The sequence below is a fragment of the Syngnathoides biaculeatus genome, chromosome 5 (assembly GCF_019802595.1).
Source record: "Syngnathoides biaculeatus isolate LvHL_M chromosome 5, ASM1980259v1, whole genome shotgun sequence".
In the NCBI taxonomy this organism is placed as follows: domain Eukaryota; kingdom Metazoa; phylum Chordata; class Actinopteri; order Syngnathiformes; family Syngnathidae; genus Syngnathoides; species Syngnathoides biaculeatus.
The window spans coordinates 25,878,765-25,987,106 of NC_084644.1; the positions used below are offsets into that span (position 1 = coordinate 25,878,765).

A 108,342-nucleotide genomic window follows, 5' to 3' on the forward strand; every position below is an offset into this window, starting at 1 on the left:
GTCCACCCCATACAATCAGTAAGACTCAAACTTGTAACATTGCCAAGACCAAAGAGCTGTCCAAAGACACCAGAGACAAAATTTTACAACTCCACATGGGTGGAAAGGGCTACAGAGAAATTGCCAGAGAAAGTCCACTGTTGGAGCAATCATTAGAAAATGGAAGAAGCTAAACATGATGGTCAATCTCAATCAGAGTGGAGCCCCATGCAAGATATCACCTCATGGGGTCTCAACGATACTGAGAAAGGTGAGGAATCAGTCCAGGACTACACAACAGGACTTGCTCAATGACCTGAAAAGTGCTAGGACCACGGTTTCCATGGTGACTGTTGGTAATACACTAAGATGTCATGGTTTGAAATCATGCATGGCACGGAAGGTTCCCCTGCTTAAACCAGCACATGTCAAGGCCCGTCTAAAGTTTGCCATTGACCATTCGGATGATACAGAGGAGTCACGGGAGAAGGTTTTGTGGTCAGATGAGACCAAAATGGAACTTTTTGGTCATAATTCCACAAACCTGTCTTTGGAGGAAGACGAGTGATTAGTTCCATCCCAAGAACACCATCCCTACTATGAAACATGGGTGTGGTAGCATCATGATTTGGGGGTGTTTTTATGCATATGGGACAGGATGACTCATTGTATTGAGGAGAGGATGACTGCGACCATGTATTGTGAGATTTTGGGCAACAACCTCTTTCCCTCAGTGAGAGTATTGAAGATGGGTCGTGGCTGGGTCTTTCAACATGACAATGACCCGAAGCACACAGCCAGGAAAACCAAGGAGTGGCTCCGTAAGAAGCATGTCAAGGTTCTGGCGTGGCCTGGCCAGTCTCCAGACCTAAACCCAATAGAAAATCTTTGGAGGGAGCTGAACTCCGTGTTTCTCAGTGACAGCCCAGAAACCTGTCTGATCTACAGATCTGTGTGGAGGAGTGGGCCAAAATCCCTCCTACAGTGTGTGCAAACCTGGTGAACAACTACAGGAAACGTTTGGCCTCTGTAATTGCAAACAAAGGCTACTGTACCAAATATCAACATTGGTTTTCTCAGGTGTTCAAATACTTACTTGCACCTGTATCACACAAATAAATCGTTAAAAAAATCATTTATTGTGATTTCTGGATCCAAGATCAGACCAGGTCAAGCGTTCTCATTCACATGACACTACTGGTGAACCGAATTATATATTTTATTCAGCTGTGTGAATCAATGACAAAGTGAGCAGTGACACACAAATACTTTAAGTGCCATGTTAGTTGTTGCACCATGATGTGTTATTACAGTTTTAAATAACATCCATCCATTCATTTTCTTAGACGCTTATCCTCATAAGGGTCGCGAGAGTGCTGGAGCTTATCCCAGCTATCATCGGGCATGAGGGAGGGTACTCCCTGAACTGGTTGCCAGACAATCGGAGGGACAGACAACAGCCGCACTCACAGCCACACCTTAGGGCAATTTAGAGTGTCCAATTGATGTTGCATGTTTTTGGGATGTGGGAGGAAACCGGAGTGCCCGGAGAAAACCCACACAGGCACATGGAAAATGTGCAAACTCCACACACGTGGGGCCGAGATTGAACCCAGTCCTCAGAACAGTGAGGCCAACGCTTTCCAGCTGTGTCACAGTGCTGCTCTTTTGTATAACAATATTAAGTAGAACCGGGAAGATAACAAATCATTACCAAATGAAAATGTTACAGTCGTTGTTTCGTTCTTCATTTTAAACAATTCAGTCTTGTGGGAGGTCTGCACTTTACTGACTGGTACTCTAGTTATTATGGTCATTATAGTACTACTGAAACAGCAAATGTAGTCACCATTTGCTCCACAGTTGAGAGGACTTGGGTTCCTCTGGATTACTGCATTTAGAAATCATGCATGTTACGTTAATTGAAGGCTACATTTTCCAAAAGTGTGAATGTGAGTGCGACCAGTCCAGGGTGCCCAAAGACAGCTAGGACTGGTTCCAGCTCAACCACAACCCATAATGATGACGAGTGATGTGGAAGGATTTTAGTAGGCCTTTTTAGCAAAACATTGTATACTCTAAATAGAAAAAAAAATAGCATATGCTGTTTTTTTCCATTACTATACCTACAAAATATCATGTCACATTATCTGTGGATTTATTATTTATGAAGAAAATTAACGCAATCGACCGTAAAGTATACACCAACGTTGTACAACCACTGTGACTCATAATCCTGGAAATTAACTGAATGATCTGTGATACACATCTTTAATTATTTGTACAATTTGAAATCAAATGTTCATGAGATTATGTTGCTCCCGTGTGGAACAGAAAGTGAACAATTTTACAGCTTTAATTTCATCAGGTTTCATAAAAACTTGGTATTTAGCATTTAAGGATTCCAGCTGTTTTATGCAGAGCAATGCCTTCAAAGGATCCAAAGCATAACACATTATTTGAAAAGTACCACTTTCAAAATGATTTAGCACATACCACATTATGGGCAAAGTAACATTTTCAAAGGATCCAAAGCATACCACATTATTTTTCAAATGCAGTACGATGGAGGCTCTGAACTTTGCAGTACACTATGGACTCCTAAAAAAAATGGCTGTAGTTATTATATGACACATGCCACATCTTTGCAAAATCTTTTAAATTAAAGATGAACTTGAATCTAGTACTGGACTGTCTACACGTCCCTGTAATCTGTGAAGTCATATCCATCCATCCATTTTCTGTACTGCTTATGCTCTCAGAAATAAGACTAATACTGTATATGACAAAAGCTACTTTGTGAAAACTATTTTACAAGTGATGCAAAGGCCAATGCAACAACTAAATGTATATTAAATGTTGAGTGTTGATAGAATGGCAGCACGGTGCCGCAGTTGGAAAAGCGTTGGCCTCGCAGTTCTGAGGACACGGGTTCGATCCCGGCCCCACCTGTGTGGAGTTTGCATGTTCTTCTTGTGCCTGCGTGGGTTGTTTCCAGAAATTCTGGTTTCCTCCCACATCCCAAAAACATGCATCATTAATTGGAGACTAAATTTCCCCTAGGTGTGATTTTGAATGTGGTTGTCGTATGTGCCTGCAATTGGCTGGCAACCAGTTCAGGGTGTGCCCCGCCTTCTGGCCGGGGGACAGCTGGGATAGGTTCCAGCACTCCCCGCGAACCTTGTGAGGGTAAGCGGCAAAGAAAATGGATGGGTGGATGTTGATAGAATGCATTAGAGTGTCATTTTGTTTTTTCCTCCTTGTTACCGGAAAAATCTTTTTTTTTTCTCCAGCTTTGTATTGATCCACACTCCGTGCAGTTACTGTCTTATCGACAATCTCATCATCTGTCAGCTGCTGATGTTTCTTGTTTAGTTTCGAGGGTTAAATTAGCAGATCCGATGACGGCTTCGCAACAGAATTTTTGGATTGAGGCAACAACAACAAAAGACATTTACCGCCTGGTTGGAGGCCAGTCTTCTTCCATCGTCTCTGTTTGAGACTCCCAACTTCACTCGGCTTCATTCTTTGTGTCATGCGGTTGACTGATGAAGACCAAGCCAAGTTTCTTTAAGTCTTTGCCAACTAAACAGGCTTTACAGGAAAGCTTCCGATGACATTTAAAGGGCCTCAGAGATTAACAACTCCAAATATAACTGATTAGCAAAGAGGAAAATCGTGTCAACCATTGTTTATTGTTAATACAGTCTCTGCTTTGACAAAATACTTTTAAATTATTTTTGTTAACTTCCTTTCGCCTCAGGTGACACTGATTAATGAGTAGCTTCATCTATGAGTTTCAGAGAAGAATGTGACAACAAAAGGAGAATAAATCACAGCTGAGGTTCCATGAATCAAGTTGATTCTAGTGTCAGTACACTTGTCATTGTCCATTTTTATATTTTACAGTGGTAAATTCATTTTACATTTGTGCAACAAATGACAATGTTAAAAACATGCCATAACATGACTTACCTTCCCATTTCACCCAGTATTTAAGTTGTAAAGTCAGAGGTAAACTTATTAAAGTTTTTACACTGTGTTGTGACATTTTCTATTGTAGAAAACAGTGGAAAACATGAGTGGTCTTTCTTGACTATTCCTTGCAAGACAGGAAAAAAATGGGCTTGTCCAGAGCACGTACAATATGCCTGAAATTAAGTGTACAAGCTCTTCTGGCTTACAAGGCGTCTGCTATCCCTGATACTGACCATTTAAAACCATTGTGACAACAAACACAATTATTTTAACATTATGGCCAGTCACTGGCGGCATGGTGGAGCAGCCGTAAAGTGTTGGGCTCAGGGTTCTGAGGACTGGGGTTCAAATCCCAGCCCCGCCCGTGTGGAGTTTGCATGTTGTTCCCGGGTCTGCTTGAGTTTTCTCCTAGCACTGCAGTTTCCAAAAACATACAACATCAAGTGGAGACTCTAAATTGCCCTAAAGTGTGATTGTGATGGGACTATTGTCCGTCTCCATGTGCACTGCGATTGGTTGGCAACCAGTTCAGGGTGTACCCTGGCTCCTGCCTGATGATAGCTGGGATAAGCTCCAGCACTCCTGCGACCCTTGTGGAGGATAAGCGCCTCAGAAAATGGATGGATGGATGGATGGGTCAGAGTCACAAATATACCTTTTTTTGCAGTTCAACACCATCAGAACAGATTAAAAAAGAAAGAAAGAAAAAATTAGCACACTTGTGCACAAGCTGCTGTTGGCCCCAGCTAATGAAAGACACTCATGTGAATTTGCCACACTAGCAGGTGGGCCAGTATCTCTTGCATTGAGTGGCATTCACTAATCACATAATTTGATTACATTGTGCTTGTCCTCGTCAATTTCCATGACAGGATGTAGCTACAACCATTGCCTGTAAACTTATTAAAGGTTCTATGAGGACATCAGTGTGACCCTGAGGAAGAACCAATGGACCAAATGTCCGTGTATTACTATTAAATGTTCACCTCCTTACTTGTCATTACAAAGTCATTAATCTTTTACTAAAAGACTGACCAGTGACAGATTTGCATGCAGTGACAGCGAGTTAACCGTAAATGGATGCTACTAGAGCATAGCAGAGGAACCTGATGAGCCTCTCATTAGCTCTCTTCTCTGGAAAATTGCTCTTTCATTGCTGATAATCGCCCTTTTCCACAAAGCTTATAGCTCATCAAATCCCAGCTAGTCCTGGAGTTCCTCATTCCCTATTTGTCATCTATTTGCTTCACACCCACCACACTTTCTCACCGTTTGTTTTGAATGTTGAGTTTATCACCACTTGTTGGAAAGGTTGATATTTTAATAACTCAAGTCACGAAGGATTAAATGTACAGAAAGGAAGAAGGCCACTAAGCAAAAACAAACAGATGAAATAAATGTCTCTCCGGTGCCTTTTCTTTTATCTCCCTGGAACTCTACGACTCTTTCATCCGGCTAAATGTTGGAGCCCAAATGGATGTCACTCTGATCTCTTCTCTGATCTGTCTTGAGGGACAAAAAAAAACATGTACGCATCCAACAGAAGTAATGGATGTGAACACTGACAGGACTAAAATAAAAAACCTGAAGAAAGCCTGCTGCCACAAAAAGGCTTGTGATCACAGAGAGCAATATTTCCTCATTTAACATAAAGCAACATGATACTATTGTGGTTGATATAGTTTACTGGGGATTGTATCCAGCCCGTCATGACCCGGACCAGGATAATCTATCCATAAAACAGGTGGATGACTGTAATGTGATGACATGACCACAAAACAGTGCAGCATAGGCAACATGCTGAGCTGAAAAATTGTCAGCATTTATTAATTGACTCCATAAAACGTTACTATACATAGAATAGGATCCAGTCGAGCTCAGATCCCTGTCAATATTGTTTCTCTGTCCAGTAGTTAACCATTACTAGTATATGGAGAATGACGTTTGGATCACAGAGATCAGGGGTGGGCAAACTAGGGCTGCGTGGCCACCTCTGGCCTGGGAGCATTTCAATCCGAGCCACCAAAGATTGCTATGGAATAGCCCGTATCGTACCAAAATCATGAGTACATTCATTGGAGCCTGTCTGTAATTCCGAACGGTTCCACCAGAACATGCTGTAATTGCCACTGGTTCCACCAGGTGGCATGTCCTTTGATACATTGAGTTGACTGGCTTTTCTGTTTCTACTCTGCCTCCACTTTGAAAACTTCAACCACCAGCAGTGGACCAAAGAGAAAAAAATGTCAACAGCGAATGCAGAGCAGTGATGCTGTCATTAATTCCCCCTACAAGTAACCAGATTGTTTCTCAGCTAAACTCGGATGTATGTTGATGATTCAACAATTCATTTGCAAGCATTTTACATGTCAGAAAACTTCCTGATACGTGTCTTGTGGTACGAAAGGGTTTAGGAGGTGATTGTTAAACCTAGAATGCACAGTGACAGTGTAAAACCATAAAAGTGTAAAGAAATGCACAATTTCATTATCACCAGACTTTTTTCTCCTTTGAAGAAAATGTATTTTCTGTTACTTTTTGAATTCACACATAAATAATACCACTGATGGTGCACTGGTACACACACCGAAATTTGGTGCGAGCAGCCTAGGATCAATTCCCACTCAGTGATAGTGTCAATATGTGCCTTGTGACTGGCTAGCAACCAGTTCAGGGTGTAGTCCGGCTTTCGCCCAATGTTAGCTGGGATAGGCTCCAGTGATCCCGCGACCCTTGTGAGGCTAAGTGGCTTGGACAATGGACAAAAATAATACACATTGGATCATCCCAATATGGAGGTTACGGACTGTCTCACTGAAGGATTTACAATCCATCCATCTGTCCATCCATCCATTTTCTGAACTGCTTATCCTCACAAGGAGTTCTGGAGTCTATCCCAGCTATATTTGGGTTAGGAGGCAGGGAACACCCTGAACTGATTGTCAGCCAATGTCAGAGCACATAAGACAGTCGATCTCACAATCACACATAAAGCCAATTTAGAGACTCCAATTAATGTCGCATGTTTTTGGGATGTTGGAGGAAACCGGAGTGTCCGTAGATAACCCACGCAGTCAAGGAGAGAACATGCAAACTATACACAGCAGGACCAGGATTTGAACCCCAGTCCTCAGAACTGTAAGGCCAGAGCTTCAACAAGTTGTGCCACCATGTGACCAGGATTTACAATACTTATCTTAAAGTGCCACTGACACCCAAATATACATTTTAAAATAGATATTGTTATGAAAACTACATATAAAAGCATTCACTGCAATGCCTATATGAAAAAAAAATGAGCGGAGACAGTGTCATCATGCGCAAAGTTGCAGAAGTCTCACTCTACAACCCAGTGGCGGCCATATTGCCTGAAACGTCATTTGCATATGTCACGCTGGGACAGTCACCATTGAGAAGACGCTGTGCTACCTGCTATGGGAGAGGAACAAGAGAGATTTTCAGATTTTTCCGACTGCGCTTCTGACATGGAAGCTCTTTTCGAAGGGAACGTCTCACAATCGAGTGAAATGACCGGGGCCATATTACCTTATCTATTCAAGCCATATTTAGATGATATGCAGATCACTTCTAACTAACAACAGACTCCCGGCACATAGACAAGGAACCCGGTGAAATATTCAAAATGACAGGCCGATAATTGTTCGATGTCCTAACTCTTAAAAGTCTTGTGTATGTAGCGTACTCAGGAAGACCCATACCTGTCACGTCTCATCGGAACGAGAGTAGGACTCAAATGTAGGACTCGGGCGATGCACGTTTATGATATGCCGAGGTCGGGGATCGAGCAGGCAGTCCGGTGCAGCAGCAGTAGTTGGGACGTCGGGTGAAGAGAGCAGGTGAGCGGGCAGGCAGGAGTCGGTACACAGGAAAACGATCAAGGCAGGCAGAAGTATCAAAGGATCAAGGTTGGTCGGAGAACAGGCGAAGGTCTGTACACACAGGTTGTCAATCAGGGATACGAGAGTGCTGGAACGGGACATGAAGCTCAACGAACTGGCCCAGACCAGTCGTTATCGGGGTCATATAAATATGCCGGATAATCAGCCCGCATGTGCGCCTCCCAATCAGCGCAACCGCGCTGGCACCCGCACAACCCGGGCTGGAGCGGCAGGATCATGACAATACCGGGCGAAATAACTACTTCAGGGGTGCCCAGACACCAGTGGCTGGTGGACGGGAGAGCTCCTTTCTACTCCCCACCAGCGGTGCGACAGCCAGCCTCCTGGCCTGACCCACATCTCTTTCAGGGCTAATGACGGCTAACGGCGCTATGACGCGGATCTTTTGTCACGTTCTGAGAGAAAGATTACGTGATCGGACACGGACGGAGCTTTCTATTCATCCTGCCGCTTTCGGACAAGTTGTTCGAGTTCAAGTGGTTACTCTACGTCATTTGGCTCAATTATCTTGCTACTAAACTGTCTTTGTACTTCTATTTGGTTATTGTTTTCTATTGTATTGTATTGTGTGTGATTAAATTGTCTTAAATGCAACACAAGTGCTGTGTTATATTTTGCTGATTTGACCAAGGGGATTTATTCAAAATTATCATGTAACATATAATATAAACTGTGTGACAAAATAGTCCCCGACAACTTTTTTTTTTTTTTTTTTATAGCTCTTTACACAACTACCTGTTATTTAGAACCCACAAAGCTCATGTCCTTTGCACCTGTGCATTCTTCATGACGAAGCGGGTGTTTTGGAACCGTGTGAAGAGGGAATCCATCCTCCTGAGCGTTCGAGCAAAATCCAGCAATTCAACGATCCGGCATGGTAATTTTTCACCGGTACAAAAGCTATAAAACAATATAAACGCTCGACCCCGCTACTGAAAAAAACGTCCCTTCCTTGTTCTTCCTCAACACAAAATCCTCGAGAGACTTTCCCTGGCGGGAGATGGAAAAAAATTATATACGGCAACATTTTGACATGGTGTGAAAAAATGGATGGGTCCATTCCAGATGATTATTTTTGGTTAAAAACATACTAAGTTTTATGTTTTAGGTGTCAGTGTCAGTTTAAAAATATTTACAATGAAAGTGAGAACTTCCAACTTTATTCTAGTCCAGACTTTGTGCTGGTTTAATGCGCTGCACAGCTGACTTCACGTTAGTAAGTGCTTCTCCAATCCTTCAATGACCCACAGCTTTCCAAGTTAAACAATTCGGTATTCTTGTCACCTTTTCTTACTTGTGACATCAAAATTACATGGGTAGGAGCAATGCTGTGTGTGTGTTTGTAAGCGCCCAATATCAGACAGCCACTCACAGTAATTTCACATTTTTATATATGCATGCACGCAAACACACTGTCGCCTTCATGGAGTACAATCGGCATCCATCTATCTGTCAGAGAAGAGTCTTGATAGCAGTGGAGCAATGGTATAGTGTTCTGTGTTGTCATGTCAATTCCGCACTAAGTTGTTGATTTAAAACTATACAGTATCTAAGTTATAAATCCATGTTGATGTAACTCTAATTTGTTTGGTGTACATTACCAAGTCATGGGTACAGGTAAGCATTTTTTTTTTTCATAATGGGTAAGTGGCATTCGTGCTGCTTGACAGACGGTTCACAGTTCTCTTAGAAAATAAAGTGTTCATAGCGGTGATGGGGACTATTTCATTTTGTTTGTCAGGCTTATACTAAAGTGAATACATCACCACTTGGGTCGCATCCATCATATCATAAATTGCGGGAAAACTGAGGGAGTAAGATAATTTTTATGAGCAAATGATCATTCCCTCATATTCAGCTGCGCCTCTCCAAAGAAGAGGATGAAGATGCAATGATCTGTGCGTGACAGGAACATTGTCACTTAAATACAGTATGAGTTTGTGATAACCGCAGTTCGCTTCAATATGTATCCAGACCCTATGTATCTATAACCACCCTGATGGCATACCCTGTCTCGTGTGCTCTGTGTGAGTGTGACTGAGCTTCTGCATGCTGACTAAATAAATCATTCAAGAGCAGCTTGATGTTGCTCCTTGTTAAACAGGAGCTGACCTGTTTTGATGGTTAAAAGAGTGCGTGCATATATGCATGTGTGTGTGTGTGTGTGTGTGTGTGTGTGTGTATGTTGAGAAGCGGGGGAGGCGGTAACTTAGTTTTATACATGCATTTACAATTATCATCTGTGACTGTGAAAGAAAATGTTTTTCTCCAAAATGTCTATTCTCGTTAGACATGTAGTGATATTTTGGGTTAAATGAAAACACAATTGATGTGGCAAAAGTTATGACGGCAGGTAAACGCCTGCATTCACTTCTGGGTTAGTCTGATTTATGTTTTAATCGTTGAAATCAAACAACTTTGTTTCGTAAAGGGGCAGCACACCACTTTTTATATGTATAAAAGTTAGGGAACGTGACGAGAAACCTTTGTATTAGTCTTATAATCAGAAAGTGGCGACATTTTATGAATTATGAGTTCTAGATCAGAGAGTTTTACTTAAACTCAGAACACACACAATACACAACCAAGAGTGGAATTTTATAGAATATTTAATACCTACAAGGGATCTAGGGGTAAAGATACAAAGGGGTCTAACAAAAAAGGAAAATTACACTAATCATGGTAAAAAGAAGAAAATATACAAAAGACATTTGACGGCGTGCGAAAAGGGTCGTAGAACATCATGTCCTTTTGGGCTAATAATTTGAATGTGAGTTGAGATTTTGTGTGAAGCTAGTATTTTCCAGGAAATCGTGAGGCACCAATATTGTACAGTCTGGCAAAGACTTGCAGTATCTACTCACAAACATAGATCAGATGGTCTCTGGGAGTGGTCTTTGACGGTTCATTTCAGGAAACGAGGAGGTAGGATTGGTTAAAGAAAAAGATCCACAAAAGGAAACGAAAAACAAAAAAGGGAGATGAAGAAAAACTGTTGTCCGTCACACCTTGTTGGGAGAATATGTCTCTCTCCTCGTCTTCCTCTCCCCCTTGGGTCCTGGATCTGCTCACAAGTTCAGAAAACTTGCATCTGGCTGCAAGCATATCCGGTAGCTCCCATTTTCTTCCCACATCCCAAAAATGTGGATTAATTGGAGACTCTAAAAGCCCTTAGGTGTGACTGCAAGTGTGAATGGTTGTCTCTATGTGCCCTGCAATTGGCTGGCAACCACTTCAGGGTGTACCCTGCCTCCTGCCCGAAGATAGCTGGGTTAGGCTCCAGCACTACTACGATCTTTGTGAGGATAAGCGTCTCAGAGAATGGATGGATGGATAATATTATTGGCCCTGCAGAATGTGATAAGAAACTTGAGACAAAATAATGGAAGGATTTTGCAGTTGAATTCTAAGTTAGCTGTTTTAAAAGTTAATTGCAAGAGGGAACAAGCAGTTGGAATGCCTGCTAGTTTTGGTTTGCATCTTTCAGTTTAAATAAATTCTTCACATTCTCTTCTTCTTCTTTTCCTTTCGGCTTGTCCCGTTAGGGGTCGCCAAACCGTGTCATCTTTTTCCATCTAAGCCTATCTCGTGCATTCTCCTCTCTAACACCCACTCTCCTCATGTCCTCCCTCACCACATCCATCAACCTTTTCTTTGGTCTTCCTCTCACTCGTTTACCTGGGAGCTGTCCCTCTAAAGAGCTCATTTCTAATCCTATCCAAGCGAGAACCTCAGCATCTTCATTTCCGCTACCTCCAGTTCTGCTGCCTGTTGTTTCTTCAGTACGACCATCTCTAATCTGTACATCATGGCTGGCCTTACCACTGTTTTAGAAACTTTGCCCTTCATCCTAGCAGAGACTCTTCTGTTGCATAGAACACCAGACACCTGCCGCCAACTGTTGAAAGAGTTCACACTCTCTACAGTTGGTTAAATAAATGTTAGGAAATACTTGTGTTTGAAAAGGGGTAAGACCTCAAGAGCGTCACAGGTCCCCAGCTGGACCTACAGTACTTCAGTTTGACTATCGAGCTAATAGGCCTGCGGATGATGCCAACATCATGGGTCTGCACTTCATCCTTGAACATCTTGACAGCGAGGGAAGCTATGTGAGGATCCTGTACGTAGACTTGAGGTCTCCATTTAATACAACATCAATGAATTCCTCTCCTCCAAGCTTATCCATGCGCACTATCAGCACCAGGGCACCCCAAGTTTGTGTCCTCTCTCCTCTGCTCTTCTCGCTCTACACAAACGACCGCACCTCCAGGCACCCGGCTGTCAAACTCCTACAGTTCGTGGATGATATCACAGTCATCAGCCTCATCAAAGACAGCGACGAATCTGGATAGTGACAGGAAGTGGCGAGACTGGAGCTTTGGTGTGACCAACACAACCTGGCGTTATACACTCTAAAGACTGTAGAAATGATTGTGGACTTCAGGAGGCATCCTTCACCACAGTTGCCTCTTACGCTGTCCAACTGCCTTGTCAAGACCTTCAAGTTCTTTGGAATTACAGTCTCACCGGACCTGAAGTGGGAGACAAGCATCAACTCCATCCTCCAAAAACCACAGCAAAAGATGTACTTCTTGCGGCCTGTAAGGAAGCACATTCTTTCACAAGAGCTGCTGAGACAATTCTACACAGCAGTCATTGAATCAGTACTGTGTACCTCCATCACAGCCTGGTTTGGGGCTCGCACAAAAAGTACAAACTATGACTGCAACACACAAACTGCTGAACAGATTGTGGGCTTGGCCACTAAATCTGATTCATATTCTGATCATGTCCTTTTCAACAGTGCTAAAAAGTGTTGAAAATACTGTACTGTTAAATTTATTTCATGTTAGACTTGGAGAGGATCAGAGATGGTAACCATGAGATAAGATGACAGAGGTGTGTCAAAGCAACAAAGAGGACCCAATGAGAAAAAGAGAAGTAGAGCAACGATAGACTTTCTTTTTTTTTAAACACCAAATGGAGCCTTTATTTAGATGGCAATTATTCACGCTGGTCATTAGAGAGCCGGATCGCTTTCGCTCATTTACTGAAAGACTGCGAGGGCAATCATTAGGAGGTATCACTTTCAGCCCAGCCCCTTATGAGGGGAAGGCGAGGCTGTCAGATAACAACAGTCTGGAAGTCCACATCCTCCTCCAGCAATGAGAACATAACTGGCAATTAATAAATGAAATCACAAAACCAGAAAAGTGTGCCAACGTCAGAGTTTATGTTGTTGCTGTCTCAATGGAGGCAAGTAAGAAGGGGCAAATTATTTTTCAAAATTTTGTTTCTGTTGCTGTCTTTGACTAATTAATCATGCAAAAGTGTCTGTGAAGTTAATTGGAACGAATACCGTTGGATTATTGGAAGAAAGTAGCACATCCTCCCTGTAATTGAATGTTTACATGTTACATTTGTGAACCTGTCCAAGGTTGTGATGAGAGAACAACAGTGAGGACACATTTTAATCACCCACACAAACACAAAGTGCAACTGTCAGAAAAAAAAAATAATTGTCGAGTCGAAAAAAGAAGTTGTTGATGGAGGCGAAGAAAATCATCTTTTTTTTTGTCTCTAAGCCTATAATTTGAAGCGCTCGGGCGTGCTTTAACGTCTCCTGAGGGAACAATTATCTTGCTTTGATGCTGCCAAATGTCCATCTGATTACAGCTCACAATCACACACACACGCACACATGCATACTCATTTAAGTCCATTTTGGGCGCGCACTTACACACAGATGCATACACACACAGGCCTGAGAAAATGGAAACATTCCAATACATACTGTAAATTATGAAAGCTGCGTGGGATCTCAGCTCGAGGAAATGTACTCATATAAAACATCTACTTTTTCTGACTGACCAGTGTTTTTCAATTTAGGTCTGAAATTAGAATTTTCATTCTTAAAATACATCTTTATTTCCATAATATTAACATTTACTTCATGTAAAAGTAAGTAGGTTTCCAATTACAAATTGAATTTCTCACAAATTATCTGAACTGAAAAGGCCTTAGTAAAGAAATTGTGATGATAGAGAAAAACATGACAGCATTTTGATTTTATGAATTTGTACTGATTGATCAATGAGGTTGCCACATCTGCCTCACGGTTCTGAGTACATGGGTTCAAATCCAACCTCACCTGTGTGGAGTTTGCCTCTTGTCCCTGTGCAGGATCTGGTGCTTGTGGCACTGGACGAATGAATGAATAAATCAAACGTGGTATAAACAAAAATGTTGAATATAAAACACTCTGAACATAATTGCAAAGTTAAAGTATGTGTTAACTGTAATGTAATAAGTCACTTTCAATTATTATACACATTGGATTTATTTGTAAGCAAAATGGGGAATCAGTTTGCAGTAAATCAGCCAAACCTAGTTGAACTCTCGTCACACTTTTATAGCAGTAAAAAATGTTTTGATGTTGCCCAAATCTGCTATTTCCTAAAGGTCAAGTGTCATGAAATGGATGATTTATAGTATGTTATTAATGAAAAACCCACAGCCAATATGGGAGGCCCCGTAGCTCAGTGGTTAGAGCACTGGTTTGATGAACCAGGGGTTGTGGGTTCATGTCCCATGGGGCCTCCACTCCCTGAGAAGGGTTGCATCAGGAAGCCATGGCGACCCTGAAAGGGACAAGCCGAAAGAAACTGACCAACAGCCAATATGCTCCCTTGTGTTTTTTCACCACAAACTGTGATTTTGACATATATATACAGCTTTTTGCAACTCCCCCCATGAAAATCCTCTCGAGGGATTTGTTTTCGAGAAGAAGCAGGAATTGACATACAGGACAGAGGCGCCCCCTAGTGGACTCGTTTGTTTCCATTAGTTTTACCTCCAGGAAGGTAGCTCGTTGTTCCTTCGTGTTAGCCAAAATGCCAGCTCATTGCATTGCTGGACATTGCTTGAACACTCGGGAGAATGGATTTAGCCTTCATAAGTTTGCAAGAGACCCGGTTCGTTGTGAAAGTGGATTGCACGGGTGCAGAGGACGAGACCTTCGTGGGTTCCAAATAACAGGTAGGCAGTAATGCGCCCGACTCGACGGTGATCAATAAGTACTGCAGCGGCTTTGAACATACCCCTAAAAGCAGCATAGCTCGGCCACCACCTCCTCCTTTTTGCCACCACAGCGCAGAAAATCAGCCACACTGGCTGAGGCACCGCGTTCGGCGGTCACTGCTTCTGCGAAGGCTGCGCGTCGCCGCAATGGCTCACAGATACCACAGTGTTATTTGGTAGCAGTCAATTACGGAATTGTTTGATTAAGGAGAACGCAGACGTTTCCTGAAGCTACTGCATTTAAGAGGTCAAAGATACTATTTATGTCGCAAGACAAGAACACTCTTGTAATCTAGAGGGTGGAAACAAAAAAAATATCAAGAATATCCTGAAAAAGTCATTTAGAGTACATATTTTATTTAATACAGTAATTCACCACTGAATTTGAGTGAGGTTCATGTGTAACTTTGCCCTCACCTCTCACATATTAGCTGTAGATTATAAGTGGAGTCATTGTGCATCCTTCACTTCCCTGCATTCATTGGAAGCATCTTGTCCGCCTCACTCTGTGTTCCCAGTGTGCTTTGTTTCCTCCTCTCGATCCTCTCTGTGTAAAGTCATTCTAAACACTGCACGCTGAACACCTCAACAATTTATCCTCTTCCCCTCCCTCATGTCCCCCGCATCGTCCCAGATGGAACGAGGTTCTGGCTGTGGAGTCCTGCCAGCATTGAGTCAGTGAAGGTTGTGCCTGGGCCTCTATTTACCACAACAACCCACCTAACTCTTTATGCTCTGCTAACTTAGAAACAGAAGGAAACCTTCTGCCTAAATGCTTTTAAAAGGAGTCGAGTAGACATGAAAACATCTTAAAAGTCAAAGTATCAAATAAACCGTGTTAGGTTTGAATTTATCATTTGAGGATGCTTGCCACAGACTCACCTGTGAGTTGCTTGACTTGGGAGGGGGGGGGACGACACCTCAAAAATTAATATTTCATCTGCTTATAGGAGTTGAGTGATTATTTTAGTCTAGAGAGGTGTGCAATCATAAAATCTGAATTAACAAAGCAAGCATCTTAATTTTAATGAAAAATAACTTGTCAAGACTCTAGGGGACTTTATTTTATTTTGGAGATGAAATGGTTTACTATTCTGGATTATTTAGCCTCTTAAAGGTCAAGTGACACATAAAGCATGAATTTTAGTATGTCTTTAATGGGAAAAAAGGCAGCCAGAATGGACCCATATGTTTTTTTCTCCACACATCATGATGTTGTATATGGATTTTTGTATTTCCCGCCCACGTCTCGAGGGATTCGTTTTGGAGAAGAAGCAGGAAGTGATGTTTTTTTTTTCCCAGACGCCCACACTGGCGGCTTCGTCTGTTTATACCAGTTTTACCAGCGGGAAAGTAGCTGTTTTATCCTGCGTGTTAGCCAAAATACCACCTGGTCATATTGCTGGATATTACTCGAACACTCGGGAGGATGGATTCACTCACACATTTCCAAAGCACCTGGTTCGTCGTGAAAAATGGATTGCACAGGTGCAAAGGATGAGAGCTCCCATGCACTGGCCAGTTACTTTGCTCGCCATGGGTCCTCCTGAGTACGTTACATACTGTCATACATACTGTTGGGGACTCTGTTGTTAGTCAGAAGTTATCCACATACCATCTAAATATGGCTCAAAATGAGGTAATATTCTCCTGGTCACTTCACTCGATTGTGAGATGCTCTCTTGTTCGAAAAGAGCTTCCGTGTCAGAAGGGGCGTCGGAAAAATCAGAAAATCTCTATTGTTCGTCTCCCATAGCAGGTGGCACAGCATCTTCTCAATGGCGACTGTCCCAGTGTGACAACAGTAAATGACGTAGCAGGCAATATGGCTGCCACTGGAATGTCGAGTTTAGACTTCCGAAACTTTGGGCATGAATGACACGCTCTCCACTCATATTTTTTTTCATATAGACATTAAATTTTATGTGTAATTTTCATAGCAATATCTATTCTACACTGTATATAGGCATGTCAGTAGACCTATAAATGGCATGAAATGAAATTCATCTACGTGCAGATGTATTGTTTATTTTCCCAAATGTTTTTTTCCATTTTTGGTAACTAATTTACATGGCCAGTATACAGTATTGTGGAAAATTCTTAAGAGAAAGCTTGCACTATTATCGGTTTTTTGTCATAGTAAGATAGTAAAGCTACCCAATACAACACAAAACATTCCCAATGCTGATTGACAAACAATTTGTTTATATTTTGACATTTTAGGAAATAATAGGTAAAGAAATACACAGGACTCCAGCTATTCTGGTTGCTCTTTTTTTTCATACAGACATTGAAGTGAATAATATTATATGTAGTTTTCATAACAAGATTGACATTAAAACGTATATAGGCATGTCGGTTGAGTTTTAAGGTACCGTAGAATGCTTTGATTCAGCTTGTTCTATCTACTCACATGAAAGCGAAGACAAAAAATGTCCAACACTTAACAAAATGACTTCAGATGCATATGTTACAGACCTATAGTATGGATAGCTGAAGGTAGTGCAGATGACAGCAATATTTTTTCCACCTAGAAAAGGACTATAAGAAAAGTGTGGGGGTAGTTTGGTTGCAAATGGAAAATGAAATCAAGATAATGGGTGCAGAGAAGGCTGTAAAAAAAGAGGTGAACGACACATCAAGTCTTAACTCATCTCATAATCACTGCCCCAAATCGTACAGTCAAACCAAGACAATTTAGCTGTCAGTTGAATCTCAGTGGAATTAGGGGTCAATATAGAGGCTTTGGCGTCATTATCAGAATAAAACGATCATCATGAAAATGTAGCAAAATAATTAAACGCTGAGAAGTTGCCAAACATTTGCAAACATAATAGTACAGCGATAATTATTTTATAATGCGTTTCTTCATTTTATACTCTCTCTCTTCATGAGTTGTACATGACTTGGACATGTTCCACACAGTGCTTTGCTAACTACAGTTGTTTAAAATGTGGCTAAATGATACAGAATCAAAATGAATATTACATAGTTAAATTGTCCACAACAAATTATTTGGGGAAAAACATCATCCGTATTCTATTTTTAGGACCATATCAGACATTTTGCATGTATCTGTGAAATTGCTGTCACCGCTTCATTTTGGAATAACTGCCCTCATCACCTTCAGTGACTGTCACGAACGGGATTCGAGGGCGAACCCAAATGCACGACTCGGGTGACAGGCAAGCGGTAAGGAGAAAGTCTTTATTCGTTCCAGAGTCGGTAACCAGGGAGTCAGTCAGCACAAACAGCAGGAACAGGAGCGACAGACTTACAGGGTAGGTCGGGAGACAGGCGTTGGTCAGTACACGGGAGGTTGGCATCAGGAATGCGAAAATTCGGGAACGAGGCATGCGAGGCAACGATCTGGCAAAGACCAGTCGTCCCCCGAGTCCTATAAGTACCAGGGTTAATCAGCGGAGATGAGGTGCAGGTGTGCGCCTCTTAATCATCGTCGGTCTGCTGGGACACTTCCGGCCAGAGCTGGAACGGCAGGGCCATGACAGTACCCCCCCCCCTTAACGGCCGGATCCAGACGGCCTATGAGCTTCAGGATGGGCGGCGTGGAAGTCACTGATGAGGGTGGGGTCAACAATGAAGTGGGACGTGATCCAGGAACGCTCCTCCGGGCCATACCTCTTGCAATCCACCAGGTACTGGACCACCCTGCCTCTGTGATGAAAAGAAAGCAGACAGCGCAACGAGTACACAGGCCCACCGTCTACCATGTGGGGAGGCGGAGGAGGCTTGACCGGAGGAACCAGTGGTGACGGACGGGTTGGACGGAGCCTGCTAACATTTAAGGTGGGGTGGACCCACATCGACCTGGGGAGCTTCAATGAAATGGCGACAGGGTTGATGACCTTGCTGACGGGGAACGGACCAACGAACCTGGGAGCAAGCTTGCGCGATTCCGTCCGCAGCTGAAGATCCTTTGTGGACAACCACACACGTTTCCCCCACCTTTAACGCCGGTGTACTTCTCCTCTTGAGGTTCGCTGTGGACTTGTAGGAGCTGCCCATGCGCGCCAGTGTCTTGCAAGCTGCCTCCCAGGTCCGCTTGCAGTGTCTCACCACCGCCAGAGCCTAGGCGGAAGGACAAAGTGAAGTGGAAACGTGTGCAAAAGAGTGCCCACCTGGGATGGTGGGCATTCAGCCGCTTCGCGGTTCTCAGAAATTCCAATTTTTTATGGTCGGTGAGAACCACGAACGGCACTTTCGACCCCATCAGCCAATGTCGCCACTCTTCCATCACTGTCTTGACCGCCAGCAGTTTGCGGTCACCCACGTCATAGTTACACTGAGTCGGGGTCAGTCTTTTTGAAAGGAAGGCGCACGGGTTAATCCTACTGTCCTTTGCACACCTCTGCGATAGAACCGCTCCTATCCCAGAGTCCGATGCGTCAACCTCGACCACAAACTGCCGGTCCGGGTCCAGCATAAAGAGGATCAGTGTGGTGGTAAAGCTTGCCTTGAGCCTGTTGAAGGCCTCCTGACAGGTCCTGGTCCACTCGAAGGTTTTGCGGGGTGATGTGAGAGCGTGCAGAGGGGCGGCAATGTAACTGAAGTTCCGGATGAACTTACGATAGAAGTTCAAGAACCTGATGAACCTCTCCACGTCCTTCCGACAAGAGGGAGTGGGCAATCAAAGGACCTTGTCGAGTTTCCCGGGATCCATTCGAATCTCCCCTTCTGCCAGGATGAACCCCAGGAAAGACACGGAGGCTCGGTGGAACTCACACTTCTCCATGTTCATGTACAGCTGATGCTGCAGCAGGTGCTGAAGCACCTCCCTGACATGTCTGATGTGGGAGGTCAGGTCTGAGTAAAAAAATCTGGATATCGTCGAGGTACACCAAAACCTATTCAATTTTTCCCGGAGCACATCGTTAAAAAAGTTCTGGAAAACAGCAGGTGTGTTCCTCAACCCAAACGGCATCACCAAATACTCGTAATGACCCGTTGGGGTATTAAATGCCGTCTTCCATTCATCCCCCTCCCGGGTCCGTACCAGATGGTATGCACTCCGTAGGTCCAGCTTGGTGAAGATCCGGGCCCCTTGAAGCAGTTCGAACGCATCAGGGGAAAAGGGTACCTGTTCTTTGCGGTCGTTAAGTCCTCTGTACTCGATGCAGGACCGTAGCGAAGTGTCCTTCTTCTTTACGAAGAAGAACCCTGCACCAGCTGGTGAAGAAGACGGGCGAATGAGCCCTGCCGCCAGTGACTTCTCGACGTATTTCTTCATGGCCTGGTTCTCTGGCCCTGTCAAAAAAAAACATCCTCCCTCGTGGGAGGGGGGGGGTGCCGGGCAGGAGCTCAATGACGCAATCATACGGGTGGTGCAGCGGCAGGGATCCAGCTTTTGTTTCCGAAAACACCTCCTTGGGGATCCAGATAATGGGGCACCGCGGCTAACTCCGGTGCAGTACTTGGCTCTTCAAATTCCACGGGCGCGACTTGAATCCTCCCCTCCTCACGAACAATTAAACACCACCCCACGCCCTGATTTGGCCCGAGGTCCAGTCAATATGCGGGTTGTGCTCCTTGAGCCACGGACTCCCCAGGATGATATCGCAGCTCTGCGAGTTAAAGACATGGAAGCTAATTCATTCCGTGTGGGCATCGGGAAATACCATCCTTAAGGTTTGCATGTGGAGCGTCACTCGGCAGAGGAATTTCCCATTCGCAGCGTAAGCGTTGTGGAACACACACTCACCGGGGTAGTGATCCTGAGGCCGAGATGCTTTGGTCTGACCGGGCAATAGGCAATTAAGTGGCCCAAGCGGCCGCAGTAAAAGCAGCGTCCCTCCCGTCGCTGTCGCAGGCGCTCCTCTGCTGGACCGTTGAGAACCTCCACCCACATGGGCTCCGTCGCGGGAGTGAACGTGGGTGACAGGGAAGCGGGCGGAACGGACGCCCCCGTCTCTCCTCCAACCAGCGCGTCCATTTGTCCCTGGATGGCAAGTCTGTGGTCGACTTTGAGCGCCAGCGTGATGAGTGCATCCAACGAGGTAGGAAGGTCCACGGCAATGAGGAGACTGCGGACCTGCGGGGAGAGCCCCTGGAAGAAGGCGTCGAGGAGGGCGTCCTTATTCCATCGGCTCTCTCCACGATACGGAACTCGATGGCATAGTCGGAAACGCGGCGCTGTACCTGTCGTAACGTCCTCAGCGACGCCGTTGCCTCGTGCTCCAGCGCGGCGTACTGGAAGACCTGCGTTATGGCGCAGACGAAAGCCGTCCAAGAGCGACACGTCACCGAGTTGCGACTCCTCTCCACCGTGGCCCACGCCTCTGCTCTTCCAGTCATGTGCGAGGTGACGAAGGCGATCCGGGAGCGGTCCGTTGGGCAGGCAGACGACTGTAGCTCGAAGTCGAGGTCACACTGAGCGAGGAAGGGTCTGACGTTCCCTGAGTCGCCAGAGAAACATTTGGGTCGGGAGAGAGGTGTTACCCCGGTACACTGAATCTCCACAGCAGGCGGGCAGACGGAGTGAGCTGGACCGGGGTAGCAGCCGAAATGGCCGCCGTTGGCGTAGTAGCAGCGCTAACCTGAGAGCCTACCCACGGCTCCAGCCGGGCACAGATCTCAAGGAGCCTCTGGTTTGTCACCTCGAGGGCAGCCTCCTGCTCAGCCAGGCGTCTGCCCTGGAACTGTCGCGAGCGGCAGATGGCTTCGGAGTCGGTTGGATCCATGTTATGGCCACATCGTTCTGTCACGAACGAGACTCGAGGGCAGACCCAAATGCATGACTCGGGTGACAGGCAAGCGGTAAGGAAAAAGTCTTTATACGTTCCAGAGTTGGTAACCGAGGAGTCAGTCAGCACAAACAGCAGGAACAGGAGCGACAGACTTACAGGGTAGGTCGGGAGACAGGCGTTGGTCAGTACACAGGGGGTTGGCATCAGGAATGCGGAAGTGCGGGAACGAAACATGCGAGGCAACAATCTGATGTCCCATGAGTCCTATAAGTACCAGGGTTAATCAGCGGAGATGAGGCGCAGGTGTGCGCCTCCTAATCATCGTTGGTCTGCTAGGACACGGCCAGCCAGGGATGGAACGGCAGGGCCATGACAGTGATAGCATTTTGCCCTTTTTTTCCAGGGGACCCTGAAACACTGGATTCTTGCAGAATACATATTTATGCCTACTGTATGTTTTGTAATTTTCATCATATTATATAGTATGTGGGCAGCACGGTGGAGCAGCTACAAAGCGTTGGCCTCATAAATCAGAGGATCAGGGATCAAATCACAGCCCTGTCTGTGTGGAGTTCGCGTGTTCTTCCCATGCCTGCGTGAGTTCTCTCCGGTCACTCCGGTTTCCTCCCACATCCTAAAAACATGCATTCATTGGAGACTCTAAATTGACCCTAGGTGTGACTGTTGTCAGTCTCTATGTGCCCTGCAATTGGCTGGCGACGAGTTCAGGCTCTGCCCAATGACAGCTGTGATAGGCTCAAGCACTCCCATGACCCTCATGAGGATAAATGGCTCAGAAAATGGATGAATTCAACATAAAAAATGAAATTTTTGAATATGTAAATTACATGTTTCACTTCGACAGTACGTGTATTTATGTCCAGAAAGGTGCTGCTATGTGGGAGACCAAAGAGAGGAAAATACATCAAAGAAAGAGGAACAACAGGAAGCACAGGACTGAAAAAAAGAAACAACCCTTGTCTCCATGGCTTTACTCACTTTTATTCACCTGGAGGTACTTACACAGTCAATAGTTACAGCACACACATTATCAAGACATATCATTTGCTTCATCTACTTACAAGTAGTACTTTGCCACAAGATAAGACCATCCTAATGATATACTCATTTGTATTTTGATTTTTTTTACATCTATCCAGCCATTTTCTGAGCTGCTTATCCGCACGAGGGTCACGGGAGTGCTAGATCCAATCCCAGCTGTCATCGTGTGTGATTCAGGGTACACCCTGGATTGGGTGCCAGCCAAAATGGAGACAGACAACAGTTGCAATCAGACCTAGAGGCAATTTGGAGTCTCCAGTGAATGCATGTCTTGGGATGTGGTAGGAAACCAGAGTGCCCAGAGAATACCCATGCAGGCACGCGGAGAACTTGCAAACTCCACACAGGCAGGGCCAGGATTTGAACCCCGGTCCTCAGAACAGTGAGGCCAACGGTCTACAGCTGCGCCACCATGGTGCCTTTTTTACAACACACACAGAAAAAAAAATAAAAGTTGCATTAGTTGACAGCAACACACAAATGTGCAAATAAAACAGCAGAAGAAATAGAAATGTGCAGGGGGTCAATGGGTGAGGTATGAAAGTGCATCCAAAAAAAAGCATTCAATAAAAATCACCATGGCAACTCAGATGTAATTTGCCTGGTGAGGAAGAATTGGGATGATGGAAATTGAGGAAGAGTGATGGAGAGAAGGGAATAGAAAAGCATTTACCATCGCTGCTTGAATCTAGAGGTGTAATTACGGGAGAGAGAGAGAGAGCGCACAGTTTTTTTTTGTTTTGTTTTTTTAACAAAAGGAGTAATTGTGATCACCGCCTCATCAAAGTGCCACAGTGGTAAATGAGTGGCAGTCATAAAAAGGCAGACGGAGGAAGAAACAAAAGACTAAGTATTCAACTCAGAACATAAAATGAAGGCCTAGCAAGTGAAATTTAATGGGAGTGAAAGAAAAGTGAAAATGAATTAATACATTTAATGGGACACATAGGAGTGATTGTATGATTTAAACATGCACGCACAAGGCCCATCAGGAAAGAAAGAAGCCAAAAAGAGCAGGATTATTGGGGAAAATGGAGCATATGTGACAGGCTCAGAGATTTAGTATGTCTGTGTGTGTGGAGTTGATTAGTGCCCCTTGCAATTGACTTGGTGTCAGCCTGTATAAGTGAAGATAAGAGCATGAAGAGGCGACTGACACGGCTATACAGGAGCAATGGAGTGGAGGGAATAGAGGGAAGGGTCAGAAAGATGGAAAAAAATATGAAACAAGAAAAACAGTGCACTTCATCTTGTGAACAGTCCTCGCAGTGCAAACGGAGGACAGGAAATCCAGATATTTCCACAGATGGACAGGAAACTTGGGTAATTAAGAGTGAAACTTGGCAGATGACAACAAGGGAATCAAGCATGAGCCCTGACAAAAATATGGTCAGCACTAGATCAACAGGGAAATATGATGATGAGGTTTGAATGTAAGTGGTTGAAAATCCTGAGTGATAGAGAAGAGACTTTTCATGTGAGGCATTTTGAGCTAGAGATCATTCAAATTCAACAGGGTTCTTGTAAAGATACTTGAAAAATGTCATCCTGAAATGTTTCTCAACTTTTTGTGCTACTGTAATAGCAGGGCAGCCAGGTAAAATATAAAGGCTATTTTAACCCACATGCTCGTGTCCTAGTTCAGGTGGCATGCATGTCCCCAAGAGTGGGTAGGGCAGTGCCGAAAATTAATTCAGCGGTCTTGATTTTCCCTTGCAAACTGAGTTTTTGTGGCATCCCCAAATCAGACTATGATGGAGGTACACAGTACTTATTCAATGACCACGGTGTAGCACTGTTTCAGCAGCTGTCGTGGCAGGCAATGCTTCCCCAGAAGCCGCAGGAAGTATATACTTTTCTGGGCTTTATTTTGAGGATGGAATTGATGTTTATGTCCCACGTCAGGTCCTGTGAGACTCTAATTCCCAGGAACTTGAAGGCTTCTGTGGTTGACACAAGACCATTGGAAAGCGGGAGGAGGAGCTGTAATAAAGAATGGCTCTTAAAGTCCACAGTCACCTCTACCGTTTTTAGTGAATTCCACTTGAGATTGAGTCGGCCTCACCAAAGCTCCAGGCTCTCCATTTATTGTCGATACACAGACTCATCACAGTTTTTGATGAGTCCGATGACTGTGGTGTAAGCTGCACTGAGGTGCAGGAGTGAGAAGAACAGCGGGGAAAGGACAAAACCTTGGGGTGCCCCAGGGCTAAAGGTGTGTGTGGATTAGGTGGTGTCCCCCAATCTCACCTGCCGTTTTCTGCCCATCAGGAACTTATAGATCCACTGACAGATGGCAGGTGAGACACTGAGCTGCAGAAGCTTGGAGGAGAGGTGTTCGGGGATGATGGTGTTGAACCTAGAGCTGAGATCCATGAAAAGGATGCTTGCATAGGTTCTCTCACTGCTGAGGTGTTCAAGGATGTTTCCTGCATCATCTACAGATCTGTTTGCTTGTTAGGCAAACTGCAGTGGGTCCAGCCAGGCTTGACATATGATGTAGCAGCATCTATATATTCGTCCAGGCTGCCAGCTGAATTTTCAAATACACTCAAGTCTGTGCAGTTGAACAGCTTTGATGTTCTAACTTTGCCTTGGTGGTCCACTTTTTCACTGATTTTACACATGCTTCCTGCACCTAGGTTTTTCCCTGTATGTGGGTATTAAATAGATTAAGCAGTGGTCGGAGAAACCGAGGACAGCGCGTGGAATGGCAGGGTATGTGTTATTTACAGTGGTAAAGCAAAAATCTAAAGTTTTATTTTGTCTGGTCAGATAGTCTATTGTATTAAAGCCCAAGTGTCATCCCTATAAATGTTCTAAAATAGATTAATGGAAAAATACATATAACATTACTCACTTCAATGTCTTTACGAATAAAATAAATGTGAGTGGAGAGTGCGTCATCCATGCGCAAATTTGCAGAAGTGTCATTCTACGACATCCAAGTGGTCGTCATATTGGCTGCATCCTCTGTCCGTGATGTCACTCGGACATACGCCAATGAAAACACGAGGTGCAGCCTAATTATGGGAGACAAACACGCTCCTTCTGACACTGGAGCTCTTTTTAAAAAGGAGAACACCACACAACCAAGTGAAATTACCGGGGCAATATTACACTAGTGTTTTGAGCCCTCGGGGCAATATTACACTATTGTTTTGAGCCATATTCAGATGATATGCAATCACAGCAAAACCGCATTTCCGTGCGATCCACTTCCGCAGCGGAGATGAGCCATCGCAGCTCATCGCAGCCGCCCGGTGTGGTTTATGACAGAGCAGAGTCGTGCTGCTTTAGGGGGTTGTTCATAGACGCCACAGTATGCAATGAACAACACAGTCGAGCCAGGGCGCTTTACTGCGCGTACGCAGCTGAGTGAGGCATTCTTGGCTGGGTTCTTCAGAGCCGCCTCCATCCGCGAGCCCGAAGCGCAGTATTCCCTGGCGAAATGACACAGCAGCCCGACACTGTCTGACGCGCACATTGACATATTTCGTAGGCCAATCTTTTGTTACGTTAGAGACAGATTACGCGGTCTGCCCCAAACTATTATTTTTTTAGTTGCTGTATACACACCTACCTGTTATTTGGAACCCACGAAGCTCTCGTCCTTGCACCTGTGCAATCCAATTTTCACAACGAACCAGGTCTCTTGCAAAATTATGAAGGGTGAATCCATTCTCCCGAGTGTTCAAGCAATGTCCAGCAATGCAATGAGCCGGCATTTTGGCTAACACGAAGGAACAACGAGCTACCTTCCCGGAGGTAAAACTAATTGAAACAACAGAGTCCACTTGGGGGCGCCGCTGTCCTTTACGTCACTTCATGCTTCTTCTCGAAAACAAATCCCTTCAGAGGATTTTCATAGCGGGAGTTACAAAAAGCTGTATACGTCAAAATCATGTTTTGTGGTGAAAAAACGCATGGGCCCATATTGGCTGACGTTTCTTCATTAATAGCATACTAAAAATCATCCATTTTATGACAGTAGCCATTTAAGGAGGTTTGTGGTTGAATTTTGCTTTGTTAAAATCTCCTAGAAAAATTAGGGGTGAGTCTGGGTGCGTTTTTTTTTCTGTGTGTGTATTTTTCCTCCTTTCCTTGTTCAGCAAGTATGAGCAGTCTTCCGTTCATGCTAGCTTGGGGCGGGATGTAGACACCAACAACGATGAATGAGGCAAAGTCATGCAGCAATTAAAATGGCTTGCAGGTCAAGAACAGCCACTCTAAAAGTGATTGCAGTGTCTGCTGTGTTGTGTGACGTCTGTGCACCATTTTTCATTGATGTAGAAGCATTTGCTTTCTCCAACATCGCCGCGATGAATATCCGCCCTGTGTATATGGAAGCCGGATAGCGCAATTCCTCCATCGAGAATACGTTTGCACAGCCAAGTCTCGTTGAAGCGCTGGGCAGCAGAACGTCTGAATTCTTTACTGGTCATTATCAGGAAATTAATCCCATCTATATTGTTGGGAAGGGAGCGTAGATTTGTGAGGTGAATTGACAGGAGCACTAATCAGAGTCTTCTTCTGCAACGTCCGACTTGGATCCTAGCCCGCACCCCTCTGCGGTGACCCTTTCAGTGTCACTGCTTTTTCAAAATCAGTTTTGATGTTGTGAAATAAACCATGACGTTTTTGAAAATACATGAGTGCTGACAACAAAATATGCACCCCATCGACCTTGACCACTTTGGATGACATAAATCAAAGATTCTTACTGTTACTGTTATGTAAAATAAGACCAGTAGAATAGTAACAGTATAGTAGTTAAGATTCACAAACTAGAGTGCTAAAAGTGCCTGTCACAGAGGTAAAATGGCACAAAGCCACAAAGAACAACCTGAAGCCATTTATAACAAAAATTAATACGTGGTGCACCAGCACCTTCAAAAAAAAAAAAAAAAAAAATCACAAAAGTTTCCAACCTAATGAGTCACTCAGACAGAACATGCAGGTTGAATGAACCCTCGCCAGGGAATGATGGAAAACATATTTGACCATTGAGAAGCTCAATGAAAGCCAAAATCAGGACATGCATGATGGATGGACAAGATGGAGGATGAAAAAAAATATTTTGGAAACAGTACAGAGGGATGACAAGTTTTAAAAAATGAAGTAAGGAAAGAGAAGTAGATTCAACACATTTGGAGCTACACAGTCAGAATGAAAAAAAAAAATCAGCATGAGAAAAAAAAAATCTGCTTTGCAATTAAGTCATCTTATTTTAGTGCATCATAATTGTTCACTTCAATCAGTGCTCCCATGAGGTAATTAACACCACTCTTTTTTATTCACTCATCAATAATGGGAAACAATGATGAGGATCCATGCTATAACTTGCAGAAGCACTTTTCTGGCCAGCATACAACACACTGTAAAGTACATGTACTTGAACATCACAAAACTGTATGATAGCCTCATTATAAACCATACAAATTTTATAGTCTGTCTCGGTTGAGTTTCCATCTTATGCTAGTCTTTTACATTCATTATTTTCTAAATGTTAAATGAACCATGTATGCCTATTAATTGGTATCTTTCGTAGATTACACAATCAGCGTTGGGAATGTTTTGTTTTGTATTGGGTAGCTTTACTATCTTACGATGACAAAAAACAGATATTAGTGCAAGCTTTCTCTTGAGAATTTTCCACAATACTGTATACTGACCATAAATGAGTTACCAAAAATGGAAAAAAAAATTGGGGAAAATCAACAATACATCTGCAAGGAGATGAATTTCATTTCATGCCATTTAGGCAGGTCTACTGGCATGCCTATATACATTGTAGAATAGATATTGTTATGAAAATTACATATATGTGTCCATATTAAAAAAAATATGAGCGGAGAGCATATCATTCATGCGCCAAGTTGCAGAACTCTCACTCGACTTCTCAGTGGTAGCCATAATACCTGCTACGTCATTTGCAGTTGTCCCACTTTTCGAAGAGGAGAACATCTCACAATCGAGTGACATGACCGGGGCAATATTACCCTATCGTTTCGAGCCAAATTTAGATGATATGCAGATCACTTCTAACTAACAACAGACTCCCCGACAGTATGTATGGCAGTATGTAGCGTATTCAGGAGGACCCATGCCGGGGGAAACACCGGTGGCGGGGGGAGCTCCTTTCTCCTTGTGCACGTGGCGAAACCCCACGTGACCAAACCACCTCCCTGCCCAATCCACCTCCAGGACGGCGCCGCGGCCATGAGCGAGGTCAACGACTCCCGCGGCCACAAGCAACAACGACACCGCCCGCGGCCGTGCACATCGACAAATTTTGCACCCCTGACTTACGTACTTTATTAAGTTTTGACACAGATCTTTTGTTACGTCTGAGAGGATTACGCCCCCCCCCCAACTATTTATTTTTAATAGCTCTATACACACCTACTTGTCATTTGGAACTCACGAAGCTCTCGTCCTTTGCACCTGTGTAATCCATTCACAATGAACTGGGTCTTTTGGAAAAGCGTGAAGAGTGAATCCATCTTCCCAAGTGTTAGAGCAACATCCAGCAATACAACGAGACAGCATTTTGGTTAACACACAGGAAAAAAAAGGTTACTGTCACACTGATAAAACAGGTATAAACACATGAAACTGCCAGTGTTGACTTCTGGAAAAAAACATCACTTCCTGCTTTTTGTCCAAAACGAATGCCTCAAGAGGATTTTCATGGCAGAAGAGACAAAAATCCATATATGACAACATTTGTGACGTGTGGTGAAAAAACAGATGTATCCATTCCGGCTGCCTTTTTTGCCATTAAAGACATCCTAAAAAAAAAAAAAAAAAAAACAATCATGCTTTACATGTCAGTAGAGCTTTAAGCGGCATGGTGGCGCAGCTGTAGAGCATTGGCGTCAAAGTTTTGAGGACCAGGGTTCAAATACTGGCCCCACCTGTGTGGAGTTGGCATGTTCTCCCAGTGCCTGTGTGGGTTTTATCCAGGCACTCTGGATTCCTCCCACATCCGAAAGACATGCATTAATTGGAGACTCTAAATTGTCCCTCGGTGTGATTGTGAATGCGACTGTTGTCTGTCTCCATGTGCCCTGCGATTGGCTGTCATCCAATCCAGAGTGTACCCCGCCTCCTGCCCGATGACAACTGGGATTGGCTCCAGCAGTCCCATGACCCTCGTGAGGATAAGTGTCTCAGAGGATGGATGGACGGATGGATGTCATTTAAGGGCCCTCAGCAGAGATGCAGCCATAACAGACTTAGTCACGTAATGCGTGGGGTTTTTTTACTACTCTCACTTTCAATCACTGTTGAAAAGAGTCACTAACTGTAATTTTTTCAGCTTTCTGCACTTGAAGTATTTTCGCCCATATTGTTCAGTGTACAGCGGCTCTAAAATTTAAAATGCGCAATTTACCAGTCCAGGGTGTACTCCGACTGTGCCCGAATGCTGCTCAAATAGGCTCTAGCAACCTACATCCATGGACTGGATAGATTGAAGCAATTAAATTTTCAGACCATTTTTCAGTCTCTTACAAGTAGGTTTCTTCATGTTGAAATGCCCACTTTCCCAAATTAGTAAGACCCTCTGGAACACAACATAAAAAAGGGCCATTGCATCAAATATATGAATATTTAATACTGTACCTCTTGAAGAATGAGCAGACAAGCATTAACCTGTGTGAACAAGTCCACATTCTGCAATTTAAAGTAATGCAGTGCATGTAGATTGAAACTTTCGACATCCTCCCAAGTTCCACCACAACAATGTGGCCCAACAGATCGGTTACGGACCGCTCATGAAGCCTCTTTCTAAAGTATGGTCTTTTCTGTATTTGCTGAGGGAGCGCTTGCTCACCAGTGGGGACAATTTTGACATAGAGAAACACTGAGGAATCATGGGAAATTAATGATTGCCAGGAAGTGAGCTAATGATTCTGCTCGCACGCACAGACAGGCATGATAGAATAAAGACAAAGCAACAGGAAGAGGAGAAGGATGAGGAGGAGGTGCATAATAAAATGCTATCGATGTAACTTGGATGAGTGATACTGGTGCAATAACACACATACCCCCCACCACACACACACACACACACGCCCACATACACACAGTGGGAGAATCTGATAATTAAAGGACCACCGGTGGCTTTCACCACAGAGTTGCAGTGATTATTGTCCCTACACCCTCCCCTGGGGTGTATGATATGTAAGGAATTAACATTTATCATCCATACACACACACATACACACACAATACAAATGAGGGTACTGCAGATAACAAACAAAAAAGGATTAATGTGCCTCAATTGTGTTTGCCCAGTTTGTGTGGTGGGTACCTGAGCGCACCATTTGATAATCCATCTGTCCATTTTCTGAGCTGCTTATCCTCACAAGGGTCTCGGGAGCCTGGACCATATGTGGAGCCTAGCTAGCGATCTTTAGGCAGAGGAGACGGGTTACACCCAGAACTGGTTGCCAGCCAATCATAAGACACATGGAAACAAAAAACTATTCACATCACAATCATACCTCAAGGCAATTTAGATTCTACAGTTAATGCAAGTTTTTGCAATGTGGGGGGAAAACGGAGCGCCCGGAGAAAACCCACGCAGACACGGGGAGCATATGTAAACTCCACCCAGGCGAAGCCGGAATTTGATGTCCGGTCCTCAGAACATGTTTAGTTAAAGAGAGGAAAGGGAGAGGAGAGATTTTTCTATCAGCGGCCACTTCACTTTTGTCCCCAGCAAGCCATTGTAAATGTTTTTAATTGGGCTTTTGTTAAAAGTTCCAGTGAGGTTTGGTTTTTAGGATTGCATACGGAGAGCTGAGTCAGTTGCTTATGGTCTGTAAAAAGCTGAAGATCAGTAGGATGTCCGCCCCAAACTTACAGAGTATGTTTAAAAAAAAAAAAAAGAAAAAAAAACCAGGTGTTTTTGTTCAAAGATGTGTTTTTTATAACTTTTATTAATCTACGACAAGCTATGTCCTTCCAATGAATCGGGCAAACAAGGATGTAAAACTGAAAACTTTTAAAAGGATATTAGCAGTGTGCCATACTGGTTCGTTTGGTATTGATTTGATACCAAGAAAATCTGTGCCATATTATAGCGGATGTCGATCTTGATATTTTTAACAATTACGGTTCATGGATCATGAAATTGGTATATCCAAATGAATTTTTAAAGACATGTACAAGTTTTTCTGCTCTTCCTCCTTTGGATTATGAATGAGTGAAAAGAGAAAGATTCAGTCAGAGTTTATGCCATACATTTTTAATAGAAAATACTTGGTCATCAGAAATATTTTTTGTCACTTGCACTTATAGAAGACTATGGTTTATGTTTTTTAATTCTTTCAGATAAGTATGTTGCATGAAGCTCAAAGACCTATAGATGTTGGAATAATTCAAACCTTTTGAGTCAGGTGAAGTAACAAATTGATATGAACTGAAATCTAACATTCACAACTACTCTTGGATTTTGTCTGTTTTTGTTGATTAAAAGCCACTACCTGGAAACTCTGCTCCGGGGTAAGGGGTATTGGTAATAAATCTTCTCTCTGTGTAGCTTATTCTTTTTATTTGAATAAATTTGTGTTTTCACAATATATAATCTTCTTTTCATGAATGCATTGCCGTTGTGCAATTTTCAAATCGAAAGCTGCTGCTCCTCTCTGATATCCTTCATGTCCATCTTTCTGTGCCGCTTGTGCAATTTGTCGGGTCGCGCAGCCTGAGCCTATCTGCTTGTTAACCGGGTGCTGCTGAGTGACGTGACGTGTGGCACAACATCAAATATTTTTTTTAAAGAGGCGGCGGGGAGGAGGGGTGGATGTTTGCCTGCGGTGAGTTGGCACAGTATCTTTAGCAGTCCATCAGAACAAAACAAATTGAAGCATGTTATGACAATGATATAAATCAATATCAATGCTAATGTCAGCATCAACAGTATAGATATTTGCATCGAACCACCCACCACTCCCACCTTGATCAATTTTCGGGTAGGCCAAGGGCCATCCTTGTACTATTACTTGTTTTATACTGGACAGGCAGCCCAGGTCAATCAAAGATTAGGTTAAACAATGTTTAATAAAATATGTAAAATGCGTAATTGATGCATCCATTTTCTTTCCTGCTCATCCTATTTAGGGTCACAAGGAGATGGAGCCTATCAGAGCTGACTGGGTGAAAGGTGCAGGGTGAATATACAGTAGACAGAGCGGGAGCTGAACAAATTCTGCTTGCACCCAAATCAATGTACAATTACACAATCAGTGACTAAAATATGTAAAATATCAAAATAATTACTCATTTGAATAATGAGTAGGGTACAACTATCCATTTTCGTAATAAAATAAAAAAGTAATATTAAACGCATATGTAAAATTGTTCATTTTGCTATGCTCTATTTTATTATTTACAATAGAATAATGAAACCAACTAGATAAATGTAAACCTTTTAACCAACCTCTCTCCCTCATATATACAGTCTATATATATATAGACTGTATATGACCCTTACAGGTATCTTTGATACATATTTGAAACAAGTCTTCCGTACACAATAAGATGAAAGAAAGTTTCTATTGCAGAGGCATTTTGAATGGGTATTTAAGGATTAAGTTTTGACGTGTAGGAAACGCCCGGAATGACGAATGTAGATCTTGCATAATGTGTTTTATTCAACTTAAAATATTTTTCTACCACAAGAATGGGGAAGACTTTCTTGTAGAAAAAAAAAAAAAGCAATGACAGTAACCCCGTGCTGTTGTTTCTACACCAGTCGGCGCACGTCACTAGAAATTGGCACTTTCGCCTGACCGCACCCATGTCTCCTGATTGGCTCAAAGTTTTCCAAGTCCCGCCCTCTGCAACCTTTGCGGCTCCACCCTCCCCCGGTTCCAGCGCAACCACTCTTGAGCCAAACTTCCTCCTGTCGCATCTCTACAACCTTTACCTTTTACCTTTGGGCATTTAAGGAAGCGAGCAAGCCGAAAATGAAGACTTTGGATAAAAGAGGAAGAAGTCCTCATTTTGAAGACACTGAGTGACGGCACCGGCTCCCCTCACACAGAATGACGCACGTTTACTATTAACTGGTGAAGTTAAGTCTCCTCACCTGTTTTGTTGCTAATTTTTTTTCCTCTTCACGCCTCTTGCGTGGTGCGTGCGCGGCCCCGACGAGGCGTGCGCGTGATGGGCTCTCTCATTTGGACCCCGGCCAGCCTGCCTGCTTGGAAAACCACTTTTTTACTTTTGAACGTCTTTTCAACTGTTGTGAGCAAAAGACACGCAGTGTACTGGAACTCCACTAACACCAGGTAAACTAAAGTTCTGCTTTGAAAAAACAAATATCAAAAAATATATATCGTATTGCCTCTACTCTGCACAAGCCATGGCCGGCTGGTCTGCACTTGTATTGTTGCTCAACCACACATTTATAGCTAAATAAATGAGTCACTAGAAAGAATCTCTGTCATGCAGTACACCTCTGACTCACCTAGTTTCACCTGTGCACTGCCCTTTTTTTTTTTTTTTTTTTTTAAACCTAACCACAATAATGGATTCGTCAGGAATAGCGTGTTATTGCCCCAGAATGTAGAATATATCCCCCCCCCTCTCTCTCTCTCTCTGAGCTATGTGCACAAATGGAAAGTGGAGATTGTGACTGTGAATAAATGAAGAGGTGGCGAACCATTAGCAATGCCAGACTTACCTCATCTGGTGATCCAGGTGCTCCTCTTAAAGATAATTAAAGGGTGCATGTCGGGGACCTGCAGACGGAAGTAAGGCTGCTTTTCTGGAAAACAAACAAAAAAGAACACTGACCTCTCATTGCATGTGCAGAACAGGCAAAATTGATAGTTGTGGTTTAGTTGCGTGCACAAGTGAATGCATGGGTTCATCTTCTACAGTGGCACCTCCAATTTGTTTGAATTTGTCCCATGACAAGGTCATGGAAAGAGAAATAAACTCACGCAAGATTTTAACTGTGCAGGCAATGTTTAAAGTGATGTTTTATCATGGTTAACTATCATGCAAGTGTTGAAATGGAAGTACATAGGAGAGCCCATACAAGAGGGTGCCGGGATGACTGGGTAAGCACACAAATGCCAGGTTTTTGTGATATAATTTTTAGGGTGGCTAGCCAAATAATTTAACTATTTCTGTTATGATCCAATGATACCAAGGGTGAACCTTTGGGCCATAATTTCTAAATGTATGTCTTGTGCAAATATAGGACAGCTCATGAATAAAAGAACAACATACCTAGAGTACATTGAGGCATTGCAGTGGCAACGTAATGCTTTGGGGCTGTTTAGTCTTCAGCTGGAACTGGAGCCTGAGTCAAGGTGGAGGGAATTGTGAACAGTTCAAAACTGAAATCTACAGACTTCTGTTTGTGAGAAAGAAAAAAAAAAAAAGTCAGAAAAGAGAATTAGAACAGCCAAGCATTATTTGGGTTTAATGAGTCACTACATTGTGGCAGGTTTGTGCTGACATCCTTTAACAAGAGTTTGAATATTAATTCTAATCACTGCCACACCCCACTTATAAGACGGTGTGCACACTTGTCTTACCACATTATCTCTGTTTATTTTTACTTCCCCTTTCAAATATTTTCTAAAAAGTCAATTACGGTTGCTACTAACAATTATTTAAATTGATTAATCAGTCCTTTTATTCTATTCTTTCTACAGTTAATTGAATTGGATGAAAACATTTTTTAAAATTTCTGTCCCTTCATTCAAACAAAGGACCTTCCAAATTGATAATGCATAAAATGTATAACCTGGTTATGTCTGTAAAAATGTTACAAAGTAGGAAAAAAAAATATATGTAACTGTTTTCCAAAGTAAAAGCAGATGTTTGCACACAATTTTTTTAATTAAAAAATGAAAATACGTCTGCTCTAGAAATCACCAAATATTTACTGAAAGGCTGAAATTACAGAGATTTAGAAAAATGTAAGTTAACGTCTCTAAATGATTAAACAATTGTCAAGGTAGTTGTCAGATAATTTTGTAATCAAACAGTGGTTGATTAATCCATCAATTGTTGTACAATTGGATTCAATGGAGTTGCATAGGTTTAAGGTCACATTAATAATGGAAAAAGTTTTGAAATGTTTTAGCCTCTGTTTGCAGCGGCATTACCAAAAGAAAGAAAGAAAGCGGCTCACGTGAAGTTTTGGTTAAATAAGTAAGTAAATAACTTTTAGGGTGTTTTAATTGTGTGTGCTTCTATTGTTGTTGAGTTTAGTGCAATTGGTAAAGATGTCATTGTGAGGCTTAAGGACCTCTTTGTGTCGCGGTGATTTTGACATGAATGGTCGCAGTTTTTTGGCAGGCAGACCGAGCCACACAATCATGGTGCCATTATCGCCATCATGCAGTAGGCCAACAGCCCCCTGTCATTCTGGTGGCTCATTCCCAATGACCCTGCTCTCTCCCCGCTCCCCGAGTTAAAAGCAGTGTTCACCATTCGTCTCCTCTTCCTCTCTTCACTCTTTATTAACGGCCTATTTACAACCTTATACCCCTCTTTAGCCAGCTCCTATACACCATTTTTATCCTTTGCAGCTCGTCAAGGCTACTGATGGACGTATGAGCTGTAATTAGTTGAGCTTCAATCATTTATCCCTTTATCCTATTTTTTATAAACTCCCATCCAAGCCCAGTTGTTCTGAGCCCCGGCTGAGGAAGACTCTTCATCTGAATCGTGGAACCACAGAGAGAACATTAGGTCACAGACTAAGCACATTGGTGCTTATCATTTTTCTATAATCTATATATCCTATAGAATGTACTTTTTTAAAAATTTCATTACTTTGGCGCATTTTACTGAAAGGTGTCTCTATTTTGGTTTATTTATTCAGCTCTATGATAGGCCAACCATTAGGAACATCTCTCTCAGTGGGGTTTACACGACTTCACATTCCAGCAAGTCCACCCACAGTTCTACTGTAAATACATGAACTTGTGCATGATCACATCCTAAAAAAAATTGGCCATAATGTGATTTTTCCTAGTAGTGTTGACATAGCAAAATTTTGACTGTGATACTATAACAGTATAAACACTGTTAAAAAAAAAAAAAAAAAACCCTGTATCAACAATCAATTCCACATAACAGAATTGTTAACTATCATGGATCCCCATCCTTAATATACAGCATGATTTTAAATTCATTACCGCATGCAAAGAGGGACACCTAATCAGCTACGACCATCCATCTTTTTCTTAGTCCTTGTTTGTTTAATTATTTACTTGGATTTTATTAATAAAATATTATTTCAACTGTAAAGTTGCATCTGTGGAGGAAGTTAGTTTACCACAGGGAGCATTTTAGCAGGGAGTATGTATTCTATGAAGTACAATAGCTCAGTCTTGTAGCAACAATTAAAAAAAAAGATGCTTTACAGACTTAATATCAAAGGCAGTATTGTAGCACAGAAAACCACCGCGGTCTCTTTAAACACGCAATGGAAGACTTTGGCCGTCACCTTTCCATCACTGTCTGGATTTATGGTTTTAATGAAGCACGGGCAGCCAAGCGGAGACGCTTAACGGTGACGCGCGTTCTAGCCCCCCTCCTGATTGAAAAATTGGAGCTCAGAAAAAGTAAGACTCAGCGACGGTCTTTTTTTTTTTTTTTTTTTTACGATTTAATGAACGAGGTTTACGAGCGTTGTCTTTTATTGCCTTTTCTCTCACGCTGATGATTCCTTTATTAGTAAAGAGATTATTTTCTGACTTCCTGGAGCAGTTAAAGGTTAGTATAATATTGTAAGCAAAGTGTTATGTAAGTGGTCCACGGTGGTTGTTGGTTCAAACAAGGTGATGAACAAATTTGTCTCCCTTTGACTAACGCTCGTGTCACTTGAACTTCCTCTTGTCTTCAAATCCCCTCCTGCCCAGTTCCTGGTCGTAAAGCTTTGGATCAGCAGTTTCCTAATTGGAGACGCAAGTATTCTAATCATCCCATCTGAAGAGATCCTGCACAGTCTTACACATAATTTTTTCGCTCCCTTGTCTCCTTTTTTAACAACAAACTTTAGGCCAATCCACCACATAGTGAAGGAGGCTGCTCTTGTTTTTTTATTGAAAGTGTACTTCATTAGCCTTTCATTGTCTAATTTAATGTGTAAATGCATGCATCATTTCTCTTCCTGTGCGAGTGAGCCGCTTTAAATACCAAATGGAATCACATCCTGTGCGCATGCACTGTGCGTCTCTCGTTTATTATCAGGGGAGATGGTTGACCTTTTCTATATAGATTTATATACATTAGGTACACCTGAACAAACTAATGTGATACACTGGTGATTGATGGACACTCTTAGAAGGTTTTACTTAACCATTTGTTTATTTTTGGAGATGTCACTTGCATAGACATTGAATGAAAGGGTTTTTCCAGTTCAAACAAAATAGACAAATGAATATAACAGTGCCCTCATAATGCTGGAAAATGGCCTAATTCTAATGGGGATTACAATAGTACACATACATCCCGCCGAGCTGTTTTTCAGTACTTTTTTCACTCTTGCTGCATAAGAGTGGCACAATAATAAAAACTGCTCTATGTGAGCATGGTAGCTTAATTACAACCACAAAACTAAACCGATCGTTAAATTAATACTTGTTAACTGTAAGTATTATTGCTTCGCACTAGCTGTATTAATACACACCCCTTTGCCTGTTTTGTGGTTTATGGTAGGAAAAAAGTGGCTTTATTAGTTTAAATTAATTTTCCATCCAATCTTGTGTTGGGGTGGCACATAATGAATGGTTAGCACGTCTGCCTCGCAGTTTTGAGGACCAGGGTTCAAATCAAGCCCCGTATCTGTGGAGTTGTATCTTCTTCCCTTGTCTGTGGGTTTTAATTATCTGGGTACTCAAGTTTCCTCCCACCTCCTCCAAAAACAAACGCGGAATGGGTTAATTGAAGACTCTAAATTGCCCGTAGGTGTGAGTGTGAATGTTTTGTCTATGTGCCCTGCGATTGTCTGGTGTACTCTGCCAGCCTCATGAGGATAAGCAGAATGGAAAATGGATGGATGGTCTAAATGCAGCCTACATACCCATGTTCAAGTGACAGTTTTTTTGTCATTGAAAAAAAAAACGAGCACAATCATTTCAAAGCTTTTTCCTCTATTCATGTGACATATAACCTGTGCAGCCCTAGATTTGAGATGTTTTTTTTAGGGGGGGGAGTGAAGATAACAAAATGGGGTCCCAAGTGTGAACACCTCATTACGAGGGATGTGGCAGTGTTCAGAATTAACCAATCACATTCAAACTCATGTTAAATGGAGTAGGTCCTGCCAACATTGAAAGTAGCTTTGATTAACTCCAAATAAAGTTTAAGTGTTCTAGTCTGCTTTTCTTCCTTCACAGTAGAAGCTTGAAAGTTTTGTGTGAGTACTTACTGCAATTTGCAACTGTTAATTCCCTTCATCTTGTCTGAGGCCAGCAGATGATGGCCACTGCTATGTTTCAGTGTTGATGAACAGTGTTATGCTTGCACAAAACGTATCTTTCGAAACTATGGCCGAAAAGTTCAGTCTTAATTTGAGGAAACTGTAACACATTTTCTCCCTTGTTTGAGAGATCGTTTCCATTATTGTTTAAATGCTTAAAATCTAGATTAATGTTGGAAAAAGATTCAGAATAATTTATCGTCGTCTCCTTTTTTTAATGTCAAAAACACTGCATTTCAACTGGGGTACATTGACTTTTTATATTCTCTATATAGTTGTTTTTATTTTTTTTTCAACTCAAGGTCTGCCTGCTTGCTCCTCCTCCAGTCATGTATGCAAATTAATCTTTCTACTATTGTATCACAGCTTTGCGAGTGCGCGCGCGTTTAAATCTCTGTATTCCCCTGGTAATTGATTAACAGAGAGTACCTGGATGAACTATAATGAAGATACCTACAGTGAGGTAATTATCACTTTACTCTCCGTCTTTCTAACAGACTCCCTCCCACCATACGAATAGAGGCAGATTTTCACACACACACACAAACAGTCGCTCTCTACTAGCGTGTCATCTGCGTCTCACCACCACGAGTTGTACCTTATTGTCTCACCGCTGAGCTCCATCCCCAAGACGCGTTTCAGCCATGGTGATTTCCGTGGCTTATCTGTCTTTGGTAAATGGGCTCGGGTGTTTGTGGTTGTCGCATCAATGTATTATCTGAGCTGGCACGCTGTGGGTAGCTTTGCTTTGGGCTAAACATGAGTGTGGTTGTGTTGCATTGTCGTTTTCTGCAAATGGAGGCCACCACGGCATGTGACCAGCTGAAGTAGAGATGTGAGCGTGATTTCAGCTTGGAGTGGAGAGAGAAATTGTATTTTCTTTTTGGGGCTTTTGGTTGCATTTCTCATGGAAGTAAGTTTCTTAGTTGGTTGTCCACCAACTAGGCCAGGCTTAGACCAGCAAAATAGTGCAATTGTTGTTTTTTTTTTTTTTTACTTTTGTTGTAGAATTCAGCTCCCCACACACATGCATGTTCTCCCCAAAGATTTGCAGTAAGAAAAGCAAATTTATTTGTATAGCTAATTTCAGACACAAAGTAACTCAATGTGCTTTACATGATTAAAGACATTTGTAAGCAAAGAGATAAAACATTCAAAATGGGATAAAAATAACAAGGAAAATATTTCAATAAAAGGCAATTCAAACCACATAGAGTGCAAGTAATATGATGAAAAAGTGGATATATTCTAAAAAAGAAGAGTTTCCAACCTGGATTTAGAAACATTCACACTTGGGGATGACCTCACATCTGTTGGCAACTTATTCCATTTGTGTGCAGGATACTAGCTAAATGCTTCTTCACCATGTTTGCTTTGGACTCTGCACTCCACTATTTGACCTGAATCAGTCGATCTCAGAGCTCTACTGTGTTTGTATTCCGTAAGCATTTCTTTCATGTATTCAGGACCTAAATCATTTAGTTATGTAGAGACCAGTAGCAGAATTTTAAAATCTATTCTAAAGCTGACTGGAAGCCAGTGCAAGGACTTTAGGATTGGAGTTATATGCTCTGACCGCTTTGTTTTGGTCGTAACACGGGCTACAGCATTCTGAATTATCTGGAGCTGTTTAATACTCTTTTTGAGGAGTCCAGTCAGAAGACGATTACACTAGTCAAGTCTACTTGAGATAAAAACATTGATGAGTAAATAAATGTCAAATAAACTTGGGTTACTATTTTTTTTTAACTTGAATGTTAAATTATTTGTCAATATGCAATGTACTTTTTATTCAGGTTATGTTTTTACCTGGTAAGGATAAACAATTATCATCCATCCATCCATTTTCTGAGCCGCTTATCCTCATGAGGGTCACGGGAGTGCAAAGCCAATCCCACATGTCATCGGCCAGGAGGTGGGGTACACCCTAAACTGGTTGCCAGTCAGTTGCGGGGCACATGGAGACAGACAACAGTCACCCCACATTAGAGATGAGTGCAGAACCTTGGCAAAGGTTCGGCACTCAATTAATTGAATGCCTTACTAGTCTTCTGACTTGTTGACTGGGTGTGTAGTGATCCTGGATTTGAGTGCATGAAATAAACAAACATTCCATTTCTGCCAATGTTGTGCATCTGAGGCGAGTTCAACCAAGTGCTGTGCCAACCTCTCTCCTAAATAGGTCATTGTTTTGTTTCGGCTCGCTAAGGAGTGAGTAAATAATTAAGAGAAGGATCATCTTGGTGAGGTTTCGACGTTCTGGCCTGCAGATTGTGCACTACTCGGGCAAAGTCTTCCTATTGGCTGGAAAGCAGTGTTAATATTCACATTGCATTGAATGAATATTTGCTGCAGTTGAAGTGGTAGAAGAAGGTTTAGGGTTTTTTTTTAAGGGTCTTAGTGCGGTTGTTTGTATTAAAGTAGATCACAGCCTCTTTCCGTCTGAGTGAAACGAATATACAAAACCTCAACACAGGTTAAACTGGGCATGTACAACAACCATATAAGGTCTTCCCCCATTCCAATACAACTACAAGAGTAAAGCAAAGTCAAAGTGCGTTATGAAAAATTATCATACTGTGCTTTCTTGTTGCTGTCTGTGTTGGTAACACGTTAACTCGGAAAACTAATATTATCCATCCAGCCACCCATTTTCTTCGCCGCTTATCCTCACAAAGGTCGTGGGGAGTGCTGGAGCCAATCCCAACTGTCAACGGGCAGGAGGCAGGGTACACCCTGAACTGGTTGCCAGCCAATCGCAGGGCACATAGAGACAAACAGTCACAATCACACTTAGGGGCAATTTAGAGTCTCCAATTCATGTTGCGTCTTTTTGGGATGTGGGAGGAAACCGGAGTGCCCGGACAAAACCCACGCAGGCACAGGGAGAACATGCATACATACGAGGCCGGGATTGAACCCGGCACCTCAGATCTGTGAGGTCACTGTGTCGGGAACTAAAATTATAAACAACCTAAATGGTTATGTCCATCCTTTCACTTATTGTGTTCAGGGTCTCTGGTGAGCTGGACCTTATCCCAACTGACTGGATAAAAGGCAGACTTCAGCCTGTCAATCACAGGATGCATATTAAGATACACACTTGCATTTCTATGGTCACTGAGTAGGAATTGAACCAACGCTGCCTGCATGGAAGTCAGTCAAATGAACCACTCCACTCCACAGTCAGTGACACCTTATAAAGTACGGAATTGATTCATTCATCATGTCCTGAAGCAATTGTGTCAAAATGGAATGCAAGACTTGGCTCTAACTGGCAGAGGTCCTGTTGATTTATTCTCCGCTAGTTTTCTGTCTAAAGAAGAGCAACATGACATCAGCCAGAGAAAGCTGAGCTACATCTATGCTCCGAAATATCCTCCAGACAGTATTCTTCGGCTCAATACGAAACTGGTGTGAAAACGGAGTTAAGAACAATGTTAAAGCATTACAAAATTTCAAAAGTAGATATCGATTGATCGTTAATTTCACTGCAACAAAGGAATTTTTTTTTCGTATAGCTATCCCAGTCCATTACTCATCTAAATCATCTTTACTTGTCATATCTGTGCAAATGTGGTTGTTCACATTCATTCTGCTGTGCCTGCTGATTGTTTATGCTGTTCATTAAATGTAAGCACAAAAATCATATTGAGTATAGGTCGCATGAACAATCCGAAAAATTCCCCATTTAGACTCAATCTGAGACCTGCATACACTCTTCAGCACAAAATGGCCGCGCCACGAGTTATGTGGGACGGGGCAGGCGTCAGGGGAGGTTTTGATTGAGGTCCATTTGTGAGGATTCATTTGCTGTGCACACTATGAGCCGCCATTGTTAGATGTGTCGCACCGGCTGCATATTCCTATCTGACGAACACGAGTGCAATTAGGATTTGGCGTGAGAATACATCAACCCAATCAAGTGCACCTCGGATGGGACACAGCACTCTGTGTTGGGCCTCCGTTTGTGTGTGTGTGTGTGTGTCTGTGTGTGCATGTACACTTAGTTTGTGCTTTATTTTTTCCAATTAATTTATTTATTTAAAGCTATTCAGTTCGTCACGCCCGAGCCTGGTTGGCCAAGCTCAGAGGTCCTGTCGAGAGATTACCTGGGACGTTCCGAGAGAGAAATTGAATTAGTATCGACCCAGCTGCGTGACATAGAAGTGCAGCAGGAACCAAAATGATTGTACTGCACGAAGACTTGTTTCCCACCTCGCCTGTCTTCTCTGTGTTAAAGTGTGATGTGGGGGGGGGGGGAATTATATACTCTATTTTTAAATTTCTTTGAATTTCACAGTTACACCTTGATTATCCCAGAAAATCAATTGTGATTCTGCCTTAAGGAAATAAAATCTTAAACATAAAATGCCATTCGGTTATTTGGAAACTCCAAGTCATGGCTTCTGTTCACTTAGTGTTTTAACGTGAACAAATAAATTCCTCATTTGTGGAAATTTGTGTAGTTTTACATTCCCTGGACTATTCAAAAAGGTACACCACAAGCTAATGATAACCATCAGAAATCATTTCAAAAGTTAAAAAAAAAATACATTTACAAAATACTGCTGACTTTTGATTGAGCAGCACTGTGTTTCTATAGCTCATTAGCTTGTGTAGATTTACCCAGTGTAATATCTGGATTAGTATAGAGAAAATGTAGTGCAATGAAAAGTACAATTATTGTTATTTTTATATATTAACTGTACAGTTTTTCCTTGACATATTGGTACTTATATTTGTTTGGGTAATTGTGTCTTCTTTTAATTTTAAAATCTATCTGTCTGGGAACGTGCAAGAAATATACAAGTATTTTTATATTTGCAAGATGGCAAACTTTACCAGACCATGATAATTACCTTTTTACATTTTTTTTTTTTGGTTTTGTTGTTGTTCCAACATTGTCATCGCCAAACAAATCACAGAACCAATATTGTACACTACAGAGCTAGGTCATGTGATCTTATCAGGAAACAATTTGCTAGTTTTCTTATCTAGTTTGAGCAGTGGTGCTCTACGCCCGTGTAGACCCACGTGCCTCACACACACGCGTACGAATATGTACACTTGGGTGCTTCGTGAGCAAGTAAAAACATGAGTGGTAGCATGGGATGGTGAATGCGTTGAAAAGAGAACGGTAGGGAAAGAGTCAACAAATTTCATGTCCCCAAACGGCTCGAGACAACCCCTGGGGGGACGTGGGGATGAGGTGAGGGCGAAGGAGGCAAGAAAGGATGTCACCCGCCATTATTATCACTGTCAGCAGTAGGCATGAGGAGGAGAACCCGCCCCCACCCCCGAGTCTAAAGGTGTAGCATTGAGATGCACTTTAGCCAATGGTACCAATCATTAAATTGTGACCATCTTTTCTTATGCACACATTAACTTTAGAAATGTATCAAACAAATTATGAAACTAGAAATAAGTAAAATAAATTGTTCTGTGCACTATTTAAAATAATCTGAAAAACAATTTCCTCTCACTTTACTCACAAAGACACCCAACAAACCTTTAAAAAATTGCTATGGTACTAGTTTGAATGTTCTGAACACGATTCCATTCAAATATTACTTGGAAGTGTTTTTTTTTTTTTCCTTTAATATCATTGGTGGTGGTACCAGTGTGAGTTGCTTAATCATTTAGGTGATGATGATAATTAAGTTCCCGTCAATGTGGCTGGATTTGTCAATATTCTAGTAATGGGTTGAATTCATTCATCATGTTTTTACCAACATAATTTGGCAGTAATCATGACTCTTTTTTTAACGCAAACTTGAAATGCATGCGCCTAATTCTCATTTAGCTCGTATTTAACTTTGTGTAGCATGATGGTTGTGCTCAAAACTAATGTCTACTGGCAGAAAACACTGACATATCTTATTATGAGTACTTGGTCTCTAATCTTTTCCAGGAGATGTGAAAATGCATTTAAAAAATGTTTATTGATATCAAAAGTGCTGATTCCTTGACAGCCCTTGTATTGGATTGATTGGAAGTTTATTTCAAACATGGAGCACAAAAACAGATATACAATATTAATCCCTTACTGAAATACCATGCACTGCTGCACCTTTTAAGATTGTGAAAGTGTACCTAATCAAGTGTGTAAAGTATTTGCAGTTTTGTAAGCAAACTCTGTTGTTTGTAATTGAGAACACTCTGAGTGGTGGTGGTGGTGGTGGTGGTATTTTTAAAAAGGAAATAGCCATGCCCCAGCTCTGCAGCAAGAGAACTCATGAATCTCATTGCTCTGCTATTCAACTGGAAATGGACTCCTTGTACGCTGCATGCTTCCAAAAGTACAAAAAGTGTGTGTGTGTGTGTGTGTGTGTGTGTGTGTGTGTGTGTGTGTGTGTGTGTGTGTGTGTGTGTGTGTGTGTGTGTGTGTGTGTACTGTACTGTACTGTACTGTACTGTACTGAAAATACAGCAAGTGACAAAGAACACAAGACCAACTCCACTACATTTGACATTTTTGGTAAATTCCCTGATATTCCTCTCTGAATAATTCCAAGTTCTGGAGAATTTCTGTTTTTGCTCCTCTCAGAATGGATTTCTAGTGTCAAAAATGCACATACTGAGTTTTTTTTGTGTGTTAACCTTGTAATTTTGGGTCATCATGGTTCATTACTTAAAGAAGCAGCGAGTCAGTCATCCTTAATCCCAAATTAATCACATAATCCCGCTCCAGCGCTACATGAGGCTCTTGTCTGCATGGTTCCCCTTGACCCTTGCCGCTTCCTTCCTCCATGGACACCCACCTCCCCACCCACCCACCTTTGCAAACACCCTCTTGTTCCCCTATTGTGTCCAAAGCCTTAATCAGTGTTCTGGAGGCTCATTGGCCTTTCATAGATGCTCAGGGGCAGAGAATGGTAACAAGTTAGTGCGACAAAATGCAGTCTTTTACCTCAAAGTAAGTGCACCGACATCATAGCGGGTACACTGACTTTGAATGAGGTGACGAACATGTCTGCCGTTGCCATGGTGACCCTGGATTACCTATTTTCAGAAATGCAAATCATTTGCCCTTTGGCAAATTCACCGTTTTGAACTCAAATAGGCCATTTACGTAACTCTTATAGATCCGATGAGTTTTTCGCAGAAGTGAGGTGTGGGGGTTCGCCGCCATCGTCGTCATCATAGCCGGTTTCGTACTCCTTAAATGGTAGCATCTTGATCCATGGGACACATCCACACACAGATGTAATTAATATTACTCCACGGCTAACTACTGCGAGATGTGGCCTGAGTTGACGAGATCAGAATGAAATTTTTGCCGATTCTGCTGATAGGAAGAAATAATTTTACTTGTTAAAATGAATGAAATGTTACTCGTTACTTTTCTCACTCATCAACTTTCGTGCGTGAGACTAAGGCTTCGACTTCTCCATCGGATGGTGTTTGCGTCATTCAATTTAAGAACTAGTGACGGTTAAGTCTAATTCACCAATCAAATGATGAGAAAGTAACAGGACCTTACACAAATGTCATCCATTGGGTTTCCCGGACATCGGTATTCGCACTTGATAAGCCTGCCCTACTGATCACCATGCATACGTGTGTCATGGGCATGGTCGTGGGCTACTCTCGTTGACTTTTTGATGTACAAAAACAACAACTGTCTAGTATTGCAGTATTTCTCTGGCACTGTCTGCCCAAACATGGATGTTTCAGCTGCCTTCTAACTTTAGAAAACGCTGTGCAAGACATTGCATTTTTTTTTTTTTTTTTTTTTTTTTTTTTTTGGTAGTTTTGACTGCATATACACAGGAGATTCAGAATTTATATATTCACTTTTTCTGGAATTTTCAAAAATGTTGCCTTGGTCTTTTGTATTTTCGCGTTGAGGTTCTGCGGGTTGTGGTCCCAAGTAGAACTGCGAAGCACATGTAACATCGGCAACAAGAGCTCAACTTGTACATTAATTTTACAAATTAGGAAACATGGCTATAATTATCTAACTACTTTATTGATGTTGATGGAGCACTATTAAGAATAATGTCCCAACAGACAATGAACTAACTTCCAATTAATAAAATAGGCAATAAACACAAACATTTATTTAATATTTTCTTGGAAGTGACACAGACTGAGTTGAGTCAGTTCTTCTCCAGTATGAGAGTGCTTAAAGAGGATGCTATTAATGTGACGCACCGTGAAGCAGGCGTCAGGTGCAGGCAAGAAATTAGGCAAATTTAATTTAAATCTTAAATTTGTACATCAAAATGTACTTAAGCGGTGTAAATGTTTTTCTGCTTGAACATTTTTTTCCCCTTGTTGTACTCTTTAGGGTCTTCCAACTTGCTTTATTTAAGATAAAAAGCATCTATTTTTTTTTTTGGGGGGGACACACACACACCTTTGCCTTTGGTGTTTGCATGTCTTTGTTTTAAAGAGCCAACCAGCCAGGACCCCTCGTGTTGACCAGCTGAGACCATGTTTTACCATCATTTCAAAGTGGTTATGCTTTTAGTTAGCATTTCGCAAACCCCAAGTGGGAGTTTATTAGGTTGCTGATCATCCGTAAAATGTTGTAATCCATTGTATTGATTTGTCAAGAAAGCAGGCTTTTTAAAGGACTAATGTACTGTAGTTGTACAAATTTGTTCCATTAACTAATGTTGATGAAAGTTTTAATAAACCGCTATTGTATTTATTATGTTGTTTTTACATTTTCATGCTATAAAAATGTTGTGCTTTCACTCAGATGTGCATTTTGATGATGTAGAGTTTTTCTTCTTTTGGTCAATATAAGGTTCAAAGCATTTTTTTGAAAAAAAATTCTCTATCACATTTAATAAATATGATCCAATCCAGGTTAGATGTAACTGCTTTGTTTCAATAGAGCATTTTCATATAGGCCATGTTGGTGTGTGTCATGCATAATAGAATTATGGGATGATGTTGTTTTTGCGAGCTCTTTACCCAAATGCTAACCCTCAAACTACAGTGACACCATATAAAACTAGTCCCAGTGTCTACAATTTGTACAAAAACCTGTAGCGTTTTATGAGGTACGACAAAATGATTTAAGTATATTCGAAGTGAGTCATGAAGTGATATTTTTTTTCCCTAGCAAATTGACAAGTATAATCAAACTCTATGAAATAATGTAATAAAAGAAATGGTGATGGCCCGATATAATTTATAATAAGATATTTTCACTTATTGCAGCCTTGAGCAGGGTCCAACTTTAATGGTAGCCCAGGGGCCAGTACCCAGCAATGTCAGGCTACCACCCACGTATACACACTGGCCCGCTAAGATCAGTACAGATTTGTAAGTCACCAAAAGTTTTTGCCAATGAAAATCACCCAAAACAGCATTTTCAATGTAGCTCTGAAATCGTTTAATCACCAAAAGGTCCCATCCAACACGGGATTTTATGACACAAGGGGGGAAAAAAAACACGACCAGTACCGTCTGGCAGATTCAGGTTAGCTTCAAGATGATAATCAAAGCTAATGCTGCTACCCTCATACATACATTGCTCCCTGTAGAATGTTAATCAGTCCTCCAATAGTGTGATTTAAGATGTTTTTTGACATCCCAGTTAGAGTTTACTGAAAAAACTAAGCGCACACAAAAACTACAAAAATTATGCTCATTTTATCACTTTGTCAATCAGGTATGCACGAGTGTAATTTTGTTCCAGTTGCCTCACTGCAAGGTTTTGAATATAAGATGAATAATGTAGTTAATGAAATGAAAATGCAAGGATGTAGTTTAAATACTTATGAAATTGTCATTTTAAAATATAAACAGATTTAGAGAACTGCAGTAATAGCACAAAGTGCCTTCCGTTGAGGGCTTTGCTTTTATACTGTAGTTTAGGGGTTAGTCGATACCCCCTCCACTCACACCGCCTCTGCTTCCTCCTCTGTCGGTTTCTGCTGCTAAACAAGTCCGCTGTCTAGACTAGTGAACGCTCCAGTGTACGCTAAGCTTTGGCTTTTTTTTGCTGTGGCTAGTAACTACTTTGACCATCGTAGGAGAAGAGTTTTGGTAAAAATATCAGTGTCGCTACCCAATCTAGGTACAGCTTTAGGACATTTTATGAAATCAAATATTAAGACATTTAAAACATAGGCATGATGGTGCAACTGGTTGGGACAATGCCTCACAGTTCTAAGGACACTTGCTCAAATCCAGCTTCACGTGTGTGGAGTTTGCACTTTTTCCCCACGCCTGCGTGGGTTTTCTCCGGGTGCTCCGGTTTCCTCCCGCATCCCAAAAACTTGCATGTTCAGTTAATTGAAGAGTAAGTTGTCCGTAGGTGTGAGTGTGAATGGTTGTTTATATTTGCCCTACAATTGGCTGGCGACCAGTTCAGGGTGTACCCCTCCTCTCGCCCAGTCAGTTGGGATATCCTTCAGCACGCTTGCGACCCTAGTTGGGATAAGCAGTATGGAAAATGGATGTGTGGATTTAAAATATAAGAAAACAAATTAAAAAATATATATCATTGAAAAAATAAAGGGTCCATGCAGACGAGTTTTTATTCAAAATAATTGTTGCTTTAAATCATTCCAAATCTAGCTAACAAAGTTTGTTACAGTGTAGCTACTGTGTGTGCATTTAGGAGAGTAGTCTGGTTGCAGTGGGCAGCTGTGCGTGACTAGAACAGGACAAAGATGAGCGCCTCAAGGGGGAAAGCCAGGCGACCTTCCCCACCCGGAATGTGCGGTCCGCTATGGTGTCTAAGAGTTGCGATGAAGAAAGATGGAGCTGCAGAAAGAAGCCTGCAACTGCTTCGATGGAGGGAGGGAATGGAGGGTGGAGGGCCAGTTTGGGCTCTTGGGATTCCAGAGCAGTGACCGTGAAAGTGCTTAGATAAACAAGGAGATGGAGGAGGAGGCAGGGTTGGTGGTGAAGTGAAAGAGGCAATGGAGGGAAGTGAGAAGGTGAAGGAATGTCGCTGGAAGTAAAGGCTAAGGGAACAATGTTGGGAGTTATGAAAGTAGCACTCCTTTAGTACAGTAAACTAAGGAAGTAGTAAGAAGTAGTAAAACATGGTACCAAGCTTTGGTAACTAGACTTCCACTTTGAAATCATCTGTGATTGATTTAAGTCTACATTTTTTTACTTCTTCCTCTGTGACCTCGTGTCAAACTTTACCATTTGCTCACTGTTGATACGGGTCACTGAGGGTGTAGTGGTTCACTTGCTTAACAAGTAGTATGTGTTCAGTTACCACTCTGACAGCGTGAATGGTTGCCCGCCTCTTTACGTGCATTTTGACAGGCGACCAGTCCAGGGTGTGATCTGTCTTTCACCCAAAGTCAGCTACACTAAATGAAATGGATAAATGGAGGATTGTTGCTACAGCACTGGACAAATGTCAATCATTATAGCAGGACTACCAATTGATCCGGGTGTCGCGAGGAATTTGAAGACTGCAGTCCTGGACTAGAAAGCATGTCATGTGCCATTGCTCCGTTTGTTGACTCCATGCAATACAGATGGGATGTTGTAAACACAATCTTGGGAGTTGTACTCCAATTTTGTTGTATCTGCAGTTCCACAATACAATTAGAGCATAAAAGCTTTGGATTTTATTCAATTCAGATCTGAAGCCCTTTTAAGAAACACTGCTTACATAATTAAATAGAACAGCTTAATGGTCCTTTTGCTTTTCTTTCAAGGAGTAACACATTTGCATTTCTTCAGTGTGGATAAGCAGTATGGAAGGTGGTTGGATGCGAATAAATATAAAGTGTTACCAATGCATTTGTCTGTATGGAACTTAAAACTCATAGTAGGAAGTCGAGCTTTCCTCACTTTTTTTAAAGCACTTATTTCGTCAAATACTGCACAGTTTGGATGCACCTTGTGACAATGGAAAAATTTGTTGTGAAGTTAATTTTTCGCAAGTTCAAGGAACTTTATTTTACTGACTCATGTGCCCAATGTCTCTCGCCACCCATCTTCCCTCCCTCATCTAGTTGTTGCCTCTAAATCAGAAGTGCTCAATGCATCTATTGCCAGTCGATCGCGGCGGTATTGTTGGTCGATCGCATGACCACGTAACAAAAAAAAAAAAGTCAGCCGGTGTGTCCCATACGTTGATCACATCGATTGACCGACAGTCGGTTTGACCATTCCTGGACTTTTCGGACGTGTCAATGTGCATGTGCGCATAACTGCGCACTCCAGCAAGCTAGTGAGTTGGCCCCCAATTTATGTCGTCTTCAGGGTATAAAATTGAGCGGGGCAGCTGGTAACAACTAAAAGTAAAGGAAAAAGTTAAAATGTACTCCCCTCGCACCCCGGTAGATAAATAGTGGGAGGTTGGCTGCTTGAAAAGTAGAGCGTGGGCCAAAAATTTTGGAGCTACCCGACTCTAAATTATTCAGACTGGTTGCTTTTTATTATGGTTAAGTTCCCTGACTTGTTTGGACTGGCCACAGCTCGTCCTATGAATCGGAATCGCACAAACTAATTTGGAGCAAAAGTATTTTTGTGATATCCGCTTGTATTGATTCCTAACAAGGCTTCCGTGTCATTACAAAAATTGTGTTGCAGCACAGTTTGAATGCAAATGACTCCTTTTCTTTCTTTTTTTTTTTTTTTTTTCCCCAGTGATGGATGTGTTGCTCAGCTGAAAAGCAGTGATGCTTTTACATAGGCTACATGGAATTCTTGGAATTTGAGCCCATGTTGCGTAGAAACATGTTTCAGCATATTGTTGTTGTTTCACCGCTCGTCTTGCACTCCTCATAGGGATCAACCCCACTTACTCTACATTGATTCCCTCGTGATGTTTTTATGCATTTACATATTTAATACATTTTATGTGTGGTATTTACTCAACTTTATGGTTTTTTTTTATTTGTAATTTTGTATTTACTATACTTTTTGTTCTAAGCCAAAATAATATAGCCTCAGTATGTCTCCTGTAGCTCGATTGTGACCTTCCACATAACTGCAAAAAGAGAATGGGTTGAGAAGGGTGTTTTGCTTTTACTGTTTTTTGCTTTGACCTTCAAGTCCTGGAGGTAAAAACAAAAATATGATGCAAGAATGTGATGTAACCTGCTTGGGGGAATTCGCAAACACAAGTCCGATTTATCAGCCTTTTGCTATCTTTGCAATGGGTACATACTTTTCCACTCATTAGAAATCTAAGGGCATCGGTCAACTGTTACTGTATTTTGTTTTGTGAAAAATAAATGTGGTAAATTGACACCTAAAATGCAGTCACTCGACCATTCTAATTCATTCAATGGGTTTGTTTTGAAAGGGGATCAAACTTGGGTCCAAGGGTAGACTTTTTTTTTTTTTCTCCCATATATCCAACCATTTCCAAAATGTCTCTCGAACTATTCCAGTCGATTCTCTTCATATGACCACTTTTTATGATATAAAGCACATTCTGTTAGCATTTTAAAATTCATGCATCCACCCATTTTCCCAATCGCTTTTCCTCACTAGTTTTACGGGCTTGCTGGGGTCTATCCTTCTTCGGGTGAGAGTTGGCCCTGCCAATTTCAGGGCACCTATACTGTAAACTAGGGGTGTCAAACAATTGTTGGTCATGGGCCACATTGTAGTCACGGTTTCAATTAAAGGGCTGTTATGACTGTGAACCATAAATATTGAATCACCTCATCATCATATTTACATCAATTTAGGAACAAGCTTTGGAATCAGAAATCAAGGGTAATGAGTTGGTAATGGGAACTATTGTTCATGTTTGGTAACACAAAAATGCTTCTCATATCTCAACATTATCATTTATGGTAAATGAAAATTTGAAATATTCACAACAATCATGGAAGTTGACCCGCTAAATTTGCCTTTGCGTGCCACATAAAATCACGTGGCGGGCCAGATCTGGCTCCTGGGCCCTGAGTTTGACATAAATGCTGTCAACAAACAACCATTCGCACTCACATTCATACCTACGGACAATTGAGAGTCTTTAGTTAAAATACCGTGCATGTTTTTGGAATGTGGTAGGAAACCAAAGTACCGGGCTGAAAACCCATGCAAACACAAGGAGAACATGCAAACTCCACACAGGCGAGGCTGGTTTTGAACACTGGTTCTCAGAACTGTGAGGCAGATATGCTAACCAATTGGTCACCATGCTGACTATTTATAATCATCCACAATCAAATAAATTAATGCATCGACATTTATTTCTGCTTTTACTGTTATTTTTTTCCCATTTTCTTGCTTTTTTGACCGAACTGTTATCGACTTTTTTTTTCTCGAAAGTTGTTCTGGATTTTTTTTTTTTTTTTGCCTATTCCTTTTTAATGGCATATCTGTGATGTAAAAGTCCCATAAAACAACAATCATGAGAACAAAAAAAGCTATGTTTAATCAAGTCAATATTAGCTATAGTATTTATTTTATTGCCAGTGGGCAAATGTTTTCAAATCTGTGGTTGGTCACCTTGGAAGATATTGGGTTGATAAGCGTTTTGTGGTAGATTGAGATAACCTCTGACTGTCCGTTGTATTTTCTTTCAATCAACTAATCAATATTTTGGTTGTGACCTTGGTTTCCTTTCCCTCCTTTTAAATGAACAGACTTGTTTACTCTTAATTCAGTTTGTCACGACATGTCTGGTACGGCAGCGTGTGCAAGCATGAAACTTTTCTGACAAAGTTGCACGTACTGATTAATTTGAGCTTTTGGCTTTCTGACGATGAGAACGGGAAGAAAAAGATTCGCTCTGATCCCAGCTCTGGATTGGTTGTTGTCCGAGTAACAGCACATTTGACTTTATTTAACCCCCACTACTCTTGCTGAACTCTTGCCTCTGTACGTCACCAGTGCTTTCCTCTTTCTGTGGAACTTTGTTTCTTGTATTGGAAGTGAAAAAACTGCAATTACAGGTGGAGGTCACACAGGCGGTACATTGCACATTATGGTTAAAATGTGAAAATGGAAACAATTGAATGACTGCCAGACTTGCCTCAAGCCCATTTACATCTCTGTTTGGGTAAAATCTTCTAGTGGGGGTGGGATACCCTGGAAAACTAAGATTAGGCCTGTGCCTGCGCGCACACACACACACACACACACACACACACACACACAAATGAAGTGGTTCTTGTGGTTTGTGGATGCCTGTAGCCGTATCAAAATGCCCCTGATGGGCTAGTTTTGATATTGATGGCAAACCTAAAAATGACATTTTCCTCACTTGTGATGTGTTACCGAGTTGCACAGAATGGACAATAGGCAGAAAATAAGCTCTTCTTTTAGACTTGAAATAGCAGTAGTGAGTACATAGCACCATACTTGCACTTCAAAGACATTTGTAAAATGACATTTTGCCATATATATTTTACATGGATTAAAACGACCCTTGTGATCCAATATTTTCTCAATATTTTGCCTGCATAAATGAATATGGGGCTGAGTGATTCCAATTTAATTGATAGTTTGTAAGGATTATTTTTTGCTGATTACATAGTTTGCACAAACTGAGAACAGACTGGAGCTAGTTTACAAAAGCACAGTAAATCTATTTACCAACTTTTTTTTTTTTTTTTTTTTAGGGTAAATGCAACTTGAATCCTACTAAGAAGGGAACAACATGAACAGAATCATTGTTTTCTGGCTGATAAGAAAGGAAACAGCTCATTATCTGGAAAAAATAGATATATTTCTGAAAATTAATGCAACCAATCCCTGAAAGTCATCATTCTTTATATAAGAAAATCAAAAATCTTAAAAATCTATACCAGAAAGTCTGATTGCTTTGCAGTTGCATGCACATCAGCAAGAATACTTTTAACCAGATTGCAGTGATATCAATATTTTTTTGTGTAGAACACATGATGTGTTTAGTTTGCATTTATCCGAAACCTTAAACACATTATACTAATGAGTGAGCAGTCATTAATTTTTGGGAACTCATCAATATCACAATAATAGATCATCAAATCACTCAAAATCTGGTCTCTACTTCCTTAATCGCTATTCTTCTATAATCTTGAGATGAATAGGTTTTATCTTAGCTCTACAGCCTCTTATCCAAATGTTGTGAAGAAATATGGAATGGAGCAGCATCTAAAAAAATTCTGACCTTTAGGTTCTGCTATATACCAATAAATACAGGTAAATATGGTTTATATCAAGGCTGGACAGACTTCTGCTTGAGGGCCACTTTTTTTTTTTTCACTGTTGGGCAAGGTAAAAAAATTAATTTATTACAGAGTAGTTTTGAATATGTTTTCTCTTTTGTTTCAATGCATTTTAACAATAAATTGATTAACCAATTATTTAAGTGTATTAAAAATAAACATTTTAATTATTACATTTTGGGAAAGTGCACAGCTGGCCCGATTTAAAGAATTAAGTGGACCATATGTGGCATGTAGGTAATAATTTGCCTACCCCTGCGCTAATTGTCTTTCTTCGGCCATTGTTTGCTCCAGCTTTGTGAATTGTGACCTTCAACTTCGAGTGGCACTCTAGTTCCACTTTCCCAGTCAGTTGCCTGGTATTTCCGATGTCCTGGTTTCCAGGAATGCTTCATAAACGCATTTCCTGCCAACTTTGATGGAAATGAACTCAAGGAGTAGTGTAGGAATAAAAAACAGGAAACAGTTTGTTCTTTCCTGCACGTTGTGATCGTTTCTTTGGGTGAAGCCGCGCCTTCATAAGAATCTTATGAAGTCGAGGGTGTGTGTGGGGTGGTGGGTGGTTGCGAAGAGATTTTTCGTGTGGCTTTGCAGGCGGTTGGATAGCGGGGGGTCCCCAGATGGTCTGAGGCGGGGGGGCGAGTTTCTTGTTTGTGCGCATCAAGGATCGTAAGCACCAGGTTAGACATAACACTGGTGTTTAGGCTGGGCGAAGGCTCAATGTGGGGATGCACAGCTGATAAGAGGGGAGGGAGTTGAGTCGGGGGTGACCTGATTCTACTGTAATTTACAGTACGTGTCGGTTATACAGAAATGCTACAAAGGAAATAAAGAGGGGTATGTCTCTAGTTCTACAATAGTTCTTTTTCTCATCAAGTAAATCCTGTTATACATAGTTGAGTAATCAAGTCAGAAGAAATATTAAACAGCACGATTTCTTTTTGCCTTTCCAGACATTATATTATTCATTTCTCCATGTCTCTCTGCGGCAGTTTGCTGGTAAACGAGTCCAGTTTGATTTTTAGCCTTTCATTTAATTTCCTGGAAACACCATGTTCAATCACTGTTGCATTGTGCAGTAATAATACGCAACGGCAGCCTGGTTTTGAACCTCGTACAGCTCAATAAGAACAACTGGCTTGAGTTTCAGGGTTACAATTTCGGAAATAATGCAATCTTTGACAGCATTGCAGTCAACCTTGACATATTCTTAAAGCTCCCGAGATAACAGACTAAATTAACACATTTGATTGTCCAAAATACTGTCTTTGCTCATGTTCTAATCTAAAGATGATTCAATTCCTATCATCATACCAACTGATTTTGAAAGTGCTATGCATATGTTGCTACCAAATATTCTAATGACTCTCGTCCACCAAACCAACATTGCTACCAAAGTTAAGTGATACCTCGGCCAAGCCACAGTGACCACAGTGAGGCCACTGTAGAGTTAAAGCTGGAGTTAGTCACTACTTCTCCCTCCTACTGTGTTTGACCACACCGCAACTGTCGGCGCCACAGAGTCTTCTGTGTCTCCTGCTGTCCCCACACAAGCTTTAACTTAAACACATATGCACAAGGGGGGAAAAAAAAAAAAAAAAACTTTGCCTGGGGATTCACAGTTTTTCACAGCGGAATATTTTTAGCCGGCGTGTTTATGGCGCTCGACTGGTGTTCAGTATGCGTGATGGGGATTTTGCATTTGAGTATCTGCTCTGTATTCCTGATGCCATGTTGTGGGATTGTTGCTCCTTTAATTATTCTCTCGTATTAAAGGATCAAAGGTCTCTGCCACGGTGAAACCTCTGGTCATCATTAAAACTCTGCAATATCACGTCTCTGTGTACGCATAGCAATACTGACACACATTGAGAGCATACCTATGAAGAACAAAGTACAGTGAGGCTTTGCTATTTGCGAGGGATAGGGATTGAGAGTCTCGCACCCCCCCCCCTTTTTTTTTTTTTTTTTTTGCCCGGTTCAACTGTCAGGCCAAACAGAATTGAAGATCTGTATCCCATTTCTGCCAGAACAGTTTCCCTGTCACCTTGGAGTTTCAAGGATTCCTCTAATTTTATATTTTATGTTTTTAAATATTATCAATGATTGAGTTGATCCGTCAAAAAAAACAAGGTTAATAGTGGGGGTTGAAAACAAAAGACAAAGGAAAAAATGAAAATTATCTACCAAACAGCAACATTAAATTGATATTGCCTCGACTGTAGCGCTATACACTGTGAGGGAAGGACAGGACCAGATAGGAAAGGACAGCATGCAGGACAAGGGTCAGAAATCGAGCTATAGAGCTCGTGCACCTACCTCACAGAAGTCACGTGATTGGCCATATTGACGGCCTAGCAAAGCATTCTTCAATCCAAAGTCACTTGAAGACAACACGAAAATATGTCTTAAAGCATGACGCACAGAGTTTCTGTGTATGTTGGGATGACTCCGTCATTTGTTTTTAGACCTTGTTCTTAAATGAGCCAACTTGGCATTACAAATACTTCTTGGGAATTTGAGATTGAGAAGAATAATTCATACTTGAAATGAAGCGATCGTTGCACAGTCGTGTGTATTTTGTTGGGCACCATCCATCATGTTTAACTGCCGAAATCCATTGATCTTTTCTCGTCTTTTCAGCTGGTATTCCATAGAATGTTCTCTTTAATTATGTCGAATCTGTTGTAACTAACAATAGCACAACAAGTCTCCGGTATTGTGTATATTCTGCTCCGGTTCAATGTCCCCCACACTGTCGAGCAGCTGTTTTTGACCGGCAATATTGCGCCGTGAAAATGGTGACATCACATGCACGAGCTCTATAGAACTGAACTGTGTTATGATTAACCGTGTAAATTACACAAGTCTATAGGGAAAAAAGTTGATGTGGGGGGATACACAAAAAATTAGCGTAATCATAAGTTATGTTTTTGTAACGAGTGGCCCCATACCCAAAGAAAGAGTTCCCAAAGTGTGTGCCTGCAGACACATGCAAGTGAATTCACACCATTTTTCATCCACCAGACTGACTGTAATGTCCCGTGATTGTTGTGGTTGCCCCATGGAGGTTGAGGACCCCACCCAATCCATCAAGGGTGGGATCAATCCTAGGGGCCCACCCGAAAGCCACCCAGTGGACATTCACACCAACAGACAATTAGTCTTTAATGAACGCAACAGGTATGTTACACAATTGCTAGGAGGGGCACAGGCAGACTTCAGGAAGGTCATAGCAGAGATTTGAAGCCCAAGCATCAGAACTATGAGGGACGCATGCTAACTACTAGACCAGTGATTCCCGACCTTTATTGAGCCAAGGCACATATTTTACCATTGAAAAATCTCTCAGCACACCAACAAACAATGGAAAAAAAGTACTGTATGCACTTCCTGCCATCTAATGGAAAACCATTCATTTTCTATCCGTCACTATGCCTCACTGGCATAAATGGATGAGCAAAGATACATTTATTGTAAGTATATTTTTTGATTATTTCCCACGGCACACCTGAAGAGCCCTCACGGCACACTGGTTGGGAAGGTAGGTTTAATTGGATAATTTCTTTCAGGACACCCGATCTCACACATCTTACTATCGGCTGTCATTTTTACTTCCAGTAAAATGATTTTCTACAATAATTGAGCTATGATCAGTATCACATTCAGTACCAGTGACATATGGTGACAATTAGGCACTCTTCCACTACATGGCGGAAGGTGTGGTGTTTACATAATTCACCCGCGGGATCTCGAGTTGGGGTGCGGGGTTCCGCACGGACTGTTTTTGTTGTTGCGCTTCCGGAGAAAAAGTTAACAGAGTTCCCGCCGTTATGCGAGTAGTGTTTTGATGTCGAACAATAAAGCAAGTTCTGTTCCTGTGTCCGACACTCCGCCTCCGACTCCTTTTCTCCGGCGCTACACTGGTGACCCCGACGTCAGTCCCGGCGTTTTCGAGACTGAAACGAACATGGCAACCGCCATCCTCAAATTGCCGGAGTTTTGGGAGACGTCCGCGGCAGCGTGGTTCGCACATACGGAGGCTCAGTTCGCCCTCCGCGGGATCTCAGATGATTCCACGCGTTACTACCACGTTGTCTCAGCACTCGGGAGCTCAATGGCGGCCAGAGCAGTGAACTTCATCACCTCTCCCCCGGCCCGAGATAAGTATGCTGGGATCAAGGCTCACCTTCTCAAGGTTTTTGAGCTTTCACGGCCGGAACGTGCCCGACGTCTGTTGGCTATTAATGGACTGGGGGACAGCAAACGTTCCGAACTCATGGAAATGATGGTAAACCTGCTGGGCACGGAAGAGCCCAATTTCATTTTCATGGAACTGTTTCTCAGGCATATGCCACCGCATGTTCAGACTGCGCTCACGAACAGTACTGTCACTGAGCCCTGGGCCCTGGCAAAGGAGGGCGACCGTTTCTTCCTGGCAACCCAGCGCTTCTCCCCTGAGACGCTGGCTGCGACGCGCAGTTACTCACCTTCGGGCGCGGGGGTGGCATCCACCAGGGGCCCCTTCGGCACCGACCCCTTCTGGCACAGGCTTGTGCTACTTCCATGCCCGTTTCGGTGCGAAAGCGAAGAGGTGCCGCGCCCCTTGCAACTACGACGCGTCGGGAAACGCCAAAGCCCACGCTTCGCAGCGGCCGTGAGCGTGGGCGCGAAGAGCCGGCTGCTGTTCGTCAAGGACAACCTTTCCGGGCGCAAATTCCTTTGCGACACCGGCGCCCAGAGGAGCGTCCTGACGGCCACTGCGGAGGACGCCGCTGGCGGGACTCATGGGCCACCCCTACTGTCCGCTAATGGCTCCCCTATCCGCTCTTATGGCATGAGGACTGTGGACTTGTGTTTCGAGAGTCAGCGCTTCACATGGGACTTTGTCACTGCGGATGTCTCATTCCCTCTCCTCGGCGCTGATTTTTTTTGTGCCCACGGGCTGCTGGTGGATGTTAAGAGGGGCCGTCTGGTGGATGCACTGACTTTTTCCACGGTCGCCTGCGTCCGCAATGAGGCGACTTATGGTGGTCTCTCCAGTTCGCTATCGGACAGCACCAAGTACCAACTCCTCCTTGGTGAGTTCCCTGGCTTGACACGGCCCACTTTCTCCTCTCTGCCACGACTAAACATGGGGTCGAGCACCACATTGAGACCAAGGACCCCCCGATCCACGCGAGGGCCCGACGGCTTGATCCCGAGAAGCTAGCAGTCGCTAAGTCCGAGTTTGCCAACATGGAGCGTCTGGGCATCGTCCGCCGCTCGGATAGCCCGTGGGCCTCGCCATTACACATCGTCCCTAAACCGAGTGGTGGGTGGCGACCGTGTGGTGACTACCGCCGCCTTAACGATGCCACTACGCCCGACTGCTACCCTGTTCCACACATTCAGGACTTCTCAGCCCACCTGGCAGGCAAAATCTCCAAGGTCGACCTGGTGCGCGGGTATCACCAGGTTCCCGTGCACCCCTCAGACGTTCCCAAGACAGCTGTAATCACTCCGTTTGGACTGTTCGAGTTTCTGAGGATGCCGTTTGGTCTTAAAAACGCGGCACAATCTTTCCAGCGTTTAATGGATTCTGTGCTCAGGGACTTGCCATTTGTGTTCGTCTATTTGGATGACATCCTCGTCGCCAGCTCCTCGGAGGATGAACATCTGATGCACCTCCGCGACCTCTTCGCAAGACTTGAGCAGCATGGCCTGATCATCAACCCGACGAAGTGTGTTTTCGGGGTGCCCTCTATCCAGTTCCTCGGGCACCTCATAGACAAGAACGGCGCCGCCCCCCTTCCGGCAAAGGTGGAGGCCGTCTCCGCTTTTCCCCGACCTCGCTCGGCTCGGGGCCTCCGGGAGTTCCTGGTGATGGTGACTTTCTACCACTGGTTCATCCGCCTGGCGGCCCACATCATGCGCCCGCTCTATGAGGCTCTTAAAGACAAGGCCCCCAACCGGGACGTTGAATGGACGGCCGAGAGGATGGAAGCCTTCGAGGCTACGAAGGCCGCACTGAGTCGTGCCGCTATGCTGGCCCACCCGTCCCACGGGGCCCCTGTCGCTCTCACTACCGATGCATCGGACTACGCTGTTGGAGCCGTATTCGAACAGTGGGTCGGCGGCGCCTGGCAACCGCTTGCCTTTTTCAGCCGTCAGCTGGTCCCCAGGGAGCGCAAATACAGCACGTTCGATAGAGAGCTCCTCGGCCTCTGGCTGGCGATCCGCCACTTCCGCTCCCTATTGGAAGGCCGTGAGTTCACGGCATATGTGGACCATAAACCCCTCACTTTCACCATGTCCAAGGTGGCCGAGCCGTGGTCCGCCCGCCAGCAACGCCAACTGTCGTTCATCTCTGAGTACACTACGGACATCCAACACATCGCCGGCAAATCCAATGTGGTCGCGGACTGCCTCTCCAGGGCGATCGTCGGCACTGTGCATCTGGGTCTCGACTACTCCCGCATGAGCGCAGACCAGGCCTCGGACCACGGGGTGCAGGCCCTCAAGACTTCTGACACGGGTTTGCGCCTGGAGGAAGTCGCGGTCGGTGACTCGGGCGTCAGGTTGCTGTGCGACCTCTCAGCTGACCAGCCTCGGCCGCTGGTCCCTGCAAACTGGCGAAGAGCTGTTTTCGAGGCGGTCCACAACCTCTCCCACCCCGGAAGGAAACCGTCCGTGAGGCTGGTGGCCCAGAAGTTCGTGTGGCGCGGTCTCAAGAAAGATGTGCAGGCCTGGGTCGACTCGTGCGTGGCCTGTCAGTGGGCTAAGGTGCATCGCCACACAAAAGCCCCCTTGGAGCCCTTCGCTGTCCCAGAGAGGAGGTTTGACCACGTCAACGTCGACTTGGTAGGTCCACTTCCTCCCTCGCACGGATTCACCTACTTGCTCACCATGGTGGACAGGACGACCCGCTGGCCCGAAGCCGTTCCCCTCTCCTCGACAACGTCGTCAGACGTGCCCCGGGCGTTCATCGGCACGTGGGTTGCACGCTTCGGGACACCGTGCGACCTTTCCTCAGATCGTGGCCCTCAGTTTACCTCTGAACTCTGGAACGCAGTCGCTGAGAGTTTGGGGGTCAAGCTGCACCGCACTACCGCCTATCACCCCCAGGCGAACGGTCTTTGCGAGCGGTTCCACCGCTCCATGAAAGCAGCCCTGCGTGCCGGCTTGACGGACGGCAACTGGTTGGATAAGCTCCTGTGGGTCATGGTCGGCCTCAGGTGCGCCCCCAAGGAGGACCTGTTGTCCTCATCCGCCAAACTCGTCTACGGCCAGCCACTGCGGGTCCCCGGCGAATTCATCCCGGACGCCACAGCGCCCTGGTCCGCAGCCAGGCAACGGTCCTCCCTGCTAGAGGCCGCAAAAGGGTTCGCGCCGGTTCCCACGTCGCAACATGGCACCCCAGCTGCCCGGCTGCCCCGTCACCTGCGCTCTGCGGATTTTGTGTTTGTTCGTCATGACGCCCACCGTGGACCTCTCCGCCCCCCATACGATGGGCCGTTCAGGGTCCTGGAGCACGGGGATAAGAGCCTGCTCGTGGACATTGGCGGCAGACCCGAGACTGTTTCCGTGGACAGGGTCAAACCCGCGCACCTGGACATTGCCCAGCCTTTGGGGTTGGCCCTCCCCCCGCGCCGGGGTCGTCCCCCTTTGCCCTGTGCCCCTGCGCCTGCCGGGGTACCCTTGACCCCGCCTGAGCCCTTGTCCCGTGACTCAATGGACAGTGCGGCCCCGCCCCCCTTGGCCTCTACAGTGCACACCCGCCGGGGTCGGGTCATCATCCCTCCACGGCACAAGGATTTTGACTATGGGTGAATTCTGGGGGGGCTTGTGTGGTGTTTACATAATTCACCCGCGGGACCTCGAGTTGGGGTGCGGGGTTCCGCACGGACTGTTTTTGTTGTTGCGCTTCCGGAGAAAAGGTTAACAGAGTTCCCGCCGTTATGCGAGTAGTGTTTTGATGTCGAACAATAAAGCAAGTTCTGTTCCTGTGTCCGACACTCTGCCTCCGACTCCTTTTCTCCGGCGCTACAAAGGTAGAATTACCTTTGCCATTTATAAAACAGAAGAGTTTTGTATTTTACTCAGCCAGACTAAATTTCTCATTCAAGAAGTGAGTAAAGTGAGATAAGATCACGCTTATTTGAGTGCATATCCTTATTGTGACATTTTTTTTGTCTAGACATTTGCTATGAGATGTTTTGTACGTGAAATACGTATGTGACTTAGCTCAATAAAAGTTGAGAAATACAGCACTAACTGCCAGAGCAACATTCATTTGTCTTTTATTTTGATTTAAGGACTCTGTTCTGGGCTTCCCGCAGGACGGTGGACGACCGGTTAGCATGCCTGCCTCACATTTCTAAAAACCCAGGTTCACATCTGGCCTCACCTGTATGGCGTTTGCCTGTTCTCCCTATCCCTGCATGCGTTTTTTTGGGATACTGCGATTTTCTCCCAAATTCCAAAACGCTAATGTAGGCAGGGTTCGCACGCGGCTCTAAAAGTCCCTAAAAACCCCTACATTTTCGAAGGTGCATTTAGGGGCTCCTAAAAGTCTTTAAAATCTGCGAAAACCGTTCAAGCCCCTAAAAAGGCCTTAAATAAAAAAAAAAAAAATCAAAGGGAGGACCTCTACTGCCAAAATTCTCCCTACAAAATAAATTAATCTTTTATTTAAAAAAAAAAAAAATAGCGATACATCTGGCGTCCAAATCAGCCGGAAATTGTCAACGGAAGTCACCGTGTTGACAACTAGTCGCCATCTTGTCGATTATTCCATTGTTTGTTTCCGTGAGTAGGCATTTCACTTAGTCTTCGTTACGACGTAGCGTAGTTCTTTCATCGATCCAACTTGTATCAAAGGGAAGTGCATTTTTCAAGAAGCTTGGGTTGAAAGTAAGGAGTTTGGGAGCTGGGTTCGTCAAGATCCAAAAGATCGGCACATGTTTTACTGCCATCTGTGCAAGCAGAGTTACCAGCTTGAAAAGAGGGGCGTCAAAGCGCTGGAGTCGCACCGGAAAAACAGGAGACATGCTGATTTGGCGAAGACTCTCTCATCTTCCGTTGGTATGAATCTTTTTCTAAAATATCAAGATAGTGAAGCATCAACTTCAGGCAGTGGTACTAGCAGTGCATGCGCACTATGGATCGCAAAAAAAAACGCTTACTTTCATAACCGGTTTTAACCGAACAGTTGTAGCAAAAAAAACGATTAACTAGTTTTAAAACCGGTACCATAGTGGTGTTTACATAATTCACCCGCGGGACCTCGAGTTGGGGTGCGGGGTTCCGCACGGACTGTTTTTGTTGTTGCTCTTACGGAGTGACGAGTTCACAGAGTCCCCCCCGTTATGCGAGTAGTGTTTTGATGTCTGCCAATAAAACAAGTTTACTCCCATACTTTGGAGCGTTTCCTCGATGGCATGTTTGATGTTTCTTTGATTTAACTGAATGTTCTTTTGAGTCCAACTTTACTCTAACAGCGAAACTTGAAAAAAGTGGAAATGATGTTGAAAAAATAGCGCAATGTGGAGTACCGGAACCGGAAGAAATGGTTGGAAATTTTAATCGATTCTGAAAGTCTGATTATGGTTTCGGTTTAAAAAAAAAAAAAAAAAAAAAAACGGTTACAACCGGTTATTTGTAACCGGTTGCAATCCCTAATGCGCGCCTACAGTTGTCCAGCCAGAAATCAGGCTTTATGAACATAGTTCAATACACGAAGACGGACTCGTTAAAGGCAGAGATCGTGTGGACTTTAAAAGTGATCTGCAGCCATTACAGTTACAAATCTTGTGAAAATAATTCGAAAGTGTTTGCAGTCATGTTCCCAGATAGTGACATTGCTAAAAACTACCACTGTGGGGAAAGGAACACTTTGTACCTGGCTACATTTGGCTTCGCTGCCTACTTTTCATCTCTACTGCCTCAAAGCCAAAAAAGCCAGAATAGAGACTGACATATCAACGCTTATTGAGAAGGCTGACTGGCTGTGTGAGGAGGCAGAAGAAAAGAGGAATCTGAGGTTTGTCACCGAGGCCAATGCACTCAGAGGCAGAGCAAAGAGGAGGCACTGGGTAGGCTCAAGGAGCTGAAACAGACATCAGTAGAAGACATTTGTGTATATAGTTGCAATTGTAGTTAGAATCTGTTTTTCTGTATACTGATATGTGAAGAGGTTGACAATGGTCATATCAATGAGAACTACCACAAGGGGCGACAGGTGATCACTTACACAGGTACTGAGGTACTGGAACATTTGATGAACCAAGAACGGTTGATGGCACCATTGGGTGAGTCTTTTTTCCTTACTCTTGATTTCCCACGATGGCCCTAAATTTTTTGTGTCTGCCCTAAATTTTTTCCGTGTCAGCCCCTAAGAATGCTCTAAAAAGCCCTTAAATTTTTTTGGTCAGACTGAGTATGAACCCTGTGTAGGCTTATTGAACACTCAAAGTTGCCAACAGGTGTGAATGTGTCTGAAAATTGTTTGTTCATATGTGCCCTGTGATTGGCTGGTGACAAGTTCAGATGTGTACACCGCCTTTTCCCCAGAGTCAGGCGGGATAGTCTCCAGCACGGATTCAAACCTTGTGACGACAAGCGGTACAGAAAATAGATGGATGTTCTGAGCTGCACTGCTTTCGGTCAGTCTGCCTGTCCAAAGTGTGGTTTTGCGAAATGTAAATTTTGAGTTACAATTTCATTTGGAAGAAAATATATCTGGAACATGTTCAAGATGTTTCTCTGTCACTAAACTACACACTATTGCACCCATGATGTCGCTGTGCTGTCACCACTCTGCTTCCTGGCAGGCGAGAGCCGAGTGTAATTAGGGCGTACAGGAACTCACCAGGCCCCACTGTGGACGGGGGGGGCAAGGATGAGGGGAGAAACGGGTTGACGGAGTGACTGGTTGATTGACATTGGTAGAGCACGTTGTCACTGTAATTGCCTGCATGTATATGGCGCAGGCCACAGTTTTTAGGGTGTACCCAGCGCTCCAGTGGTAGGTTTAGGGCAGTTAACTATTCATGTTGACTGTCATTAATGACTTCTGCTATTATAAAAAAAATTGTCAAAAAAAAAAAAGTACACTGGCACATTTTCGCTGCAGTGCCATCTTTTTATTTAAAATAGGCAGGACACCTCGTCGTACCTTTGGCAAAGTTAGAACTCTGGACCCCTGGGTTGATTGACTGACTGGTGTAAGTCCACATTGCGTTTGACCAGCTGCCTCCTTTACCTGGCTGGCTACCAAGCTGGGATCCCTTTCATTCTTACACTGTCCGCGTCTTTGTTGGCGATGGCTCAATTTCAGCTTTAATTGTGGCGTTGCCATGAATATCCAGTCGACACCTCAGAGCTACGCTATTGGACGCCTCCTTCTGGGGAGCTCTGGATGTGCAGTTTTACCAAGTACGGTTCAGTTGTATTTTATTTTCATACAATTATTTAACTGTATTCTTTAAGAAGTGATAATTTTATTTTTTTACCGTACGTATTACTCTTTAAACACTATTTACTTCCTTCCATCCATCCTTCCAGCATGCTTTGCAGCACTAAGGTCATTCATTTATTTGTTTTACTATTTGCTAGTTATGCTATTCTGTTTGCCGTGGTGTGATCATTTTTATTTGGATGTGACATTGAGAGTGTGTACCTCATCCTCAGTGATGACCTGTCTATACAGGCAGGGTGTGGGGCGATGTACGCTTCTTCTGCTTACAGATGTGAAGTGCAATTGTTCCTCACTGCCACGTGAGCACCATCATATGATAGCTTACATACGTGCTAAAACATGTGCCGGCATGCATGCTAACAGTGTAACCGGTTTGTTCAAGTGTACTTGCAGAAGTCACACAACAATTGTGCACATGAGGTATGCTGTCCATTTTGGAGAAAATGTAAGATTTGAGTGCACTTTATGGTTGCAAAAATGTGGTATGTCATACATGAGTGTATTAATACTGCATCCGTTAGTCGTGGATTTTTGTTATTTACGGGGGTGTAAGGAACTTAACCCCCACTGTATGCATTTTAGAACGAAATATTTTTTGTTATTGCCACGGTATTTCAATGTCAGGAATTATGGTTATTTTTGGAGAGCGACATTTTTTTTTCCACTGTTTCTTGATGTAGAAAGTTTGAGAACCAAAGAGCGGATGGTTCCTCTGAAGACTTGCATAAGAGATGAGCATGTTGTGTAAAACATGCGAGCTCTGTTTACACTCCGTTCCTCAAATCCTCAGCTGTCCTCCACCTCCTTCCATTCCACACTCTTGTTCCCCCTCGCTAACTCCTTACACCCGTTTCCCTCTCTCCTCCGCTCTGTCACCCCTCTATAAAGACTCCCACTGACAGACCTGACCCTTCCTGAGCCATATCCGGACCCTCTGTTTTATTTTCTTTACCCTTATGTTCTCTGTGCAAAGAGAAGACTAATTAAAGTCTTCCACTTGGTTGTTACACCTTCTGTCTGATAGTCTGCAATAGTAGACTCTCTCGGGGTCCCTAATTAAAACATTTAACTTTCTTTTGATTTTTACTTTACCTGTAGGTTCATGCGCACTTGTCCTTTGCCAACCTAATTAGGCGTAGTTGCATTCATTAAGACATTTCTGCATGCAGTGGACAACATCTACCGCCAAGCAGCAAAATCCAGACTCTATAAATTACTCTGAGGTGTGAATATGAGAGTGAATGGTTGTCTGTCTCTTTCCGCTGTGATTGACATGTGAATCTGTCCAGGGTGAGTGCAGTTTTCCTGTGATAGACAAACAATATACAAAATAGACTAGATGTTTTTTATGCCAAGCAGTGTTGTCAATCACATGCAAATCAATTGATTTACTGTCATTGCTTTGTATCAGATGGCACTATTCCTTCAGGAGAAGAAGCTTCAGAAAATCTGTGGCCGATGGAAAGCCGGCCTTCGCAACTAGTAACGCGGTCCCTTCCACCACCGCGTGAGCAAAGTTCAGAATCCATTTTGGAGGACATCATTTGTATTTTTCCAGAAGTGTTGTATGTGTTTAGTGGGGGGAAAAAATCCTCCACATGGCTTCTACCCAGAAGGCTACTAAAATGGTTTTTGGTTCTGAAGTATTTTTATGAACAGGGATTCTGGTATTACCACAGGTGTCTGTTAAAACAAATGGAGCTCGGCATAGTGCTAAACAATGTGAGGGATGAGTCTATGTGCTTGACACTTTCGAACAAGAATTATATTTATTGCTTAAGCTAAAAAATAGTTGCAGTTGAAGAAAAGAGACACACACTTTCAAAGTCACCAAAGTTCTGAGAATACACAAGTATGAACTCTCTGTGAAGCCTCACTCCATTAACTTAAAATGATTTATCATTCATTTAATTTCATGGAAGTGACAAAATTGATCTGCAAATAAATAAATACTTTTGTGACCAGGAAAATGCATTACGATGGAGCAAAGATGGGCATGCGTTGGTCTTGACATGAATTCTGGGACCTTATTCTATTTAGCGAGTGCTGGTACCTATCGGCAATGAGTGCCATTATCTGTACGTGCCCACTTTCTTGTTGTCTTCCTGGTTCCCGATAGACAAAAACACAAAGCAATTTTGTCAATCACAATCATTTTAAGTGGAGTGCGGTTCCAGAGGTCAAACAACCTGTGCATGACCATCTGTGCTCCCTCGTAAGGTCCTCCTGATTTCAAGAAAATGAAGCAATTATATTTATTTTGAGTGAGGTTCCATAGACTGAGTCGATACAGCTGGGTGTTGTCTCACCTTCACAAGAATCCTACCTGCAACACTTGGTTTGTGTGTTTTTATTTATTTATTTATTTTTTTTTTGTTTAGTTTTTTTAAATTCTTAGTTTACACCTCAGAGGTCCACCAATTGCAGCCATTCATGTCTCTTGAGGATCTTGCACATAGGCTCAACTCTCACATTGGCTATCACTACGACTGTGCTTTTCTTGTTGCTGTTTTTCACACTCAGCTTTATTATTTCCACGCCACCTTCCCCCTGCATCTTTCTGCCCCGCCTTTGTCTCAGTCCATATTAGATTGTACATGGGTAACTCTTTAATATATTTTTGCTGACTGGAAGCCAGGGATCTGAGCTCTACAATGCTGCCTTGTCTACGACTTGCGTCGAATGCCAGTCAACCTCAGTCAAAGGTGTGCTCATGGATCTTGTATGCGTATACGCTGTCTGCTTATTTATGATAACAACGCATGACACTTGTGTCGCGTTTTTTTCAAGGCACTCAAAGACATTTCACAATTTCATGCATTATTCATTCACTCCTCAGCCACACCCTGGTGGTAGTAAGCGACTAGTGTTGCCACAGCTGCCCTGGTGCAGTCGGTCCATTCTGCACTAACAGACTCTCTGACGACCACCAAACATAAATCCTTGGAAATGTGGGTTATGTGGCTTGCCCAGGGACAATGGATTACAAACGAGGAACCCTCCGGTTGCAAGGTGCACCCTTACCTTCAGCCTACCCAGCACTCTGTGCAGGTGGGAGCAAGTAATACAGACAGGTTTATTGTACTTCATCCTCTTAATTGGCACTGATGTATGTTTTAGCGTCACTTCCCCTGACACTGGTCATTTTAAAATATTGCCTTTCATCATGTCACTCTCATGCATGTAAAAATAAATGAAAAATATCCCTGAGAATGCTAGCAACATTCCATGAGCCATTTAGGAATCCCGGCATACCTTTTCTGCATGATTGTGTTCTCTTTCCGTTAAGTCTCCTATTACAATAAGTGTCTCAGCGAAACTTCAGCCCATTTTGCCAGTTCTTAAGTGACCTTTTACAGGTTTCATTTTTCCAGTGATCGAGAGCTCACAATTTTCTACTGATCTCCCATTGGACTTTTTGGAGATAATGGGTGTGTTCCAACACCAGAGACACATATTACCATTACTTAAATTGGATTCATCCCAATATTTAAGATCCAAATGGATATGCAGACTAGTGGTCACACTTTCATGTACATGATCTTGAAAGGTATGGCAATGCACATTGTCAAAGCAAGAACACAGTTATTAAATAGCACACGAAACATAATTGGTTCTATTATAACTACTCATTTAGTGACTTTTTCATGCGAGGCAAACATCCTCTGGTGACCGGCATGAGACATCAATAGATGAATCAATGAGATAAAATAATCGGGAAAAATCAAGAAAAAATGTTTAACCCTTCAAAGTTATATATTCACACACCGGATGTGTATCAGATGGGGGTGTTGTCTAGACATTCAGGTTGCCAACAAATACAGTCACTCATATTTGAAAAATGTTCGGGTGTGGTCAGTCATGCCCGTGGATATAAAATTACAGGTATACAGATATAAAGTTGCGGGTGTGTGTTCTGTCTGTAATTATGAGTTTACCTTTAAGAGCGGAGGGAGGTGGTGTCAGGTAAACTAGGAAGTAAAAGTAGGCTGAGTAGAGACCATGTGCCTCCGTGTTTAAAAAAAAAAAAAAAAAATCAGGCTGTGGTTCACTGCGCTGGACTGGTTTTCATGTGCACTAAGAGTGTGCGACAAGTGCGCAATTGCGCAGTGGCACATTTTTAGGGGGAACGTTCGTCAAGACTACACAAAATAAGGGATGACTTTCAATATCTATGTATTTCTACACGCAACAGATTTTATGCGTGTGAGTTTTTTTTTTTGTACTTGACTGTGCAGATTTGCGAAAGCGATGGCGCGTGGGTGTGTCCGAGCCCATCAAATCACAGTGACTGCAAATACGGTGGTGCCTCGGCTCTCAAACACAATCCATTCCAGAAGGCCGGTTTAAAACCGAAACGTTCCAAAACTGAAGCGTGTTTTCCCATTATAATGAATGGAAAATGAAAAAGCGGGTTTTTTTTTTTTTTGCTTTTCTTGATAATAAACTGCATAGTAGAAATACATGTATATTTTAAATACTTTATATAATTTTTTTAAACAATATATTTATTAGATTTTTCATATATAATTTTACAAAAACAACACTAACAGTAGAAGAAAAAAAAAATATATATATAATATAATTTAAGAAATATTTCTATTTTTTTGCTTAAAATTGATGCTTTAGTAGTAGAATATGCTAGGCTGAGAGCCACTTCCCCCCCCCCCCCTTGTAAACCTTTTTTTATTAACAAAAGTGCAGAGTAACTTTAAACAAGCAATAATGGGGGGGGGGGTTATTTGCACAGAAAGTACATAAAACAACTGTTTCAAATATCTTCGGTGGGGTGACTCGCCCCTTTTTAACAGAGAAAGAATCTAATGTAGACTGTTTCTGCCGTTTTTTGAGCACCTTCCTGAAGTGGCTCATCACGTCATTGAAAATTTCCAGTGCTCTGAAACATTCTACTTTGTTAAGGTGATTTGACTTCTACAAAATTATGGATGTCGTTCAATTTAGCACAGATAGCTTTTATGTTGGCACTTGAGACATCCTTCCAGCCTTCAGCCTCATCAGAATAAGAAGCAACTTTTCGACTTCCTCCAAGATCTGTGGCCTCTGCTTGGTCAACACGGTTGCTCCTTTCACAACATCTTTTGTTTTGAGGGCATCCTTGTGTTTCAGAAAGGTGCTGATCGTCGATTTCGCCATGCCCTACTTCTTTGATAATTCACAAACACGCACACCAGATTCGTTTTCGGCTCAAATCCTTCTTGAAGTCGACAGTATTATGCACCACTTTCCTTTTTTCATCACCAGCAGTTCCAATTTCCTTCTTTGGAAGCATGATTAGGGGTAATATTTCTCAATTGGAAGAAAAAAAGTCACTACCGGGACACGTCCGCATGCGGAGGAGTGTGTGGGTTAAGTGGTTGCGTCGCGCGCAGTCGCACGCATGATGTCGTTTCAATTTTTTTCGGGGTTTCCGTTCAAAAGCACACTATCAAATCATTATGGATCACCTGGACGAGGCGTTCAAATACTGATTTTCGTTCGAAAACCAAAGCAAAAAAAATCTCTAAATTTATGAATAAAAACCAAGGTACCACTGTACATTTTTTTGGGGCATTGTGATAAACTCTGAGACTTCCTCTATTAGTTACTGTCCATATTTATTTTATTCTTTTTACTTCACGGAATTTTCCTTAGCATTAAATATATTGGATTTTAAATTTAGAAATCCAACATGGTTAGGAATGCGTTTGACTAAATTTCCTTGATTGACTTTTGGGGTGGCAGTGTCTATCAATTGATTTAAATATTTTTAAAAGAGTCAGGAGAATCTGCACTCCGGTTTCCATCCCAGGGTTGGTAAAATAAGGCTGATTTTTCATTGCCTGGATGTATCAGAACTATAAAGTACATTTGCTCACTGACCCCACGTTCACCTTTTTTAGAACAAATACGAGCTGTAACGGAATAAACACTAGTGTGTCTGCCACCTGCTGTACCGACTTCTCTCTAAGCTAATGGCATACAATACTGCTAGCAATTTTGCCGCAAGTGGATGTTAACTTGAATTAAATAAATCCACATAATTCTTAACCATGAATAAATTCAGCCATCTGGATGACCACCCTGCTTTTTGTCATTGTTTCTTCAAGGTTAACAGCAGGCGAACTTTCCATCCAGGTTAACCTGAACGACTACCTGGACTTCTATTGTCCTTACTACCCCAGTAAGCAAACGCTGGGCACCAGGCAGCCAGAGACACTGGCCCTCTATCTGACAGAGGAGGCGGCCTTCCAGGGCTGTGTGGAGACTTCAGCGGCCATCAAGCGATGGGAATGCAACACCCCCTTCGCTCCGTTCGGCTCTGTGCGCTTCTCGGAGAAGATCCAAAGATTCACCCCCTTCTCACTGGGATTTGAATTTCTGCCAGGGCGCCACTACTATTATAGCTGTGAGTACGATACATGTGTGTGTGACTGTGAGTGGGCAATGATCCAAAAGACATGAGAGCTTGCCATTGTTTAGAATCACTGTCTTTCCCATCCATTCAAGAAAATATGCTTTGCTTGAGTAACCCGTAACAGTTTTAATAGCCTATTGTTAAACTTTTCAATTCCTTTTGACTTGACAAACTATAACAACTGCATTGTAATCATACAAAATGTGAATTGGATTTCAACATCCTCATTGAGGTTCATATAAGTTTGACTGCATTTCACCTATGCGCCTCCAACCCACCCCAACAGAAAAGAATATCACAGAGAGAACAGCTTAGTGACTGTAAAACCATTTTTTACTTATTTTCCTTTTCAAGACGGCTTGCGTCAGTGCGTGCAAGAGAAGTGAGTGGACGTGAGACAAGGCGGTAATAAAAGGAATGAAGTCAATATGTGGTGTGCAACAATGACAACACACATGGTGAGACTGAAGGACTGCAAAGTGTGTGAGGAACAACTCTGAGATCAGTCATGGCAGACTGTGAAGTAGAAATAGGGGTGGGAGGGGACGTGATCTTGAAATTGTAATGCCCCAAATCTTGAAGTTGGACCAACATTTGGGTGTGATGTTGGGACTTCACTAAATCTCATTTTAGACAATATCAAAGCACTGTTAATATTTCTATTCTGACAGGTTTATACTTAGCATTGGTTACCATTCCTGTACAATGTATAGGGCTCACAACTAGAGAGGGATATTGACTGTTTTGTGCCACATGGTTTGGATGTGCCCTTAAAAATGTTTGGAATTCCCTACTCGTGGGGGATAGGCATGTTCACTCTGCCAAAATCCTCCTTATTGTGAAGTGAGTTCACTGCCACTACATAGTGCTCGTATCTCTGGAAAAACTTGTAACTTGTATCGCAAGACACCATTGTTTTAAGTGATACATCTCAACTGTTTTAAATTGTATGTTGGAAGAGCAAAGTTTAGTTTGGATTATGAGCAGAAGTTGTAGAGAGTTTTCACCACAAGTGTTTTTGCTTTACAGTGACTATTAAAAAGCTCAATGAAGAAAACAACAAAGGTTACGACAAAGGCTATGTTAACACTGCAGGTCCATTTTTTTTTTCCCTCTCTCTTCTCCATGTCTCTGTGAACAGTACTGTTCCATTTTTTTTTTAATCTCACCCAGGCCTTTTTCATATGTGGCAATAAATCCGATGTGATATTCAGGTTGTCTCCATCCGACTTACAGTCTATATCACCATAAGGTGACAAACGGCACAATTGTTCGAGAAAACGGAAGCGACAAAAGCAATGGCAGACAGTGTTCTCGTGAGTTTTCTCCAAGTTCTTTGGGGGGAAAAAAAACATGCCGGCACAGAGTGAGCATGCAAACTCCAAAAAGGTGATGCCGGATTTTAACACTGGTCCTCACAATTGTGAGGCGGATGTCCTCACTGTGCCACCTAAGTCTGGGGGAAAACGTTAAATATTTTAATTTAACAAATCTGAACAACTGAGCTGTTTTAGAGGTTATGTTCATTCGAAACCTTTGCTTTGGTTCATAATGACATCTCACAGTCAGACCTTTTCCAAAAAAAATGGAATATCACGGAAAAGTTTTATTTCCATAATTCCATTGAAAAAGTTTCATTTTCATAGATTACATATTCAGGGTCCACAATATAAAAAGTTAAATTTTTTTTTTTAGTTTGGGCTTCCAGCTCATAGACTACAATAAATTGGGAATTTAAAAAAAATGCTGTGAAGAAATCACATTCACTGAATCTTTGTAGGGGAAAAAAAGAAACTAGGGTTACATTAAAACAATTAAAATATGGTATTTTCAAAATTATGTTAATCTCTTAGGTGGGAATCGCTCTGCTTTAATCACTGCCTTGATGTACCATGGCATTGAGGCAACTAGAATGTGGCCTTTATTCCCTGAAAGTTATGAAAACACAGATTTCCTTGATGTTTGCTGTCTTTTTTTTTTTTTTTTTTTTTTTTGGTTGTTGTTTTGGCTCTGGTACCCCTCAGTTTCCTGTTGATAATACCGCATCGATTCTCAATGGGGTTCGAATCCGGCAAGTAGGCTGGCCAGTCAAGCATTGTGCTGGCATGGGCATCGAACCAGGTTTTGATGCTTCTGGTGATAGGGGGAGCGGGCAGGTCCTGCAGGAAATCAAATCTGCATCCCCATACAGATCCTCGGTTGAAGGAATCATGAAGTCCTACATTCTGGTGAACTTTTGTGGTGACCTTGGATTAAAAAGAGCAGTTTACCAACACATACCCTGGACATTGTACCACAAATCATGACTGAGTGGATATTTTACACTGAACCAACCGCACCCCCAACCCCCACCCCCCAAAAAAATCCCCATGTATTATTAACGGAAAAAAATACGTTTAAGATAATTAAATTATTAATGGAGTATAATAATTAGATTCCACTCTAGTACTGTTGTCAGATGAGTTTAGTTTTCACTGCTGCCAGTAGCCCTGGCCTTGTTTCTACATCATCTTGGGAAGTTTACTACCAAGATAAACCTCACAAGGAGCGTCTCCTGCCTTTCGGACTTGTACTAGCATGGCCGTTTATCACCTGGTGGCCAACGCCAGCTGCTCCTGCAAATGGTTCTTTAGACGTATAAGGCATTGGACAGATAAATATGTTGATAGGTGCCTTTCTCAAGCAAATATTTTTTTTTGCAAGTAGCTGAATGCAGAGGTGCAAATTGGTGGGCGTTTATTGTACTGAGTAAAGATGCAGACTGCTACCTTAGTGGCCATATGCTTGTCATTAGTATTAAAAGGTAGTATTATATTTTAGCATTTTACATGAAATTAGTGGTTGATTACAGGTAAGACTTCGGTGACAGTTCATTTAAAAAAAAAAAGTGTACAATGGAGGGAGAGCAAACAAGCGAGGGATGACAGGAGGGGGCAAAAGCATCTACATAAATTACTTGTGTAGTAAGCCGAACAATGGTGCTTTGTTGATGTATGAAAGCGGGGCTCCACAATCACATGTATTATGTACACAGACAGAATCTGTAGGCTATTGTGCTTGTTGGGCCACTTCAGAGAAAAGCAACAATGGAAAGTAGCCCCTCCTAAAACCCACCATTCCTCCTCCGGGTCGAACCACTTTGGGCTCAGAGTTTGTGTTTGGTCAACATGAGTGATAAAGTTGGTCCAAATTTGGATCTCTTGTGTTTAGGATGCTCCATTGGACTGACGATAAAGGCATTACACAACAATAGCGTTACATACAATAATTCTATTAATTGCCTCAGGCTGAGCCTCGCTCAGTTAGTCTGCTCCCACACCCTGTTCAGCTCACAGACCACCATCTCTGGCTCACCATTGAGCAGTAGTTCCACTAACAGAGGTCTACTTAAAACAAAATGTTGTCAAAATTTCATCTTGAAATATCACATCTGATGTTCTTTTTTTTTTAACTTTAGTTTTGCAAAAAGCAAGTTGAGTTATTTTTATTGGGCACTACATTAGGTACACCTGTGGCATCTATCATACCTCCAGTATAATCATCAATCCATCCATCTATTTTCTTAGCTGCCTTTCCTCACAAGAATTATGGGAGTACTGGAGCCAATCCCAGCTGTCAACGGCCAGGAGGCAGGGTACACCCTGAACTGGTTACCAGCCAATCGCCGGGCACATCGAGACAGACAAAAGTTGCACTCACAATCACACCTAGGGGCAATTTAGGGTCTCCAATTAATGCATGATTTTTGGAATGCGAGAGGTAACTGGACTGCTGGGAGAAAACCCACTCAGACACAGGGAGAACAGGCAAACACTACACAGGCAGGGCAGGGATTGAACCCTGGTCTTTAGAACTGTGAGGCCAATGCTTTAGACCTGTGCCACTGTTCCTCCAGTATAATCAATGTACTCTAAAATCCACTGAAGTATATAGTTGGGATTTGGAAAAGAAAATACAGGTGCTCTTATAAACTGCCTCAAGTTTGTTACATTCTTCAAGGCCACTTAATATTATACATTACAGATTATACTATGGTAGTGTGATCACACTGCACCATCTGCACATCTGTTCTGTATTGTTGACAAATATTACCCTCTCGTACAAGAGTAGCAGCTGCACCACTTGCTAAATTGACTGAGGAGTATCTGTAACATTTGCATTGACATTCAACCCAGACTATGACTACGACTAGTCACTTTAAACTGCATACACTCCTTGAAGTCTAAGTCTTATAGCCTTTGCACAATGTTCACTGCACTGGACTATCGCTTTAATGGGCTTTCTCTAAATTCCTGAGGACTCTGCAACCTTTGCACAACTGAGTTAAAAAAAAAGTTATGTCAGTTGTTTGCGGTTGTACTCAACATGTATGTTGTACAAGGGTGGATCGAAATGCCGGAGACAAATTCCATGTGTGTTGTTTTCACACTTGGCCAGTAAAGCTGATTCAGATTAAAAACATAATTTCTCAAGAAAAAAATGCATTATTTTAATGATGTAGGTGAATGGTGGTCCAGATCCAAAAGCGACAATTGTCTCACTCTCTCCTGTGATGCGTTCGAGGGGGGGTTTATTAATGCCTTGCACTGAAGTCCTGTCTCCTTCCTTGTTGTGGCTCAGCTCTGCCTGCAGATGAAGGCCCACCACTGCCATGTATGAAGCTGCGTGTCACTGTGTGCTGCGAAACTGGTGAGTGTGCACCTCTTTTCATCAGCTACTGGCTTTCATTCTTTTGCTCCATCTGAACCCCCTCCCTCCTTCCCCACAACGTCTGCGTTTCATATTTCTACAATCAGGGCTCTTTTTCATGTCACTGTTGCCCTCATTTCCCCATTATTATTCCCACTGTTTCGTTTCCATCCATCCATCAATCCTTTTTCTTCCACTTATTGGAGGTCCGGTTGCGGGGGAAGTGGCTTTAGCAGGGAAACCCAGTTTTCCCTCTCCCAAGCCATTTAATCTAGCTCTTCCAGGTAGATCCCGAGGCATTCCGAGGCCATCCGGGAAACATAGTCTCTCCAGGTTGTCCTGGGTTGTCCCTGGGGGATCCTCCCAGTGGGACATGCCTGAAAACACCTCACCAGGGGCAGGTCCATGGGGCATCTCAATCAGTTGCTCGAACCACTTGATTTAGCTCCTCTCTATGTGGAGAGCCTGCGGCTCTACTCGGAGTCCCTCCCAGATGACTGAACTTCTCATCGTATCGTTACATGAGAGCTTGGACACCCAACGGGATTAAACAATTTCGGCCACTTGTATCAGAGAGCCTTCACCGATGATCACAACCAACCGGTCGTGACCATCGGTGAGGGTAGGAACATAGATCATCATAGATGGGCCGGTTAATTAAGAGTATTGCCTTTTGACTTAGCTCCTTCTTCACCATAATAGACTGATACAAAGTCCACATCACTCTAGATGTTGCACCTATCAGTCTGTCAATCTCCTGTTCCATTCTCCCCTCAGTCATCAACAAGAGCCGAAGATACTTGGGGCAGGTTGTCATCCCCAAAATGGAGTACTCCACCCTTTTCCGGGTGAGGACCATGGTCTCAGATTTAGAGGAGGTAATTTTTGGGTGGGTGGGTTGGGTGGGTGAGTGGGTGTGAGAGAGAGAGAGAGACTTACATAGACCCCTTTGCATGTCGTTTGGTGATCTAATTTGGATGTGTATGTGTGTGGTGTTTCAGACGTCTGTCCCAGTTCCCATCACAGTGCTATCTGCAGGGGGCTCCTCATGCCACGCTGGGCCGGGTGCACAGGGCCAAACTTTACAAAATCTGTATTACACGGTACTAAATAGAAGTAGAATAAATAAGGAAGCCTGGACTTTTCTTCTTGTGATAATTGTCTGTTTATTGGAAAAGTGTGTGTGTGTGCACGTGTGCGTGTATGTATGTGGGTGGGGAGTTTAATTATGGAACTTACTGTTCATTTATTAGCAATATGGTAGTAACTGTTTGTCCTGTTAGCCTGTTGAGCAGAAATGAACAAGTTACAGTCACTGTCCAGCTCCTTAACACTAGAGAATGCAAGACATCCAAATCCTCTTTTAAAATTGTATGTACTAACTAAATTAAAAAAAATAAGCATCAAAGGAACACACAAACATCAACATTTGGAAAAATGTACTAATTTACTTTCGGTTTAGATGATGGATCACATATGACCCAGTGGGCCTTAACTACCAACTACTGTACAGTACAGTAGTAACCACTTGTGAGACGTTGGCCTTTAAGGGTAATAAGAGTAATTGTGATGTGTTGTTTATACAGTTTGCCCTTAATTACACTAGGTCATACGTGCCCCCATGGGTTGAACCTGCACTGACTAATATGATCCATTAGCTCAAATTTTTTTTTTTTTCCCCCTCTCTGGTAGTAATTTCCCTTCTGTTTTGAATACCTCATTTATTTTTAAGTGTTAAGTAAGCAACTATAATCATAATAATAAAAATGAATGTTAAATGAATGTCTGACAATTTTACTCTTAATTCTGTAAAAAAAAAAAAAAAATTAATACATTGTGATTTTCAAGAATTTCGTGAAAGCCAGTATAAATAAGTCATTTTCACCTGAGACACTACTAGAACGAATGGCTGAATTATTTTATGAATATACTGTTACATGTGAGTTGAGTTTTGTTGAGATTCTAATACTGAATTGGTGTGTGGAAGTGTACCTAATGAAATGTCTATTTATTGTGCATTGGCTTACACAAACTTGAAGTGACTCTCACATTTCTCTTATTTTTTTTACCCCTATCTCGCTCTCATCCTGTCCCTTAACCAAAACTAATCCTGACTAAATTTGCTGCTTGCCATCCCCCTTTCTTTCTCTCCTCTGCTCATCTGTCATTCCTCAAGTGGCACTAATCCTTCCCTTCTCTCTGTCTCCTGCACTCTTTTCTCCTCTCTTCCTTCACCCCTTTTTATGATCTTTCGCTAGCGAAGCAAAACTAATCTCGGCGTGTCCGTCCACGCCGGAGTTCCTCGCGACTCCGCCCTGGCGCTCTACCGTGTCGTAGGGCGCTTCCTAAGCCACTTCCCTCGCTGTTGGGCCCCCCATCCTCGGTGTGTGTCGCAGTGTAGTGATGGCGACAATACGCAGAGGAATCGGGGATGCAATGAGAGATGGAGCAGTACAAAAAGATGCTGGAGTGAGTCGGAGGTTGTCTAGATGTTCATTTGGTTCTGTAGTGACCCTCCCAGCTCAAACGTTCCTTCCTTGTTGGGGGGTGTGTGTGTGTGTGGTGTGTGTGTGTGTGTGTGTGTGTGTGTGTGTGTGTGTGTGTGTGTGTCCCAGTAACAGAAGCACTTGTCCTCCATATCCCCTGAAATGCATTTTTCCATGATTAACAGAGAATTCCATGCAGAGATGCTCTGTTGTGTGCAATCATCTTTCACACACCCGTGCGCATGCTGGTTGGAAGGGTGGCCACGGTGACATTGCTCCAAGGTCGCTCAGCAACAGCTCCTTTATGTTGTCTCCAGTGCGCATATGTGTGTTTCTGGACTTAATTTAACCCAAAAACACACAACGCAGTGGGTAGGAGTGACGCAGGAGGTTCTTCATGACATTGTGTGTGTGCGTGATGTTATTTGCCTCCACCCTCCAGTACTTGCTAAAAGTGATGTTCAGGTACACAGTATTTCAATGTTTTCAAGACTGGAGGTTTAAATCCCCAATGTACTGCTGACCAGTCAAAAGTGTGCACACCTGCTCATTCAGTAGGATGAGAAAGTACTGTGTATGCAAACTTGTGATTTAATTTTTACATGCAGGAACGCAAGGTCAAAATGTTGCTATTATTAAACATTTCATTCACGTTACAGGTGACGATTTGATCAATCCGAACCAATGGCACAATGCCGCCATTTTTTGGTTAAGTCTCAAAAAATGTGTAATCAGTTTTTCGTCTGCGCCACCACAAATAGTTCTCCAACTGTTTCCATTGCAAGCATTTTTAACACGGAGACTTTGTACAGTGCAACACTGTATGTAGAGTCTTCTTCTTTTCCTTTCGGCTTGACCCGTTAGGGGTCGCCACAGTGTGTCATCTTTTTCCATCTAAGCCTATCTCGTGCATCATCCTCTCTAACACCCACTGTCCTCACGTCTTCCCTCACAACATCCATCAATCTTCTCTTTGGTCTCTTCCTCTCAATCATTTGCCTGGCAGCTCCATCTTCAGCACCCTTCTACCAATATGTCCAAACCATCTAAGTCTGCTCTCTTTAACTTTGTCTCCAAAACATCCAACTTTGGCTGTCCCTTTAATGAACTTATTTCTAATCCTATCCAACCTGTTCACACCAAGCGAGAACCTCAGCATCTTCATATCTGCTACCTCCAGTTCTGCTTCCTTTTGTTTCTTCAGTGCCACAGTCTCTAATCCGTACATCATGGCCGGCCTCACCACTGTATCTACAGTAGTATTCAAAATAATAACAGTCCAATGTGACTAACGGTGGGACTTTTTTATTGCTATATGTCAAACAAGTTACCAGTAGGTGCTGTAGATTCTCAGAATACAAACAAGATGCAGCATTCCTGATATACACACATCTAAGGCTGTGCCATTGGGCTATCTGGTTAGTCATATTGGACTGCTATTATTTTGAACACTACTATATGGCGTCAATGGACACATTCCAAAATTGATCAACTGCCTACCATGGCATCAACATCTTCAATGAACTGCTCATGGGAAACTGACACCGTGTGCCTGTGCTAAACTGTGCATTCAGCAAAGCTTAATGCAGCTTCTCTTATACAGTTGATCTTGTCACGGCTTGAATAAGGTGTCTTGTTACTGTCTTTCTCCATCTCTGTATATATTTAGCTATTTCTCTGTCTTTTTCTTGCCTTGTCTCCTTTGCTTTTTCTTGCTTTTCTCTAACAACTTTATATGTGTCAATATATCTTGCTCTATATATTTCTATTGGGCTGGGACTGTCCTGGTTGCGGTTTTTGGGGGAGCTCTCTGATTTTTTTTTCTTTCTTTTTTTTGGGTCATAACACCAGAAAGAAATGACGAGAGTTTTGGCAACATTTTTCATACATGTTTGTATATATGCATATAAAAATGAAATTTCTGCAGCTCTGTCATGTTGGGTGCAGTGTGTGACTGTAATTCACATTGAGCGTGAGTGTCTGTTTGATGCATTTGCATATTTTGATGGGGGCGGCTGAAATAGCGGGTTTAGGGTCATTTTTTTGCCATAATGTGTCAAATTGTCCATTTTTTATAAGATGTAGCCTTTTGGAGGAGCTTCTCCTGTTTTCTTTATTTTTTTCACCCCTCCCATCTTTCCCATATCACCATTGGCACGATTGAAGCCAGAGAAGTTGCTTGAGCCCGTGTTGCATCAGACAACAAAAAAAAGAGGCACTCTCCTTCCGCCTCGCTCACCTTCTTCTTTGGCATCGACTTTTCCCCTAAAAACTCCTCCTGTTTGTTTAGTCGCCGTCCTACTGTGAGAAGCCATTAAGGAGCAACTTCCCTTTCGCTCTAATTGATTCCTTTTCTCTTTCCCAATCTCCTCCCTTCTTTTCCTGTCATTCTCCCGCTGTGAGCCCCGTCTTTTTCCACTATGCACAGTGTCTTTGGCGGGGCAACGTAGCTGCCTTCCTTCCAACCCCCGCCTCCCCCACACACCCGCTCCCTGCTCCTCCACCCCAAATAAAACCTCCCTTCTCCAATCATGCCCAAATACCTTTGGACCCCATGAACTGGAAACAACCCATCTTTGACAAATCTCCAAAGCCAACCCTCAAACACCTTTTGTGAATTGATCGATTTTCTGTAGAATTCTTTTTTTTTTTTTTTTTTTTTTTTTTTTTTTTGAGCGCTAAGTGTCGTCAGTTAGCATTACCTGCCGTGTTTTTTAAAATGGCGGCATCCTCATAGATGCAGTGGTGGAACTGTGTGGAAGAGTGCATTTCCACACAGGCACGCACGTTTGGCCACGGCGGTGCTGCACGTTGCAGACTGCAGTGCGCAAAAAGCAGCAGAGACGCCGCGGTCGCCATTTTGTGGCGAGGCTCGACGCCGGCGCTATTGTGAGCAAGTGCTTTTTTTTTTCCCCTTTTTTTCGGCACAATTAAAGTCGGGTCACAACACGTGTCTCACACACACATGCACACGAGTCAATGCGGGGTATTTTATTCACCGATTTGCAGCGCGCACCATGTGGTGTCGCATATGCAAAAACAGTTTCACTTGAAAAACTGAATTTGTAATTAACCATAAAATACATATATAATTGTTCTCTGTGATTTCAAATGTTTAAATGTTATGGAACATCATTGAATAAAATTTTAGTTTTCAAACAACCTAAATCATTCTTGTACATTTTATATTCACTTCTCCACCGTTGTATTATAATAAACATTTTATTATAGGTTTATTTTTACGTCACTATTTTTCATATTTCTGTATTTATGCAACCGATGTAAAAATATATATTAATTCACAATAATCAATGTATTTATTTTTTTCATCAATTTATCTTATTGAGCTTTTTTTTTGTTTTACTAAATTTCATGTTTTCAAATTTTAACTGCTTTTGTCTTTCATACAATATTTTTTTCCCCTGCATGTTAAATCTACAGGCTTATGTTGCATTAATCTTAACATTTAACTTATGCAACCTTTTCTAAATTTTAAATCCTTTTACAATTATTTATTCAACTCCATATTTCCAGTTTGCATGTAGTGATGCCCCAAATTGTGATATACCTGTGTTTATTATGAATGATTTTGATGATTTATGTTGTCTCACTATCGTCACCTTCATTGCCAGCCTGTTGCTGTTATGTATTTATGTATTTATTTTAAACCAGATAGGTAATGAACTTTTATTGCTTCATTTTTTTTTTTTAAACTGTAGTTATTTTATGTTTGCACCACAATGGATATACTCCTTAATGAAGGAGTGGAACATCCCAAACTACAATTCGAAGCGTACTAGAACAATGGTGGTTTTCAATAAGAGAATTCAATATTTTTTTCCCCCCTTTCTGATTTATCTCAGACACACACCCCCCCCAACCCTCCCGCACACACACTGTGCACCAGGCCAAGTCCCAGCATGCTATTTAATGCCTCGTTAGCCCCAAGATGGCCGTTAGTTGTAGACAATCACCGGCGTAATTTTGAGCGACAGACGATGCTTGCAGGTGCCTCGCACATAAAGAACACAGACGTCGTCCATTTAATGAAGAAACATAACACGTGACTTGGCCTCATCAGCTCAGACGCTGGGGGGGCGAGGACAGGTGGCAATTTAGAAAAAAAAATAATTTTTTTAGGAGTAGGGTGTAAAAACATGGATGTGGTACCCACTGCAGTGTGTGTGTGTTGGTATCTTTGTGTGCCACCACCCTTTTCATAGCCAGCTCTTTGGTGTTGACTTTTTTTTATTTTGGTCCATGCGTGATGTTGTATTATTTCTGTCTGTGTCGCAGCACCCTTGATATCTCAACATTTTGTGTGCGAGTTCTCGTCTTTTTTGCCATTTTTCAAAACCACCATAACTTTGTACATTTGGATGTGCCCCCCCCCCCCCCTTTACATCCCAAGCATGTGGGCACTTGTTTTTTAGCAGGGCGATATTGGGGCAGTTCAGTTTTTCCTATATTTCTGTCGCAAATTGGAATGTGTGCTTGTGTAGACATTTTGCACGCATGTGTGTGCATGTTATTCTTCCGTGTCCGTGTGTACAAAAGTATTTGACCGTTTTCCGCCGCCTCTCCGCAACCGACAGCATCCTTCCATTACCCCACCCCCGCCTTTCAGCACCTCCCGCTGACAAAGTGTCGGCCGGACTCTCCCTTGTCCATCCACCCGCTCTCCTTCCCAGATTCCATCCCCTTTTCTATGTCTGACCTTCCTTTTCATTTCTTTTCTTCCGCCCTCGTCGTTTTCAGGCTCTGTCCACTTCTTAGTCTCGCTCTGTCATTTTGCATTTTCTCTTGTTTTTCTTTTTTTTTTTTTTGTTTTCTCCTCCCTTTTCATTTCCTGTATCCTTTCTGTGTGTATATAATCCCCGACACTGTAACGCTCCCTAATTTCCATAAGACTTCTCCTGTTCCTGTTGTTTCTTGCTCCATTATTCCCAACCTTTAAGAGAATTTGCTGAGAGTGGCTTCAGGATTTAACAAAAGATAAATGTCTCCCTTTGCTCATTTGTCTACCTCTTGCTGTTTTTCCTACACTAAATTTAACGAGAGGGTTAAACATGCAAACGTGATGAATCGGCAACTTCTTTCCAAAGTTTTTCTCATGCTCTTTCCGTTCCACTCTTACAGCATCCAAGGGCTCCAAACAAACTCAAGGTGAGCTTTTTCACCATTTTTTTTTTTTAAATGAAATTTTCAGAATTAAAAAGTAATAATAATGAGAATACGTTTAAGTGAGGAAAATGCATAAATTCATGAAAGTAGTCAGAATATTACAAAATAAGGTGACTTATTATAAAAGTCATTTCTTGAAAAATGACTTTGAAGGAATAACATGGAAGGAACATTTTTTTTTTTAAATAGAAGAAAGACATTTTAAAGAATCAAGTTGTAATGTTACAAGGAGAAACTCATAGTTACAAAAATTAGTGTAACATTTAAAGAGGGAGATACAACTGTTACAAAGACTACAAGAAAGTTTTGACAATTTGGAAACTAAATTTGTAATAGGGAAAAAGCAGGAATTCATGAGGATTTAGTAAAATGATTTAAAAAGAAAAAAAAAAAAAAATATATATATATATGTATGTATGTATGTATATATGTATGTTAATAGATGGTGGTGTGATTGGTTGGAGTATCAGCCTCACAGTTCTGAGGACCAGTGTTCAAATTCTGTCAGTCTGTCCGTGCCTGCGTGGGTTTTCTCCGGGCACTCCAGTTTCCTCCCACATCCCAAAAACATGCAACATTAATTGGGCACTCAAGTTGCCCCTAGGTGTAATTGTGAGTGCACCTCTTTGTCTCCATGTGCCCTGCAATTGGCTGACAACCAGTTCAAGATGTACCCCGCCTCCTGCCTGATGAAAGCTGGGATAGGCCCCCACAGTCCCGTGACTGCTGTGAGGATAAGCGGCTAAGGAAATGGATGGATAGAAAAATACAGTTTTAGGAAGTGGGCGCATTGCAAAAAAAAAAAAAAGAAACTTTACATTTTGTGAAAAAAAAATATGGTAATTTGTCAGGAAACTATGAAAGATAGTTTTAACTTTTTTTTTTCTAATTGTAATATTTCAACAGATAAAAACAGGAATGAAAATATAACACTCAAAGTGTGGAAAAACGCAAAATACTATTGAAGAAAATGTAGTCACAGAGAAGCACACACGTTAAAGGAAACAAAATGCATAGACAACCCTCCCCCCCAAAAACGTCCAACACATTTGATAGATTAAGTGTAACATTTTCCATAGAAAGTCAATAAAGACAAAATGAAAAAAAAACTTGGAAAAAGATGAATAGAAAATTACAGCATGATAGAGCATAGCATCTAGATGCATACAGTTTTCAAAATATGTTTTAATCGTCAAGACAATTTATCTTTAAATTATATTTTAACAAATCTTTTTTCCATGACATTCAAATAGGGGTAACCCAATTCTGAATTTTCCCCAAGAAATCCGTAGGGTTTTTTTTCAAGGTTTCAATTCTCTTAACACGTGTGTATTTTGGAACATTAACAAAAAATATTCAGGTTTAGTCTTGTAAAATTAAGTTTTCACTGTTTTCCTTCCATTGTGGCACTAATACTACTTTCTTTTAATGTTCCAACTTTTTCTTAACATGGCCACATTGATGCTCAAATACAACTTTTCATTCTTGTAATATTACATGTGTATTCTTGTTCAGTTTTAGTAGTAAGACTTGAAACATTTTTTTTTTTTTTACTTTTTCCATCTTATTATTTCAGCAATACACTTTTTTTCCCAAAAAAATATACCAATTAATTGATGTTTGGCCTCAGAAGCTGTCATAAATCTTGTTCCTTTTGTATGCACCTCTTAAGAAAACTTTTGAAATGTTCTCAAAGTAGATGAATACGAACAAGACTGAGCTGACGCTGTTGTCCGTGCGTGTCCCCTCAGCGACTTCACCCCTCAGTCAAGGAGATCCGTCGAGGACGCCGTCACTTCTGCTCCTCTGCGTCGTCCTCGCCGTCCTGCTGACCACCTGACCTCCTCCCGCCTGTTCCCAATGAGATTGGGACACTCAAGCACAGCCGGAGAACCCCACCAGTCCCTTGCCATCCACACACTGAGAACGCAGATGACATTTGTCATTGCGCACACACAAACAACCCGGTGGACCTTACACGCTCACACACGCTCAGGGAATGAGCCCTTCCCTTCCATCTCAATCACACTCGGGCCCCTCCATTAGGTACCCCCACGCATTCTAGTGCAGCGTTTCCCGGCCTTTATTTGACACCACCAAACAAAAGGGCCCAAGAAATGGATACATCTTCGTTCTGCCTGCTGTTGTACAGTAAAACGCTGGCATCGCCAGTTGTGCTTCTGTGGTCAGGTCATCCGTTGACCGAAGCCCCTTGAGCACGACACAGAACCCTAAATTGCCTCCAGGTCACCATCATAAATGAGGAATGTTCTGAAATGCCTTACTTGGGTAAACAAAGGAAATTATTCGTTATGAACAAGAAATACATTGAATACGTTTCAGAGCAGCTAAGCGGCATTTATCCAAAAGGCTACCACTTCTGAAATAATAGAATTGATCAAAAAGTACCTTTCATTATTCATTTATAGCTATTGTGTGAAGACACTGATCTTGTTAATGATTTCTGAATAATGATAAATTTATAACATTTATTTCTGTAAATCTATGCATGTATTTCAATCTTTGAAATGATCACTTGTACAAGATTCCTCGAATAGCATACTAGCCCATTTCTTATCGCCACTAACACTGACTTACTGTGAGATTTTTAGAACTGACCCGTGGCGACTCACGTGATCCTCAGTGGAGACCTCGAGCACCATGTTGGTGACCCCTGCTGTAGATGAACGAGGATGTCCATCGGCGTTAATAATGTTTGCCCAAATTAAGTGAAATTGGATCATTTCCCACACATCCTGTGACCATACGTGGCGAGCATAGATGGATAAACAAGAACGTGTTCCTTGTCATAAATCAATTTGGAGGCAAATGTAGTGAAATTGACGAATTTTCCATTAACAGAGATAATACTGACAAGTTTTTATTGACACTGTCAGGGGTTTGCATCCATTAAAGATTCAAGAGATGTAACAGAGCAACGAATTACCCGTTTACACATTTAATTGGCTTAACTGCAAAAGGCACATTTTTATTTTCGACACGTAAATGTATTTGTTTACTCGAGCTTCAAAGATTTCTTCAGTAAAATTGGAACAGGGGCTATTTGGGCATAATGAGGCAAGGCTGCTGCGCCCCCTACTGGGATCTAACTGGTTGTAGTGGAATTGGAACTGGATTACAGAGGGGAAGTTTGATAACGATTAAAACGTAGACCTTGGGTTGCTTTGCGTCCTTTCGTGCTGCATCTCCTGGACAGCGGGGCAAATTCACACCAGAGGGAATTGTGGGTAAACGCAACAGGGCTCGTCTTGCGCCACTGCAGATGATATGCACGCACGCTACTTGGTTTTCTGTTTCTAAACACAATTCCACAATTTTACTGACATGGTTAATGAGACCCGGCAAAATGCACCTGTTTAATACTTGTGGCAATGTAATTTTCCCGTTATTTAAATGTGGGAGGAAAATAACTTTTGTGTTTTGTATTATAGATAATTGTTAGATTCTTTTTTTTTTTCTGTTTAGTTTACAAATGTGTTCTGCTGAAATTGTTGTGCAAGTCAAATTATTTGATCATTTTGATTTGTAGTTATTTGATTTCAATTTTCTATTTGTTACCCTTTTTGTGCCATTTGTTTATTTTATATAATGTTTAAAGGAAAACTAATTGGATGTATTCAACTTTTAATTAAATGGGGGGAATATTTGGAAATTTTGATTGCCTTGGGCTTAAATTAATTTTTATGGTACAATGATGGCACTTATCTCTTTTTTTCTTTCAAAATGCTGTAATTTGCCATGAATACAACTCGCTACAGTTTTTCATTTCTGTAATATAGAACGTGATCATTTTCTTTTGCGTGTATGTGCGTGTGTGTCCTCAGCATTCACATTTTAGTGAAGAATGTAGCTTCTTCTGTGAAGAGACAACTGCAATTTGAGCCTGTTTTTTGTACTACTTTCAGTCAAATGTGGTGATAAAAATAAATTTTGTAAATGTTGGTATAATTAATGTCATTAATCCAATCTTGCACATGTAGCATCGAAGTAGGATGTACAAGAGGCTCAAAATGACGGTTAAGTCTTCGGGGTGACATTCCAGTGTTAAAGGCACTTGTAATGCCAGGAACCTGCTAAGGTTTTGGGCCTTAACTGACTTTCATCCATGCGCCGGCCCTGGTCTGATAAATCCTTGGCTAGTCAATCGACTCCCTTTATTTATGGACCGACCGGCTTTATTGTCAATAAACAAGTCAGTGTATTTATCACGGAATTCTGCTTGGGAGATGATGTTGTAAATGTAGACGTGAGCCTCCAAATCAGCTGTAAATGAATTTCCATTTATATGGCGAAAGGCTGAGAGGCAATTTCCCGGCTAACGGTGGGTAATGCTGCTATTTCATGCTCAATGACGGCTTGTGATGACACGTTTGTCACCGCCGCCTTGTCAGCCGCTCCAGATTCTGGACCTTGATGTCTGAAGCACGTTTCTATTCGACTTGACGTTAGTAATGGATGAGTATTAGAAACAGAAGGGAGGTGAGTCCGTAATGTTATCCACATTTAATCCAAGGGGCCTTGAAAAGTATGACGACAACAAGCCTACTCCTACATTCACTGTTCCTTTTCCATTTTCACCAGCGGTGTGTCCAGAAGTGCTGATGGCTCCAACACTTTTACATCTGCGGCAATTAATACAGATGTCAATAATAGTATTATCATTAATCAGAGGGGGAAACACAAATCACACAGCTTGACTCAAGTCAGACTTAAAGGCAAACGACGTCTTGTGGATTTGGCACACCAGGAGAGGTTTTGTCAGCACCCCTGCCAAGGATGAATGGTTCAAGTAATCCAGAAGTGTATACAAAATTCAAGCCGGTCTCGCAGGTTGCAGACACACAATTGAAAATCATGCCAAGCTCAACAGTTATTCAGTTAACGCCTTTACAATCTGGGAAAATGGATGCTATTTGGTTTAGCATAGGTAGTTAACCCAGGTTCCATCGCATCCCAGGGTTCAGCGGAGAACGAGACGAGTCACACTGGACCTTCGCTGGACCCACACCTTACGTATGTGTGCTTTGTGTAACTTTGCTCAAGATGGCCGCTTTCTGTCACGGCTGGGGTTGGTGATTTCAAGGCGCTAACGGGAACACAGACACGAATAAAAGATGACAAGATTGATTACAAATTGATCATTACAAGATGAGACAACGCACTGTGGACGCCCAACTAAGCGATGTCACATTAGTGGGGGCAACATTCCCATCAAAGACGATGCTTGTACGTACATTGAAAGTAAATATGAGCTTTTTCACAAAGTTAATTGGTTTTGTCAATTGAAAAGCATGTGTCATCAATACAGAACATATGAAAACAGCTGAAAAATATTCTTGGTCCATCTGTTTTATTCCACTTATCTGAAGTCAGGTTGCAGAGGCAGCAGCCTCACCAGGGAAGTCCAGACTTCCCTCTCCTCAGCCAGTTCTTCCAACACTTCCGAGGGGATTGTGTCCCCAAGCCGCCTCATCTGGCTCCTCTGAGCCCCTCCCGAGTGACCGATTTTCTCACCTTATCTCTAAGGGAGAGCCCGAACACCCCAAGGCCCCCCCCCCAAGGAAAAACATTTTGGCCACTTGCATCCGGGATCTGGTTCTTTTGGTCACCACTCACACCTTGTGACCATAAGTGTGGGTAGTAACATAGATCAACCAATAAATTGAGAGTATTGCCTTACGATTTAGCTTCTTCTTCACCACAATGGACATATACAAAGTTCGCATCAATGCAGCCACTAGACCGATCCGCCTGTCAATCTCCCGTTCCATTCTTCCATCACCCATAAACAAGACCCCAAAATACTTGAACCCCTCCACTTGTGGCAGGATCTCAACCCCGACCTGGTCGACGCCACCCATTTCCAACTGAGGACCATGCTCTTAGATATCACTTCACACTCTGCTGCAAACCACTCCATTGAGAGTTTGAAATCATGGCTTGATGAATCCAACAGAACCACATCATCTCTAAAAGCAGAGATGCAATATGGAGGCCACCAAACCAGACCCCTCTATGCCTCAGCTGGTCCATAAAAGTCATGAACAGAATGAGTGCAAAAGAGCAGCACTAACAGAGTTCCACACTCACCAAGTCTTGCTTCCTGCTGAGAATGGGGACCAAACTCTGACACCAGTCATACAAGGACTGAATAGTCCGTATCAGCGGGTTCGGCACTCCATACTCCCAAAGAACGCCCAACAGGACACCCCAAGGGAGACCTTCTCCCAAGTCCACAAAACATATGTAGACTGGTTGGGCAAACTCCCATCCACCCTCGAGGATCCTGCCGATGGTGTATAGCTGGTCCACTGTTCCACGGCCAGGAAAAAAACCGCATTGCTCCTTCTGAATCTGAGATTCAACTTCCCGACGGACCCTCCCCTCCAGCACCTCTGAGTAGACCTTACCAGGGAGGCTAAAGAGTGCGATTCCCCTAAAGTTGGAACACAACCTACGGTCCCCCTTCTTAAAAAGGGGGAACGCCACCCCAGTCTGCCAATCCAGAGGCACTCTCCCCGATGTCCACGCGATGTTGCAGAGGCGTGTCAACCAGGGCAGCCCCACAACATCCAGAGCCTTTAGGAAGTCCAGGTGAATCTCATCTACCCCTGGGGCCTTGCCACTGAGGACTTTTTACCACCTCTGTGACCTCAACCCCAGAGAAAGGAGAGTCCACTTCAGAGAACCCAGACTCTGCTTCCTCATTGGAAGGCGTGTGGGTGGAATTGAGTCCTTCAAAGTATTCCCCCCACCGACTCACAATGTCATGTAAATATTCTGACATATGAAATTATGATTGTACAGCGTTCTGAAAAACCTTATGCAACACAGTGTGCAGGTGTCCTTGTTATTTTGGCTTTCGTGACCTACACCAGGGGTCACCAACCTTTTTGAGGCACATGACCTGTTTGTGGCAAATCCTCCAAAATAACAAAACTCCTTATACTATGCAAATGGAGAAATGTTTAATATTATGAGATTTTAAAATTTTCATTCATGTAAGTAAGTCAGATTTAAAATTTAAAGCACAAATAATATCAATTTGTGACCTGTACTCTATCTAGGACATCCCTTGCGTGCGCCTTAAGTGGTCCTCGCAGGTAACCATGTGCACGCGAGCACTGCCCTGATGACCCCTGCCTTACACTGATGTGGATGGATTTGCCTTTTTTTTTTTTTTTCATTTGGATCCCAATTGTAAGCGTACCTCTTGCATCCTTATTTTTTTTAAATAAATACCTGTTTAGAATTTGAAATGCACCTTCTTTTGTTTTTCCAATTGGAAAGGGTTCTGCATGAATGATTCAGTACCTCGAAAAAAGGTAAGAACCACTGATTTAGCATCTTTTGTATATGCATTACAATGAGTTAGAAAAATACAAAATTCATCATTCAACAACCCCCCCCCCCACCCACCATCCACCCCTCAGTATTATTTTAGAGTAGATTGCTGGACTCACAATACTGGCTGACATGAAAGAAATCAAATACTTAATACAAAATAAAATGCTACATTTTACAACTTCTATAATGAGTGTTTTTATGGATGTTTTTTTAATGACTGAATATTTTTTCTATCCCCATAATAAACTCAGAAAAGTTGAACACTTGATTTTTTTGGTGTGAGTCACTATATAAATTCAGCAGGGGATCATTTAATTATTTCCCCCACTTCGGGCAAATTATCCAACCCCATACACAAATCTTTATTTTTTTTTTTCTCCATTTTTCACTACCGGTTCAAACCATTCTAACATCAAAATATATTAAAATATTACTTTTTTTAATATTACTTTCAATGTACTCCTTGTTTATTAACCTATTTTTATTTGTACAGATTCCAGAACTGTCTTCAAAATACACACACATAAGATAGCAGCAGTCCAACATTTTACTGCTTTTTCTATTATTTGGTGAGTTTTGTGATTAAAAGATAAACGCTGTATAGATCAGACATTACAGTTTATTTTTTTGTTAAGATTCCATTGAGGTTTTCCACTTGTGGATCGCGACAACGGACTTTCAATTCAACCTCCCCACCCCCACTACCTTTCAGACAAAAAGCTTGGAAATGCATGGGACACTTCATTTAGTCCTCGCATCCACCTTCTATCTAAAGCTTCATAGCGATGACTATAGTGCAGAAGGAAACGATGGAAAAGTTTGAGGCAAAGTTTCCCATTTTGATGGCAGATAGTCTTGTCTAGCCTGCTGGCTAATTATAGCACATTCCATTTGCACACAGCGGGTTCTCTCGCTTCTCTTTTAATTGGGCCTCCGTTGAATATTCCAGCCTACATTGCTGCTGTTAATCACAACTAGCGACTATTAAAGGAGGGGGAAAAACATTTTACTTGCAATATCATTCCCATCAAGCCAATTTCTTCCTTTGGATTGAACTTTTGTAATTGTAAAGCTGAGTTAAGTAAGTAGAAAGGCCCTCTTTCTTTGTACGCTAGGAGTGCAGTGTGCCATGAGTATGCTGTGTACTTTACATACTTGGCATAGTTTGAAGGAAGGTGAACACAAGTGAGGTGCTGTAGGACGTGACCTTTTATGAATAAAGGGATTACGCACTTCTTTCCTAAATGGTTTAACAGGATTTCAACTCTTTTTTTTTTTTTTCTGTTAAACATTTATCCTCTGCTCCTATGCACTGTGGACGATTTCATGTGATTAGTATGACAACCAAGGTGAAGTTTATCAAGGTATAGTACATGTTTCCTCATATTTGCATCACTCCCCAGTTTCATTATTTAAACTAGCCAGCGCCTCGAATTAACTTTCCCAAAGTGTAAGGGTGACGTGTACGTACTCAGTACTCACTATTTACATAATGTACTTGGAATTATTTTTTAGCATTTTGATTACCAGTGATATTGCTGACTATTTAGCGTAAGATGGATCCTACTTAGTTATTTCGCTGTACTTACACCATGTCGAGCCGGCTATTTTCCTGTGTGCTACGAGCTAGTTTGTTACTGTTGAATTTAGTTATGGAGTAGTTTTTAAAAATATATATTTTTATCACTTGATTGACAGGAAGCATTTTTCCATAATGTTAAGGAATATTTTATTTACAGTATTCATTTTGTGTATTACGTTTCCAGTTATTTAACAAACACAAATGCAACACCTTGCTAGAGGGGCAGCATGGTGGGTGACTGGTTAGCACATCTGTCTCAGAGTTTTGAAGACTCACGTTCGAATCCAGCCTCAGTTTGCAGCTGACTGTAAATGTGAACATTAAATATGAGCATTCATCTGAGATATCACGCTGTGGTGACCCCCAACGGGACAAGCCAAAAGAAAATTATGAGTGCGACTGTTTATTCTCTATGTGTCCTGCAAATGGCTGGCAACCAGTTCATGGTGTACCCTGGTTCTCGCCCCAAGATACCTAAGATAGGCACCAGCACTCCTGCCACACTTGTGAAGATCAGCAATATAGAAAATGGATGGATAGAGATATTTATTTTGATTGACTTTGTATTCATGTTCTTGTCGTCCTGTGAATTATCTTCCCTCTGCCATAGGAGGAACTAGTGTGGTCCTTTCATTTCTAAAAGGAGTCATGGTGATACACAGTAAGGGGTCTAACTTTCCCTCGACTTGCCATTTCTTGCAGATGTTGCGTGTTACACATGGTGAGATGCGACCCTTTAGGCAGTCAAGAGTAATAGACTAAACCTGTGTGGGCGTTTACGACTATACAGACACCCTCCAAATGCTTTTCGATTGTTCAAAATTCAGGATTAACGTCTTTCATTCCGAGCTGTTTCACTGCGCTTGAATTCCAAAAGAGCGACTTCTCAACAGCCGTAGCACTCGAACTTAAAGCACTTCAATTTGCTCTTTGTGCTGAATTGTAAAATGAAGAGTTAAATGCTAAATATACTGTATTCCATTTATCACATATAAAAGTACCTTATGTGGTGCACTTTTAAGCAATGGGTCAGAGAGCAAGTGTTTTGCGATTTATGGCTAACTGGCTAAATTGTGTAGAAATAAACTTTTAAAAAAATAATAAATGGGGATAAGGGAGCATGGTGGCGCAGCTGTACAGCATTGGCCTCACAATTCTGAGGACTGGCCCCCCCTCTGTGGAGTTTCCGTGTTCTCTCCGTACCTTTTCTCTGGGCCCTCCGGTTTCCTCCCACATGCCGAAAATATGCGTGGTAGGTTGATTGACGACTTTAAAGCTCCACTGACATGAAATATTTTTATTTTTTAAAAAAAAGGCAGTTGGAATGGACTCATCTGTCTTTTTCACCACAAAAAAGGATTTTGACATATATGGCTTTTTGTAACTCCCGTCATGAAAATCCTCTCGAAGGATTTGTTTTGGAGAAGAAGCAGGAAGTGACATTATCAGCAGGAGCGCACTCAGGCCGTGCCGACTCGTTGTATTGCTGGATATTGTACGAACACTCGGGAGGATGGATTCACTCTTCATACTTTTCCAAAAGACCTGGTTCGTCGTGAAAATTTTATTGCACGGGTGCAAAGGACGGGAGCTTTGTGGGTTCCAAATGACAGGTAGGTGTGTATACAACTACTAAAAAAAAAAAATAATTGTGGGGGGGGTGGGACATAATCCTCTCAGAACGTAACAAAAGATCCGGGTACGTAAATCAGGGGTGCTAAATGTGTCGATGTGCGCGTCGGCGCCGCGTCCGCCGGTCAGGGCACCAACGCCAAAGTGGCTCATTGCGGCGCCAAGCTGGGGTGGCTCATCGATGAGCCACCACGGCGCCGAGCCGGGCCGCTTTATGGTGTTGTTGTCGCTGGCGGCTGAGTGCACCATCATCGCCGGCGTTGTTTATCGCCACCACCATTGGTGATGAACATCGCTGACGGATGAACAACGCTGCTGACGCCGTCAGCGATGAACAATGGTGGCTCATCACGCCCGGGCCGCGCCGTTGTCGTCGGTGGCGGCTGAGTACGCTACATACTGTCATACTCTCGGGGAGTCTGTTGTTAGTTTGAGTGATCCGCGTATCATCTGAATATGGTTCAAAGCAATAGGGTAATATTGGCCTGGTCACTTCACCCAATTGTTAGATGTTCTCTTCTTTCAAAAGAGCTTCCGTGTCAGAAGGGTCATCGGAAAAATCCGAAAATCTCTGTTGTTCATCTCCCATAGCAGGTGGCACTACGTGTTTTCAATGGCAAATGTCCCACTGTGACGTCTCCTGATGATGTTGCAGGCAATATGGCCACTACTTGGATGTCGAGTGAGACTTCCGCAACTTTGTGCATGGATGACACGCTTTGCGCTCATATTTATTTTTTCGTATAGACATTGAAGTGAATAATATTACATGTATTTTTCATGACAATGTCTATTTTAGAATGGTTATAGGCATGTCACTTGGGCTTTAAATTGCCTGTTAGATGTGAATGTGAGTGTGAATGGTTGTTTGCTGCTATTGGCTGGCGACCAATTCAGGGTGTACTCCACCTCTGGATAGCTGGAATAGTCTCCGGCATAAAACCCTGGTGAGGATAAGCGGTACAGCAAATGGATGGATTGATGGATTGTGTTTAGTGCAAAGTAGAAATGCAAACCGCGTATGTCAGATGGCCAGCAAGGTCAGCAACTCCTCGCTGTCTGCACTCAGCAGGCAGGCACTTCCCCAATGTCACACTGAGGATTGTGGAGCATTCAGACAACAGGAAACGACACCCGTGAGCTTGTCAGTGCATCAGTTACCATGGGAACAGTCACTGGATGATGACCCAGTGTCACATCGGCATTTATTACCTCCACCATGGGGGAGCTTTTTTCATCTTTGGTGGTGGCGGAGGCTTAAATACAACATTTGGGAGCAAGGGGAAAGAAGGACCTTGGGGAATGAATAACAATGTTGCTTCACGAAGTCTAACACCAAAAACCTTTGGATCTTGTCATTTGTAGAAGCCTGCTCAGTTCAATTCTTATTCCTTATACATACACATGGAGAGAGAGAAAAAAGAACAAGTTTGATTCTTTAGGGTCTGAAAAAAATGCTCACATTCAAGTTTAAAAAATATTTGCCAATAAAATGGCTGGTCAATTCAATACATCAGTGATGATTGTCATTTCTGAGGTCACAATTTTTACCTTCACGTTTAATAATAAGGACAAAAAGAAGACATATACCGTATTTTTCATTGTTGTGTGTGGGGTCTCTAAAAATGTTAAAAATCAGTATGTATTCATCCCCACTTTCTTCTGGTGAATCATCTCTTAGGTTCAATTCCGAACTAATGGAAGTGATCAACTTTTTTGAAGTCAAGGACTATGCTTTCTTTTGTTTTGAGTTTGCAGGATTCACAGTAACGTGAGCACCACAATGCAAAGTCCATTTCTGAATGAGTGGGCTCAAACAAGCAGAAGGGGGTCTTGGTCTTGACCTGCACCACTCACACATCCACTGACTCCCACCTTCTCCGCCTCCTGCTCTCTCTTCCTTCCTTTCTTGCACTTGCAGCACGTGACACTTTGATTGCGAGCGTCCCATTGTCCGTGTTCTGCTCCGCTGGTTCTACATGTAGCTGGCCCGGCAATTTGCATCACCTCAAAGGGCCCCCGTCCCCCTCGTCAAGGACCCGTCGTCCGAATCACTGTGTCATGCGCCTTCAAGTGTCGTTTTACACTGCGGGCGCTGCCCGGCAATTGGATCAGCGCTGTGTATCCTTTTTAGAGAAAAGCATATTTAAGCGTCTGATATGCTAAGTTGGCTCCATTATCAAAGCTCGCCACGTTTCCAGAACCATTCTCTCATTCTCTCTCTCTCACACACCTGCTTCATTGTGATCCAAAGACTTGCTGAGTCATGCTGAGTCCCTATTACACAGTTGTTCACATTGTGTTCCCTTTGAGATTTGGAGGGAGCAACAATATGGCAGACCAGAGAGAGGTTTTTTTGTGTACATGTACATGCACATCCAGTGCTAGCTGCCTCGACAGATGTATCCATTCAATAATGTTTTTATTGGCATGGTTGTGGTATTTTTAATATTTGGATACTGTGTTAGAAACACAGCACATCTGCCTTGCAATTCTAAAATTCTTAGTTTGAATCTTAAACACCTGTGTGGAGTTTACATATTGTAGTTGTCGGACGGAATCCTCTCATCTCCAAAATGACAACTTTTTAGGAAATTAAAAAGAGAATTAAAAAAAAAACTGTTACCATACGCGGCAAGTCATTTAAGTTGGTTTTACACCTTATGGCTATTATATATGATTGCACTAATAACGGTAAAAATGCAAATTTAGATGAAATACATCACAAAAACAAACTGGCTACATTATCTTCATGAACTTTCATTTCAAAGGTCATGATAAATAAAACCAAGCAGCTCTTATTGTCAGATATGGCTCTGCATGTACACTTCCTGTACCTCAATGGCAGGCCAGTTCCTTCTGCTCTCCATTTTTAACTGAACAAGCTTAAGATACATTAACTTAACTATTTTTGCTCATGATTATTTGAAAACACATATAGACTTTCACTTTTGAAGTGACATAATTCTGTAAGGCTCATGCAGCACAAGGGAAGGGATTGAGTTTCATTAAACTTCTCAGGTAGTTCAAGCATGCAGAAGGGTTAATACATTTCTTTCTTAACGTTTTCTTTAGCTACTTTCAACACTGTAAATCGTTTAGCAATGCGTAAGATAACCAACTTGTAGACAAAAGTGTCAATTTGGGAAAAATGTGAAATTTACACCCAACAGATTTGAAATACTCCCCTTGCCTCCCCACGTGGTGTTTTTCTCGGGATTCTCCGACTTCCTCCCAAAATCGAAAAAAATCATGCCCGCATGGTTCCGTGAGGACTTGAAATTGTCCATTGATGTGAGTGTGTGTTTGTTTGTCCATTAGTCCTGAGATTGACTGGCAACTAGTTCAGGGTGTACCCCGCCTTTTTCCCAAAGTCAGCCTTGATAGGCTCACCCGCAACCCAACTGAGGACAAGCACCGTACGAAAGAGATGCCATTGCGTGGGTGGATGGCAACAGCTCTGAATGCAGTTCTACACCACAATCATAGTAATACTCATATCATTCGAAAGGGACTGGCAATATTTTTTATTGCTGTTTGTTAGCAAAATCTGGGAAAAACTACCCAATTGATTGAAAGCTTCCCCTAGGGAAATAATGCAAAGTCTTTGTTTCTGGTTTTGAGCCAGTCCCCCAGTCCCCCCTCCCCCCATAAAACCTTTATTAACTGCACAGACCATCCTCCAAGTTACATTTACTCATAACTGTCATACAAGTGTTAAGACAAATGAATAACTAATTAGAATAAGACTATATAAAGTAAAATGACTCACTCTTTTAAGATGCCTGACAGGCAGGTACTGTCAATGGAGAGAAGCTGCAAAGTGTTTGCTGAAATTGAATTAATAAGGCCACGTGGCTATTAATAAGTCTACTGTATTCATATTAGCAATATCAATGTGTGTGTCCAATAGATATAATTGATATATTGCTCGTAGGAGTCAAGCGCTTTCCTATGTCACAGTAAATTCCATTTCCGGGTCCTTGGGTCATCATCACACTTTTCCTCTTCGCCGTTCCTATAGTACCCTTTGCTGGTGGCAATGCAAAAACAAAAAACAAAAAAAAAATACACTAAATAAACACTTGTCATACTCAATGAGCTGTAGTCTCACAAGGTTTGGTGGTGTGATGATGGCTTGGATGCAAAAGTTTTTTATTATACAAATCCAGATGGTAGATGGACGGATGGCGACTCCAATTTTTTTAAACATTTTTATCATACCACTTTCAAAATACAAGTTAGATCTTTCAACTGTTCCTTACTTCTACTTTTGTGAATCAATGAGTTAATACACCGATGTTTGTGATTCTAGCTGCTTGATGTGATGTTACAAGCGTGTGTGGTCATGAGATAAAAGAGAAAAACCTGTTGGCTCTTTCCTGACATACTGTTTCAATTCAAATCAGATTAGATAATTTAGCTACCGATGATACTGTTGGTAATAAGACTCACAAACTCAGAATCTGAAATGTTGCAGTGTGCATCGATTTGAAATATCACTTAATTATTTGTATGGTGACAGCAGTTGCATAGACCAAATAGCACAAGTATGAGCATGTGTGGGGTTCTTTACAAGCCCAATAATAAGTAGAATTTGTCAAGCCGGTGGCCACATTTCAGTAGATGATGAAGAAGAAGCAGTAGTGAGGAGAAGAATGTGCTGACTTTAAGGCGAAGGGAAACACCGGGCTGATGGGGCTGAAACACATCCGAACTAATGAGGCCAGGAGGTGAGATGATGGGACCAACATGCTCTTGATTTCGTTAACAACGTGGAAGGAATGACTTGTGATTACAATCAAAAGCAAGTAAATTACAAAAGACAACCAAGTCGACTTTGCTCAATTGTTATTCCTATGTTCTGTTGTGTGTCTCTGTGTGTAGGGGAGGGGGTCAAATTATTTTACAGTTATGGATTGGGAACTTTACGATTTTTGTGATGGGAATATAGGGGATCCACAGATTTCCAAAAATGTTTAAAGGCTAGGCTACGTCAACCTCAGACTTTGAAAAAGGAAAATAGAAATTGGCTTGAAAAAAAAAAATCACATTATTCTGGGATTTATCCATCCATCCATTTTCTTAGCCACTTATCCTCACGAGGGACACGAGAGTACTGGAGCCAATCCCAGCTGTCAATGGACAGGAGGCGGGGTACACCCTGAACTCCTTTCCTGCCAATCACAGGGCACATAGAGACAAACAGCCATACTCACAATCACACCGAGGGGCAATTTAGAGAGTCCAATTAATGTTACAGGTTTTTAGGATGTGGGAGGAAACCGGAGTGCCCAGAGAAAATCCACGGAGGCACGGGGAGAACATGGAAACGCCACGCAGGCGGGGCCGGGATCAAACCCTGGACCTCAGAACTGTGAGGCCAACGCTTCCCAGCTGGTCCACCGTGCTGCCGTCTGGGATTTAGCAAACCAAAATTATTTTGGTAATCCTAATTGGCCCCAAACAGGAAAGTTTTTTTTCTGATTTCCTGTCAGATAGTTTGTATTTTTTTTTCTCAATAATGTATGAAGACATCTGGGTTCAACAGTACTCACCGATACAAAGTACGGCAAATTAATATTGGTATCAAGCCTTGCAATTTTAATAAAAATTTTATTTTAATCAAATATTTCAAGAAAAACAATCTTATGGAACATTCCATACAATTCACTCAAATATAACACTTTTACACACACAATTAAATATTGTTCAAAAACACATAATGCAAACTTTTAGTGAACATGGAATACATTTCAGTGAAATATAACTAACTTTTTATGCAAACAATTAATGTTAAAATATTTTATTGAACATGTATACATCCATCCATCCATTTTATTTGGTGCTTATCCTCACGAGGGTCGTGGGGAGTGCTGGAGCATATCCTAAATGGAAATTTTTTCCAGGAGGCAGTGTGGTACAAGCATGCAGATAACACATGGATGTCACGAAAACATACGAAGAAGAACATCAAGCCGCAGTGTCATTTTTTTGTGGAGGAGAAAGAATACGGAACATAGCTGTGAGTATTGTTATATTATCTCTTGGCATAGAGGACCCATATTTAATGCTGAAGTCGATAATTTCGCCGTTATGAAATTGGACTGTTAATTCGCTTCTGCTTGTCCTGGATCTACACATGTATCTGGTAACTAACTCGTCCAGACTTCCACAGAAAAGTTCTAAAGCGTATAAAAGTCTGGACTTTATACGGAAGAGTTTGAAAGCGTAGAAAAATCTAGACGCATACAAATACTTCGTTGCTGGATCTGTTCTCAATCAGGAATAAATCCCACATAGTGATGGACCGACTCAGATTTTTTCAGTACAAATACCAATATTTAAATAAATGACCTCTGGTTTTACACAAACCCGGATTCATTGACTATGATGGGGAAAAAAATTAGGAGAGGGAGTCGTCTCCTCCGTACACGGAACCGGAATTGCAACCACACGCACACACCTATAAATCTCTCTGTGACTGTTTTTTTCGTTTTGGTTTTTTTTAACTACGCAGTGTTCTCAAATGGGTCAACTTGGTATCATAACTACTTCTTGGTAATTTGAGATTGAGAAGAACAATTCCTACTTGAAATGAAGTGATCGCTACACAGTCATGTGCATTTAGTTGGGTACCATCCATCACGTTTAATTGCCGAAATCCATCAATCTTTTCAGCTGGTATTCAATACAAAAAGCAATATTTAAATAAATGACCCCTGGTTTTACACAAACCGCATTCATTAACTATGATTAGAAAAGAAAAAAAAAAGAGGACAGGAAGTCCGCTCCTCTGTACATGGAAGCCTAATGCATACACACACCCACCTCTAAACCTCCCTGCGACTGTTTTTTTTTAAAATATACAGTGTTCTCAAATTAGTCAATTTGGCCTTAGAAATACTTTGTAATTTGAGATGAAGCATAATTCCTACCTGAAATGAAGTGATCGCTACACAGTCGTGTGTATTTGGTTGGGCACCATCCAACCTGTTTAACTGCCGAAATCCATCGATCTCATCTTTTCATCTGGTATTCTATACAATGACCTCTTTGAAGAATTATCTTGTCTATTGTGACAACCAACAGCACAAAAGTTCTCGGGACTTGTAAATATTGTCCTCCAGTGCAACGTCTCCCTCAATGTCGAGCAGCTCTGTTTGACCGGCAATATGGCGCCGTGAAAATGGTGACGTCACGTGCACCTATGTCACCGAAGTCACGTGACTGGCCATATTGACGGTCTAGCAAAGCATTCTTCAATGCTAAGTCAGTTGGAGACGGCACGAAAATATGTCTAATAGCACGACGCTCAGAGTTTTGTCCGATACCGTTAAACGTTTAGAAGGTGATAATAAACGAAGGTATGTGGAAAAATGAGAGGCACTTGGCATATTCAATGCCGAAGTCGATGTTTTCGCCGATAAGAAATATGACTGTTCACCTGCTTCTGTCATGATCCTGCCGCTCCAGCTCGGGCTGTGAGGGCGCCCGCGCGCTTGCGCTGATTGGGAGGTCCACACCTGCGCCTCATGGGGGCTGATTATGTATTATGTATTATGTATTTATATGACCCCGATGACAACTGGTCCGCGCCAGATCGTTGAGCTTCATGCCCTGTTCGAGTACTTCCGTATCCCTGATCGTCAACCCGTTTGTACCGACCTTCGCCTGTTCTCCGACCAACCCCGTAAGCCTGACTCCTTTGACACATCTGCCTGCTTTGATCGTTCTCCCGTATACCGACTCCTGCCTGCCCGCCCACCTGCTCTCTTTGCCCGACGTCCCAACTACCGCTGCTGCACCTGACTGCCTGCCCGATCCGCGACCACCGAATAATAAACGTTTCTCCCCAAACTACCTTGCATCGTCTGAGTCCTGCATTTGGGTCCTACTCCCGTTCCAATGGGTCGTGACAGAACGATCTGGCCAGGACCAGTCCTCATCGGGTTCATATAAATACACAGGATAATCAGGCCGCATGAGGCGCAGGTGTGCGCCTCCCAATCAGCGCAACCGCAGATTTTTTTCAATACAAATACCGATATTTAGATAAATGACCACAGGTTTTACACAAACTCGCATTCATTCATTATGATTGGAAAAATAAAGACAGTGAGTCGGCTTCGCCGTAAGTGAAGCGTGTTGCGGCCACATGTTAAACGTCGGTCAACTTGTCGGTCACAGATGATTATTTTTTTAAATATGCATTTTTCTCAAATGAGTCCAATGCGTATTTAAAAAAAACCAAAATGAACCGCTGGCATCGGCTTCAGCCCCCGTACACGGAAGCGTGTTGCAGCCAAACGTTAACTTACTTAAACCTCTGTGTGACTGATGGTTTATTTTCTTTTTTTAAATACGCATTGGACTCATTTGAGAACAATGCATATTAAAAAAAAAACATCTGTCGAAGAGAGGTTTACCGAAGTTTAACGTGTGGCCGCAACATGCTTCCGTGTATGTTGGAGACAACTCCCTGTCTTTTTTTTTTTTTTAAATACGCGTTGTTCTCAAATGAGCCAACTTGCCATTATAAATACTTCTTGGGAATTTGAGATTGAGAAGAATACCTGAAATGAAGCAATTGCTACACAGGCGTGTGTGTATTTTGATTGGGCACCATCCATCACGTTTAATTGCTGAAATCCATCGATCTTTTCACCTGGTATTCCATAGAATGATCTCTTTTGAATATCTATCTTGTCTGTTGTAACAACCAACAGCACAACAAGTCTCGGGCATTGAGAATAATCTGCTCCGGTCCAATGTCCCCCACACTGTCGAGCAGCTCTTTTTTAACCGGCAATATGGCACCGCGAAAACGGTGATGACATGTGCGTGAGCTCTATATGACAGGCAGGTAAAGCAGTATCGGGTGATGTAGTGTCAGAGGATTTTTACAAGAACGAGTACACCCGTCCCAGTATAAGTGATGTTGCATGTTTTGTCGGGACAGAATGGTCCAACTGGGGTGTGGGGGGGGGGGTGGTATGAGGAATTGAATTTTGAATAGAATTTTTTTTCTGGTAAGAAATTCTCTTCGAGTTATTAATGCAATTCCAATTCCATGATGACAGTCAATAATGTTAAAATGTTATTTTAAATAATAGTTATGGTAAAAAAAAATGCTTGAAATGCATTCTCCTATCCACCCATTTTCTATAAATGGTTTTTGGTCAATTGACCCCTCTGTACAGGGCACTTAACCACGCCTCCTGAAGTGACGTCACGCCACGTGCGCTGACGTAAGACAAACAGTAAAAATGGCAAATACAATACAATACATTCTGAACTGAGACAGACTCCATGCTTCTGATTTCATTCAAATCAACGATATATTATAGATTCTAAATACAATACATTCTGAACTGAGAGAGACGCCATGCTTCTGATTTCATTCAATCATTCACACGTAGCAATGTTATGCTAGCGGAGAACGTCTCATTCATTTATACGAGACGTGTATTAAAAATTAAATTTAGGGCATATCTTCGTGCAAACACAGTCTGGTTAAGTTTTGGCCGCGAGCCAGCAAGAAATCGATACGTTTGTGCAGTCCGATCATCGCTAAATATCGCTCAACAAAGAATAAGTGTGTCAATCGTTCACACGCAGCAGTGTTATGCTAGCGAAGAACTTCGAATTCATTTATACGAGACGTGTATTGAAAATCAAATATAGGGCATACCTTCGTGCAAACATATGTGTTCCGGTTGATATTAGATGGATTTAGTTGATAATGCGGTCTTCCACAAAGTTTGATCCATCGAAGGCATTTTTCGTACTGGGTCTTCAGTTTTAGAAAGGGTACGAATCGAACTCCACCAACTAGCCTTTCCGGATACCTGTCGTCACTATTACAAAGTCCGTGACTACACCTCTTAACCATATTTTTTGTTAAATAACCCAAATACGCGATAAAACGCTAACTAAACCTATACTGGACCATGCAATGTTGTCTAAGAAAATGGGAGCAAAAACGGGCTTTGGTTTATGCAGATCTCTGGCCTCTGATTGGTCAGTGACGCGGATTGCGCAATATCCATGAAGGGGTCAATTGGACCTAACTCAGTTGATTTCCAGCAAAAATAAGTTATTACAGTGACTCCAATTTATAAAACCAAACGAGCTGGGATAAACCCCAGCACTTTTACAACCGTTGTGAGGCTTGGAAAATGGATGGATGGTTAAATTACAAATGCGTGCATTTTGAACAGTGCGTCCAATTTCCGATGACTATTGTTTGAGATTTCATGATTGCTGTTATGAATAAAGCAACGAGGCGGGGACAGGATCATCGCGGCCCCAAGCGTGTGTGAAGGCCCACGATAACCCCCTCCCCCAAACAACCAGGGCCGTTATCGACCCAGGCGCGCCACGCGACAGTGAATGGATCAATGTCCGTGGATTCAAGCACGTCTGCAAAGGAGCAAGCCAATTTGTTGTCATCAACGGTGCTAAATGGAAGACGCGAGGACAACGCGCCCATGAGGGCCGCCAAGTGAATTACAAGTAAGTGGAAATGAGCTCCCTGTGTGGACACAGCCACAATATATGATGGCGGAGGCTCCGTGGGTGAACCTGCGCTCTTCTGTGTGCTTTATTGGCTTCAGGGCAGTGACACAATGGCAGAACTAATGTGCATGAATTGTCTTTGTCTTCAGAGTTCGAAACAGTCCTCGTTTTCGAGTCATTGCTGTGCCATGGCTGGCTTCACTTCCTGCGATGCTTGTGGGCGTGGCCTGGCAACTTTTGATAATTTGTCATTGGATGGTGACTGATGTGGCACATTAATTTTACCTAACAACAGGAGAAACAACCTGATCAATGTTGAGTTGTCACAGTATGTTTTATTATTTGTTGTGTGCGCGATTTCCTGTGTCAAGTTTACATGTTCTCCCTGCGCTTGTCACTGTCTTTGCTGGGTAATATTATTTTAACAGATAAAATGAAACGAGAATTTTCATGTTCTGTACCATATAAATCTGAGTGGGAAACCCATACAGACAATGTGAGAACCCAAATGAGACCATGGTGGTACATGTGGGATGTGAAAAATGGATATTATCGTAATTCCCGGCCTACAGAGTGCACAAACCTCATCGAGTACATTTGCAAAGGAAATACCATTTGCTACATATATACGCCGGAGCTGTCTAAAAGCCGCAAGTGCCATCATTGAAACACAAGATATTTACAAAAAAAGACTGTACAAAGAAAGAGTTTAACGCTAGCGGTAACACTAACAGGGCCGGTTAAAATAAAACTTACCGGTAAATATCACTGAGACACGCCAATAACACAGCAGCAATACGCTACGACAGTGCTAATGTTGGCCCAGCGCTAACAGGGCCTGTAAATGTCACTTCCTCAGCATATATATTCCATCGGTCTCATTCTTACCTTTTCTGCTCAAGTCCCCCCTTGCGGCTGTTAGAAAAAATGCACCAATTATCCGCATCATTGCATTGACCACAGAGTTGAAAGCGTGTGGAAAAACGTTGCGGCTTGTTGGCCAGAAATTACAGTAAATCATCTAAGAATACAAATGAATAAATATGATTATAAAAATTATATTAGCATGTTAGTAAAAGTAGATGAAAACAGGGGATATGATGACATTGCATGAATACCAGTCTTCAGAAGTTTTTATTTGGTTTGTCAATGTGCCCTGGAATTGAAATTCCAGGATGTACTCCCCTCTGATACAAAGTCAGTTAGGATAGGTTCCAGTTCACTGTGACCCCAATGAGAATAACTAAAGAAAATGGATGGCTGAATACTGATATTTTATTATATAGTTTTGTTGTCTTTGTGATATATAAATGTGATCATCATCATGGCTACCCATTTTTTCTGTTTCTTTTTAGCCAGTGGTGGTTTGGCACATGCACCATTCATTTCCAGTCCTGACATGGAGGGTTCAACATCTGCTCTGGATGGAGCCACAGTCTCTCCGGAAGACTGAGGACTGATTCATGAACAAATTTATTTGTATGTGTTTTTTTTTCTGTACACGAAGAAAATCTGATTTTCTTTGCTCTTCTAAGCCTGGTAATACAAAATGTCAGAAAAAACAAAAGCTCGTTCAATGTACGTATTATGTGATTTTAAAGTTTTGATTAACTGGCTGCTTTTATTCACAGTTGAAACTGCTTGGACATCGTCCATGTAATATCTGTGATATGCTGTGATGGGAACTGCTATTTCTAGTTG

General features: G+C 42.4%; 2 protein-coding genes across 9 annotated transcripts; one reads left to right on the forward strand and one right to left on the reverse strand.

Moving 5' to 3' along the window:
- Positions 1–18,266: 18,266 nt before the first annotated feature.
- LOC133501046 (uncharacterized) lies at positions 18,267–21,270 on the reverse strand. Of its 2 annotated transcripts, XM_061820463.1 has the most exons (4): positions 21,114–21,270; positions 20,677–21,021; positions 18,852–19,046; positions 18,267–18,632 (listed from the first exon to the last, which is right to left on the reverse strand). In XM_061820463.1, the coding sequence occupies exons 1-4, from the start codon at positions 21,267–21,269 to the stop codon at positions 18,549–18,551; spliced, it is 780 nt and encodes a 259-aa protein (XP_061676447.1). In that variant the 5' UTR covers position 21,270; the 3' UTR covers positions 18,267–18,548. The 2 variants fall into 2 exon arrangements, with proteins under 2 accessions (XP_061676447.1, XP_061676446.1); XM_061820462.1 differs by having other exon boundaries at positions 18,267–19,046.
- Positions 21,271–33,585: 12,315 nt separating this feature from the next.
- Positions 33,586–89,507, forward strand: si:dkey-246i14.3 (ephrin A4). Of its 7 annotated transcripts, XM_061820737.1 has the most exons (6): positions 33,590–34,029; positions 72,872–73,170; positions 77,800–77,868; positions 78,646–78,746; positions 85,494–85,520; positions 87,290–89,507. In XM_061820737.1, the coding sequence occupies exons 1-6, from the start codon at positions 33,905–33,907 to the stop codon at positions 87,368–87,370; spliced, it is 702 nt and encodes a 233-aa protein (XP_061676721.1). In that variant the 5' UTR covers positions 33,590–33,904; the 3' UTR covers positions 87,371–89,507. The 7 variants fall into 7 exon arrangements, with proteins under 7 accessions (XP_061676717.1, XP_061676718.1, XP_061676721.1 ...); XM_061820733.1 differs by lacking the exons at positions 85,494–85,520; positions 87,290–89,507 and adding an exon at positions 78,870–79,425 and having other exon boundaries at positions 33,586–34,029; XM_061820734.1 differs by lacking the exons at positions 85,494–85,520; positions 87,290–89,507 and adding an exon at positions 78,870–79,426 and having other exon boundaries at positions 33,587–34,029; positions 78,646–78,716.
- Positions 89,508–108,342: the final 18,835 nt, after the last annotated feature.

Coding starts and splice junctions, on each gene's coding strand:
- si:dkey-246i14.3 (XM_061820733.1), top strand. CDS start 33,905: ATGGGCTCTCTCATTTGGACCCCGGCCAGCCTGCCTGCTTGGAAAACC. Junction 77,869..78,645: donor CACTGTGTGCTGCGAAACTG/GTGAGTGTGCAC, acceptor TTCTCCCCTCAG/TCATCAACAAGAGCCGAAGA. Junction 78,747..78,869: donor TGGTCTCAGATTTAGAGGAG/GTAATTTTTGGG, acceptor GTGGTGTTTCAG/ACGTCTGTCCCAGTTCCCAT.
- LOC133501046 (XM_061820462.1), bottom strand. CDS start 21,269: ATGACTGGAAGAGCAGAGGCGTGGGCCACGGTGGAGAGGAGTCGCAAC. Junction 21,022..21,113: donor CGCTGAGGACGTTACGACAG/GTACAGCGCCGC, acceptor GCCTTCTTCCAG/GGGCTCTCCCCGCAGGTCCG. Junction 19,047..20,676: donor GCCTCAGGATCACTACCCCG/GTGAGTGTGTGT, acceptor CCTTCCGCCTAG/GCTCTGGCGGTGGTGAGACA.